This window comes from Strongylocentrotus purpuratus, unplaced genomic scaffold (assembly GCF_000002235.5).
Source record: "Strongylocentrotus purpuratus isolate Spur 01 unplaced genomic scaffold, Spur_5.0 spur5_scaffold_5, whole genome shotgun sequence".
NCBI lineage: Eukaryota > Metazoa > Echinodermata > Echinoidea > Camarodonta > Strongylocentrotidae > Strongylocentrotus > Strongylocentrotus purpuratus.
In genome coordinates this window covers 26,589,323-26,733,501 of record NW_022145611.1, presented here as the reverse complement: position 1 = coordinate 26,733,501, position 144,179 = coordinate 26,589,323, and the positions used below count along the sequence as shown (strand labels likewise).

The 144,179-nt window shown below is 36.5% G+C and overlaps 6 protein-coding genes across 17 annotated transcripts; 1 reads left to right on the top strand and 5 right to left on the bottom strand.

Annotated features, from left to right (window-relative positions):
• Window positions 1-2,241: 2,241 nt before the first annotated feature.
• On the bottom strand, window positions 2,242-3,639 carry LOC105440526 (carbohydrate sulfotransferase 3-like). The gene has a single exon (XM_011670808.2). The coding sequence runs from the start codon at window positions 3,637-3,639 to the stop codon at window positions 2,242-2,244; it is 1,398 nt and encodes a 465-aa protein (XP_011669110.2).
• A 3,736-nt stretch (window positions 3,640-7,375) lies between these two features.
• On the bottom strand, window positions 7,376-8,995 carry LOC105440528 (carbohydrate sulfotransferase 3-like). Its single transcript, XM_011670814.2, has one exon. The coding sequence runs from the start codon at window positions 8,985-8,987 to the stop codon at window positions 7,509-7,511; it is 1,479 nt and encodes a 492-aa protein (XP_011669116.2). The 5' UTR covers window positions 8,988-8,995; the 3' UTR covers window positions 7,376-7,508.
• Window positions 8,996-25,292: 16,297 nt separating this feature from the next.
• Window positions 25,293-47,258, bottom strand: LOC593365 (circularly permutated Ras protein 1). 4 transcript variants are annotated; one of them, XM_030998721.1, is made up of 19 exons: window positions 47,145-47,258; window positions 44,248-44,390; window positions 42,487-42,549; window positions 41,048-41,170; window positions 40,245-40,427; window positions 38,544-38,757; window positions 37,413-37,466; window positions 36,475-36,769; window positions 34,298-34,346; window positions 33,143-33,314; window positions 32,582-32,657; window positions 32,077-32,280; window positions 31,345-31,549; window positions 30,608-30,856; window positions 29,956-30,081; window positions 29,117-29,212; window positions 28,113-28,204; window positions 26,906-27,050; window positions 25,293-26,149 (listed from the first exon to the last, which is right to left on the bottom strand). In XM_030998721.1, the coding sequence occupies exons 2-19, from the start codon at window positions 44,383-44,385 to the stop codon at window positions 26,000-26,002; spliced, it is 2,634 nt and encodes an 877-aa protein (XP_030854581.1). In that variant the 5' UTR covers window positions 44,386-44,390; window positions 47,145-47,258; the 3' UTR covers window positions 25,293-25,999. The 4 variants fall into 4 exon arrangements, with proteins under 4 accessions (XP_030854581.1, XP_030854579.1, XP_030854583.1 ...); XM_030998719.1 differs by having other exon boundaries at window positions 47,099-47,228; XM_030998723.1 differs by lacking the exon at window positions 47,145-47,258 and adding an exon at window positions 44,720-45,703.
• Window positions 47,259-51,682: 4,424 nt separating this feature from the next.
• On the bottom strand, window positions 51,683-57,243 carry LOC100892743 (apoptosis regulatory protein Siva). Its single transcript, XM_003728357.3, has 4 exons — window positions 57,114-57,243; window positions 56,048-56,275; window positions 54,725-54,875; window positions 51,683-53,068 (listed from the first exon to the last, which is right to left on the bottom strand). Exons 1-4 carry the CDS (start codon window positions 57,232-57,234, stop codon window positions 53,020-53,022), a joined length of 549 nt encoding a protein of 182 aa, XP_003728405.1. The 5' UTR covers window positions 57,235-57,243; the 3' UTR covers window positions 51,683-53,019.
• Window positions 57,244-57,514: 271 nt separating this feature from the next.
• On the top strand, window positions 57,515-80,002 carry LOC579713 (codanin-1). 2 transcript variants are annotated; one of them, XM_011664739.2, is made up of 22 exons: window positions 57,515-57,657; window positions 58,544-59,702; window positions 60,004-60,190; window positions 60,752-60,988; window positions 61,586-61,675; window positions 62,585-62,657; window positions 63,163-63,260; window positions 66,449-66,556; window positions 66,997-67,048; window positions 68,069-68,128; window positions 68,673-68,816; window positions 69,425-69,591; window positions 70,108-70,189; window positions 70,448-70,595; window positions 71,272-71,399; window positions 71,717-71,991; window positions 72,797-72,939; window positions 74,002-74,162; window positions 75,824-75,925; window positions 76,306-76,902; window positions 77,359-77,530; window positions 78,223-80,002. In XM_011664739.2, the coding sequence occupies exons 1-22, from the start codon at window positions 57,574-57,576 to the stop codon at window positions 78,297-78,299; spliced, it is 4,344 nt and encodes a 1,447-aa protein (XP_011663041.2). In that variant the 5' UTR covers window positions 57,515-57,573; the 3' UTR covers window positions 78,300-80,002. The 2 variants fall into 2 exon arrangements, with proteins under 2 accessions (XP_011663041.2, XP_011663039.2); XM_011664737.2 differs by having other exon boundaries at window positions 57,515-57,663.
• A 2,367-nt stretch (window positions 80,003-82,369) lies between these two features.
• On the bottom strand, window positions 82,370-140,066 carry LOC579651 (centrosomal protein of 170 kDa protein B). Of its 8 annotated transcripts, none has more exons than XM_030999795.1 (20): window positions 139,950-140,066; window positions 130,507-131,467; window positions 127,021-127,110; window positions 120,831-120,909; window positions 117,472-117,551; window positions 113,958-114,020; window positions 111,849-111,966; window positions 107,565-107,699; window positions 106,815-107,200; window positions 105,643-105,754; window positions 104,698-105,248; window positions 102,599-102,785; window positions 98,071-99,896; window positions 96,638-96,655; window positions 92,548-92,668; window positions 91,869-91,939; window positions 90,825-90,854; window positions 86,533-86,618; window positions 84,349-84,488; window positions 82,370-84,049 (listed from the first exon to the last, which is right to left on the bottom strand). In XM_030999795.1, exons 2-20 carry the CDS (start codon window positions 130,600-130,602, stop codon window positions 83,775-83,777), a joined length of 4,464 nt encoding a protein of 1,487 aa, XP_030855655.1. In that variant the 5' UTR covers window positions 130,603-131,467; window positions 139,950-140,066; the 3' UTR covers window positions 82,370-83,774. The 8 variants fall into 8 exon arrangements, with proteins under 8 accessions (XP_030855655.1, XP_030855656.1, XP_030855657.1 ...); XM_030999796.1 differs by having other exon boundaries at window positions 111,849-111,963; XM_030999797.1 differs by lacking the exon at window positions 90,825-90,854 and adding an exon at window positions 90,033-90,053 and having other exon boundaries at window positions 139,950-140,065.
• Between the last annotated feature and the right edge of the window lie 4,113 nt (window positions 140,067-144,179).

Genomic DNA, 144,179 nt, shown 5'->3' with positions numbered 1-144,179 from the left:
GCTACCTTTGTTCAAAAAACCATTCAGCATAGATAAACTATGTCAACTTCACCCAAAAAAATCTTACCATGAGACAGTCAACAATACAAGCAACCTTTTTTTTAGCATTACTTCATCCCCCGAAAGTTGCAGATTTCAGAAGAATTCTTTTCAAAGTAATTGCAAAAAATAACCCAATTTTTGTGTCGTAATTCTGTAAACGACACATTTTTGGTCCTGGGGTGTTCCGAATGAAGAATTTTTTATATTTTTGATTTTGATTTGCTAGCAGGTGCATAACAAAATAATTTTCAAAGATAAATAATCAGCTAGGTCTAACCACCTATCTACAGTATATAAAAATCGAGCCAAAATTTCTCTGAAATGTAATTCCGTTACCGTGGAATTGCCCACATGTATCATTTCCCAGATATCTTGAAAAACAAATGTATATAATTAATTGGATTATTCACCCACAGTGTTGTACACATGTATATCATTGTTTCATACTAGATTTTTAACGATAATTTAATGTGTGAATTTAGTTCTATCAAATTTGAATCCTTGGGTTTTACAATAGATCGGACACAAACAAAGATGAAACTGAAAACCGTACATGTTCTGTTCATTTCATAACCCGAAGGAGATACAGGAGAGTTGATGTTCCCTTTTTTTTGTAAACTTTGGATGTGAAGTTATGAGAGTGCAGCAGATAGGCCAGTAATTCAATTTCCAGATCATTGTGTATGGATGTATTACAAAAACAAAATATGATTGATATGAAGCTTGTAAACATCAGCCTGCTTATGTGGAAAAAATGACTGATGCTAGACACTACAAAACGAGAGTGGCTTCAAGTGAACCACCACCTGCATGAAACTATTGAGGACGGGTACATATGGTTAGGTATGCTTGAAGCCACTCTCTTTTTTGTAGTGTCTAACATCAGTGTAATAATCACTTAAGTCGTTCTGACATAATACACATAATACTTAACAAATATGTTGCATTACAATGTTATTATTTACTAAACATAAAAGTGGTTCAAGTTTGGTGTGAGAGGGACAAGCAAAAAGTGCCGACTTGTTTCAGCACTCCGCCATGTTACATGTTACAGGGTAATTTCCTAACCCCTTACATTAGTGACATTACTATTTGTGCATCCTTCAAGTGAAACACAATGTTATCTACCAGTTGAACCATTCTCTTTGCACAATAAGTACATTTTCTAAAACAAAAGATATGAATATCTTGATATCAATATTTGAGTGCAAATTATGCTACTGCCAATTAAAGACCTTTCTGTCTTCACGAAATGTAATTTATGTATATGTCTTGGTATGATGTTTTCAGCAATGCAAAAGTTTAAAGTGATATTTTACTTTGTTTTTCATAGCTTCGAAGGCGTTTAGCAAATACAAATAAAAACTGATGAGGACAGTGGCGTAAACAAGAGGGAACGAGATTCACCGCCATCCCCCAAATTAGTGATGAAAAATGAAAAAAGGAAAAGCGTTAAAAGAGAGGAAGGGTATAAAGAAGGCATCTCAGGACCACATCCCACGTACGGCTCGATAGGTATTCCTCAATGATTCCAGTCCCAACCCGGGGCCCATGGGTGGAAGATCACGCGATCAAACCATTTAAAGAAATCGTTGTCGAACCAACTTTTTGCCTATAAATTTAGCGGGAAATCTTCCAACGAGCCACGGTCCATAGACACTTCAATTTGGTTACAAGGCTAAAAATGGTGGTCAGATTAAAAGAAAAAGAAACCTCTCCCCTCACCCCCAACAAATAATAAAAGCAACAAAATGAATTCCATCTACTTTTGAGGCGTACTTTATACTTTAAAAAAAAAAAAAAAATCGAATTTACCAAAAGAAAATATTGAAAGAGAGACAATTTGCTTTTCAGTACCCCCCCCCCCCCACCCCCAAATATCAATCTGGATCAATTATCAAGAAACATTTTCCATAAACCTCAAATCTCGATCACTGGCCACTCAAACACTATATAGTTCAACTCCTGTTATTTTACTCCATACTAACTCAACGACTCCATGTAGGACATTCCTTATTAAGAAGCTCCGCATATACCAAAGTAGTATCATCGTTATAATATGGACATTTTTGTGAAGATTCAATTGGCTTCAAACATGACGCCAAAACGTAACGGTGAGCATATTGTGACAAGGGTGTTATTTTAAATAAATCTAGATGAAAATATCAACAAACACAATGACCTAGATCAGTTAAATAATCATCTCGTTGATTTTTCCTGGTGAATCAGTTGGCTATATGGTTCGTAACCCATTAGTTCTAAAACGTCCTTGCATTCCTCCTCAATCTGCCCGACTTCCATTTCAGTAAGATCTTTGATCCAATGTGTAGCTGCGACTTGGGAATTCCTGTGAGTTGAAAACAAATCATTTTTTCTGACTGTCTTGCGCGTGTTCTTTATCACCCAATCCTGAACTTCCTTTTTAAAAGGAATTCCGACGAACCTGTAGAGGTCTTGAGTGACCTTCAGAGGAGTGTCTGCAAAGTCTTCATACCTGACGAGGTAGTAACGACTTTGCAACCAAGTGGGTAGAAGATCAGGTGAAACAACTGCGTTCTTTCTGATCCACTTGCACATTCCTCGAACAGTCTGTCCGGTTTCTGGAGTAACGCTGAAAAGGTTGAGAGGCTTCAGTCGTCCATGTTTAGGGACTTGAGAACGAACTGTCGGAGATATTTTCCCCGAGTAACTGAGCTTGTATTTGATCCTGGACAATGCAGAGCCCCTAGGGTCACGAACTAAATGGATGATCTTCAGATTGATGTTATCGTCCACCATCAATGGTCTTAGGAGTTCGAGATCAACTCGGATCAGCTTCGAAGCAACTCGGCCTTTGTACTTCCGGCACAAACCACTCATCCAGCCCGTTGATTTTATCCTACACCTCCTTGAAGCCTTGCATATTGCTTTGTTCTTGTTTTTCCCGCCCCAGCCACCTAATATTTTCACAAAATCCGGATCAAACTGGCACCTTGATAATTTACGCAAGATATTCCTGGACATATTTTGCCGACTCTCGGGCGTAAACAATCCAATGCCTTTCTGTTTTCTTAATTCAGTAGTTGTATACAATGGCTCAAATAAGTAAAACAGATCAGAATTCTGATTGAAAAGCTCCCCAAAGACGCTGGATCCGAACCGCCATTGGGCCATGATGATGATGACTGGAGGAGAATCGGTTGTCTTCTTAGAGACATCATTGATCGTCATATTCTTGTAAAGATCTACGTAGACTTGAGGGTCGTATCTGTAGCTGATGTTTTGATCTAATGACCTCACATCTCCGTAGAAACCATTTTTCATATCTAAAGCTGAAACATTATCGTTTTCCTCTGCAGCATTTGCATCGTCAACAGTTGGTAATAAGCTCCCACCTTTATCGAAATTGTCAAGAACCCGGCCGTCCTCTGTGAGAGATGAAAGCTCAAAATCCACATCGGCGTCACCAGATCCGTTTGATGAAGAGATATTTCTGAGTTCATCTCTTTTTGTAAAGGTCTGTCCAGAGGCACAACTCAAATTCGGAAGACATTGTTTAAGATAAAATGGTTTATGTTCGATCTTTACATACATACGATGCTTGGTAGGCAGATCCATAGAGATAGAGATAAACGAGGAGACAAATATAAATAAAACAGCCAACGAACTCAGCCAAAATACTGTCCGCGAAGTCACTTTCCACTCCATCTCTGTAGATGAAGATGTGATTGGTACCACAACATGCAAGAAATGTTTTTCTTTCTATTAGTTTCTTATTATACTGTCTAATTTCCGGTTTCTTCTGTTCATTCTTGTGGTTTAAAATTATCTGATGAGTGCAAGACGAAAAGCTTCTTTTCGATGTTTCGATGTCACAAATGGTGTTGGTTAGCTGTCAGCATACAAAGCATGTATACAAATATATATGTAAATGTTGGTCGATGTCCCTGGACGACACAAAGGCATGCAAGCACTAGCTGTTATTTGATGTTTAAGGGAAGACTCTTAAGTCACCCGGCCTAGACGCATGATCGAACCACGCACTTCTATTTACTCTCTCTCAGATAGAATATTACCATAAAAATGGGTGGCAATCGCTCCCGGCAATCGCTTTACTCACTTTCATCAAACAGTCGGTGTAGTTTGTTATTTGGCAACGCATTGTCTCTATTCGCGTAACGTGTAGACCTACTCTGACGTAACGTGATGTGTGTGGAGCTGCAACGGTGCAAAAGTCTAATTTAACTAACCGGGATAAAAAAATAAATAATGATGAGCGGCTGAAGAGACTCTATTCTTGTACACTAGACTCTATAGCGAGCGTGTTACAAGAGTTTCAGTCCTGCGTTGACAATACACAATATTTAAATTATAGGAGAACTGGGGATGGGGATTGGATGGATACAAACATCATCAAGTTGTACGTGATTGCCCAAATATTGGTAAAACACGACAGCAAAAACTTTGGAAAAATTAACCTACGTCAACTTCATTGACCTTATCCATCCCTTATGGCATTGAAGTGTTCGAACATTACTTGTTGCGTATTTGAACGTTATTTTTTTTGGGAATATACAATAGCGTTTTGAATTTACCTTTGATTTAATTTAACGATTTTCTTATTGCATCCACCGCTTACGCCCGTGCCTCCCCATAAACATCCAAACACATAATTTTTTTGTTGCTAGGGCTGAGGAGGGATGAACTTGGAAAAGGGAACAGTTGGACTCCTGCTCAACTGAGTTTTTATAGAGAATTGATTATAATTATAACTCTTGTCCTATGTTACATTCAGAATAATTGCGACAACATTCATGTATCATATTTAGGTTCTTTAATTTGCATAAACACATACATTTTCAACAAAGTGGGTTAATTTGCATAGATTTTGTTTTTATTTTCACCTAACAGTGCATTTTAGGGCAGCTATAAATACGTCTTTATTTCTCTACACTTGGGGACAAAAGCAGAATGCATTTTTGTTTTGTTCTGAAAGTAGTTCTAAAAAGTCATTTGAATTCAAAGTGACACGCAATAATCAAATAACCAAGAGTAAAGAATTCGTGAAGTATGTAGGCATTGAGTTGGCTAGCGCAATTTCATTTCCGTCTTTAGTAGAATCAGTTGTGAAAAAGCGAATTCTCGTCTGAAATTTGTGTACAGATATCAAAGTTGTATGGATTTAAAAGCAAGACGTAAACTCTGTTTTGCTCTTATTCAATGTTTATTTGACTATGCTAACCCTGCATGGTATAGTAGTAACAGAAACGAGTCAGATCAAAAGAAGTTGCAAATTATACAGAACAAAATGGTGAGATTCATCAACTGTTCTGGTCCAAGAACTCATGTTGGCTACAGCGAAATTTATAAAGCTGGTTTTCTTGAAGTCAACCAAAGATAAAAACAACTTGTATTGCATCACGTGCATAAAATATATCACACTAGGTCGAATCATTAGATTCGATCCAACTTCGATCTTGTTACTGACTTACATGATTATACAGTGCGTCCAAGAAAAAAAACGAAACCGAGAATTATCGATGTTTTATCATAACTTAATTACAATTATAATTAATAAATGACACATATTTGTAAACATTAGATCCTCCTCTTTCATTTTATGCAACTCATATGATGCATATGTTACGCATGAGGGATCAAAATTGATTTGAAGAGAGGGAACCAAATATTCATTTGGCGGACGGTATCTGAATTTCAAAAAGAAATCATATTTCTAGAAAGTTCAGTTTTTGCCCTTTCATAACTCCTAAATAAGGAAAAATAGGCAAGGAATAACAAAGTTCTGTTTGTTAAAAGTAAGGCTTGCATTTCCTTAACTTTAATAAACGAAATTGTTTTCACTGGCTGCTGCCGTACCAACAAGCAGAATTGACAAAAGACTTGACTCCGTTTCGTTGACAATCAGCTATGCACTAAGTCTTTCGTCTATGGCAGATCATCAACGAAACGAAATATTATGTTGAAGAAACTCTATATCGATGAAGAACTCAAAGACAGTAAATAGATCATATTGATTTATCCTTCATGACTAGGGAAGTGATACTTTCCTTTGATAAAAAAGAAATTTTGTATTCAAATTTCACTACAGGAGTGTAGAGGATACAAGAAGACCACATCAAAGATTTATAACATGAAATACACACAACAATGAAACCACAAAGAATGCACAGATAATAGAAAGTGTGCAATCACAATGTATGAGCTGCAAAATCGAAATTTGTTCATGAAACATCACAGTCAATAACGCTCTATAAATGCCGCGCCTGTCTTTACACAACAGCTTTTTCTATATAGTGAGCGTCATGAATTATTAATGACAACTGAAAAATTGATAGGAATACGCCTAATGAAAAATATAAGATAACCTATTATTTGTATAAATGGTTTGTTTTATTGAAAATCATCTCGCAGCCCAAAGGCTGAATCGTGTGCCCTTTTACAATTTAAAGTCAAACATTACGTGATATAAATTTAAAATTTGTTCAAATCCATAGTAAAAATATAGAATATAAAGATATATATAAATATGTACATGCAGTAATATTTCCTCTCCGATATTTATTGATTTTAACGGGTCGTGTTTGTTTGTAACCAGACCGGCTATTAAAATAGTTGCAATAGATAGTACAAGTGAATTATTGCGTGAGTTTAACAGATTAAAAAGATCAGTAAAATACAGTGATACATTGGAAATTTACTTCAATTTGACAGAAAATACGTTAAGATTTACAATAGTATACAAATATACACTGTCTTGAGAGGTTCTGGTTAAAACTATGCGCAAGAGGTGACTCCAATAGTACTATTTGCTGAGGGGCGCAGCCCCAAAGCAAATGGTACTTTTGGAGTCACCGAGGCCCATAGTTTTAACCAGTACCTCGAAAAGAAGGCATGGTATATTTGTTTTATATCCTGAATGAAAAAATAATGTTTAAAAACAGAAGAATTACAAATTATTAAAATAAGATTTTTTATTCTTTAAATTTTAATAATTTTATAAAAAATGTCAACTCCCAAATAGTACTCTCATATAGTACTTTCTAAAAATAGTTGAAATATTTCTGGTCATGTGATGAGCTGTCAACCAATTAAAAGCCAATACATTTTTGATGCAGGATATAACAAAATATAGATTATACTTTAATATTCATGGGTTTTATTCGGATCATGTGCTGATCGGTTTGTAAACAGGGCAACCTATTTCAAATCGTTACAATAGAAACAAATAGAGAGTGACGGATATAATAGGAGAGAAGGGGGAGATTGAGAAAGAAAGAAAGAAAGAGAGAGAATAGAAGAGACAAAGAGAGAGAAATAAAATATATAGAGAGAGCTAGAGGGGTGGGAGAGAGAGAGAGAGAGAGAGTGTGTGCTAGAAACAGAGGAGAGAATGGAAGCCGCGTAGAAGAAGTTATGATTGATACAGTAATGGTTTGTCAATACAATGACCTAGATCAGTTCAATAATTATCTCGTTGATTTTTCCTGGTGAATCAGTTGGCTATATGGTTCGTAACCCATTAGTTCTAAAACATCCTTGCATTCCTCCTCAATCTGCCCGACTTCCATTTCAGTAAGATCTTTGATCCAATGTGTAGCTGCGACTTGGGAATTCCTGTGAGTTGAAAACAAATCATTTTTTCTGACTGTCTCACGTGTATTCTTTATCACCCAATCCTGAACCTCCTTTTTAAAAGGAATTCCGACGAACCTGTAGAGGTCTTGGGTGACCTTCAGGGGAGTGTCTGCAAAGTCTTCATACCTGACGAGGTAGTAACGACTTTGCAACCAAGTGGGTAGAAGATCAGGCGAAACAACTGCGTTCTTTCTGATCCACTTGCACATTCCTCGAACAGTCTGTCCGGTTTCTGGAGTAACGCTGAAAAGGTTGAAAGGCTTCAATCGTCCATGTTTAGGGAATTGAGAACGAACTATCGGAGATATTTTCCCCGATAAACTGAGCTTGTATTTGATCCTGGACAATGCAGAGCCCCTAGGGTCACGAACTAAATGGATGATCTTCAGATTGATATTATCGTCCACCACCAGTGGTCTTAGAAGTTCTAGATCAACTCGGATCAGCTTCGAAGCAACTCGGCCTTTATACTTCCGGCACAAACCACTCATCCAGCTCGGTGATATTATCCTACACTTCCCCGATGCCTTGCATAATGCTTTGTTCTTGGTTTTCCCGTTCCAGCCATCTAATATTTTAACAAAATCAGGATCAAACTGGCACCTTGATAATTTACGCAAGATATTCCTGGACATTTGCTGACTCTCGGGCGTAAACAATCCAATACCTTTCTGTTTTCTTAATTTAGTAGTTGTATACAATGGCTCAAATAAGTAAAACAGATCAGAATTCTGATTGAAAAGCTCCCCAAAGACGCTGGATCCGAACCGCCATTGGGCCATGATGATGATGACTGGAGGGGAATCGGTTGTCTTCTTAGAGACATCATTGATCGTCATATTCTTGTAAAGATCAACGTAGACTTGAGGGTCGTATCCGTAGCCGATGTTTTGATCTAATGACCTCACATCTTCTGAGAAACCATTTTTCATATCTAAAGCCGAAACAGTATCGACTTCCTCTGCAGCATTTCCATCGTCAACAGTTGGTAATAATCTCTCACCTATATCGAAAGTGTCATGAGCCCGGCCGTCCTCTGTGAGAGATGAAAGCTCAAAATCCACTTCGGCGTCACCAGGTCCGTTTGATGAAGAGATATTTCTGAGTTCATCTCTTTTTGTAAAGGTCTGTCCAGAGGCACAACTCAAATTCGGAAGACATTGTTCAAGATAAAATGGTTTATGTCCGACCTTTACATACATACGATGCTTGGTAGCCAGATCCATAAATACATACGTGGAGACAATAACAACTAAAACAGCCATCGAACTCAGCCAATATAATGTCCGCGAAGTCACTTTCCACTCCATCTCTGTAGATGAAGGTACCACAAATTAAAGAAAATTATTTTTTCCTTTAGTTTCTTATCATCATGTCTGATTTCCGGTTTCTTCTGTAAATGCATGTAGCTTAATCTGATGAGTGCAGGACGAAAAGCTTGTCTTCGGTGTTTAGATGTCCCAAACGGTGTTGTTTAATTGTCAGCATACGAGGCATGTACATGTATGTGGATCGATGACCGATATGGACGACAAAGACCACGGCCATTGATTTTTTAAGGGAAATTGGGAAGACTCGTTATAGTCACCCTATACTCATCTTCGATCACCACCCCCCCCCTCTCTCTCTCTCTCTCACTCTATCTCCCTCCCCTCTCCCCCTCTCTCTCTCTCTCTCTCACACTCTCTCTCTCTCTCTCTCTCTCATAGTAAATAGCAGTGAGCATGAATGACAATGAAATGGGTGGCAATCGCTGCCTATGACTACTCATTAGTACCCATGCAACGGTAGGTGTAGTAGGTTATTTGACAATTAACGCATCGTCTCTAATTACATAATGTGTAGCTATAGGCCTACTCTGACGTAACGTGACGTGATGTATGGAGCTGCAACGCAGAAAAAGTCAATTTTAACTAACCGGGATCACTGCCTATATGTTAAAAAAAATAAAAATAATAATGAGTGGCTGAAGAGACAATTGCACACTAGACTCGATCGATCGTGTTACAAGAGTTTAGAATATTTCATGCTTTGACAATAAACAAATATTGAGATAATTATAGGAGACTGGGGTGGGGGATGGGATGGATACAAACATCGAGTTGGCGATTGTTCAAATATTGGTAAAACACGACCGCAAAAACAACCTACGGTGAATTCAAAGACCTTATCCATCACCCATGCCATGGCATTGAAATGTTCGAACATACTGTTATTTACTTGTTGCGTATTTGAAAGTGATTTATTTGGGAATATACAATAGCCAGGCGCGGATCTACGGGGGGGGGGGGGGGGTTTAGGGGGTTCAAACCCCCCCCCCCTTGGGCGGCCCAAAAAAAAAAGAAAAAAAAAAAAGAAAAAAAAGAACGCACGCTGGAGAGAAACCCTTTCAAGTGCAAATATTGTGAGAAGATATTCAACTCATCTGGTAACTTAACCAAACACATGATAAAAAGGCTGGATATAACTGTGTATTAAGCTGTTACTTGATTAAAAAAGACGTTATCATGCACTGCTTTTTATGGTCTCCATTGTGTTAATAGATGCCAGGAAAACATCACTTACGGGGTTCAAATAAACACCCAAAAAAAAATCGGCTCGCCGCTACGCGGCTCGTGGACGATGCTCTGCATCGTCATTATTTTGGTCAAACCCCCCCTTAGCAAAAAGCTAGATCCGCCCCTGATAGCGTATTGAATTTACCCTTCACTGCAAATTCGTTGTGTCAACGTTGTGTAACGACTGTACACAGGATTAGGTGGTTCGCTCCTTACACGGGGGTTGTGTTAAGTTGTGTAAAAAAAAAATCACAACTTTACACTGCAAATTTGTGTAAGGAATGAACCACCCAATGTTGTTTAAAGTCGTTACAAAACAAATTTGCAGTGTTGATTGATTTAACGAAAGTCTTTTTGCACCCTACCGCGAACGCCTGTGCCTCCCCATAAACATCAATATACATAATTATTATTTTAAATGGTCATTTATTTTTTTTTACCAGGGAATAGGGGTAACTGGGACGAGGGAAAAGACACGTAGGGCACCTGCTCAAACTAAAAAGGTAATGGACATTCAATAAGGGGGTAAATACCAAGGGCAGTGATTTCGATCTTTTCATGACCGGGGGACGAAATGTGAGGGAAAATATGTATTCCGTTGGTATAATGGTCAGCGGCGTAATGAGCGAAGGCGTTGAGGGAGGTGCAGAAAAAAAAATCCGCATCACCATCAATCTTACATGTTTCATGCAGACCCCGCGGAACACTTTTCAAAGTTGGGGGGGGGGGGGGGTAAGTAGTTACGATCAGGCAGAGCGTAGCGAGCTAAGCGAGTGGAGCGTAAATAGGCGTGGGGTCCAATGGCAAAGCCCCTATAGAAGCCCAGGGGTTTTAGGCATTAAATTACGGTCAGAATGGCAGCAAGGGGGTCGCCTTAGGGCCCTTGGTGGGGTCAAAGGCAGGCGCGGATCCAGGATTTCTTAGGGGGGGGGGGCCCAAATTTGAAATTATGCGAGCCAAATATTGGTACGTAATGGTGACCAGCAGTGACGTAATGCAGGGGGATGTAGGGAGGGGTGAGTTTCCCCCCTCCCTCCTCTGCAAAGCGCGGAAGCTATATATGACGTTTCATTAAAGTATTAGAGAAAGAAGACAAGTCGTTGTACCGTTCTCGACTCTTAATCCTTCTCTTAATTCACACCCCCCCCCCCCTCCGCGCAGCGCGGAAGCTTTGACGTTTCATTAAACTATTATTGAAAGAAGACGATTCGTTATAGCGTTCTCGAAAATTATCCTCGTTTGAATGCAATTTTCCCCTCCCGCGTGAAGGGCGGAAACTTTTACGTTTCATTAAATCATTGACGAAAGAAAACGATTCGTTGTACCGTTCTCGACTCTTAATCCTTGTCTTAATTCAGCCCCCCTTCCCCCCCCCCCCCCCGTCTCGCGCGAAGCGCGGAAGCTTTTACGTTTCATTAAATCATTGGAGAAAGAAAGCGATTCGTTGAATCGTTCTCGACTCTTAATCCTTGTCTTAATTCAACCCCCCATCCGCGAAGCGCGGAAGCTTTGACGTTTCATTAAATTATTAAAGATAGAAGACGATTCGTTGTACCGTTCTCTATACTCTTAATCCTTGTCTTAATTCAGTCCCCCCCCCCCTCCGCGAAGCGCGGACGCTTTGACGATTCATTAAATTATTAGAGATAGAAGACGAATCGTTGTACCGTTCTCTATACTCTTAATTCTTGTCTGAATTTCAAAGATGTTTTCTGTCTGCTACTTTTTCTCCCTACGTCCTCTTCCTTTCCTCTCCTCTCTATTTTTTTCTACCCCCCCCCCCCCCCCTGGCTACGCGCCTGCGGTCAGATAAACAAATTTTGATACCTTGTCCGACCCGAGAAGCTCAGGGGTTTTAGGCATTTGATTACGGTCAGATGAACATATTTTTATACCTTATTTGTGACACTGGCAGGACACTAATTGGCGTGAGGTCCAGCGGGCGAAGCCCCCAGAAAACAGGGGTTTTAGGCATTACATTTCTGTCAGATTAGCATCCAGGGGAGTCTATGGCCCTAGGCGGGGTGCAAGGGACGGAACCCCGGAAGCTCAGGGGTTTTTAGGCGTTTAATTTCGGTCAGATGAGCAGCTAGTTAACTATTCTTTCTCTCTTTATTTCTATTTCTCTTTACTATACCTTTTCAAAAAAAAGTGGAGGGGAGGGGGGGGGGGGAGCTCGAGGCTTGCGATTCCAGCCGATCCCCGGGCCCTAACTTTTCTCAAGAATCATATTTCTTGCCTGGCTGTAAATTTAGGAACTTGTCATTTTCCAACAAACGCATACAAAAGTATAATTTACTAAAAACTGAGGAAAAATCTCGGAAAGAATTCAGCATTATTTGTAAGCCACCGTTATGGAATTAGAAATTAACCAGTTTGAATTTGAATTGCCCCAAGCCCCCCCCCCCCTATCAGTACGCCAGTGCCCCCTTTTCTTCTTTCTCTTTTTTATTCTTTCCCTTTCTCTCCTCCTTAAGGTTTGCCGAGGGGGGTGGGGGGCAAGGGCCTTTCGGTCCCCACCCCGATCCACACGTTGTTGGCGGGATTAACCGGAACTGATCTCACGTTCTTTTCACCCTTTTCTTTTCTTCTTCCTCTTTTTTGTTCCCTTTTAGCTCTCCTCTTTCCCTTTTTCTTCTTTCTCTCTTTGTTATAGCGGGGGCGGGGGAGGTAAGGGCCTTTTGCCCCTCCTCGATCCACCGGGGAAAATTGCAAATGATATCCCCTTTCTTTTCTTTTCTTCTTTTTCCTTCCCTTTATCTCCTCTTACCCTTTCCCTTTCCTTCCTTTTCTCTTTTTTTTTATTAGAGGGGGGGGGGTGCAACAGCCTGGGAGGCAAGGCCCTTTCGCCCCCCCCCCCCCCCGATCTCCTTCTTCACCCGTTTCTTTTCTTCTTCCTCTTCTTTCTTCTGGCGCTACACCTCTTACAAAAACAAAATGCAAAAATATCCAAAAAGAGAGGACTGCAATGGGGAACTTTGATTTAAGCTACGCGACCATTATTCTCTCAATTCCTTTCACATTGTATCTCATAACCATGAGAATTGCCAAGCTATTGTATACGTTATTTCGTTACACGAACACACACAAACACACGCACACACACACACACACACACGCACACACACACACACACAAGATCATAACCTGCACGAGTCTACAAGGTGTGAGAAAACTCTGATTCAGGAAAGAATGCAAGGGTGAAAGTAAAAGCGAAAAAAGTGGACACTCTCACATGGCTTCCATGGATGCCGTCTTTGTTCTCTTTTTGCCTTCTTCTTACTCCTTGACCGTTCGCGCATATTTTTTTTTACAAAACTGTTTAGCCATATACATGTATAGTTCATGTGCAAGCACGTTTACCCAGGGAAGAGAAGGTAATAGAAAAGGGAAAACAAAAAAATACATAAGGGGAGTGCAGAGGATATGGAGAAAGAAAGACAAAGAAATACATAAGAAATACATAACGGAAGGGCTTTTAGGCACCAAATTACGCATCTAGGGACCCGCCTTAGGCCCCTTGGTTGGGTCCAAAGGGCAGAGCCCCCGAAAGCTCAAGGACTTTAGGCATTTAATTACGGCCAGATGAGCAAACAGGGCCCGCCTTAGGGCCCTTGGTGGGTTCCAGGGGGTAGAGCCCCCGGGAGCTCATGGAAAAATACTGCCATTTTAGCAATACTTGTAAATCACTGGTATCAAATTAAAAATAACCCATGTTTAAATTGTATTGGGGGGGGGGGGGGGTTACTGCCCCCCCCCATCAGTACGCCAGTGAAAGAGGCGGAGGTGACGGAAGGGACTACCCCCATAAAGCTGTTTGATAAGTCTTATATGTAAACCCCTCACAGGTTTTTGAAGTTTTGTTGTGTTACAAAATTACATTCTTTAGCAAAACTACAGCATAAAAACAAGCAATATACTTTTTTCGCGCTTCACTTTTACTTTGCCGATATCTAGTGTGCAGTCCGAAGGGTTGTAAATATTTACTTGGTAAATTTTAGTTTGACTGAGCAGGAAGGGACTTCTTAAAAGAGCAAGCTGAATATTCATTTTTGGAACACTGATCTATTTCTATAACTTTTAATCTTGTTAACATACAGTGTAATTTGAACATACGTGATACCAACAGAATACATATTTTCTTCAATATTTACTTGTATATTTTTAGGATATTATGCAAAGGAGCGTAGCGACCGAGCGAGAAGATTTTAGCATTTCTATTAGTCTAAACGCTGTACTCTTGGGCCCACCAGAGCCTTAAAGCGTGTTGCAGTCTTTAGTCAGTATTTGCTATACATTTTGTTGGTGTGCACTTTTTCAAATTATCCATGGGGGACGATCCCCCTCAGAAAATTGAAGAAAGACGTGTACCACGTCCTTCCACCTATTTTGTGTTTTGCTCAAAAAACTATCCACAAAAAAGGACTATGTATGCCCCTTTTGTGAAGCGACCTATCAATATTAATGTTCACATAATTATCAGTCCCTTTTTGGATTGCCCTCCTCCCGCCCCCCCCCCAGAAAAAATATTATCACATTGTTACATGTGTGCACAATATATATTGATGTGTCAACCTTACGAAAGTGGTGTTTTCGTAATGATTATTGACCTCCTTTAAATTTATATTTATATGGAAGACTTAAGAAGACAACTGTTTACAGTCCAACTAAGGGTGTAGAGCATATCGTGTAGACTAAAATGTGCAATGTTGTTCAATTTCTGAATTCTTTGTTTAAAAAACTTGCTTGCTGTCAATAGTGTATACATTTTTTATACGTTTCAAATGTCTAGTCTGGTTAAAAATAGCACGTAATGATTTCATTATTTGACACGTACTTCACATTGATTTATCTTATCGATAAGCGAAACGATTTGCTTTAGTATCATATAACAAATATAACAGTAATGACAAGTATGGTTTTCCTGAAAATTGCATCATACAATGTATATTCATCGTTATGGAAAATGTTGTATAATATACAACAATGGGCATTAACATTTTACAGACATTGATTTAATTACGTTTAATATTGAAGCTGTTGCCCTTTGTATATACATGAACTTGAAATAATAAGTAGCCTTGAAAGTGTCGCAATAAATCATGTGTGAGTGAGCTTGAAGTTTAATGGTGTAGGTTTGTTTGAAACTGTATAGCCTTTACTCTGTTTTTAATGAGATATATCTCCAATCAAATCAAATCAAACTGAGTGATGTTATCGTACAACTAAACAATATCAATCTTCTGTTCTCCTAAATAGGCCTGGGAAACTTGAAAATTGCATTACAATGTGAATTTATTGTCAGTGAAAATGTAATACAATACACAACAATGGGCAAATAATTGTTTCCAGACCAATGATTTAAGTAAGAAGAACTTACATTTTATATTAAAACTGTTGCCGCTGTATATATACATCAGGCGCGGATCCAGGATTTCTTAGGGGGGGGGGGGGGGCAAAATTTGAAATTATGCGAGCCAAATATTGGTTCGTAATGGTGACCAGCAGTGACGTAATTGGGGGTGGGTGGGTGGGTGCAGGGAGGGGCGATTTCCCCCTCCCTCCTCCGCGAAACGCGGAAGCTTTGACATTTCAATAAATTATTAGAGAAAGAAGACGATTTGCTGTACCGTTCCCAAAAAATAATCCTCGTCTGAATTGAGTTTTCTTCCTCCCGCGCTAAGCGGAAGCTTACGTTTCATTAAATCATTAGAGAAAGAAGACGATTTGTTGTGTGGTTATCCCCTTTTTTTTCTTTTCTTCTTCCTCTTTTTTCCTTTCTTGTATCTCCTCTTTTCCTTTTTTTCTTTCCCTTTCCTTGCTTCTCTTTTATTTTTTGATTGGGGGGGGGGGGGGCAACAGCCTGGGAGGCAAGTCCTTTTGCCCCCCCCCGATCTATTTCTTCCCTCTTTTCTTTTCTTCTTCCTCTTCTTTTTTCCCATTCTCTCCGCTTTCCCTTTCACTTCTTTCCTTCTCTCTCTCTCTCTTTTTTTTTTTTTTTTTTTTTTTTTGCGGGGGGGGGGGGGGGCCAAGGCCCGCTCGGCCCCCCCTGGATCCGCGCCTGCAAAGGGGCAGAGCCCCCGGAAGCACAGGGGTTTAACGCATTTGAATTACGGTCAGATGAGCATCCAGGGGCCTTTCATAGGGCCCCTGGTGGGGTCCAGGTGGCGGAGCCATCGCAAGTTCAGGGGTTTTTGGCATTCAATTACGGTCAGATGAGCATTCAGGGGTCCGCCTTAGGGCTAGCTGGTGGAGTCCGGGAGGCGGAGCCCCCGGAAGCTCAGGGGTTTGGGGCATTTAATTACGGTCTGATGAGCATCCAGGGACCCGCCTTAGGGCCCTTGGTAGGGTCCAGGGGGCAGAGCTCCCGGAAGCTCATGGGTTTAGGCATTTAAATATAGCATTATAGTTTGATACCTCATAATTTTGTAGCACTGGGCAGGTCACTATTCTTTCTTTCTTTATATTCTCTTTAACATAGTTACTTGGGAGGGGGGACTCGAGCCCCTCAAGCCCCGCCGTTCCATGGGCCCTGACATGTAGGCTTCCAAATATATATGCTTACAAACAAATGAGAAAATATCCTGGAAAATCATGTCATTTCAGCAACATTTGTAAATCACTGGTACCGAATTAGATATAAACCAAGTTTGAAACCCCCTCCCCCATCAGTACGCCAGTGGTCACGGTGATACTAACGGAATACAGATATTTCCTTGTACATTTTGAAAGATATTGTGCGAGGGAGCGTAGCGACCGAGCAAGAAGATAATTGCATTTTTATTAGTCTAAACGCTGCACTCTTGGGCTCTCCATAGTCTAAAAGTGTCAGTCTTTAGTCAGTAGGCCTATTGGCTATACATTTTTTGTGCACTTTTTTCAAATTTTCAGGGGGGGGGGGATCTCCCTAAAAAAAGTTAAGGGGGATGTGTCCCCCCATACCCCCGGGATCGCCGCTCCTGGCAAATACAACCTTGCATGTACTGCTATTTTTTGGGACCGATGTTTTAAATTCTTTTCAGCATTCATTGACAATTTTTAAACACTAATAGTGGGCTTTGGTAACACTCCGCCCCCCCCCCCCTTCACATGGTATGGTCTCACATGACCCAATACTTCGTAGTAATTCATTTGTGATTAAAAAAAGGTGTTTGTTTTGTTGTTGCTGCTGTTTGTTTTGTATTGTTTTCTTCCTGTTTTCGTTTTTTTTTTTTTCTTTTTTACTATCAGGATTCATGGAACAATATCCCAGTCTACTAGTCATGAGCTCCAGTTACATTGTGTATATAATTATAATGGGCATGGAATTTAGCTTGCGATTCCTAATTAGACAAAAATTCAAAATGAAATCGTATCGGTCGATGCTTGTTTTGAGACAACGATGTACCAGTTACTATGGTGAATTATTTACTTATTTATTTATTAAGTTTTATTTCGGTAGGGTGGTTCCATTCAAGCCCAAAAGATATATGCAATGGCCTGCTTTTCAAGGAAGCCCTACATTATACAGATACATAAAATAACATCACATTTAATATATAACAACAAAATTTAACACAAAACTACGTAATAGCTAATGAATAAACTAAATGGATAATCTAAACGAATACATTACAAAATTATTTGAAATAAAATCAACAGTAACCAGGGCCTAAAATCCATTTATTCATTATCTTTTTTTTTTAAATCTAGCACAAAAACGAATGAATACTAGATTATTATTATTATTATTATTATTTATTTATTTATTTTTATTTTATTTATTTTTTTTGTTTTGGGGGGGGGGGGGGGGGGACAACAACTAAATATTAAGAAAGAAAAAGGAAAAGAAAAACTTATATGAGATTAAACGAGCCCCGCCTTTCCAATGAACGGAAACAATAAGGCAGCTAAAAGTTACCAACATTTTACATGTTTAGACTTCTAAAGAGTGTGAGATAAAGATCGGCAACATATTTTTAATAGAGGCAATGAACTTCTTGATTGAATATTTATAGGAAGTTTGTTGAAAATTTATGGACCTTGGTTTATAAAAACTGCTTTTACGAAAGTCGGTAAATACCTGAGGAACAACTAATTTACTATTCTTTGCATACCCGGTGGTATATATTATTGGCCTTGTTAATAACAAACGATCGAGATATTCAGTTGTTTGGCTATTCAATATCTTAAAAAATGATACTTTATTCTTTCTTTAATTGTTTGACACTTTAAACTCAATAAAAATGGTCTAACCGTTGTATTAGGCAGATTAAATATCACTCTTATAAACTTGTTTTGAAATCTTTGTAATCGATCTATTACTATTTTAGAACGCAATCCCCATTACGATACAGCAATAATCAATGTGTGGCAAATGAGAGAAAAATATAATTTAATCATATTTTTACGGGAGATATACTGTTTCATTTTACGAATGGATTCTATTGCTCGAGTAATTTTATTCACAGTGTTTTTTACATGCATCGACAAATTCAGTTTTGTGTCCAAATTGAAGGTACATTCTTTAAAATTTGCACTTCACCCTTGGTAACAGTGACGTATCGTGGGCTTATTCATCGGAGGGAGGGGGGGGGGGGGGGGGGGGGGGGAGGTGGGCACCAGTTTTTAGTTTACTGGATGATCTGGATCAGCGGTTTGTTCAACCTATCTTTAGTCACGGCATCCTTTTAGGAGTTATAGGGATAGTTGAGTTCTGTTTTCAGAACGCAATTGCCTTCGAAGTGCATGGTTATTGCTCTTTTTCTTATCTATGACATTTCTAGTGCCCTTTGAGGACCTAAAATTTCTATAAGGTAATTATAGACCCCAAAATGTGTGAAATTGAGCCAAAACGATCATACCAATTCAGCTCAACTTAAAAAAAAAAATACGGTGACCGTTAAATAATTAATTAATTAATTAATAATAACAATTATGGGCCGGCTGATTGGGTTTAGTATAACCAACACGAAAAAGCCAACAAAAAAGCCATCATCGGCATTGGCTAAAAAAACAATGTAAAAGGCCACAAAAAAGAATCAACGGCTTTTTCAAATTATCGAATATTGGTACACAAGTATTAGAAATCGTTATTATTAAGGATATTTCAACCGTCTCTGAACTGATTTTGATCAAACAAAGATGATTTTGTCTTTTTAGTGCGGTATGGTATGTAATCCCGTAGGATTTTTGTGCCAAAGTTGATTTTTCTTGCTGTTTTGGCTTCAAAAGGGTCCCAATTAGCCAAAAAGGATGGGGTGCAAATTTTCAGACCCCTCCTTCATTTACTGGGGGGGGGGGGGTGGGGTCCTAGACTGGGAGCCAGTGGGGGTCAACCTAGCTGGGCAGGAAACCAATTTTAATATGCACAGATGTAAAGATAGCATAGCTCCACATAACAAATTGACCGTCTGGCATGTTCTAAGTGGTGGGTGTGGCCAGGGGGACGACCCCACCACAAAAGTGTCCCTTTTGGCGACAAATAGTATTGTGTAAATAATATTTTAGGGAAACCTTGAACCACCATGGGTTTGGTGTCATATGAAAGAAAGTTAAATTATCTACATTTCGATACCAATTTCAAAGAATTTGGGATTAATGAACATCGCAAATTTAAGTAAAAAACATGATTTTTGTGATTATTTTCGAAAAATTTAATTTTATAAAAAAAACATTATTTTCCATATATCAAAATCGGAGAATTACATTTGTTCATAACTTTCCAGGAATTTGCATATGTACAACGACAATATCGAACGTGCGAAGGAGAGGTTTATATATCGTTTCAATAAAAAGTTATAGCAATCCAAAGTTATTGATTTGATTTCCACAAAAATAACCTTTTTGCCCACATGTGTAATAACTGTATGTATATACGTGCATTAGTGTATTAAGGACCTGTTTGGTGTGTTTACATCGAGTTTTAATGATAACTTTGTGTAACTAAAACCTCTAATCACCGTGTATTTGGTATCAAAAGATATCAATTTCAATGAATGATGTAGTGTGTGAAATATAAATTTTGAGCCAAAAAGGTGCTTTATTGTAGATATTCCTCTGATTTTTGCCAGTATATCAGTATATTAACTGGACAAACGTGATTAGACATTTAGTAGTGCAGAAAGTGCAACAGTTTGGGATTGGGGGAGGGGGCAAACATTCCAGGGGCTCACCTTTCAGGGGCAGTGGCGTAATGAGCAAAAACGTTTTTTTGGGGCAGAAGAAAAATCTACACCACCATCACTCTTACACGTTACAAATAATGTTTTTTTTATAAAATTAAATTTTTCGAAAAAAATCACAAAAATCATGTTTTTACTTAAATTTGCGATGTTCATTAATCCCAAATTCTTTGAAATTGGTATCGAAATGTAGATAATTTAACTCTCTTTCATATGACACCTAACTCATTGTGGTTCAAGGTTTCCTTAAAATATGATTTACACAATACTATTTTGTCGTCAAAAGGGACACTTTTGTGGTGGGGGCGTCCCCCTGGCCACCTTCACCACTTAGAACATGCCAGACGGTCAATTTGTTATGTGGAGCTATGCGATCTTTACATCTGTGCATATTAAAATTGGTTTCCTGCCAAGCTAGGTTGACCCCCACTGGCTCCCGGTCTAGGACCCCCCAGGAAATGTGGAGGGGTCTGAAAATTTGCACCCATCATTTTTGGTCAATTGGGACCCTGTTGAAGCCAAAACAGCACAAAAATCAACTTTGGCACAAAAGTCCTACGGGAGCTGTCTCAGTGACATACCGTACCACACTTTTTAATTTGTATGTTCTTTCTAAATTGACACTCAGTTTTTCATTATCTCATAACAAATTATTTCGTGTAGAGCCCTCTGCAACAGAACTCAACTATCCCTTTAACAAGTTTTGCGTCACCAAATCCAAAATTCATCACGGAGCATTTGTTTCTCTCGTAAACATTAACATACAGGCGTATCTTAGCTTGAAGGCCGAGATGGCTTCTTGCCAGAAAATATACTATCCGGATCCCACATATTTCGAGCGAGCGAGCGAAGCGAGCAAAATACACAAAAAATTGCACTTTTATTATGGCAAAAATATTATTCAGTCATCACTGTACACTAGATGAAATGTAAAATTATATATTTTATCTTTTTGTTGCCATGCATCATCCTGATTTGTCTATTTAGCGAGAAGTAAAGCAAACAAGGGAAAAAGACCAATAGCGGTGATACAAATTTACTTTTGATGTAAAAAATACAATAAATATAGTCATATTCTGGCACCATGCTGCCAGAATCATGACGATATTCGGGCAGCGAGGTGCCCGAATATCGTCCTATCATCATAAATATGGGGATATTCATGGACCTCGCTGCCTAAAACTACCCCGTTCCTGAATTGTGCAAACGAGCGACGAAAAGTATCATTCAATATCTCTAAATGCCATCTCCTTATCAAAATACCTAAAGAGATATGTAATTGGCCATCTTGCTTTTTCTGATATTTTGTTTTGATTCAAGTTGACGTTATTTCAAAATACATTTGTTAATAAAAATAGAATTCTCTCGCGGCACCACTATAAGGTCAAAATTGAGGGGCAGATTGACCAGGCCTGAAGGGAATAATATACCACCTTGGAAAAAATTTGCATTTTTAAAGTCAAACAGACACATATACAATCATACTCTTTATGTCTCTTTTCCGAATGTCTTCTATTTGTCACTCCCATCTCCATTTTTCCTTCGCTGCTGTACAATACATCAAGGACAGAGATCGGATCACCCCAAAGCATTTTCGATAATCGTTTAACACACCTAACGAGTCATTGTTACAAAGCAAAATAAACATACTTTCGTTTGGTAACAAATAAAACAATAATGATATAGGACTAACGTGAGAAATATCCATGATCAAATCTGAGATTTCGAGCATTTTGTGCAAGATTTAATAACCGCCAAATTTGCAGAGTCTACGTTAATTCATCCAATAATATCTGATATACACATAAAAAAAGAATATACTGGCGTATCCAGGATAAATGATGGGTAGGTTTACAGCCCTACCCTGGTTGGAAGCCCCCCCCCCCAAAAAAAAAGGGGGATAAAATGAATAAATAAATATATAAATAAATTAATTAATTGAATTAACAAAAAATTAAAAAAACAACAAAAATCAATTTCATTTCATTTAATAAGCAAATTAAAATAATTAATGAGGAAAAAAAAAAATCGAAATAGGGCTCTTCATAAACATGTGTGCCGTGTGCGCCGTCCGTGCATGCACACACACACAAACGGAACGTTGCGTCTAGATGTCTTCATTATTACGCATTGTTATGTAATATCAGGAAATGATGTCCCTGGTAATATTAACAAAGCATTTTTGCAGGCATCGACCGCTAGGGATAATGCTTGGCTAAAAGGAAGCTTTCTTTACAATGGCTTCATACCACACCGTAAACCGTCCTTACACGAAAGTTACAAAAATTTTTTTTTTTTTTTAAATACCGATGTGATTATTGGACTTACTACAAGGGAAAGGAACAGGCTTGGTCAATGCATCTGAGACATTGTTTCGGAGGAAGGAGGATGATATTATAGTAGTAAAGATAATGCTCAAATGAGATGTCATAGCTTATATAGGAATACAGATATTAGATTTCTAACGAACATTCACGGAACTCCCACTGTTTCCAGAAGTAGGAATGGATAACAAAAGTCATGATAAAGTCGATTTGATCGGTGGGGGTTGGGAAGCCAAGTAAATAGAGTGAAAGAGAGCGAGATGCAGGCAATTGGCTAGGCTACATATAATTACTTAAAATGAAATGCAGTTTGAGAACAACTATAATGTAACTTATCAAATATAAAAACGGGAGAGGATTGACATAATGGTCTTGTACAGGGGATAAGAAAAAACACACATAAAATAGTTAGCAAAACAAAGATTGAATTTCTTTGGGATGAGTTGATATAATTTAATTAAACTTCTACTTGAGTTTTTAATTGATAGGTATTTCAAATTCATTTTCCACTTTCAAGGGAATAACATACAAACAGAACAATCGAATATGCCGGTATATAGATATGTACATATAGAACATTCTTTCTCTCTCTCTATATATATATATATATACATGTATATGCACATATTTTCTAAACTACATGCATTACACATGTGTTGACTTGCCTCTCAATCCTATATTTATGCAATAATGCATACTCTGGTCCCTTCATTCTTGTCTCTTCCTTTTTGTTGGCATGTTCTAACCCCCCCCCCCCCCCACCCCACTCTCTCTCTCTCTCTCTCTCTCTCTCTCTCACAGACACACCCCCTTTCTTTGACACAGACTCTCTTTATCCATCTGTCGCTGTCGCTGATATTTTAACATTAACAGCAGCTCTATGATAGCAGTCAATGGTGATGTTCTACCTGAAATTCATATACACATAATTATTTCACAAGAGACAAACAACTAATGAATAGAACATATTAATTTATATAACATGTCTGCCCATATATCATGTGTAGTTAAGCATATAGGCAGTATCATATCATATTGGCAATCCAGATATACTCCACTATGAGACTAAAATTCACTTGACAATGAAAAATGCAACAGGAATAAAACAATGGTTATAACATTTAAAAAAAATCATATTATTAAAGTGTAGTAGGAAATAAATTGGCAGTTCAGCAGGTTTATATCTTTCTGTGTAATTCACATTAATTGAACAGCTAAATCCACAAACCCAATTCTAGTGACAAAGCGTCCAATTAAGTCTTAGAATGACACAACAATGAAAGACCGAATTAAAGGTTCCCTTTTAATGAAACTGAACCACAATTGAGGGAACCAACAAATGACAGAAATATCATCATAGAGAAGTTTATCCAAAATATATATATAATCTATGTGATTAAAGTGAAAATCTCTTTAAAATGAAATTTTTCATGACAAAATATTGAAGCAACATCTACTTGAAACATCATTACAATAATTCCAATAATCAAAAAATATACTTACTATTAATAGTGAATATCTCAGTGTCATACATATACTATATGTATATATATTTATATAACTACATACATTCACATGTAATAAAATACCAACCCTCTTTATTTGTCTCTACACATCTGTATGTGGGTTTATAAATACATAAGAAATACAATTTAATTCAAATAAAATGAACAATATCATAAACTGAAAAACTGCTTGCTTTTTCATAAACCAAGCTGATCATATCTGGACAGTATACTAAAAATGAAAAATTAGTTTATATGTTTGAATATACATTGTTCATCTTATTGATTATTCTTGAAAGCTTCAAGAGATTTTCAAACTGCAAAATATTTTTTAAAAACAAAACTTTTTACAGTAATTTTGCACTATTTTGGATTAAAAAAAAAAAACTGCAGTAATCACAACTTAATTATTTGTGGAGCATCATCCATGTTGCACATCACTCACAAAATCCTGATGTGTGTTTTTAATTATATTTTTTTTTGCATGTGAGATGCAGGAAATAACATATTGATCACATCTACGACAAAACAAATAAGTGTTTGAATGTCCATACATGTACATGTACATTTGAAGGCTTTGAAAATAATTACAACAGCATACATGCTAACATTTGAAAATCAGAAATCTGTACAAATTATGCTATTTAAAAAAAAAGAGGAACAATCCTAACTCTCGTATTCAATACTACAGACAAATTTGTACAGGAAGAGGAACACCTGCATTAAAATGATAATTATCTCCTCCCAAAAAGAGGAATGTTCCTCTTTAATCTGAACAGTTGGCATGTATGCAACAGTGACATTTTAATAAGAAAATATATCAGCATATGCAAGATTTGGAAGGGACATATATCCTGTCCATGAAGGCAAATAATCACAATACATACAATATGCAGCAATGCATGGAATGAAGCACGAGGATGAAAGTAGTAGTAATGTATGTATGCGTGTGAGGGTGTGTGTGTGTGTGTGTTGTATTGTTAGGTGAAAAAAGTCATGAAGAATTATCCTCTCTCCTACCTTACAAAAATAAAATCTTGATAACCTCAACACAAAACCAGACAATTTATGACTTCAAAATCAGTTTGAGTCTATTTGGTCCATTCACGATCTCCAACAACACATATTTAACCCAAACACAGATTATTCAAATAAAAAAATGCATATTCATAACAGTATAGTTATGTAAACACTCTAATTTACATTTTAACAAAGGCAGCCTGACAAGAGATACTTTACATGTCCTGCCCTAGGTGGCAGCATTACTATTTAGTTTATTTAATGAAAAGAAGATATATATATCAATGCTCTACCGGTAATTAGTATTTAGAGTAAAGACAAAGTTTAAAAGGAGACCAAATCATATTTTTTAAAATTTCCCCTGCTGGTAACCTTTACCCAAATAACAACTGTTACTTTTTTAAAGATATATTGCAGGTTGAAACACTAAAATTGCACTATAACAAAATGTGAAAGCACCTGGAGAAAGAGTCATGACTAGTCCACTCCATAACATTCAGCAGACGTGGAGTTACTCTGAGCTCAAATCCACACAAGCTTTGATATAAAAGAATATTTCTTCTTCACAAGTTTCAACAGTGAACCCTGTGAATGGCTCACAAATTTGGGGGTAGGATGATACTCTGCTTTCTAATAGTATAACAATAATTTTGGGGATGATTGGTCAAGTTGATTTACTTGTCATGAGAGGATTCTCATACCCCCTGTAAATCTGGCTAGAGTTTTAGTTTCCTGACCCGTCTGACAAGTATCTATTTGTAGTCGTAATATTGTTTTGAAAAAGCCGATCCTTTTCCTTTCTTCCTTCTCATGTTGTCACCAGACGTTTTGGCCTCAGCAGATCGAAATTTATCTGCTTTGGCATTTCTGTACATGTTGCTTGTGGCAGCAACAGCATCGTCCTGGAGAAGAGAATGCAAAGAAGAGTTTTTAGAATATCATGATTTTAACAAAAAATATAAATTATTAGACTATATATCATCATCATGTGAGAATAAAATCAACATTTGTTCGCTTACGATCTCAATTGCTAAGAATTAAGAAATTTTACAAAGCTGACTTTAATGTAGTACCAGGTAAGATATTCTACAAGATGACTCCATGCAGTACCGGGTAAAATATTCTATAATATGACCCCTCCCCCATTTCACAACAATAAAATCTAACTCTCTGCAAATAAGTCATTACACTTCAGCACAGATATTTTTTTTTACATGTCAATATGTTTTTATTGAATACGTCTGATTTTAGGAGTTGACTGCGTCTCATACAATACTGTAAGACAAGAAACTTTTGTCAACACCTTTGCCAAGTCAAATTACCAAAGGCTTTCTAAAGGCAACAAATGCAATTGCAAAAGCTTTTCAATACTGTTTCAAGCCTCGTTCAGATAAGAAGCGATACACCAGAGCGCTTTTGTGCTGTACGTTTTATGATTTGACGTTAAGTGTATAGTGTGCTTCAAATGTCTGTATCTTCAAAAAACACAGAGCAAAGTGAAGATGCAAGGGACTTTTGTTGTGCACAGCTCACATTCGTTTACATGTCATATGGAGAAGAAAAAAAGTTTACCGCATCATATTGAAATGAGCCTTTACAAACAAAGCTCAATTCCCAGTCTTAAGTATTAAACAACGATGCAAATGTTTAATACTTACATCCGAGTCTTCATCATACACCCTATCCAGCTCTGCAGCTTGGTTGAGAAATTGGTGAGTACCCTCTGAACGAGAGCGCTGCTCTTGCAGGGAGGTACTACCAGGCGATGCATTGGAGCGTTGCATCATCTTTGCCATGGCCCACCTATTGAGAAAATTGCATGGACGTACCAACAATGATTAATCAACAAGTGATTGAAATAAACTCAAAGAAAGGCATTAATACTGAGCCTTCTGAACTACGTATCAGGATTGCTTGAAATCACTTTATATTAATTAAACCCTGGAAGAAAATATTGTAAGTAATGCCTGATGAATTTAAACTAAAAAGGTGAACAATGTCGCTGTTTTGTATGGGTTTTCTTTTCTCTGAATACTTTTATTTCTTTTTGTTTTTCATTATTGTACTCAATGCCAAATTGTAAGACATGATTGATTCATTGGCAATAAGTAAAGAACACTTTTGCAATATATTTGAAATCAGCTACTTACTTATCAATAAAAAGATACAAACATAATAAGAAAAAGATCAATAAATCATTAAGTTCACAAGATTTTACACAACCAAGATCTGATGTGGCGGGCAGGGTGAGTAAAAATTTCACAAAAGAGGGTATGACTGATACCCCTTTCGATAGTGCTTCTATTTTCCTTATGTAAACAAAGGTGAGACCGCCGCTTTAATTCCCTGCTGTCCTTTTCATACTATGTGGGTGAAATTCACTCGCTGTGGCAAGCCCCCGCCCTACCTGGCTAGCATGCAGCATGTTTAACAAAAAGTCAACAAACACAGCTGGTTACGGTAAAAGCGTGCGTACACTGCGACCTTTGACCATTTTCATCGGTCTTTTAATCAGTGATTTCTCCCAAACGCATTCCCAGTGGCTGTTTCAGTGGTGTCACACCGATAGAAAGAGAATTTCTCCTGCTCTTGAGCAGGAGAATTCAATCGCCTATTTCTCTTCTTTTCATCGGCTATTCTATCGCCTTTTTTCTCCTCTGTATCATTAATAGTGGTCGTTTCATCGGATGTGTCCGGATGCATCCGATGAAAATCAGGCCAGTTTGAAAGGGGTATTTGTCTACAAGGGGGAATACATACTTGCTTTAATACTTGACGTATACTTGCAGTACATGTCTTCACAATTACTCCCCTCTCTCTCTCTCTCACTCTCTCTAAGAAGCTCATAGATTGGACTAAACTTACATGTGACCTCTGGCCTTTGACTTGTCTCCTTTCTCTCCCATCTTTGCTGCCTCCTGCACAGTAGCCAAACCAGTCACTGTTGGGTTCATCTCCTGCATATACATACAAATACTCAAGGTTAGCCCAAACCTAGTAATAATTCTTTGCTGTTTTAAATAAAAACTACTACAACAGAAAAATAAAGATTAAAGACTCTTAATTGGCAATGTGGAATGAAATTTACGATAACATTTTCACGTACGAATTGGCAGTTTTATGTCTCATATTTTTTTTAAAAATTCACTTGGGTTAATAACATATACATTTTGATTAAAGTTTAGAAGAGTGAAAGATCATAATAATTCTTTCCAACATGAGGAAGCAAAGTTGATTAATTGAAATCCTTGGAGAAGTCTGAACTATACTATTATAGGAGAAAAATGAGAGAAACAGATCTGTGAAAACTTCATGAAAAATTCATTTAAGGGCAAGATGGTTTTAAAGTTTGAAAGTTGAGATCAAGCAAATAATTAATATAGGCTTATTACAACTTTAAAAGACATAACTTTTTTTTTAGATATCGGATTTTCCTAAAACTTTCATTGTTCAGGTGTCTCCCGTTTTCTTTTCAATACAATGCTAGATTGCGATTTCACTTCAACCTAATGTCTACTATGCTGAGAAACTTGTAACATTCTTTCATTATATACTGTATACATTATATAACTGAATGAATGTTATATCTCCTACAAATGCCAGAGAAGAAAATGTAAGTTTTGTATATCAACAGTTCATTTGTTTTAATTGCAATTCTAATAACATATGTTTACTATAGAACAAATCTTCATTGTGAATGAGGCAGACCAAAACAAGAATGTCTTCAATAATCTGCTTCATGAGTTTCACACACACAATCAGGTACCCCCTCATATTGCTTTCACAAAAATCAAAGACAAAATATTTAAAATATGTTATCAAAGTTCTGAAATTTTGATGGAAAATACATGAAGAGAGTAACTTCTTACAGTTTCCATAGTTGACCTGTCGGACGTGGTGTCACGCTCTTGAGTGATGGTCCTTAGGAAGCGGCGCCCATCGGTCTTAGTGTAACGGATTTCAACCTATAAGGGCGATAAATTAATAGGATTTTGTTAAACTAATGCATAAAAGAAGGACAACACCGATTAAAGATTTAATTGTGATTGATCCATACTGATGCAAGCTTTCCAATTAAGTGCAAAGTTATTTTTATTCATATGTTGTCTTAAAAGTGATAGTCAATAAAATTCAACTTATATACAGGGCTAAGATTCACTAATATCTAAAACATATAGTGAGGTTTAAGAAATTAAGAGTATTTCTCTACATGCTGTCAAAGTAGTCTATATCAAGTTCAAGTTCATTGATACAAAAACAAATGAGAGGAACAGATATATATATATATGTACCGTTTTATATATATATATATATATATATATATATATATATATATATATATAGCTAAGGGAAACACAGTCCTATTATGGATACCTGGCAGATTTGAATGGTACCTGCCAAGAGGCACATATGCAGTAACTTGTAGCTTAAAGTTCAAGGCTGTTTGCCAAAATGAGCATTACATGCTGAATAGCTACAATGCAAGGAAGTAATCAAAGTGAATATATACCATGTTATTGCTTATTCATTTGAGAGGTGGGGCAGCTAGAGGGGGTACATGCAGCACAGCAAAATTAGAGTACTAAGTTGCAGTATTTCCTCCCTGATACGAACAGTGGACAAGGAAAATGGCTTAATTTCCAATTAATGCACATAAACCAATGTTTTAGTATTCATTAAAAAGAAAAGTGCTTTAGTATGTATCTACCTGGAAAGGAAGCTTGTTCTGTTTTGTGGTATCCTGCCCTTGTTTGAGCTTGAAGCGGAAAGTCAGGTCTGTTGACTGATGGACATTGCCCATGTTGAGTGTCAAACGGTTTCCATCCTGGATCACCTGATAAATACCCAGAGATAAATATCACAATTAAAATGCATCTAACATTAAAGAAAAAGAAAAGTACTTACTTTTAGGTACTTAAGCTATAGATCAACTGCTATGAAAAATATACATCAGTGAATTTCTGTAAGCTACATATTAAACATCTATCAATGCCTATTCTGTATGCACATACTCTATTTTGACACTTTACCACAATTCCTAAATCCTTGAGCACAGCCTAGCTCTGTCAGCCTTTGGTTGTGTCAAATACACACATAGTCTTTCATTGCAGACACTGTAACCTACAACGACTGATAAGGGTGTCTGCCTTCAAACTAATAAATACCCAAAGTGTGTCCGCCTCCCCTCACGAGAATCAATAATAACAATAATATAGTAATAAAACATTTATAGAGCGCAGAAACTATTAAGTATATAAACTGCGCTACAAGAGCTCCTGATATGCTTAGATTTACAGTTAATTGAAAAGATGAGTTTTCAGTTTTGATTTAAAGATAATCACAGATGTTTTCAAGCTTACCCCTTCAGTCATCGACTCGTCGAACTGGAGAGTGGGATGGAGGACGAGGGTGAGCTCGACATCGTTGGCGACCACCGGATCCTGTCCTAGCTGACGGATCTGTCTGGTGAGTTCATGGGGGTCTAGGAGGTTGAGATTGCCCCCGGTGATGGAGACAGTGTTGCTGATGTGCTCCATCTGAAGACTCTGGTTGGTCTGGATCCCAATGATTGAAATGGTCGTCTGCTGCTCCTTCGCGATGTTGCCAATCTGCAGAAGGAATTTCCATAGTGATTGTAATAAATAATAAGTAATAAATAAAAAATGGGTACTTGGTAGGATTTTTAAAAAGTGAAATAATGCTTTCAACACCTTAGGGCAGTGAGGTTAAAGGTGGGGTATAAATAGCATGTGGTATGCGCCATAGTTAATTGTAGCATCCCTGGGATTGAAAGATGTAGCTGTGCAATATAAATGAAGCTGTCATTTTTATTTTAGGCCATTAAATTCACAAGAGTTCACAAAAGAGCTTTCAAGTCAATTCAATTCACTGAGCATATAACATTCTTGAAAATGTATTTCTATCTTATTAAAGCAAGTACCCTTTTCTCTCTAAATGCAATTTAAAAAGCTATTTTTCACTATATCACACTCTTTAAATGCTGAGGAAAGCAATGAATATGAACCAACTCATGAAAATTAACGAAAGCGGACAATTTGGTAATCCTGCAAATTAATCTAAGAAAGGCCTCTCTTACCTGTCTATAGAAAGATATAGCTTCTGGATTGTCTCCCCTGCTGCTGTATCCAAAGGATCCTACTCCAACATTAGGCTGACCATCGGTGCACAGGACAATCTCCGATCCAGGTTCCTTTGCCAGTAGACCTACACAGACACACAGAGCTGGACCAAGGGCTGTGGAACCAGCAGTCCTCAGATCTGATACCTGGGTCTTCAGGTCTCTGTATGAATTAGACATAGCAGCTAGGGTTCATTTCATTGAAAGCAAGCTAGCACATGGATTGGTTCTGTACAAGATGGCCAGGATAGACAGTGCTGTCATTGGGGTATATAATCAGGGAAAAGTATAGGCTTCTGCACTAAGTGATCCTGATGATTTATATCTTTTCTTCTATTGTCAAACCCAATAGGATTTAAATGTTTCAGATGCTACAAGAATGGTTATGATCAGAGCTTTGTCTTACATAGAAATGCAAATGACCCAAATAGATCATAAGTCCTCCAATCACTCCCACATTTACGATCTCCTGTCTCGCATTAACTTTCTACATGTGCCTCGCTTAAATTCATATATAATCAAGACTTCTTTTTTGCTACTGCCTCACTCTTCAAGCTGCCAGAACATAAGAAAGATAAGCGGTCATTGACTGCTCATTCTTTCTATATTTCTTGTGCGCCTTGGAATAGAATTGTCTAGATAAACGGCGCTATATAAATTGCCTATTATTATTGAGGTAGAGAGACTTACCCCACTGCCGTACTGACAGGGCGGATATTGAAATGGGATGCCAAGTCTTTTCCTTGTTGGATAAGAGCGTTCATGTCAGCCATAGGTTCAGATACACTCCTCGTGGTCTGGCTGCCATCTCCGCGGGCCACCACCTGACTCTCAAAGGTTACTAGTCCAATCCTCTTCTCTATTTCTTCATCCAGCTCATAGAAATCAAGTTGTCTGTAAGCAATGATAAACATGTTAAATAACTGATGCAATGGAAAGCTACCAAATTCTTGTGCCTCTTCTTATGCTCATTCACCAAGAATACATTATCTAACACAAGACATTGCAGGGCTCGACACTAATGTTTCTGGGAGAGGGTTGACACTGAAATTGTTTGAGTGTGTAAGTATGAGCCCTATACAATGTGGTCCGAACTGAAATTTTGGGCACCCATGTGTCCCAGGCGCATGTTGATGTTGAGCCCAGTATATTGGTTTTCTTATACCCGTATAAACTGCCTGTAATAATATCCTACCTGGTGATAGCTTGCTTCATACACTCCAGACGGGTAACAGAAGAGTTTCTTTGACCACGCTGAGCCATCCAAGCAGCTACGGAAAAAGAGAAATCAAACATAGAATCAATCATCCAAGCTGACACAATTGTTCTGTCCACTCTTTAGGACACTGATCCACAAGCTCTTGTTGTGCTGTACATGTATAGGCTATCTTTGAGTTCTGCTGACGAGGTTACATGAATTACAGCAGAATATGAAACTGACACTCTAGAAAAACTGAAACCCATTAAATATCTCAAAAGAAAATGGACTATAAAATGAGTATTTAAGCAAAGAAAGGCATGGCAATCAAATTAGTAATCCTGATCATGTATATAAGCATTACTTTATGTGCATATATGTCATCCGGTTCATATTCAGCTAGCCTTAAACACTTTATTTAATATTTTTGAAAAATTTCGAATTTCTTCCTGCCAATATCCCTCATAATATTCAAGATGAAGATAAAGAGAAGTCGAAGTGCTCAACAAACATTAAAACATATGACAAGAAGAATTTTTTTGAAGAATAATGGATTACCTTGAAGCTCAGGAAGCTGGGTTCTCTCTGCCATGGATCCACTCATGTCAACGCAGTATAGCACCAGACCTGGAGTGGATGAGGGCTTGATTGTCTCATCTTTCTTTTCTCCTTCAGCAGCTTTCTCTGGTGCGGCTGCCAACAAGTAATCAACACTGTTCTCCTTGGGGACCTACACATATAACAAACACAAAACAATGAAGCAGATTTTATTATATTAGCATATGTTAAATTCTTTACATGCCAATCATTGAGTAATGACCTTAATTCTTTCAAAATTCCAACACTAACTGATATGCACCAGTAAACAAACAGACTGTAATATGGACATCGATATGCTTATAAGATTTGGCACTGCAAATTTGATTTCAGCTTGTTGATGATTGAAGATATTATGGGGAGAAAGTAGTAGTTGACTGATTTATTGACTGAATCAACATATGGCTGAATTATGCATGAACACTAAGCAGACAGATTTATGCCTTGACCAATGTTTATTTTCAATTTTAGAGATTGGGTATGTTACTAGAGCCCTATCCAAAGGGATTTGCACATTTTTGTGAGACTGGGATCTTCCAACCTAGAGAAAAAAGTGATCTGATCACTGAAAATAAGTTGGGTACTTTAAAGTTTAATAATCGCATGTCTTGCTTTAAATTTGCTTTCGAGCTTTAAATATTACTTCTACAAGGAGATATTACAGTATTAATATACTCTCAGTAAACAGTAAAACGACTTGTTGAGTAGACTAGTTGATACACACGTTTGTTCTCACAAAGAATAGGGTGCCCATATCCCTTACTTCTTCGTATACTCCTTAACTTTTAACCTAAAGAATGCCAGAAAGACTTTTTAGAGCTTGATTTTATACATTCAAACTCATTTTTTTTTTAGGTGATTGGTACACTTTATAAAGCCTGTTATATTTATCAATCTTGTCATAAACCCATTACCTGAGCTTATTGGTATATGTGACAAGCAAGTGAATGTGTAACTGGCTAAACGAAGCACATGAAAAATTCATGATAATGTTGTGATTATGTCATTACATCCCATAAACACTTAAAAAAACAGAAATAAATATAAATTGATGGCGGAGAAAAGAGAAGTAAGGCCTGTATAACGATCATGACAAAACTTGAGTTTCTTAATTACCTCTTCATCCACCATTTCCAAGCCTTCATTCTGCTGGCCACAAAACTCACTGAGAACAGAAATATAAAACAGATGCAACAATAATTGAAAGCAAGAAGTAGATATATTTCAAAACAAACCCTTTGTACCATACAACAAAAAGTATGATGATTGTTTAACACCAAAACAAAAATTGTTGTTGAAAAGCATCATATAGAATCAACACACACATCAGTGGAATGTAAATGCATATAGAATTGTGATGATCCCATGAGATATTGCTCAGTCGCATAATAAAATTGTTATTTATTTTCATTTTGTCAATTAGTATTAGACAGTCATAGAATCAAAAACAGGTACTTAAATCCTCCTATATGATAAACAACAGAAATAGGAGGTATCATTTATGTTTAAGTATACATGTCTGCTATATGTACTGAAGATATTTTCAGAAGTAATTCAGTACAATTTTTTTCTGCAAACATTCCAATATCTTATAAGAGAATAAGATATAACCACTTTCCTACCATGTCTCCCTAACTTTTAGATTGGGTGACTGCATATAGTTAATATATATCACAAAAATTCTTTCTTTAATATCCTCTATAAAGCATACTGAAACCGTCTATGAAGGCCTGTTCAGGTATGAAGCAATAAACCGCTGAGCTTTTTTCTTCTTGAATGAACTGTAATTAAAGAATGGCAACTGCATGCAACAAAGGCCCTACGTATATTTACAGAACTCTGTGTTATAAGATACAGAAATTCAAATTCAATTCAAAATCAATTCAAATTTGTTTCCACTCAAACAGTGAAACATGAAATATAACAAAGATAAATATATTGATCAATATTTTCAAACAAAAACCTTGATAAAAAAAAGTATTGATAAAAAGAGTTGCATATACACATTAAAAAATTTGTTGACAACACACAATGAATAAACTAGATGGAACTTCGACTGCGCGCAGTCGAAAATGATGCCTCCGTCATAGAGCAATTTTACAAACCAAAACAGAAGAAATTTTTAATAATAATAATAATAATAATGAACATTTGTATAGCGCCTTTTCTACAAGTAGATACAAAGCGCTTAAATTCAAGTTTAATTGTAATCCATTAAGAGGTTCTCAGAATATCGTGATTACAAGCAATTTCTCATATACATATATGACCCTTTGATCTTTGACCTGATGACCCTAAAATCTACTCAGTTCATTGGCTCTGCAAGATGTCCTGAGTTAAATAGTAATCCATCTGTCAGTTCTAATGAGAATGCGTTCACAAGTTATTTTTGGATACATAATGAGCCCATGACCTTTGACCTCATGACCTCATGACCCATGAATCTACTCAGTTCATTGGCTCTGCAAGATACATACATGATCGAAATTTGGCAGGAATCATCAATCTGTTCTAATGAGAATGCGATCACAAGCTATTTTTGCATACATAATGAGCCCTGTGACCTTTGACCTTTGACCTCGTGACCCCAAAATCTATTCAGTTCATCGGCTCTGCAAGATACATACATGACCAAAGTTTGGCAGGAATCCATCGATCGGTTCTTGAGATAATGCGATCACGAGCTCTTTTTGCATACCTAATGAGCCCTGTGACCTGTGACCTTTGACCTTGTGACCCCAAAATCTAATCAGTTCATCGGCTCTGCAAGATACATACAAGACCAAAGTTGTGCAGGAATCCATCAATCGGTTCTTCAGATAACGCGATCACGAGCTGTTTTTGCATACATAATGAGCCATGTGACCTTTGACCTTTGACCTCGTGACCCCAAAATCTAATCAGTTCATCGTCTCTGCAAGTAACATACATGACCAAAGTTTGGCAGGAATCCATCAATCGGTTCTTCAGATAACGCGTTCACGAGAACGGGACGTACGGACGTACGGACGGACGGACGGACGGACAACCCGAAAACATAATGCCTCCGGCTACTTCGTAACGGAGGCATAAAAAATGGACATAGATCTAAGTGGAGGTTGAATTAAAGGGGGTTAACAACAACTTTGAACCCTTGTAAACAGAAAAAAATGTCAAGTGAATTACATTTTACATTATCATAAAAAGACGGTTGTAGTTTACTGCTTCATATCTGATTGAAGCTTAAAGAGCTCATAACCAAAAGGTGACACCTCACTAAAGACATTATCTCCATGAGGCTCATGCATACTCACCAGATCCAATTTCGCTTATCCTCATTCTCCACAGGATCTAGCCTGGACACGTGGGACAAGAGAATGTTGCATTTGGAGCAGCGTACCGGGTCACCTGTCATGATGACTGGGTCGTTCGCCAGGGACCCCAGAGAGAGCAGAATCACGTTTGCATCCGCTCTGCGATAGGACTTTGGTGCCGCTACCTTTGATGCTCCCTTACTTTTACTGTGTGAAGGCTTAGTCTGTAGAAAAGAAGAGTTACCCAACGGTGGGCCCATAGAGCAACAAGCGTTCATCATCGGAGCTGTGAACTCTGTGAAATATAGTTGTGAGAATATAGAGTTACTTTTAATAGTCTCTTGTCTATGTTCAAGTTGACAGGCCTCAAATTACCCATAGGACACATATTATGTTACCTACATGCCTTGATTATTGGCTCGATGCCCCTCTTTGAATTATCAGATTCAAAAACCACTTACCGGTAAACAGCAATGCTGTTTACCAATCAAATTTTAAAAATGGTTTTTTGATTTTTGGTCCCCTTAACAGGCCAAAACTAAAAACGAGGCCTGCCTTAATATTAACTGATGATACTTAATTTTAATTGCTCCTTAATTAGATCTCAAGTATGTACTGATTGGAAAGCAAACAGGTTTGAATCTTGAATCTCTATGTCTTGAATATAATTGCTGAATGACAAATACCGCCACTCCTCATATATTAGGAAACTAAAGAAACTAAAAAAAATGAAAGATAGGCAATAGAGCATTTAAATCTTATCATCAAATAAACAAAGTAAATATGAAAAATTAGTGAAAATAATGTAATAGAAAATGTAATGCATATGGAATTAAGTATACGTTGTTATCTGTGTGGAAGTACAATACTTAACATACACAAGTTTTGTTTATACAGAAATAATTTCTTTTGAAAATCTATCAAATTTCTTTCTCTACCTGATTTTTTTTGTTTTTTAGATCTTTTGAATAATCCAAAGGACTTTGATACACCTGTAGAAAAGTAGACAAAATACATACATAGATAAGTGTTGCAAAAAGCATATATCGAAATCATATTGTATATCAATCCAATTGTATATTAAAATTGAAAGAAAGAAAATCACAGGCATTGACTGTTATATCAGAACTTCCACTCTTTTGGGAGCAACACACAAGACAAAAGAAACAATGAGGGAGAATATATTCTAACTGAATGAATATACATGTACAGTTGTTGGAATCACTATTACATGTACAATGCTTTCTATCACACTGGGTAATACTACTAATAATTGGATATATATAGCGCTTTTTCCAGAGAATACAAGATCATGTCTATTAGTCAATCAACAAATTAAGTAGAATTGTAGAGGTATGTTTTCAGATGTTTTTTGACAGAGTTAAGTGAAGTACCATTTCTTAGAAATGCAGGGAGTTTTTTTGATAGGCGTTGTGCGACGGATTGAAAGGATTTGAAGCCAGCCAGGGTAATACAAATATATTGAAGAGAACACACGTTAAGATATGACATAAGGTCCATGGTCATCAAAAAGGCACAGTGCTAAATACAAGATCCAATAAATCACAATGCTAAATATTCTGGAGGAAAGTGCAAATGCAAAAGCAATGTAGATAAAATACCATGCTTAAGGACATATGTTATGATGTAGTAATTTAAGACTAGAATTAGGATGTAGTCGGATGGAACAGCATGCAGGCCAGCTAGGAGCTAGGCTTGGTTAGCAGGTGAATTCCTTGGATCGAAGCAATCACTTTGAGTGGTATTCTCGAAAGCGAAATAACTTTAGTCCATGGTTTAATCCACCAACTAAGTATGGAATGCCAAGTGTCCATATGAATATATTTCTGAATAATTTGATGTGTCCCTAAATTACCATGGTAACATAATTATATCATAGTTATATTGTTGTTTATTAATTATGTTATTACATTGTATTTTAATTTAGTGACAGATTAAATTATTCAAAAACATATTCATATGGAAACATGGCATTCCACACTTAGTCGGTGGATTAAACCATGGACTAAAGTTAGTCCGCTTGCGAGAATACCACCTTTTATACTTACGTTGAGCTTGAGGAGGGGGAGGAGGAGCATTGGGCACAGAGGAAGCCTGCGGTTTAGGAGGGGGATTCAGCTTATCTGCTGGGATGCCGCTCACAACGATCTGCTTTACGTAGGAATCCTCAATGGTTGGATCATATGTCTCCACAAAGATGTCTTGCACGAAGCGAACAGTGATGGAGGACTTTCCTACCCCACCTCCTCCAACCACAACAAACTACAGAGAGAAAAAGGAAATATATACATCAAAATATTATCAACCATATTGATTAAGGCACCATGAGCAATCACCTTTGAGAATGATACAGTCAAAAATATAATCAATCATAACTAGATGGAATTCGACTGCGCGCAGTTGAAAATGATGCCTCCGTCATAGAGCAATTTTACAAACCAAAACAGAAGAAATTTTTCGAATTCAAGTTCAATTGTAATCCATTGACAGGTTCTCAGAATATCGTGATTACAAGCAATTTCTCATATACATATATGACCCTTTGATCTTTGACCTCATGACCCTAAAATCTACTCAGTTCATTGGCTCTGCAAGATGTCCTGAGTTAAATAGTAATCCATCTGTCAGTTCTAATGAGAATGCGTTCACAAGCTATTTTTGCATACATAATGAGCCCATGACCTTTGACCTTATGAACCAAGAATCTACTCAGTTCATTGGCTCTGCAAGTAACATGACCTAATTTTGGCAGGAATCCATCAATCGGTTCTTGAGATAACGCGATCACAAGCTGTTTTTGCATACATAATGTGCGCTGTGGCCTTTTACCTTTGACCTTGTGACCCCAAAATCTAATCAGTTCATTGGCTCTGCAAGTAACAAACATGACGTAAGTTTGGCTGCAATCCATCAATCGGTTCTTGAAATAACGCGATCACGAGCTGTTTTTGCATACATAATGAGCCCTGTGACCTTTGACCTTTAACCTCGTGACCCCAAAATCTAATCAGTTCATTGGCTCTGCAAGATACATACATGACCAAAGTTTGGCAGGAATTCATCAATCAGTTCTTCAGATAACCCGATCACGAGCTGTTTTGGCATACCTAATGAGCCCTGTGACCTTTGACCTCGTGACCCCAAAATCTAATCAGTTCATCAGCTCTGCAAGATACATACATGACCAAAGTTTGGCAGGAATCGATCAATCGTTTCTTCAGATAACGCGATCACAAGAACGGGACGTACGTACGTACAGACGTACGTACGTACAGACGTACAGACGTACGTACGGACGGACGGACAACCCGAAAACATAATGCTTCCGGCTACTTCGTAACGGAGGCATAAAAAGAATGTAGAATGATAAATAATTTGAATATTTAACTATCATCATTCATCTTCAAGTAGAATTAAGTAGAAAAAAAGAAGAAAAATACATATGTCACATAAAATTCCATGCACACTCAATATGGCAACATAATCAGTGGCCATGTTCTGAAAGCTACTGCTTTTAAGTTGGTGAAAGGTATGCTCATTTGTGAAAACTGAAATATATTATGCTGTATATGAACACTTGTTTTTGCTGATTAACATACACTTCACTGAGATAAAATATATAGTTTTAATGCTACCCTTGAACTCCAACTCCTGACAGCAAAGTATATATCTGTTCACCATCATTACATGTGCCAAATATTGATATATTTAAAATTGAACATGAAGGAGAAGCATAGTTGTCTAGCTACCTTGTATCTGCTGCCATATCGGGGTGTCTCTCTGACAAGGGCCTTTAAGCTTTCCTGGACGTTATGTCCCGTTTTAGCTGAAGTCTCGTAGAACACCATGTTGTACTTTCTGGCTGCTTCTTTGCCCTTCTCAGCACTCACTTTCCTCTCGCTCTCAAGATCATTTTTATTCCCAATCAGTACCTAGGAAGAAAACCATTCTTTGTTGCTTAAAATAATGAAACGGAACATCATAATTACAATGATTTTTCCTGTGACACATGCCAGTCAGATACAGTAACATGCATTAATAAGGATAGGTCAATTTTTTTGGACATAATAGCAAACTTTGTGAAAAAAATAAATTAAGGGGGAAAAAATACGAAATAAATAGCATCATGAACAAATACGCTAAGCTCTTTGGATTACAACAAGCTTGCAAATAATTCAAAATAACTTTAAAACATTTTCTTCCACTTCTATTACTAAATATGTCATTAATAATGCAACCATAGTGATATGATAAACATTTAGAAAAGGTCCATTTTCTACTAATTCAGTTAAACCTGCCCCCTGATCTAAAATCATGCTTTACAAAGGAAAATATATACCTCAGTCTAAATTCCTTTAAACCTGATTTTGAATTCGAGCATCAGGTTTAAATTTTAGTAGAATATGGGCCATAGGGTTGCATATGGTATTAGGTTATGTTTAAAGTTAGGTTAGGGTTAGGTTTGGCTAGGGTTGAAGTTAGGAATTTGGATCAAGTCGTACACTAAAGAATGCAATCTTAGTTAAAGAAATAATCATTCCTTAGTCCTTACTGCTGGGATATGGTCTTCTCCTTTGATGCTGAGTCCAAATTGATAAATCTTGATAGCCTCCTCAAACGACGCCAAATCCGTGATGGAATACACAATAGCCAACCCCTGACAGGTCCTCATGTACTAAAACAAAAGAGTTAAAGAAAAAACACATTAACAATAGTCAGATGCTATTCAATATTTTTACATTTATGTCTAAAAAGAAGACATACATTGTATAATTCTATGAAATGCAACTCCTTACATTTTAATGAGAGAATTTACAAAGTTTTAGATAGGTTTTGTATGCTAATTGATACAATCATACATGTACACCCATGCACTACCATAGTACAGTACAAGGGGACTTTAAGTACTCTTAAAAAGATTTATCTCAACAAATTATACAAAGCATTCTGGTAAACTTCTGTCTATGTGCTAGCTATGCACTGACCAATTTCATTTTGAAGGTTTGGATATACCGGTACATTAGAAAGAGTTTTATGACAGATGCAAAAAAATTCACCTGTGTGACACCTAAGCTATAAGATTTGGATATCCTTTAACTTTTCTATCATGATATCTTGCGCAATCATTAACTGAAATTTGTTTCCTTCTTCTTGATTTCAGGCAGGATTCCCCTTTTCATGGGACGTACTTCACTAGAATCAGGACACTCTATTTGTATTTACATAGTGCCTGAAGGGGATATGCTTGTTTACATATATATAGCCAAATATATGCACAATGATTTTATCCCTGTGATTATAATCTTGTACCCACAGTGTGACGCATACAGTTCAACAGGATGTAGCTTTTAAAATCCAAGTAAAGTACATGTACTACAAATTAAAAAAATATCACTGCAAGAAATTTGCAGAAAATTTATGCATTCTTTGATACCCTTTAATTCCTGTATAGAATATCGAGATCAACAGAAAGATAGCATAATATACAGCCTACATACTGGAAGAAAGATACATCCCAAAGCAAGAAAAAGAGAAATAGTGGAACATAGCAGAGAAAAACATTTACAGAGAAAATTGTTTTTTTAAAGAAAAAGAAAAAAAGTAAGAAATTTGAATAAATAAGTAAGCGAATAAGAATAAGAATAACATGACAAAATGAACTGAATGAAAGGATTTTTTTAAAAATAAAATAAGAATACAAAAGGAAGGACAAATAACAATGAAAGAATATTACATTAGTTAAGGTAAAATTAGAAAAGGGAAACAAAATAAATTCTGACATTAGTTTTAAGGATGAAAAAAAGAAGAAAATAAAACAGAAAGAAAAAAGAGAATCTGACAGAAATTAGAGTAGAAGTAGAAAAGAAATTAGAAAGAAGAAAACAATAGATGAATCAAATAACCAAAAGAATCTGAAGAAGCAGAGTAAAAAGACAGAGATGAAGCATAACAAAAGTTTAGACAAAAAAGAGGAAGAATTTATCATCATACCTGATCCCGAAGAGCTGAGTACTCCTCCTGACCAGCAGTATCCAACAAATCAATCATGCATGGCTGTGAAGCAAAGTAATAATTACAAAATGATGTGATCTTGATACATTATACTATTATACTATGGGAAAGGTGATCTTGATTTTTTTCTTCTTCAATATTCTGTTCTTGAGTGTATTTTGGGGATTTAATAACTGTTGCAATGTAATCAAGATAAGAATAAAGATTTCCAACCCCTTAAGTTAAGGTAATACAAAGTTTTGGGAAATTTTGAAAAATGGGTGGAAAGTGATTTTGATATATCAAGATGCCCCTGTGGATGTTTTATAAGCACTTAAAAAATTTAGCCCCTAAAACACTTCTGCTTTCAAGAAAAATTGATTTAAAAAATTTACCGGTGCTCCTAGTAAAGTATTACATTCTAAATTGTACAATCCTCTTAAGCTAATACATTGTAATAATTTTTAAATACAATAAAAAGTAGCCTAGATATTGAACTGCGTGTGCTATAGTGGAAATTTAAAGGATATTATTGGTACTATGTATTAAGCAGGCAGCACTTCAAGGATAAAACGACTACTTCACCTACATGTAAGGTGTACGCTTGCAGCTTATTGCATTAAAAATGAGCTCTAGTTTATGACACATTTGAATATTATTTACCTACATGTATGTGACAGTTTAACTTGCAGCATGTAAGTCAAGAATTTTCTTCAGTCCACAGGTGTTTGGACTTAGACACCGAAAAAGTCACATATAGATACCGGTATATATATAATATGTATTTGGATGGATGGTGTCATAGAACTCATGTCGTCTTATCTAAACCATCCTGATAAAATTAACCAGTTGTGCTTATTACATGGTTCTATTATTCTACAGAACGTATATGCATATGATTATGTATGATTTGAAGCTTCAAACTTCTAGTAAAATGATCACTAGATACATTTGCACTACTCAAATACATGTATATAGAAGACCTCTATGCCTCCAATTTATTAAACAGTGGGAGTACTATACAACTATATCACATATAAGAGAACAAAAACTGACCTACATGTATATCCACCCCTATTGTTAGAGGCCTGTTTTGTCCTTGATCTATGAAAACCTCATTTATATTAATTTCTATTTTTAACAAAGCAACAACAGTCTCCTCACTGCCCATACACATTTACAATGCAATTTGACGTCACTGTATACCATACAACAATTTTGAGGAATATATTTATAAATATCATTTCACTGTAGTAACTAAAATTTATGTGAATATTACTCACTGTATTTGGATCGCTGCATTTAAAGCAAGTAAATATATTCAATACTGTGTATCAATTATTTTTGTTTCTTTTTCTCACTGAATTAATATCCAAAATTAGGTATATCATGTGTATATAATTTGACTGCATAATGACTATCAAAGCAGATTACAAAAAAAACTTTGATTTTCTTCAGTCAAAAGGAAACCAGTTATTAGATTGGTCTGAGTCAAATGCAGTCAGTCCATTCATGCAGATCACTTCGATTTAAATAAAAAATAAAATAATAATAAAATAAATTAAAAGTAGTATATCAATATTAATAATATATAGCTACAATTATGATGCCAAGGCATCCATCCCATGGGATGCTCAATTTATCTACAAACTACAAAGAACCATTATCATTACAAAGAAGAGATCAATAATGATTAAAAATCTCTAAATACCGGTAGCATTCAAACCATTTCAAAATCAAAATCCTATGCCTCAAACCCACCTCTCCATCTTCTGAGCTGTCTGCTTGGATCTCCACTTTGAGGTTGTCAAGACCGGTAGATACTTCTGCATCATCCAAGACCTCTTCCTCCTCCTCCTCTTCTCGTTTCACAAACACATACTTGCTACCAAAGTCCATGGTGACTGGATTACAAATGAAAAAGACAGTCTAAGAGATAACAGTGAATATATATATTTATATATTATTTTACAAATAGCCTCATTTCCTTTCTATAAGACACTCTATAAGTTATGGTGAGCATGAAACCATTACTACTGTTACTATATTTATGTTCAATTACTATGCATTAAATGATTTGTGCAGTTTTTTAATTTTAATTTTCTGCTTCAAACAATATGTATGTGTAAAAAAAAAAAACATTATCAACTTGTACATAAAGATGTAATCACTTCTAATCTTATTTTTCAGTATATTTGTATTATTTGCAACGGTTAAATAAACATATACATACATATTTTGCTGATGATCACTGTTTAACTTTCTGTTTTAAAGTGTATAATTCAAAGAAAATCTACCAACTGTAGCACATATATGCCAACATATTGTACCTGCTCGTTCACTGATGCAAGCATGTCAACAGTAGAATTATCATTACACACACACACACACACTCCCATTCTCATAATGCATTGCATCTAGTAGATATCGTGTGTGTGTAAAGTGTGTGTGACTCATGCTCATACTTAGCAACTGTATTGCACCACAATCCGAAATTGATGCATGGATCACAACCCTGGGATAGTGACTCTGTTACGTTTGTAGTCATGTTTGAAGAATCTAGGCAATTAAAATGGTCTACCGGTAATTAATTTTCAAATTTATGTATTGTAAGTAGTGTTTGAAACATGCAAAGATGAAGTCTCTGATTCGAGTTTTAGGATCATTTTGAAAAAACCTGGATTGCTATATACAGTCAAACCTGCTTCTTCTTCTTCAGTAGCAGTACAGGCCACTATCAGGTGTATAGTGACCACTTTTACCTATAAGGCTATTTAGCTGTCAATATATTATAAAGACCATTTTGTTTCTTTTCCTTGAGCAGAGTGAAATCTGTATTGAATTGGGAACCTGCGCCAATATTACCTAATCATAAAGATCACTTTTGTCTCCCATCTCCCTTATATGTTCTACATGAAGTGGCAAATTTAAAATGCATAATGCGCAGACATCCTCCTTTGCAGATATCCTCCTTTGCAGATATCCTCCATCTTAATTAGCACCATCACATCAGTAAACGTACAGATTCAAACAAAGGTTACCATTAAATTGAATTGAGAGGTTTATATTGTGAATAGGTCTGCATGTATATGGTAGATCCAAATAGTTCGACTCGATCATACTTAGTTCGTAGCAAGTTCATGGAACCCTCTAGATCTATATCCACTCATGCAAATTGAAGAAAAACAGAACAAGCAATAAAAATGAATAATGGAAGCATTTCCCGGCCCCCCCCCCCCCACTCAGTGTTATTTAGGGTACGCGTATGCTCCCTCTTTTTGAAAGCACCCCCTATCTGAGGACTGCCAACATTTCCAAACCCCCCTATCGCGGGCTTTTCCTGCCTTGGAGACCCCCCTAAATACGGAAAAATGCTCAATGTACCCCCCTAAATTCGAAATAATTTCTCAGGAGTCCAAAGAGATGAAAGAAAAAAGAAAAACACCCCCTTTTAAAGAAATCTCCGGGTGAAAAGTCAAATACACCCCTTTTTTTTACAATTCTCGGGCCGGACTTTGTCGCACGAAAAGTACCCCTTTACCTAGACCGAAAACTTCAGTCTCTCTAATCGTCGGTTGTTCCACTGAGACTACGTCTGGCTCCACTAGACCTCCGATTATGTCAGTTTTATTAAAGAAATGACCCAAATCAGATGGTTATTGCTGTCTACCCTTTACCGGACATTTTGGTAACACGCATGCGGTCATTCCGACCCCGGAGTGGGGGGGGGCGGGAAGCATTTGTGTACATGCATGATCAAATAAGGCATCGACAGGCCTTCACAGACATATGCAAGTCTGCATCCAACCTCCGTATCTGGCCAGCAACAACAAAAAATAAAACATGAAATCATGATAAATTATTTCTTCCAAATTAACAAATTTGGGTGAAGAAAATTCTTTCAATCAGACAGATTTATTTGTCAACTGGGACTCTACTCCTATATGACAATCAGCTAAGAAGTGTCAAGATCTATCAAAATCATTTCATATGACATATAGATCTAGTCTATGTCGGGTAGATGATCTTCTTAGTCTCAGACATTTTTACTAGGCTACTTTTTAGCCCTGCATGGTCTATAGTTATAGATCTACAAACAGTCTTATTCTCAATTAAATTGTATATAGATGTAGATACTTGATACTTGATGAGGTAATCCCTGAAGCAGCTTTTCCAAGCTATACTGGGATGGGATGTGTTGTGACAGCAGGTGAAGGTGCAGACAACAAAAGGGTGTACAATTGCTTTATACATGTACAATAAAATAGTGACGTGCAAGTAAAAATAATCATGCTGCTATATGGTTTACAGCATTCTGGAACCTACAGGAGGTTCCAACCCTCTGATGACAGGGAGGGCGGTCATCTGGAAAGCAGCAACTGTTGGGGCAGTAACTGCAGTGAATGGTAGTTGATTCCAGATGCGAATGGTGCGGGGGTAAAATGAGTACTTGTAGGAGTCGATTGTTGCCTCAGGAACAGAGAGCTTGAGTGTGTGGTCTCTTCTGCTGATGTAGATCTAGCAGTAGATCTAACGTTAGGTCTAGTCTACTTAATTGTTGATCGAGATACAATCCATGTAGACCTAAGGTAAAATATGATATATATCTTACCTATCCAACGAGCGACAATAACCCGAAAATAGTGACGCAAACTTACAGACAAGAAGATCTGATTATGACAACGGTGTTGCAAAGTCGCTTGATATATAGTGGACCCTGGCTGTACGTACACATGTACGTACATGTAAGTGAGCACACCCCCAAAATAGCTACACGTACGCGTAAACAAAATTCCCCCTTCAACGCTATAAATAGTACACTACGCAAGGACAGTCCTCTCGTATGATTGGTCTATCGTCAAAACTGATTTCATAGGATATGTCGAAATTTGATCAGTCTCTATCTTCAAACAATTGTGTATGGCACTATACGTTGAGGTCCAGGAAAAACTAGTAGATAAAAGCATTGCCATGTTTCAACTTCTGTTTTAATTAGAATTATCAACATGTCTTTATCAAGGAACTGAGTCAGTCTAACGTTACACTGACTAATGATTAAAATAAAACCAATGAAAATTGTGGGTCTTTGGAGAGTAGACTATTTTTGTTTTCAACAAACATCCCACGGACGTGGCCAGTTCTTCGTCATCAGCACAGATCACACCCAGTTGTGATTTCTATGACCATTACTGGCCAATGCCTCAAGAAAAATAATAAATGTTTAAAAAAATAGGGGTGCAAAAAAAAATCTATATGCAAATTCACATCAGACATTTCATACGCCTTCGTAAATTAGCTATGAGTTCTGGTGAAGCTACACTATGCATGCTTATAACGAGGCCCTAGCTTCTCCTATTACAAATGTATAATTATACAGAAGTATATACCACAATGTAAACATATAGAGTAGTCTAGGGAATCTAATGGAATTGTATGCCTTTGTATTCAGTTCCATATTGTTTCCTCATCAAATAAATGGATGGTTTCCTGGTACAGGGGATTCATAGTCAAAGACTTTCTTGACCTTCTCAATCCAAAGGTAATTTGAAACTGGAGATACAGAGGCCTATTCTACTAAAGCTACCAAATATTCTTAAATAAATGTATTCAATAATATAATTATACATTTGCTGACCATGTAGACAATGGGAGTAACCTAATTTGAAAGGGGGGGGGGTAGAGTAGTATGAGGAGGTGGTAGAAAAAAGGAAGATAGAGAGAGAGAAAGAGGGGGAGGGTCGCCAATAAACTGCTTTATTAATCTATGGATATTTCTTTCCAGAAGACCTATGGCTTTAGTGACAAGTTATGTCAATAACCAGTTGTTAATGTATGAACTTCAATAGTTGAAATTAAGTCTGTGTACATTATTTGTTGCTATGCTGGGAAAGCCTTGAAACATTCCAAGTAGTCAATTTACGCAACCTTTGTTTGAAAAAGCAACGATAATAATAATATATCTTGCTTACCCAGGATAGCCTCATCAGTATTAATACTCTTCTTCCCGAGGGCCCTGCAATCATGCAATTTTTTGTTATCTATTGGGCTTTCTGAAGGGCCCACAACAAGACCAACAGTGACACGTTAATCTCGCCATGCCTTTTAATGACTTTTTTGAGGGTTTATTTGACAGAAAACATAAAAACACGTACATTAAAACTTCGGAATACACATAAGAAAGCATTTGAGTACTTGATTATTTTGTGAAACTATCCTTTATTAATATCAAAAAGTAATCACAGAAAAAACTCTTTCCAATCACATCATTTCATCATACACAAATATTGACATACAGGTTTCATATAACTGGTGCAGTATAGTTGAAAATCAAAAGGGTACCGGTACTTAGTTAAAGTTTGAAAATTAAGGTAGATATAAACCTTTAATATCTCAACAGGGGCGTACGCAGGATTTTTCAAGGGGGGGGGGGTTTAAATCGGGGCCAAAAGTTTGCTCCCGAAAATTTGAAAATCGCGCCGACCGAAAAGTCGCTCAGTGGGGGGGGGGGGGGGGGGGGGTAAGCGGACACTTTTTAGTCCAAAAAAAAAAATTGTGATTCAGCCAGCTGAAAAGTCGCTCAGTGGGGGGGGGGGGGGGGGGGGGGGGGGGATAAGCGGACACTTTTTTTTTTTTTTTTTGAGTTAAAAAAAATTGCAACGATTCAGCCAGCTGAAAAGTCGCTCAGTTGGGGGGTGGGGGGAAGAGTAAGCGGATATCTTTTTTTTTCTTTTCAGAGTCCAAAAAAAAAATCGTAACGACTAAGCCACCTGCTAAATAAGCGGGGGGGGGGGGGGGGGGGGGGGGGGTAAGAGGGTACTTTTTGGGGGGGGGGGGGGGGGGGGTAAGAGAGTACTTTTTTTTTTTGGGGGGGGGGGTCTCGAAATTTGAAAATTTGTCATTTATCTTCACTGGGGGGGGGGGGGGGGTAGGGTCACCTTTTTTAGGTCAGCCATATGCATAATTTTTTTAATTTTTTTTTTTATAATTAAAAACTAAAAAACAAAAAAACAAAAAACCTAAAGGGAGGGGGTTTTAGGTTTTTTTATAGGGGGGTTTACACACACAAATATACCAAAGGGGGGGTTCAACCCCCCCAAACCCCCCCCCCCCCCCCCCTGCGTATGCGCCTGTATCTCAATATTTTTGGTTTTTCAACCAATATGGATGCTATTATTTCATACAAAAGAAAAATACATTCAAATGGCATAGTTTTATACATTACACCGCTACAACTGCTATATTAGAGAAATACATAGTTAATCAACTTCTTGTTTGCTGACAGCCAGAAGGGCTTCTCTACTGTGTAGAAGGCAAGACATGACTTTACATCCTTCTGGCTCTAATCACATTTCTATGGAGAAAAAAAAAAAATCAGAAATGTAATATATACATGTAGTTCTACCTTGCCATAAGAGACTCTGTTATGTGGGATGAATAATTATTCAAAGAAATTTGATATCAATGCAAATATTGAATTTAAAGCAATTATTGAATTGAAAGCATTACTTCAATTGTAAAACAAAAATTTAACTTTGGTCTCCTCCGCCATCCCCTAGTTAGGCCACAAACCTTTAATTTGTTTATATAGACAAAGAGCTTAAAGTTACACATTAACTAGTACATATTTCCAGTATATTTTATGCACTCATAACTTTCACAAATTTCAGTTCTGAACTGAAATCTTCACATTTTTAATTATCAGCACTTGGAGGGGAAAAAAAAAGTTCATTCATATACACTAGAGTCTATACAGAATTACAAAAGCAAATACAGTCAACATACAAAATATAATACATGTAATTCAATAATATAAAGCAGATGATCTCTTTCCATTAGGTATAAATAACCCCATTCCTTCATCTCCTCATTCATCTTATATTTTAATTGAGAAGGATGGGAAAAAGCCGTCTTTCTTTATAGCAAATACCAGATATATTGTGAAGAGAAGGCCATTAGTGAGAAGAATCCCTTTGTTTGCAAGTCAAATCATTTATGAAGAAATTGAAAATGTTATAGGTTTTCCCGGCCAATTTCGTCAAAGCAGCGATCAATTTCACTAACGTGCATTCATGTTCGAGCAAATTTTCTCCACTCGTTGCTTCCCTGTTTCATTTTTAAACTTTTTGCATTCAATTTCGTTTCGAGTCACCGAATTTTCGAAACAAGCACATTCAAATTAACGTTTGGTTCAGTCAATTTGGAAATGCGTTAGCGTCATTCGATTTCGCCAAAGTTGAGTGGGAGGACGATTCTTTGTCGAATTGCGGTTTCATTTTCGTCTATGGGCAACCTCTTTCGCAATCGGGTCATCCAAATTAAAACTAGACCTCATAATTATTGTATGAGGCTCGATGTTTATTCGGATATTCACTTTTTCATGTTCATTTGTTTATTATTTTACTCTATGATCTTTTCTGACATGATTTCACATTATACAATCTTCTTATTTGTCTGATATATTTATATTGCATTCAATATTTTCTCTTTCTGTCGATCTTTATTTTTGATGAAACATCTCTTTATACAGTCATGTCTTCATATATTTCATTATAAATGAAGTTATTTTTTAAATGTTTTTTTTTGGTATCAATCTGGATTGAGTGGGTAATCTTTCTTTCTTTTCATTTCACATATTTTTCTTTATTCATCATTGTATTATGTTTCCATCATGGCCATGTCTAAAGCTCAACTCTACCGCTGTCCAGGATCTGTGTATAATTATATAGCTTGTTCTTACAAGAAGAAGAGAAGTCACAAATTGTGCGCCTTCTCTGGGACAGTTACCTGTGTCATGACAGATATCTGCTAACGAATACGCATAATCATTCCTACAAGTAAACTTAGCATTAAATTATTCAAACAGAAGTATATTAAGTGACAAATTAACATCAAATGAAAAGCAATGCACAAATGTCACATATGGATGCCTAATCACGAAATTGAATGCTCGAATACATACCACCGTCTGTCCGGCGTGAATTTGAATGCTCTTTGCACGCTTTTCTAAATTGAATGCTCGTTTTGCACTTCTCCGTGACAAGAGTATGAAATCGCATGCTACTAAATCAAATTGAACGACGCAATTAGCTTTTTGAATGTTGAACTACATAGTCATTCAATTTCGCACGAACTTGAATGAACGTAACGTTAATTCGGATGCTAAGTTTACGAAGTTGGGCGGGAAAACCTATATTACTTTGCTGTAAATTAAAATTCTATACATTCTACATGATGTGGATATTAGAGAGAGAGAGAGTAAGAGAGAGAGAGAGAGAGAGAGAGAGAATGTGTGTGTGACAGGGACAGAGACAGAGAGAGAAAGAGTGAGTGAAAGAGAAAAAATATCCATACAGTCAGGTCGTAACATATTTCTTTAAAGTTTCACATCTCTGTTGAAGGGAAAATTTAAAAAGTAAGACTACAACAAAGTTGAGTGATTTGATACAAGTCTGCACTAAGTTAGTCATTTGCCTCCATTGTACCATTCACATTGCATACACACTAGCATCAGTTGAAAATTCCTACCAAGTTCACTTCAGGATTCTTTCCTGTGAGTTACGGACTTAGAAACACAGTTGATTTTAAAATAAGCACACGAGTCCGGGCATCATCAGGTTTCCAAGAACACACTTCTTTGGGTAGGGGTGGGGCCATGGTATATTTACATCGTGCAGATACAAGAATATTATATATTTTCTTAATGTACGTGATTTGTATAGAAAACAATTGTAATCAATCAACAAATACAACAATTAATAGTGGCTTCATGTCAAGTGGTAACATCAGACGTAACACTCACAATTCACATGGCACTTCACAATTATTACCACAGATTTAGCATGGTTGTCAGTATGAGGCTCTAGCATGTGAAGGAATCAATTTCTAACAGGTACCCATTTACCTCACCTGGGTACAGCGTGGCAAAAGTACATTAATGTCTTGCCTTAGAATATTAGAGCTGTAACAGGGATTCAACCCCTTTACCCTGTTCAGTGACTTAGCTACTAGACCACAATGCATCTACAGTATACAATCATTGCATTTAGACTTTATTCTTACTTCTTGTCAACATACACAGTACTGGCACTTAAAATGAAAAAAATGCATTATTCCTTTTCTTTGCCAAATAATACCCTGCTTTTCAAATAAGAGGAAATGCTTGCTATCAAATGAAGAACAAAAAATGCATAAAGATACACCCGAAGGGTATTTCACAATAATTTAAAACACACTGAGACAAGAGCAAGTCACACAAAACCCAGACACCCACTTGGAATATATATGCATGCAGCTCAAACTCTGGCTCTTTAAAAGTTAGCACGAGAATCTCTTTGGCACAAAAAAAATGTTGAGACACACAAACATGCAACTAATTTGATTGTTTATAGAGCAAATAGCAAAGGGCTCCTGTTATTCAGTCATTAAACAGGGGTGTTGTTGCGGCAGCACTTCCTCTTTTGTGACATGCTCAGTTCCTGGTAGAAACCGGAGTCGATCTGATTTCACAGCATCGAGGTTTATATACCCACATCCTCAGGATGAGCAATTCATGCAGAACACCCTGTCACATCTCTCATCATAACTGCAATAAGAATGAGATAGAGAGATTTAAAGTCAACCAAGAGTAAATATCTAAAGGTACGATCTACCTCATATTTGTTGAATGACAACACATCAATATAAATTGTAAGAGGAAGTATGAGATCCATGAAATAAAGAAGAGAATACATGTATGCATTTCTAAGCATTTCTAAAACTAGAAATTTGGTTATGTTCATAAAAAGGCAGAGTTTTATCTCTTCACATACAATGTTTAAAAAAAAGCAATGATCACTTTAAAGCAGATTTGGGTATTTAACCACTTTTATTTTCACTTTGAAAGATCATGAAAAAGTACTTTTATGGTTTTACCTGGATTTTGTCATTTTATACAACACAATTGATCAATCATTTACACACTAAAAAATATACCTATATAGATTTATTAAAACTCTAATTTCCTATATCAGCTGTAACTACATTCATAAGAAATTTTCGTATTTCAATTTATTATCAATCCAATTAAAATATTATTATTTTATGATGTTACACAGGTGCAGTATGTGCATAGTGCTCCTTTTAGTTTTATAAGTAGTTACAACCTTGGACTTTGAATTTAATAGCTGTAAGGTCCTGGACAACAGGAAAATGAAGCTCAATGCAAATAGTGATTCACTACATTACCGGTAATGTCATTAAAGTATGTCATGTTAGTCAAAACAGGAAGAATTATGCACCCATAAAAAGACATGACAAACTTGTCTTTATTCAATATTATTTTATTTATTTTCTTTTATTCACTTATCTTATCTTATCTTTATTACATTTCCGAGTTCAGACTGTAGTGATACTACCGTGGGGTTGGGGGCGGCTTTTAACAATGATGTTAAACATATACATATTTCATCAATGCATTTGCTTAAAGAAAAAACAATGACTATTAAAAGTCTTTTAAAGACCACATAATTTCTAAAAAAAAATCTTTTACATGTATATGGGCTAAGCAATAAGAAAGGTTACCAGTTATCATAAATCCAATATATTTAAAGCTATGAACAAAGACTAAAGCTGCTGGAAATCTTGAATCTGGTAGAAGCAAAGAAGTATCGTTTCAGAAGAAACTGGTTATACAGTTTATCATGTAGTTATTGGGTCTCTTTAACTAGAAGATATAAAGGAAATAAACATTTATAATAACAATTTCAAAAAATCACCCAACCCCACCCCACCACTATAAAAAAGAATTGTAGTGAATTTGCACAAATAATGCAATATGTTGTTCATGTGGTCAGGACTACTAGCTTAATTTGCTCATATTTCTCTCCTTATTATTCAGCAATACAACGTCTTCTAAACTTCTATCCAAACTAGACAAACCTTTTGATATAGTATATTGCATAGTATATATATATATATATATATATATTATATAGTCTGTAATATTCATGATAAGATTCTGTTTTCTGTCATTACTAGAACTTAAAGACAACCTGTAATGATTCCAATAATTTTCATGGCTAGAACTCAAATTGGTCTTTAGAATGGTTCCAATCATTCAAATATTAATTGAAAACTAGTGATGAACCCAAAAAATTTCTGACACCCAAGAGACAGAGACAGAGAGAGAGAGAGAGAGAGGGGGGGGGGGAGGGTAGAGGGGGTGGATGAAGTGATAACGCACAGGCATGATGTGACTTACTTGATTGTTGAGCAACTTGTGCAGAACCCACTCTCACAGTTGACACATATTTGTCTGCATCCATAGCATAGATTCTTCTCACAGTAGGCACAAACATAGTGGACCGGCATGCCAGGATTCCGACAAACTGCACACATCACCTTTGAACAATCTAGAAGAAAATTCAAAAGTCGACAAGTTGCAAAACAGATGTAAGAATAATTTTGAAATGTTCATGTTAATGAGACTTAAAAGATTTTAAGACAAATATTCCCAGGACCTCTTATAAATTCCCTTCAGAAAACTACAAATTTGATAATTCCCCCCCAAGACATCTATCTGGTGACACCTTAGTGACCCTATGACTAGCTACCCCTCTCCTAACTACATGCATGTATCCCAGCACAAGACTCAGGATTACTACCCCTATGGCAATTTCCACCCAAGCAACAAATACAAGGATAACAAGCTCAAGATCTTCCCATCAAGAACAATAGCACCACTAGAAAAATTACCCAAGAAAAGGAAATGAATAGATATCCTGATAACAACCCCGTGACCTCCTTTACAGAATAGTTCTTGGGGTTGGTAGGTATCCAAGGGTTGACAGTTTCAGACACAGATTTAAAAAGTACTAGGAGCTACAAATCAACTGCCTGCAATAATGCATTTTACAAGGGGGATGAGGATTGGAAAATTGCATTTTTCTTTTGGCATGCCTCTGTAATATTTATGTAGACCTATTATTTTTCAACGTTTTGGTTAGTATTGAAAACTTCTAGCAGCTCTGTTAATTAAAAGTGTTAATATAAATTCATAAATAGCCAGTAACAAGCCTTTCAAGAAGCATCATTTAAAGCTTCATATACATTACACTAATATTTTTTTAGGGTTAAAAGTGAATTCTATTCAGGAATGTTGGCTTCAAAGGTTTAAATAGCTTGAAAATCCAAGTTTAGCAAATTATTTCCCACCTCTGAAACTGCTCTGAAATACTTAAAAGGTATATGAATAGTGTACATGTATTTGCATTCTGAAGTTTTTAAGCTTTCATTTTACATTTTGTCATTTATATTCTTTTTGTTTTCTGTATGGGACACTGCAGGAGCCTTCCTGATCTGAAATATGATTCAATGAAAATGTGAACAATAGGGCATTTTACCATTCATTTGCCTTGTTTTTTGATACATGTATATTGGAGTTTAATGGCATAAAAATCTCCCTGATTTTCACTTATATAAATGGGGATTATTTATCCCATATCTTTCATCTCATCCTGGAAACATGAAAGAACTCTAAAGCTAATGCTGTGAATACAGGCCTGATCATCTATGAAACACACACCTTGCTGGTTTGCTTTCTTGAGGGGAGAATTACTGTAAACTAGCTGTCCAGATGAGCTAAATCTAAACTGATCGTTGTGGCAAGATGGAGGGCTTGGACTAGCTGTATCAGTCTTCAACTCGTTATTATTCTGCACCAGGAAGTCCTCGGCCATCTGCACCTCCTGACCTTGATGATCTTGGGCAGCCATGGTTTTCTGGCCATCTCTCAGAAGCTGTAATGTACGATCTGTTGGAAGTTGAAAGAAAGAATAAGGCCTCAATTCGATCCACAGAGCAGAGTTATAAAAACAAAACACAAAAGTCATTCTCTGAAAAATGTCTCAGAATACATCTGACATAGGGTATGTAACCATTTACTTTATTGAATTACAAACAGTAAGATTTTCTTTAATTTGCAGAAAGAGAAACAGAAAGAAAGAGTGAGCTGGAACGGGAACTGGAAGCCAGGGGCCGTTTCTCAAAACCGTCATAAGTCTAATTTCTTGGACATAATTGAAACAAGTGTTATAGAAATTAGAATTAATAAGCGTTTCTATGGGATGTCCACAAACTTAGACTTATGAAAGTTTCAAGAAATGGCCCCCAAACTGCCGAGACCACAGCGTTCCTCTAGAATCTTGGATAAAGGTAATTAAATACACGTTTTCTACATCACGATCAGTTTCTTACAAACATGACATACAAGTTACAACTGCACAAAAGATGTTCTCTGTGCTGACAGTAGACAAGTACATCATGTACATGTACTACTACTACTACTAGGCCTAGACTTTTTTTTATTTTTATAGGGCAAAATTTACTGAGAAAAGAAGTCAAAAGAAGTCAAAATTGAAGTGAGAGAAAATAAATGTGAACAAAAACTTTAAAATAAATTAGAGTCTAGGCTAGATGCCTAGGCCTAGTCTAGATCTATATAGATAGCTTTAAAATTATGCTGATCATTATCACGGACAGAATCAGGACAAAGGTAAGTGGTGTAAACTGTAAAGTAGACAAAAGTATATACAGTGTATCCATTTTATCACTTGTCATTAATCATGAAATATGTTGACCCTCATACTCACCATAAACCACTTTCATATTGGCTTCCTTGTTGACTCCCATATTCACTACTCGTTGAGTCACAAATGTTTTCAGTTGAAAGGGACAAAATTCACCAGAGAAAGGATTCGGTCGTTTCGGCATGTTGACAGTGACTAAATTATGATTTATATTGAAGTAATTAAACCAATGCTGTATCGATATGAAAATAAAAGCTAATAATGCCAGATTCGAAGTCTCGAAGATAAAAAATACGAATACGATCTTAAAACTGACAAAGTGTTGATCATCACACGTTTCTCTATTGTTTACCTCCAGACGGCGCGAAAATACCAAAGACTGTTCTCCTTTATTAGTACTTCCGCACTTTTGGTCAGAAAAGCCGTGCAAGGTTTATGAGATTATGCATTCGCGCGATCGCTGGTATGGCGTTTGTTGGGTAGATAAAAACTGTTACCAGTCTAAAACAGCTGTGCTTTAAAAATGGCGGTGATATTGGAACACATTTTGTCAACAAAATTGTCAATACAAGAAGTGTTGGAGTGGTCAGTCGAAGGGAAGGTTGAAGTGAGTGTACGCGAATTGTGTGAATTATTTTTTTGTATTTCAGAATTATAAATTTGCCAAAACGGTGTAGATTAAAATGCATTTCAAAACTGATGTAGTCCCATTAGTCTACATTTGTGTACTGTATAGTTTAATGGTATTTTGTAGGGAGTTAATGCACAACAAGATATGAATATGATTCATTATTGTTTGTAGATTTCTTGTATTTTGTTATTTGTTATTTTTTGCACACATATAGTATAAGTATAGTAATGCTGATAATATATGTAGTATATAAACTATCAAAAGTATGATTAGAGTGATAAATAGTGAAGTGGTAAAACTTTAGTTTTTTTTTGTATCTAAAAAAAGTAAATGATCTAGAAATCTACTTCTTTTTCCTCTTCGCTAGTCGCTATCCTTCTACCCAACCAGTGTATTAAAATACCACAGAAATTATAACTATTATAATTATCAACTTTAAAACTATATTCGTTCATGTAGGATTAAGATCGAACATGCAGAACTCAGAGACGCCAAGTTCAAAGATCGGCAATGCGTGACATTTTCATGATTCGGCACGCGAGCATGCGTGCGAGGGTATAACACACGTATAAGGTATAGCATTTTTCAAAAGCTAGCGCGCGCGTCGAGCGTAAGAGCATTTTTCAGACCCACTCGAAATGCGTGATGTCACGCCTAATGCGTGATACTTGGTAGCTCTGAGAACTTATGTAATGTTTAAACTCTGCATGTTGTTATTGGTGAACAAAATCTATCAACATTGAAGTTTCAAAGTTACAGTTAGGTTTACCAAATACTCTGCATAGTAGAGCTACTGTACAAATGCTTTTACTTTTTTTACATTTTTTGAATTAATGTTCTTCCTTGTCTTTACATAATTTAGAACTCTGGATTTGCAGACTTGTTGAGGGATACCAAACTGCAAACAGAATTTCTACCATTCTTCATCAATAGCTTGCGGGATCAGACAGCCCACTTAGTATGCAGGGGATCATCTGCTGTGTCTTCCCCAGCGAGGACGCCAAGCAGCTTACAAAAACTAAAAAGAGCCAATCAGACACGCCCTCAGCGCAGTGGAGGTTCAAAGGTCAATCGTACACAGCTGTTTGCTGCTGATAACAGCAAGTCCAGCTGGTCAGACAAAGACTTTACACCCGTTTCAAGACTAACAGCAGTAGAGCAGTCGCCGCACACTCCATCGTCATCTAAGACAAATGGAAGACACGGAAGAAATGTGTCTTGGAGTGGTGGTGGCGGTGATGCTGGCTCCAGCTCCAGGAGGAAGACTCCCGGATCAGGATCTAGGAAGGATGAATCCATAACGCTGGCTCAGTTCTTGGTGACTCCCGAAAGCCAGTCAAGAGGAAAGGGCAGAAAGAGTCCTTTTGAAGACTCTAACTGTGATAGCTCATCGTCACATAAAAGCTCATCCAGTAGACGTCGCTCAGGAGGTAAAGGAAAGCAAACGGGACAGAATGAGAGCGGTGGCTCGAAAGGACAGCATAAATTGAAATACATTGACAAACCTGTGTTTGACTTGGAAAATGCCCAAGAATTCCCTCCAATGGGTGTACCAAGAACTATTACCCCAAGGAGGATAACTCCAACTGCAGTATCTTCCAGTAGTGGAGGCAGCCGGAGAGTCACCACACTGCTGTCCCCAGCCCCTTCTTGCCAGGGTCAAAATCAGGAAACCAATGCCTTCAATCCCCCTGTAAACCAGACTGCAGCAACCAAGAGAGACACTCATGAGTTGAAAAAATCTTTGGAAAACGAGAGGGAGTTGCTTAAGCAAGAAAAAATGAAACAGAAAAATCAGCCAGAATGTAGTCCATTCTCTCAAAATGCATTAGGACAGTCACCAAGAGGAATGTCTGTATTGCAATCTCCAAAGGGTATGACTCTAGCTCATACCCCGACTAAGCTTCTGCGCAGTAATTCAGTTTCAAGCATAACTGAGGCAATACTACCTGATGTGGAAAAAGTAACAGGGCATGACAAACTGGATCTCATAGCAGAGCTCTATGCATCATTTCTACAAGGTATGGAAGTAGAATTCATAAAGGTTGCAATAAGGAATATACAACTTTAGAGAAGGAATACAGTTGAATGATAAACTCATTCTGCTTCATAACACAAGAGATGTAGAACACAATGTACTTTTACCTAGTAGACATTTTTTAATTTTCATTGTCACCATAAAGTTTGTCTGAACTATTGCTCCTGAAAACAAAGCCTGGTTTTAGGTTTATGGGTGAAAATCAAAATTTTAAAGAAAACTATTCAGAAGAATGATTATTCAGCCACCATGTGCAATATCTGTGTCTTTTCCCTTTCATACAGAGAGCCTTGTTCCCAATTTGTCTGTGGAGTTGTACTTCCTGATTCAGCTGTTGACTGCTAAAGGTAGCAAGCTTGATGAGGATGAGGGAATACATTCACTGGAAGAGGACATTGAAGACATCAATTATCTCTCAACAATCCACAACTGTGTTTACTTTGCTGCATCAGTGCTCAGCAGGCTGGTTGTGTAAGTAACATTCTGCTTCCAGATTTTACGATTCTGTGCAATGTCTTTCTAAAGATTAGTGATTGATCTGAATCTATCGCAAGTTGTCCAAGTGCACAGTTGCACTTGATATCAAGTTGCAATTGATTTGATTCAATCAACTGTATATGAGACAGGGTTCTGTACAGTTATATAAAATGGCTAATTGCTAAATTTTGTTCCCTTTAATAAGAAAATCTAATTGTGAAGAGTTGGAAAAGTGATTATGATGAATTTGGACAAGAACCAGTAAATTTAGCATGCTATGGTCATATGTGATTTCCTTATAGATTTGTTTCTAAAATCAGTGCCACAAGAGAGATTTAAAGACATTTTAGTTGTACATTCTTGATGAAATTTGAAATTTGAAATACATGAGAGGAAGGAGGGCCAACATTGGGAATTTGATACTATTTTAAGGTGTTTACTACTTTACTTTCAACTGTAAGTCTTTGACACTAAGGTTATTAGATGTTTATAAGAGTTCTCACATAGCTTTGATTTATAAAGGTTATAACAATTGACTCGTTTATCTTTTTGTAGAGTGTTATCTCTGCTGGATAAGAGCACCTTACGCCTCCTGGCGGACAACCAAGTGGTCTCTCAGTTCAATCCCGAGCTGAAGACCAGGCTTGAACAGGTCACCAATCATTGCCCAACGGAGTCTGGTCTTCAGGCTGCCATTACATCTCCCATGCAGGTTGTCCCGTTCTTGGCAGATACCGACAACAGGCAGAACTTTCCAAGTGACACTTCATTCCACAGTTTCAAGAAACAGAGGTACACTGTAGAACTATGTTTTTCACTCTTTCAATTCACTTAATTTAAAATAGTATCCATCTAGTAAAAGTGACTTCTTTAAAACCAAGTAACAAGTTTATTGATGGTTTATTATCGTTAATCATTTCGTCCCTATTTTCACGAAGTGATGGTAGTGAGGAAAATCGTAACGCAAAGTGTAAGCAATTTTCATTCACTACTGTCACTTCGTAAAAATAGGGACGATTTGTTTAAATCATACGGTAAGAAGCAGCCGTTTTTGCTCTCAAATGGGAGTATTTATTTACTTGAAGCCTAGAAAGGTTTCATTTAAATCATAAATCCATTACTTCAACTTTCGATCATTGTTATTGTGGGTTTTCTTTTTCTTTTACTAAATATGTATTTTATTGATATGGCATAGAAAATATAAATGAGATACCAAAATAATATAATATATCAATAATGATAATCTGTCTGCCTGTGTGGTTGTTTGTCTGTCTCTCTGTCTCTGTCTCTTTCTCTCTCATAACTGCCTGTTTTTCTTATAATCTTCCTGTTTGTGTGTGTCTGACTACGTCACCCGCCCTGTCTCTATCTCTCTCTCTCCCTACACAGAGATGGTTTCTATAGTCTGATACGAGACTGGGAAGATAATCGCAGTAAACCTGGCTGGAAGATGCAGGAGAAACTAACCCACAGGATCAGGTAAACTACAACCAAGTCTTTCTGTGTGACTAGTACACTTCTCTACAAAATTTAAAGAATTAAACAAAATAAGACATTTTCCAGCTAACCAAATATTTCTTTATTTTCTGTATTGTTCATCACTTTTCATAGTGTTATCAAGAGGAGAATAATGAAATTATAGCGGATAGGGGTAGACGTAAAAGGCAATTGCATTGAAAATATATTAACAGTGTTACTGGAGAAACACAGATGTATGGCAATATGCAAATTATAGATCAGACATTGTTTTTGGTCATTCCAAATGAAGAATCACTTCAAGTGACTATTTTTTAATGTCGCATTTGGATAGTGATAACAGATAGCAGTTTTAGTTGTGGGTTTTATTGAGTGATTTTGATACATTGTGGGGTTAGAAGAATTGATGGAAATCAGACATTTGTCGACACGTCCCATTATGTTCATTTATTTCAACCCCAAAATGGAGGACTACTTCCAGTGACTGTTTCTTACTGTGGCTTTGAAAAACTGGCAGTGAATAAAAACATACTAAAGCTTTTCATCTTGTACTCATCAGAGTCAATTGCAAGAATGAACAGAAAACTGAAATCGGACAATATAAACGTAAATTAAATGATAAGGCATGTGAAAAATGATTGGCTGCCTGAACAATCAGGAAAGTAGGCGTATTAATAATAATAATAATAATAATAAATTATATTTCTATAGCGCATTATTACCATTGGTCTGTAGCACGGCTAGTTAGAATAATATGTGAATATATCACCAACAAATTCTGTCAGCACAGAATAGGGTCAGTAAGCTATTTATACGTTACCGGGCTTCCAGCATGCATAGATGAGCCAAGTCTCTTGCTCTTTCAAGATGAACAGTATAGTTCAATGCATTCTTTATTCTTTTGTTTTATAGGGATTTAATGAAGCACATGGATGTGACAAACTACACCCACTTCTCAAGACTGTTCCAGTCACAACTGATCAAGGTAAGTAATCCCTAAAGAGAGTGTAAAGTGAACTGGACAAAAAGTTGTAGGATGATCCTTCACACTAGGGTCTTAATCTATTATAGTCAAAATGTTTCTATTTGTGACCCTGTAATATAGAAATTTAGATATTTGTATTATTTTACTTTATCAAATTTTGTCACATCTGTATTTGTGTAAAAGTATGTCTTGGCATCTGAGTCGGTGGGGATATAAAGTTTCATTCAGGTTTTTTAGAGCATATATTCTAAACATATGTTTTGTTCTTTCCCTTATGCTACATTCACTGTTTTGCAATTAAACATGTTGATTGTCCATCCATAGGTTATTGTAAACAATTCTGGTGTTTGACTGATTCATTATTGGACAGGAATGGAAGAAAAGCCTCTCGCTGTAAGAAGGTATCCAAACAATGTCCTTCACATTCATGTAGAGGCAGATCCTTGGTCACATAGACAGATAGTTTGAATAATACTTTTGATAAATGAATGAATTACTTTGTTAGATGTGCCAAGGTGATAGCTCAGTGGTTGATAGTGGAGATTCTCAGGAATTTAGCTTCATCCAGCAGCTGAGACGGACGAATCCAGGAAAGTTTAAAAGGTGAGTTACTGTAAAACTAGATACTTTTACATACTGGTACATGAAATGGGGTTCAGATGACAATAATTAAATGCTTTAAAATACTTGAATCATAAGAGAAACCAACAATTTATCTGGTTTTACATCACCCTAGCCTATAATCTAGGCGGAGTGCCAAGCTTTTTTCTTTGCTGCTAGACTAACCCTAAGCAGAACGTCTGATACGGCGAGACTACGAACCGTGAGTCGCGAAGCGGCTCACCGCCTATAATCACTGGTCTAGCTAATCAATATTCATATATATTCAAAATGGCGGATCTATGAATCATTCAACAGCCCTACCAAATAAGGTACACCTATGTTACGTTCGACCAATCAGATATAAGAAACCGCAACGAAAAAAGATTGCGCTCGTCCATTACTAAATAGGGGTAATAAAAAGGAAGAAGGGGAGTTGAAACCAAAAAAATCTTTAAAATGATCATTTTACTACTGTGAAATATCAAAAAATTAAAAAATTGTAGTTTTATGTGAACAATAAAACATATATCTTTGTATGGTAAAACTAGATGGAATTTTGACTGCGCGCAGTCGAAAATGATGCCTCCGCCATAGAGCAATTTAAACAAGTTTGGAGTTTAAATCTCCAGTGGTTCTTGAGATATCATGATAACAATCTCAATGTATGGAATTTCATAAGTTGACCTCTGTGACCCTTGACCTTTGACCTACGTGCTCCAAAATCTAATCAGATTGTCTTCCTATGGTGATACACACTATCATTAAGTTTGAAGTTTAAATCTCCAGTGGTTCTTGAGATATTATGATATGGTGATACATACTATCATTAAGTTTGAAGTGAAAATTCTCCAGTGGTTCTTGAGATATCGCGATAACGATTCTAATGTATGGAATTTCATAAGTTGACCTCTGTGACCCTTGACCTTTGACCTACGTGCTCCAAAATCTAATCAGATTGTCTTCCTATGGTGATACACAATATCATTAAGTTTGAAGTTTAAATCTCCAGTGGTTCTTGAGATATTATGATAACAATCTCAATGTATGGAATTTCATAAGTTGACCTCTGTGACCCTTGACCTTTGACCTACGTGCTCCAAAATCTAATCAGATCGTCTTCCTATGGTGATACATACTATCCTTAAGTTTGAAGTTTTTACATCTCCAGTGGTTCTTGAGATATCATGATAACAATCTCAATGTATGGAATTTCATAAGTTGACCTCTATGACCCTTGACCTTTGACCTACGTGCTCCAAAATGTAATCAGATTGTTTTCCTATACACCGATTCGGTTTGGGGGGTTTATGTACCTGCCCGCCGGTGGCGGCGCTATAACTGTGGGGCTTCTCCGATCCAGCTGACAGTACAGAGAGCTCGAGAGCGGTTACTAGCTAGCAGAGCAGCGACCCTGGCCGGCCTGGGCGAGGTTCGGTATAGGTATAGCATACCCGTTGCAATGTAAGCTAGCTAGCTGCAGTCAGACGCCCCCCAGTTATGGCGTCACCTTATGAGGGCGCACTTCCACCAGAAGTCGCCCGAATCGGTGTATAGTGATACACACTATCACTAAATTTGAAGTTTAAATCTCCAGTGGTTCTTGAGATATCATGATAACAATCTCAATGTATGGAATTTCATAAGTTGACCTCTGTGACCCTTGACCTTTGACATACGTGCTCCAAAATCTAATCAGATCGTCTTCCTATGGTGATACATACTATCCTTAAGTTTGAAGTTTAAATCTCAAATGGTTCTTGAGATATCGCGCTAACAAACTCAATACAAGGAATTTCATAAGTTGACCTCTGTGACCTGTGACCTTTGACCTACGTACTCCAAAATCTAATCAGATCGTCTTCCTATGGTGATAAATACTATTCCCGAGTCTTAAGTTTAAATCTTAAATGGTTCTTGAGATATTGTGATAACGGTCAAACGGGACGGACGTACGGACGTACGGACGGACAACCCGAAAACATGATGCCTCCGGCACCACCTTCGGTGGCGGAGGCATAACAATTATCGTATCAAATTTACAATGACAAATTAGTGGTTCCCCCTTGCTTTGAATGGACCGCTATGTTCTGCCAACGGCAACGACTCGAGTCATCATGATCATAGAATCCGTGGTCGCGTAGAAAATCACAGCACAAGGGGATTGCTTGGTATATTGCACTCTTTCCAAAACCAGTAGGTAATGCAACAAAAATATCCCTGCCGGCTTCAATAACGCTACGAATAGCGGATTCCTGCAGTTCTCTGAATTTTCCATTAGGAATGCCTAGTTTGTTGGCCGCATATGATAAACTTTCTCGCAGAAGATTGTCGTCGCATGAACTACCCGCCATCTTGGATGAAGAAAATGACGTAATGTCACGTGATTTATAATATGCATATGCATAGACTCTTCTCCATACGTGTTTCTGATTGGTTGAGTTCATTTCGTATTCATGAGGTTTTTTCGTACGAAAAACTGCCACGGATTCATGGTCGATAATAAAAAAACAACGACTAAAGCTAGACCAGTGATTATAGGCGGTGAGCCGCTTCGCGGCTCACGGTTCGTAGTCTCGCCGTATCAGACGTTCTGCTTAAGGTTAGTCTAGCAGCAAAGATAAAAGCTCGGCACTCCGCCTAGATTATAGGCTAACATCACCCTACTGTGAAGCATCAGAGTGGAGCTTCAATGTATATTTACCAATCAAACCTCATTGTAATATTGAAGAGAAGAAAACTTATTTGATTTACAGTTAAGGTATTTTAAGTTGATTAGAATTCCCTCATGCCTACTAACATGTAAGAGTGAAGCAGTATGGTAATGCCTGTAAACTTTTTGAGAATGGAATTAACAATACTAATTTGTGTCTGACACAGCTTTCTTTCAAATCTGATGGAAACTGACTTGTCTTTGCTGTCTTGTACTATACATGTCTACCTTTCCTCTTGTTTGTTCTCTCTCTCTCTCTCTCTCTCTCTCTCTCTCTTGTCATTTTTTGGTCTCTCTATTTCTTTGTAACTAATGTGTATTCCTCCCTCTAGTTCTTCATCTCTGTGTTTCATCTTGTATTTTTCTGTCACTTAATCCTTTTTTTTAATTCTCCCACTTAACTCTTTGCCTCAGTTTATACCACATTCATTCTATATGTCTCAGTACTCATTTCAATAATTTGACTTGTTTATATCAGATTGGAGGAGCGTTTTTCAACTCCAGCTTCATCCGGTGGTCCATGCCCTCCTCCTTCGTTCCATGGATGTCAGGAATTCTTTAGAGATTTCATCCTAGCTACAAACAGGTATGCACAGTCTCCATATTTTTTTTAATGATTTTTAATGCAATCATATACAGGAGAAGACAAAGCACCATTACAGCCACAAACAAAATAATCAGCAATTTAACATTTGGGAATAACTTGCCATTGGAAATAAGGAAATCACCATTGTCAACTACTTTTGAATTAATACTAAAAGCTAATGTTTTCATTTAACTCTATATTGTAGATTTTGAGCAATAGAAGCTCTTGCAGCACGACACGGCCATTATTACAAGCTTAGCAAACTGTAAATACATTAGTACAGTAGTATTGTTAAAGAAAAGTACCATGGTTTTGTTGTGTTTCTTTCTTAAATTGCTTTACATAAAATATTGAACAGGCTTAACTGTGCTATTGATTCTGATTTCATTGAATGTTGATGAAAGCAAACTAAATTTTGGATCTTCCTTTTCTTCATCAAGTTACATATTCAACCAGCATTTGACGGACAGCTTTGCTACCAAGCTCATTGAGGTATGTGCATTCTGTCAACTTTAATGATAATAATAATAATAATAGCCTAATTTTCCACTCCAAATTTTATTAAACCGAAACGGAAATTCTTGTTGCCCAATTGATCGTGAGCCCGGCAGCCACTGAGCAGCGCCAGATCAACGTTGCTCTATCCCTTATTGTTGAATGCCAAACAAGGTAGCAACAACTCCCATCTTTTATGTGATGATTTATACAATGAGCATTACAATTATCACCCATCTTTGAAAAATTATTATAAAAAAACAAACCCCCCCCCCAAAAAAAAAAAACCCCCAAAAAACAGGAAAACAAAACCGTCCAATTGAAAAGCGGATAGTGCCATGGACGGTCGTATACCAGTCGGATACCGGACGGTTAAACGTTTGACTACAGCACTAGTTTATATATATATATATATATATATATGTAATATCTACATTGTAGTTATTCTCACATTTTCCTTATTTAGGCTAAGCTTTATACAGGAATAAATGTTTCAATTTTTTTTCTTCTTCATATACTAACTATATTATTTTGATGAAGCATAAGCATCATAATGTAACATTTGCTATAGATACAGATATTGCATTTTTCTCTTTCTTACAATTTCATTTTAGTATGCTATTTGTTTACAGTGTTTTATATTATATACTGAACAGCACAACCTTAGATTTGAGTGACGATAAGAATATTGATAAGATCATGTAAATGCAATAATAATACAATACATGAATTTATAACATATGCATGTCAGAAGATTCTCTATCAAGGTGCAACAACAAAGATTATGCACATTTTATTTTTCAAAGTTCAACAGATTAATTAATTAGAATCAAATATTATATAAAGAAATACAAGGACATTTTCAATTGTGTTTTTATCTGTTCTATGGATTCTAACTGTCTAAGATGAGAAGGAAACAAGCTCCAACTGGCTGCAGCTTTGGCAGATGTTGAGATACTGAACTGAATATGTTCAGATTTGATTATGTAATATGTGATCTTTTTTTCTCCCAAATAGCTTAACGATTTACAGTTGCCAATCACTGATCAGGTTGATATGACTTCTGTTGTTGATGCGGTAAGTGATATAGTTCTTCCTGATCTTTAAACTGATATTAATGTGATGTTTAGAGATGTTGTGGTCTAGGGCATAAGCTACCAGACTGTAGATCACAAGTACATGGGCTGGCACTAATGTCCTTTCGCAAGACATTAGTCTATGTGTACATGTATGTACATGTACGAGTTACTTCAAAACAATGTAGTAGTTTAATATTCAAATCCATGGCAGATTAAGACAAAAATACAGAGCTTACTTTTTACAATAAAAATATGAGACTTTGAAGTCAGTATTCTGTCATATGTTACCTATCTGTTTTGTATGATCTGTTTGTCTTTTTGTTTGTTATGTATGTATATTTCGTTTTGCAATGCATGTAAACAAGACAAACCTCCATATATTGACAATAAAAAATTAAATTGAATTGAATAGAATGGAGTTGAACTGAATTTGATTTAATTCAATTGATCTAAATTGAATTGAAGTAAACTGAACTGAACTAAACTGAATTGAAATGAGTTGAACTGAACTGAAATGAATTGATGTGATTTGTTTTCCGTAGGAGGTAAGGGAAAGCTTCAGTTCATGTCTCCTAGCCCTGAGGGTCTTGTCCAAGTTCCTGGGATTTCTAGTCTTTCTACCTTACCAGGGTGACAATAATCTTCCTGATATCATGAAGGATAATGTTATCATGATGAGGAGTAGGGTAAGTTAAAACATGTTTTATGCTCCTTATGATTTCAAGTATTTTTATTTTTATTTAGTTGCCTTTTAGATTGAATAAGTATGCATTGTTTACCTTCTCATTATCTTAAAGTTTATTTATAATAATAATAATATTCTGCTTTTATATAGCTCTTAATACATCGAGATGTCTCTAATAAAGTGCTTTACAGATATATTTTCAAATATATATACAGATATTCATACAGAAATATTTACAGATATTTATTATCAAATCTCTTTCCTTCCCCTCCCTTTTCACAAACATACACACGCTTTCTCTCTCTCTCTCTCTATTACTTTCTTTCTATCTCTCTCCAGCCTCCGCTCCCTGATTTATGTTGTATTTTTGTTTAGTGCACCATCGTGTAACTAAAGTTGTGATGGGGCAGACAAATTGTGTGCATTTTTGTTTTTTCTTCTTCTTCTTTATTGATACCACTAAGATAATCATTCTTCACAAATGCTTTTGGCCAAAATATTATATTTCACACGTTTTCTATTTTGTAAACTCATTTTGTAATGTTTGGGAATGGAGCTGAACCGAGGGCAATTTAAAGTCTTATAACTTTTGATTGTCACTTTGAACAGGCATCTCTTCCCGTGGACATTCTTGGATGTTTGTCTGCATCAGAAACCAACCAGCGTCTGATCCTGACCTTGCCCTGGGTTGTAGAGTATCTTAGTATGATAGATGGGCTGGCCTCTCAAATACCAGTTTATTATCAAACACTCAGTTTATTGGGGGATATTCACAGGTAAGTCTCTATATTCTGCTCCATAAATTTACATCTTTTGTGAACTCTTGTTCTTTGTATCTTGAGTTCTCTTTGTTGTAGCAGGGGAAATCTGTAAGATGTTTTCCTGGAATGTTCTGATTATTCTTAAAGACACTATTATGGGTTCTCATGCGGAAATTGACCCTATTTTACCTGATAACAGGTGTCATCAATCACAAATAGCAGACTTCGCCATTATGACCGAGAGGTCTTTTATAACATCCAATTCCTCCACCATCTTCAAGAGAATTCCCCTAAGAAAACAATCTTTGCTGCATGGGACATTTAAACACATTCATTGGTAATGCCACCAAGTCTAGTGTACCAGTATTATGATGCGGTGTACCTAGAAACTGCTGAGAGTACATTTTTGTATTCATTTTCTAAGTGAAGTAAAGTACTAGTTTAAAACTTCAGATGTTTGGTGCCTTGTGAGTGACGTTATGAGCCAACACCATGTATTCTTTAAAGAAACATTTTCATGTGATTTTCCAGGAGGGTGTCTGTGCAATGGTCTGAGACTCCTAGCAACCATAATTCACTTCTTATCTTGCTTCTCTTGGGATGGCTGTTCGAGGTAGGTCTAATCTCTGGTTGATCATATTTTAAGATGAAAAAAAAAGAAGACTTTGATGAATAGTGCTTCTCTCATGTTATTTTAATTTTATTTATGTAAGAGTAAAATGATGTGTAATATAATCCAGACTATGTAAAGTGAAATTTGTGTACAGGTTTATGATATGAAATTTGTGTACTGCAGTCATTTTCTGTCTGCTCAGACAGTTTTACTGATTCCTCACATTGAGAGTCCTCTCTATTTTCGACCCATTTATAGAACCCAGCTCTACCAAGCAATCTACATCTGACGAGTGGTGTGAGCGTTGAGAGGGGTAGCCATAATAATAAACCAGGATCTGACCAATCTTTAGACCCCCTTCCTCTGGTGGATAGGCTGGTTCTCTATACATGCTGCCCTTTCCTAGGTGAGAAACTCTAATTGACAGGTTGTATGTTACACAGGAAATACGTTGATGAAATCGACACACACAGGTGTGTACGATACAAGCTTGGTGACATGTATATTACTGCAATGAAGGAGTAGTAATCTACAAAGTAATTTTTTGGTCAAAATACCTAAACAAGGATGAACATGTAATTTACAATAAGTATAAGTGAGATTGTAGAAACAAACTTGTGGGAGATCTTGATAAGCAAAATAATATTGAAGCTTATAGCAGGTGATTTTGTTTTTAATGTCTCAGCCATTAAATATGTTACTTTAGGAATTTCAAGGAAGTTCATGATTTCCTGCATGTATAGATCAATCTTGCACATTTATGGCATACATGTACCTGTTAACAAGTGATTATAGCAGCGTCTAATTATTGGGTCTAAACCCATTAAAAACTAAGAGGTGATTGACAATATGCCTGTCAGATATATGTATATTTGGTGTGCGCATTTGGACTTCTTTCAAAGATTGTTAATGTCTACCAAAAAAAGTGAAAGGGTGTTGTCTGAAATAGCGACTACTGTATGTATTAAACCCCTAGAGATGCTATCGTCCCATGTACAAAGGAAATTAAATGATTTGTCACTAGTAGTTCTGCAAGGAAACATCTGCGAATTAGTACACCAATCTTTTACCCATACTTGCAGGTGATTTAAGAGGACTGTTATCCGAGGCTAGTATGGGGGTGAACAACAGGAATGCTCCGGTCAAGAAGATTACTCCTGTAGCAGTGGATGCACCTCAGACTGCCATTATCACTCAGCACCAAATACAGGTATCAGAACACGGTTTTTTGGTGTTAGGGTTTTTTTTGGGGGGGGGGGGGGGATGTTGTATTGTTTGTTTTGTTGTTGTTGTTTTGGGAAGGTAAAGTTGTGATATAATGGTTATTTGTAGAAAATAGATATAAATGGACAAGGGGTGACAAATTTCCTTCTGTATTTAATCACAAGAATTTGAATTAGCATGTTAATGCTTATTACTTGAAAGCATTGATCCGTTTTAATAAGAATTTTCCCCTATGACTGCTTTGCAATAAATATCCTTGAGACTGATGGTGGACAGATCTCTTCTCAAATTTTTGTTGCCTAGGTGGAACTTGAGAAGAACTTCTTCCACATCCACTCCGCTTCCCTCAAGAAGAGCGTGGAGTTTGTGAGCGGCAGGGTCGCCTCCAACTGCATCAAGTCCATCGATGGCTCACTAGTCTCTGCAGCCAGGCTCCAGATTCCAAAGCTACTCACTGAAGTGCTGGTCTCGTCCAGCAGCAGCAAGAAAGAGGCTGGGGCTCTCACAGCCAAGGCTAAGGGAGTTGGAGAGAAGCTGAGCCTGGAGACGGCAGAGCTTGCCAGGAAAGAAGCCAAGGAGTAAGTGCCTTCACCTTCATAGTCATCACTGAGAAGAAAAAACAAATTATTAAGAAAAAGAAAATTATTAAGAAAAAGAAATCAGAGTAAAATCGTCTTCCAAGGCTTGAGCTTTCGAATGCTCACTCAAAGTCAACATCCTGCAGGTTTTTACCCAAACTGGATTAAGTATTATTGATGATTTTGGATGGTGAACTATTAATAGTATAATATAATAGAGTGGGGAAAGTTTGAAATAAATCAGATCAATATTAAGTTTTCAGCGTTTGAAATAGGAAATCACTACATCAATGTGAATCACAAATTGGCAATTTTTTTGTGTGGATTGTGACGTAGTTACAGATATTTCCTGTTTGTCATGTACAAAAAAATTATTGACATTTATTTTTCTCATATGTGCCTTCTCCTATTGGGTACAACTCAAAATATATTATTATAGGTCCTCAAAAAAGAAAAGACTCTACGGAGTCATGCATTTTAAATAATTGACATTTTAATCGTTTGTTTGTTGGAACGAATGAGAGAGTTGTCTGCCACTACACCTACTTGCCAGTTGGCTAATTTGAAATTCCCTTAGGTATAGGGATTACAACTTTTAGAAATTCATAACTTTCTTATTGGTTGTCCGATTTTGTTCAAAAGATGACCAATCTGCTTCTCTAGTTTTTCTGCTTTCTGTCAGAGCAAATTGAATTAAGGTTGGAATTTTCTTTAAATTAATAAATGAAGAGATATATTAAAGCAGCATGGAACCCCTAACATACACAGGAGAATATATCTTTTATTAATCTACTATTTCTACTAGGTTTATCAAGAAGAAGTGTAGGTCAGCTCTTGATGTGTTATTACCGTGTGAGACATCTGAGACAGTCCTGGACACTGCTTGTGCTATCACCACTAGACTTGCCTTAGAACGAACAGAGAAATGGATCACAACACAAATACCTAGTAAGCATTGAGTATACATGCATTTCAGCTGTTGTTTATCAATGTTTATACATCTATCCATATAATGATGAATATTTTAAAGAAATGACAATGCTTTTGATCTACATATTTTTGCACCAATTTGGTTTAGATGTAAAAATTGTAAATCTTGGTATTCATATTTAGCAAGCAATCTGAGGAAATTTGGTGCTAGTTATTTTATCTGTTTTCAGTTATTTTATGATGTTTTATATGAATTTTTCTTGGGATTTAAAAAAAAAAAAAACCTCAATGGACCTTGTAATGTATCAGTCACTTAATCAGATTTTATGATGGTGTTAAAAAAAAAACACAACCATTCTTCTGATCATTGTCTGACTGAATGAATGTAAAGTTTAAAGGGATCCAGTAACTTTGTCTCAGATTCTGAAACAAAATTTTGGATTTAGCTCATGCTGCAATGATAATTATAAACCTTTAGGTCAGTCAGGAACCCCATGACTTTTACAGGCCGATCGCCTGTCTGATTATCAAGATATTTATGATTAAAATTACAAATTTTGAAAACCCTTTGCCAAACGGTTTTCATAACACTACAGTCTATTGGGGAAAATGAGTATGGTAAAACCGGTCACTCAAAGATTTGTACTTTTTTGAGGCACTTCTTGATCATTTTGAAGCGCAATTTTTTTAGGGCTTCATTATTACACCATATCACATACACTGATAATACGTAGGGCTGTGTATCTCAGATTTAACATTGTTAAACGATCCCTTTAAGCATCATCATGAATGACAACTACCAGGCACAATATATCTTAAAGCCAAATTTCTTAGGAGCCTCTCTAATGAATATATCATTGCCCTGTCTGTGATTGATTCAAATTGATTGCAACTTGATATCAATCCCAAATCTGTACCAAAGAGATAGGAGTTTGTAAGTTTGCATTTGATTGAAGGACTTGTGATCAATCCAGATCAATCGTAACTAGGTATGAGGCAGGGCCCGGTACTTCTAAAGAATCTCACCCAGCAGACTCGACTATCTGTAACTAGTATTTCCATTTTAATCATATCTTCCAGGTGCATTACAACAGGAGGTGACATTGCAGCTACCCAAGTGCCTGAGAGCTCAGAGCACTCAACAGATGAAGAAAGAATCAACCAGTAGGAAAATACCAGACAAGCCAGCCATGCACGACAGACAGGGGGCTTGTCCTTCAACCGTCATTCAAGAACTCAAGGTAGGGAATGAGGAATGGATGAAGATATGTGCATCACAGGAAAGATGAGAATAATAATAATAATAATGATAATAATCATCATCATTGTCATCATAATTGGGTCTTATTTATCCAGCGTAGGCACATCAGCATCAATACTGCCCTTCCCGTGGGCCCCGCAATTCTAATGAGTCCAGCAATTTCGAGGTGCCATTTACACCTGGGTGGAAAGTGGCAAATGCCTTACCAAAGGACATCAGCATTTACACCTGGGTGAAGAGTGGCAAATGCCTTACCAAAGGACATCAGCATTTACTCCTGGGTGGAGAGTGGCAAATGCCTTACCAAAGGACATCAGCATTTACTCCTGGGTGAAGAGTGGCAAATGCCTTACCAAAGGACATCAGCATTTACTCCTGGGTGAAGAGTGGCAAATGCCTTACCAAAGGACATCAGCATTTACTCCTGGGTGAAGAGTGGCAAATGCCTTACCAAAGGACATCAGCATTTACTCCTGGGTGAAGAGTGGCAAATGCCTTACCAAAGGACATCAGCATTTACACCTGGGTGAAGAGTGGCAAATGCCTTACCAAAGGACATCAGCATTTACTCCTGGGTGAAGAGTGGCAAATGCCTTACCAAAGGACATCAGCATTTACTCCTGGGTGAAGAGTGGCAAATGCCTTACCAAAGGACATCAGCATTTACTCCTGGGTGAAGAGTGGCAAATGCCTTACCAAAGGACATCAGCATTTACACCTGGGTGAAGAGTGGCAAATGCCTTACCAAAGGACATCAGCATTTACACCTGGGTGAAGAGTGGCAAATGCCTTACCAAAGGACATCAGCATTTACTCCTGGGTGAAGAGTGGCAAATGCCTTACCAAAGGACATCAGCATTTACACCTGGGTGAAGAGTGGCAAATGCCTTACCAAAGGACATCAGCATTTACACCTGGGTGAAGAGTGGCAAATGCCTTACCAAAGGACATCAGCATTTACACCTGGGTGAAGAGTGGCAAATGCCTTACCAAAGGACATCAGCATTTACACCTGGGTGAAGAGTGGCAAATGCCTTACCAAAGGACATCAGCATTTACACCTGGGTGAAGAGTGGCAAATGCCTTACCAAAGGACATCAGCATTTACACCTGGGTGAAGAGTGGCAAATGCCTTACCAAAGGACATCAGCATTTACACCTGGGTGAAGAGTGGCAAATGCCTTACCAAAAATAAAACTCACAACCATTGTATTGAGAGTCAAGTGAATGAACCATTATACCATAACACCTCCACTGCTACATGAGTAGGGAGATTTACACATATTCGAGAAGTTTATAGAAAATTAAGGGGATGAAATTGTCATTCTTCAGATGCTAAATAATTGTTTATGGAAAGAAAGATCACTGGAATCTTCACATGGTTAACATTGAAATGTAATGTAAACTTTTCAGGGCAATGGCACATGGACTATTATGTGCAATGAGTCGCAATATTTTTCTTGCATGTGACTAAATTTTATCTGATTTTGGCTTCAAAAACTTGAATACATTTAATGTGTTTGGATTTGGTTTTGGTTTGACAAGTGGCCTGCAGGAAAGACAATACATTCCTGGCAGTGCTTCTTGTTTGGATCAAGGAATGACCTTTGACCTTTGTCCTAATTGCTCTCTTCAATACAGGACGGTCTTCATAGAATTTTAATTGGAGACACCGATGGAAACACAGCAGAGGGCATCTGTTCATCCATCAATAACGTTCATATGATGATCAACAACAGACAGGTAATAAAATAATTATCTTTAATAACAGGATATCTTAATTATATTTGCTCAAGAAAGTGTGTATTGTGTAAAAGTGAAAATGTGTATTATATGTGTGTGTAGGCACCCTGAAATAGAAATCATGAGGCATATTCTTTCACCGTGAGGTTAAACCATATTTATCTTTATAAGAGCTGAAGGCAGCTGGATTCTCAACTGAGGACCACATTTAATTTACATGAATTTACCTAACAAAACTGTGTGGTTGTCTTAAATCTTTGTATGGAGATAAACATTGTGTAGATTTATACCATATCTTGCACCATGGTCTTGTGCATTTCATTTATGATACCTTGCTTGATGACTACCTTATGTATCTGTTGTTGACCATCCTTGTACAGGACCTAACACCATTGGCTTACCAGTCCATCCACCAACTCACCATAGAGCTGTGTGTAAGCCTGGCTATGAGACAACCAACTCTGCTTCAGACCTCTGTCTGTACCTCACCTACAATCTCCAAAGGGCAAAGGTCCATCGTTCTACCACAGGACAGTAATACACACGGCAAGAACTGTAGCAGCAGCTTACACAATACAGAGAATGGCAAACACCAAGACAAGAACTTGATATGTTCAACACAGGGAGTAGTTGAAGATGGAGAGGAGCAGTGCAATAACCAAGAGAGTGGTTTACACTCACATCTTGGGAGATATGGACAAGAACTTCAGTGCAATACAAAGGGAGGACAGGGTACAGAGGAAGGAGCATTCACCACTCCTGTTCATAAACATGCATGGAATGGTGACCAAGGTGAAAGAGATGTAACTAATGCAGAACAGACAGAAGGAGATGTGACTTTACACCGGTCTAATACGGATACACTCTTAGAGAGACTGATGGGTTTGTGGAGGAATGTTTTTTCTTTGAGTATTCCACCTGGAGCTCTGTTGAGTGCAAGGACAGCATGGATGATATCACACAGTCATAACCCACAGGTAGGCTTTGGTAATAATTTAATTGTAAAAATTTGATACATTGTTTGTTTGTTTGTTTGAATTTTGTAGAATTGGGAGGGGGAGGGGATAATTGGCCAAAGGGTTATCTGTCTGTGGATAGTAGTCAACGTTGGTGGTCCAGGAATTACTTTTAACTTATTTTGTAAAACCTTTTTTTGGTGTGTGTGTGTGTGTGGGGGGGGGGGGGGGCAGGGTGACTTTTCTTTTCACGTCTATAATCAAGAATCTAATAACATTTGTACAAAGCTATTAAATGTGAAATCATGTGATGCTTTTGAAGTGGTTTTTTTTACAGCAGATTGATTTTTTAAATTATATTGATTTCCATTTTTAAAATATTAAAAAGTGTCTTCAATAAAAAATGAGGATAAATGCCTGATTTTTAGTCTGATAAGTTGATATACCTTGATATATTCCTTGTTTTGATTTCTTTAGGTTTCTTGGCAGTGTCTCATCCATATAGTGAAGTCCCTTCTCGCATGCAATCTGGTCAGCATTGGGGCTGTCCAATCAGCTTTGAGCAAGATGATGATGTCATCATACATTCCACCAATTACAGAGGATGTAGCAAGAAGCCTATTACCTCTGGTCACAGATAATGAAATAGGTGAGATAAGGAGAACATGATTTGGTTTGAGAAGATTCTTTTAAACAAGTACATTGCAATGTCACTACACCAAAATTTCAATTTGTTTTGAAATGTTTTAGAAAATTGGTATGATTTGAATTGAATTAATTTAATCACAGTAAAACTCACATCAGCCTAAAAAGACTGCTTTTTAGCAAGTCCATGTTAAAAACTTAAAGCAGATGATATAGGCACCAAATTGAATATAAATACATAGGAAAACTAATTAAAGATGACATAAATAGAGAAAAGTGAAGAGAGAAAGCTAATACACAAAAAGGAATTACATGAACAAACATAGACATATTGATATAAGAAGTGTCATATGAATGAAAAAGGAACAACAAAATTAAATAGCTAACGTATTGACAAAAGGTCATGAAGACAAAAAAGAATGCTAAGAAAACTGAGGAAGAATATTAAATCAAATTATCTCCAAACGTTGTTGTTTTTTAGCACCGAAGTTATTATATTTGATTATCCTAACTACTTATTAGTGCCTTTTTTGTGGAAAAGAATTGCACCTGGCAGTTACGTGAATTGAAAAAGTGATGTTTCATTTGTATTTTATTTTCTGGTTATGATGTTGGACTGATTTTTTGTGATAACTTTTGGCATATACTTGGAATTACATGTAAATATGTCTGTATGTGTTTTGTCAATATCAATAGGTGCAGATCAGAATGCATTGGACTTGCTGCATGCAGTTTGCTCTGAAGCAAGGGAGAACGAAGATGCCTATAGCTGATGAATGTCAGAAACTGTATGCTCCATGTGCTAAATCCTGTCTTGGGATTACATTCGGTTCTCTTCATTCATGGATTGGTATTTTTTTACAGACTTATCACTTCTGGTTTCAGACAATCTATCTTCATCATTAACCAGGGATAGTATATGACTTATATCTCTGTCACAGCATTCAGTATACTTTCATTCAATCATTTTCTTGGTATTCACTTTTCCATTAATTTATGTAGTTGTACGACACATGCTCTACCAAAAATTGCCCTATTGTCAATTTCCTTAACTAACATCAAATTAAACAAACTAAAGTAAACTAAACTTTAACCCAATCGCATGTTCGACTGTAACTCCAAACCAATATCTTTGGAAAAATATTGCACAGAAAAAATGGCGGATCACTATTAGTGATCTGATCTGGCTACGATTTTAGAAGTAAATAATATTCATTTCGTCCTTATATAAGAGAATAATACTGGAACACGCTTCATTTTTCATGCTGGGAAGATTTAAAATAATATATTATTTCAAGTGTCTCATCTCCAAACTTAAGAACAGTCTGTAAATGTTAAAGTAATAGTCTGTTGGTGCACATGTAGCCAAGCCTTTATACAATTGTATATCTTTCCCAAACTATGTACATTCCAGCTTTAATTATCAATGGAACAATTTCGTTTATTTTTCTTCTTTTTCAAGAGTTATAATTAATACTTACAGATTGTCTACTATTGGTATTAAGTGCCAATGACGTTCTGCACTATTATATGTATAGAATTTTTTATTTGGGTACAATTTTCATAGATGACCAATATCAATGTAGATTGAATTTCACTGTGCCATGTTTTGCTATTTATATTCAAGGTATTGTGATGATGATAATATAATGAATAAATAAGTATTAAATTTCCCATCTTATGTTAAATTTATTCTCAAGTTATTAAAGACATTTATTTATATGTGCCTCCAAAATTAAGTTACTTGGATTACATTAAAGTTAGATGCTGCAAATAAGTATCGGCTTGTATGGTGATGTAGATATACAGTAGGCTTACAGTTGCAATATAGGCCTAGGTCTTCAATTATCAACAAAACAGACATCATCACCCCTGCTAGATTATACCAACTTGGAAGAACATATTAATTGTCCTTTAAACAAGTATTCTCCACTGAAGTCACAATTATTATATACCGTATTTTGATATTTAGACATTTGAAATGTTTTTAATGTGAATTACATGTACATAAATATTATCACTTAATGTGTGCTAACTCAAGAAATGGAAGGGGGCATTACTTATGCAAAAGTAAGAAAAGTGGGAGAAGTGCCCATTGAATAAAATAAAAGTATATTGTAGTAATATGAAATAGAGATATTTAGCATATTATATACCATAATATTGTTATGCTTGGTAAACATAAGAATGACTTTGGGTTAAAGTTCATGTCGCCCAGTTACCACATATTCTTTACAAATATGAATGCATGTATGTTTACTGTATTATTGTATCTGCTTCTTTATGAGAGGATAGAAGCATTAAAGGCCTTTTTCATCATTATGTACTACTAAATAGAGAGAGAGAAAATGAGTGAATTTTATAGTTTCAATTTAAGATCATAAAGTATATGTACGAATGCATTGTATTTTTCATTGATAAATAAATAACAGTACTCGAGCAATAGAAAATAAAAACTTCCATGAAGACATTAAAATCAGTTTGCATGTAATTTATTCGCATTTATGCAATTGAAGGAGTTGTCAAATGAGATCTAAAATATAACTTTAAATAATACTTCCAAGAAAAGGAAAAGGAAGGTCATGTTAGGGAACAATGCTTACCGGTATTATATTTGGTAGCTGATTTACACATATATATTGACTGCTTTGATGTACACATGCACATGGTATGAGTGACACCCAGGAATAAGCACGAGCCTCTTCGCTGTTATAAGGCAAATGAAATGTCATTGCAGGTAAGAAGAAACAGAACAGTAACCTCTACTCACAATTGAAATCTATCAAATGCAACCAGTCTACGTTTATTGAAGACGGCAGTGCTGTATTCAAAGAGATCTATCTCATGTAATTTTTTTCTTCTTCCGGAAAGCACACAAATCTAGCTATTACCCATTGAAATATAATAGCACATTACAGTCCTGAGGACATTGCTGCTCTTCAGAATGCTTCATTAGATTTTCTTTGATGAAAGCTTAGGAAATGTCTGAAACTTTGATTTATATGAACAGGTCGATATCTTACAAATGTTTTACGAAGCACAATGCACATATATAAAGGCACTGGGTACATATGTATGGCAGCCTGGAAAGTTATTTAAAAAAAGGTAAATTGCGTAAATGTAATTTATATCACAAATAATATATGTACTGCTAACTCTGCTGGTATAAAAAGAAATGCCTAAATTAAAGAATAGAAAATACATATGGCTTGCAAAAATATGTGAAAACTAAATACCAGTAGATGGTACGGTAATACTTTAATATGTCTTCTTTTTTTCAGGGGGGGGGGGGCTATCGAAGTGCAACACATGGTAGATTATTTCTTCTCACTCCTAAAAAATCAAAAATGACAATCTATATCAACTTCATTTTTCAGCTGTTATCAAGATGGGGCACTACATTTATGTAGATTTAAGGCAGTTCATCATGTCAAAACCAATTGATAAAAGAAAGAAAAAAACAGCTCAAAGATATACATAAACTCTCATAAAATATACATGATAAATAAAAATTTAGAATGATACATATTAACAAATAATAAACATTGCAGCTTAATCTGAAAGTAGACAAGAGGAAAGTAACACAAAAGGGTGAAATCCTATACAGTTTGATACTCATTCAGCACACGCTCTATCATGGCTACAGTGCTATGTCTGGAAGATACGAGGTATTGTCACTTCTATTCAAAACTATAATAGTTTGATTGTCTCTTTATCAGGTGAGATGTATTGTGGTGCATATTTATCTCATTCTAATTAAAAATGCGAAGTGACGGCATGAGATCGCTGGTCAACGCCAGCAGACTTTCAACTCCCGAGGAATTTCACAGAAATCTTTACTAAATATCAGTGCATCAAATTGGCAATCCCTGGTAAAATGGTCAGATACATGCAACAAAATACAAATATATCATGCAAATTATTAAAGAGAAAAGGATAACATGCACAAAATATGTCGACTAACTCTCTGCTTCTCTATTTTCTCTTGGCATGCATGTTATCATATCTTACAATTATACTGTTAGCATATATCTAGGAAATATCTCCTCCCCAAAATGGCAATCGCTAAGAAATATATACAAGACCCATTTTTTCTTCAAATTTCAATAAACGTTTAATTTATATGAGGAATTCATTTCTCCTTTTCTTTATTGCAATTGTTATTTACAAACTAAATCAAAGCTAGCACCTGAAAATAATTCACATTTCACACTAGGTCTATGCCTTGTATGAGACAAGCATATTGTAAAGTCATTTCAAAATGATTTCCTTTTTTTAATAATATAAGTTCAAGACAAGCAAAGGTAGGGAGGCCAACATCCAACTCAACTTTATGAATTGATTCACATTTGTTATCAAATTTGTAGAAAACACATAATGGAATCATACAAATTAATATTTAACAACTTGATAATTTGCTAGGGCCAGGGTTCTCTACAAATTGTGCCTAAAGTTGGATAATTCAGACAGTTTGACATATAACGTAGCTCTTAAATTGTTACCTAGTTCTTATATTGTTACCTTACCTTGTTATCTTATGTTTCATAATTTCACTTTATATTTGTTTTCTTGTCATTACTCTGTTTTATAGTTTTAATTGTATCAATATTGTAAAGCGCTTTGATATAAATGTTTTATGAAAAGCGCTATATAAGTAAAAGTTATTATTATTATTATATACATGTAGGCCTTTTACTTGCACAATAATTTTGGAGCATTTTATTCAACAATGATGAAAACTGAAGATTAAAGCATGTTGAATTCTGTTTTATCTTTTATCTTTAATCATGCATATCTAGGCAGGTTCCAAGCAATTACAACATGTTTCAAAATAGTCCAAATATTACTGCCTCTAAACAAGAAAGGAAATCTCGACCATGTGGATGTGAATCGGATAACATGACCCGTGAGATAAATGGCAATAGATAAGAGTTTAAACTTGAGTAACATCTGGCAAGAACAGCTATCATAATCATGTTGCATATTCCTCATTAATCACAGAGCATGAGGATGACTGCTAACTTCTTGATCCAACTTTGGTATGTATATATGGAGAACAATACATTTTGTGTCACTTCACACAAAAGAGTTTACGCCTCTAAAGCTTGCAGATCGCCATACTGGTAGAGCGTCGCATGTTCAATCACTATCATATTCACTGCTGCCATTATTCTATCTCAACAATGCAAACTGTTTCGCATATCGCATCACTTTCATCACCTTCAGTAAGGGATTTCTACACAGTGCCTTGATATCTGGAAAGTTGGAATAGCTCTTGGATCATTCTTTAGTGTGCAGACTCTATTTTCTCTTCTCTCCTACGCTTTCCTTCTTTTTCATGACAGCAAGTTTTGACAATCTGAGCTACTTTGTACATTTAGTCAAGTAGCTCGGCTCAAACAACTCTGGCTCACATATGTATGGTTTAGAATCCACGGTTTCTGTATTTGTTCTCTTGCTTTCTGTCTCTGTTTTCCAGTCAATCCTGGCAATCACAACAAACTATATAAACTTATTCCAAATTGTTCAGCATTGTGGCTTTGAACAAGAATTGAACTTCAAAGCTCGTACTACACTTTTCACTCCTGGAACTTTCCTGCACTGAAATACAGAAGTGTATCACATCCCCTTGTGAGGAAAGTGTTCCATCACAGGTTTAATACTTGGATGAGGATATTATGAGTTATGGTACTCCATGAACTGGTTCAAATGAATGTCACAGGTCCTATCCATCATGTTCTTGATACTGTTTATACTACTGATGCTGGATGTCAATCAAATGCAACACCATCTTTGAAGATTGGGGTTGACTGGGGCCCAGGTGACATGTCTCTTCCTCAAAGCGAAAGAAGTCTCTTGAAGACTTCAGGTGAATCTCTCCTCATCATGTTTTCCTGACTCAGGAGTTTCTAGGTTGACTGAGGCATGACCACATTGTTTTGTCTTCATGGTCCGTATAGTTTCAGAGACAAATCTTTCTCGTAATAATACACATCTTAATCAAGCTGTAGATGGTGGTGCTGCTGGTTGTGTCTATAGTTGACCGGGCACAGCAGACACGTCACTTAGTCATGACAAAGAAGCCTCGGCATCTTTAGATTTATCTCAAAGATAGCGCTCTTCCTCGTCATGTTATTGATACTGCTGTTGCTGCTGCTAACTCCATTTCTGAAGGTTAGGGTTGACTGGAGCCCAGCAGACATGTCTCATTGTCATGGTCATGAAGTCTCTTGGGTTTCAGATAAATCTCATAGATAATACTCCTCCTCCTCGTCATGTTCCTGATACTGCTGTTGCTGCTGTTGCTGCTGCTGCTGCTGCTGCTGTGCATGCCTTTGTCTCTGAAGATTAGCGTTGACTGGAGCACGACCAACGTGTCTTGTTGACATAGCTAGGGGAGTCTCAGAGTCAGAGGCAGTAGCGAAGTTAAACTCTGTGGCATACTGCCGTCTCATCTGATTCACCGGTGAGAGCTGCTCAGGAAGCTTGATCTCATTACGAGGGTCCACCATGCCATGGATTTCTGTCAAACCAATGGTAAAAAGGCATTTCTTTAAGACAAGAATGATACAAGTATTTCATGTGCAATATCAGACGTAAACATCGAGAAGGGCTACGCTTATTATCGTTTGATTTTAAAATACATTGTCAAAAACTGTTTTTTCAGAGCTTTTACACAGACCTTCCTTTTTGAAAATTAAAATTTATAAAAACAAATCTGATGACCAGGGTAATGATATTATGCAAGGCTCCCAGACAACAGGCACTGTATAAATCCAGTAAAAAAAAATCATTAAACAGCAAACATTACATCCATCTCACCTTCCAGTCTCTTCTCCATCTTGCGTAGATTCTGGAGGATGCCAGCAATCTCCTTGTTGTTTGTCTTGAGGAGAGGAAACTCACTGTCTCTCAAAACCTTTGACAACTCATCCTCACTGGCTCCAGGCTGCTGCAGTTTCCTGAAGGAAAAAAAAAAAAAACAACATAGAACATCATTATGATGTCATCTTAAAGTTGATGCAAAGACGAAGTCTCAAAAGAAATCTTAGTATGATTTCAGAAGGTCGTAAAAACACATGGTCTGATGACAATTGCTCATCTGTATAATTTGTACTGTAACCAAATTGGTAAATTCAATCCTGGACCATGTATTATACCTAATCCTCAACCTACCCTTAAACCCAATTAGAATACTTACTCCAACCCTATTTGTCTGAAAAAATAAAGCCTGGAGCAATTGTTGTTGGTGCAAATGTCTGTTCACCTTACGGGTATCCAATGGGCAGGTTAGACCTACATATTAGCACTGCTTAGATTTGCACATAAAACTTGTATAGGAGATGCCCTTAATTTCTAAAGCATATTAAATTTATCCTCTAATTAATACATAAATAGAACAATTGTATCTTCTTATTATTGAATAAATAGGAAAAACATCACATGATAAGCATTAAAATAATAAGCAATATAATCACATCGTCTTTCAGAATTATCATATAAATTTTGTTTCACTATTTGTAATTCATTATAGTGATGTTGATCAAAGCACCCAAATCCAAGTACTCATATTTGATAAGTTTAATAGAAAAAAAATTCAATTCAATGTCGCTAACATTCACTACAAAACATGACTTGCTAATGAAAAGCACATTCAATCATGACTGATGTCTAACAGGCAAAGCCTCAAAGTTTTGGAGGAAGAAGTATAATCTTAAACAACCTTGGTTATGAGGTCATAGTCCTGAATATTAAACCACTGGATGTCTGTTAAAACTCTAAATCTATGATGGTTAACATTAAGCTCAGCTTCTGTATATCTTCATGACTTAGCCATTTTTATTCAGCTGACACGGCTGCCAAGCAAGGATGCTTTTTCTCAAAGCTGTTCAGAAAATGGGTCAGGATATCCTCTCAAGTTTGGCTCGGCCCCCCCCCCCTCCCCCACCCCCTCAATCCCATGAAATCTCAATATTTGATTCTAGTGTTTTGAAGATGAGATCCTGGGAATCTACCCTGATATTTTCATCTTGATAACAGCAGATGCATGCAAAACTGAGAATATTAGAAAACGGATGGCTCATTCACATATGTCACTGTAAAACCTAACATTTTTAAATTTTTTAAAAATTATGACATGAGGTTAATATAGTTTACGTTTCTATATCTCATAACTAACATTTAGTGAGTTCATGAATACATACATGTAGGACCTCTTTTACATGCATATAATTTTTTCTTCCCCACTTTACATTCATTTACATTTACACATTAAAAAAAAATGCCTTGATTCCTGTGTCATATGTCAATGAGCCATCATTTGGATATTTTGTCATGACAGGATTAAAACACAAATCATCAGCCGCCTATCACAGATTTTTTTCAATAAATAAAAAACCCTGTTGCCTGTTATCATTTAAGTGAAAGATCATCATCATCATTCTAGCATCCGTTTTTTCCCCATGCTGTGTGGTTGGATGTTTCATTTCCCTTATGGCCCTACTCCAAGCCTTCAATAGGCCTGTATTCATCAGCTCGAGATTGCCAAATATCCCGATGTTTCAACTATCCCGATCGCAAATTATCCAGTTAATTTGTGGCTTCATCGGCCTGAAGTTGCAATTAATGGGATATTTGGTCGAGATAATCATCCCAAGATATCTTGGGCTAGTTTGCAAACTATCCCGCTAATTGTCCGGTGTGTCTTTACCAGCCCAAAGACTTGCACTATGCGCGAACGCTGAGCAAATATCTCAAGCTAATTTCTCAAGGTTGAGTTTCAAGTTTCATGGTCGAATCTCGTGCTGATGAAAACTTTGGGGTTATTTCCCAAATCAGAAATAGCGGGCTATTTGACAATCTCGAGCTGATGAGGACAGGCCTTATGCTGCTCTTCAGCATATATGCCTCAGGGTGAAGCCAGATGTTCTCAATCTCATATCTCTTTCTAGTGTCTCCTTCCAGGTTTTGCAAGGTCAAAGTAAAAGAACTGAAACGAACGCTTACTTGAGCTTGTAGGCAATCTTGTCACCGGAATCCTTCATCTTGATGGACAAGTGGTGGATGGAAGACAGGACAAGGCTATCAAAGGACTGCAAGATTCAAAGAGAGACACACCAACGTCATTTAGTATTCCAACCACTGGCAGTGCAAAGAATTAGCAACAGACAGCAATGTAACGAAAGCAGTTACACATAGTCACAATGCATGCACAGGTATTTCAAATGGAAATGTGAAGACTATTTAAGGGTTGAAGAACATGATTACAAATGCTTGGATAGAACTTAAAACTTGAAAGCATCATCTAGAATCCAGATGACAATTTTACAGAAGAGTACATTTATCTCCTTAAAGTCTAACTGTGTTTCATCTGGTCTCATATATTGAAGTTCATTGACATTTGGAATACTCCCTTCTAAATCTACTGAAGATTACAAATGGAACATACATGTTTTTCTTTATAATCAGTTCATATAAAATTCATATTTAACCCACATTTACTTTTCAAAAATTAGATGCATTCTCTTTGGTGTTAAATAGTTTTAATACATGAAACAGGAGATAAGGATTAGTTTTATTAAACTTGCCAGAAATCCACATGACAGATTTTAATCAATGACAAATGCCCAACAGCTTTACATACATGAAACATGCAACAAAAGCACCAACATTCTCAACCATTGAACCTTCATTGTACATGAACACAAAAACTGATTCCATAAATTTATGTGTAAGAACTTGATTTGGTTCTATACTTTGTTCTTCTTCAATCTGCATGCACTGTTTGATAAAAAATGACATCATCAATCATCATCATTGCTGTTGTCATTACCATCAGCATTCAACAACTCAGCCATGATACAGTCATATAACCTGTAGGTAGGATTTTGTTAAAAATCCATACACTACAATAGTTTACACATTTGCAAAGGATTTACATTACCGGTACGTTTCTGATCATTCAAATGACAAACTTACGCAATAAGTAGGTTTTTAGAAGAAAGAAATCAATACACTGGATAATACAACACTTTAGTTACAATAAAATATGAATATTACAAAAATATTCTCTTTTTTTTTATCAAGCTGTAGTTGAAATCCAAATTCTCACTACCGTAGCTGCAAAGAAATTTGTGTATGATTGTAACTCTTTCCTACAGAAAAACATAAAAACTAAACATGTACACAAACACGGTACACAAACTGCTTAGCACATGAAAATGCACAAATGTGAAAAGGAAATACAATGTATGAAACAAAAACAACTTAATCGAAACGACATGCACTACGGTACTCGATATGGAATTAACAGATCACAGAAAACTTTTTAAAGTCTAAACTATTTAAAACATTCCATCATTTCCATGTTTATGATAAATATGCAAAGATCCACAAAGTGAAAGATTCACTTGTGATGATCAAACAATGTTACCTAACAAATCTTGCTTTTCAAGCTTAAAATGAAAATGAAAATCAGATTGCTTTAGAAAAGCATATCTCAAAGAACCACGTGTATATTATGAACACTTTAAGCGCCTCCAATTTTAAATGAAATGTACACATACCTTTACTTCCTAAAATGTAAAATGCTACACAAAATGACTGATACATTGGCATGCACAAATAATCATAAATTTGTTCACGATAGAACTAGACAAGATTTACATGTAGACATGTATTTCTCTGTTCATCATAACACTGGGAAGTTCCCTTCTAATGGTCACTATTCAAACTTTCCCTAGCTAAATCTCTAACATATCTTTTTTCTATACAACTCAATAAACATACACTTTACTTTCTGCTCTCTTTTATTTGTAAAACATTTGATTTTTATTCCAATGATACAATCGCTGATAATGTGAGACAAGGAGAAATGTATACTGTAGTTCTACAAGGAATGGAAAAAATATGTAAGATTACTGGTTTAAGCTTTATGAGAAAATTATGATGATGATGATGATGATGACTAGATATGCTTTAAATGTTTTGGAGGAGTAAGAAAGATTGCAGTTTCTTATCGTGTCTACATCTACTTTAGTTTAATGCAAAGAGTGAGTTTTATTTGGTGGAAGATCTATGAATCTTTGTCTATACAGGTTGCACTTATTTAGCAACATGTTCAAAGATAATGAATGGATTCATTTGAAGAAAAAAACTGTCACATAGCTATGAATGAAACAAGAATCTACAGCCCAAATGTGATGATTTAAAGAAAATAAGCAACATGGTCTGTTTTTTAAAGCAAGTTTAATAATGTGTTGTGTTTCAGCTATTTGTAAAAGCATTAAATAAAACCTTGCATCTCCCCTTTCAAATTCAAGCATTAAATTTGAAGGAAATATGAATCCAGCATTGATGTGATAAATCAAATTTTGAACTTGTACAATTCTTGTCATATAGAAATCGAATCAACATGTATACTACCCCTCCCTTAAATGAAATGCCTTCATAACACCCTATGTGGTTTCTTTCTTCAAATGTTCATTTTAATAACATAAAATTTAGAAACACATCAAAGTGTTACAGACGAAAGAGTTAAACCTGCTGGCCGATTTCAATATTCTGACTTGTTTTTGGTCTACTGACCACCGCAAAAGACTAAACTTTAGAAGTGAAACAAAAATTGACAACTTTTCTGGGCAAGCTTCCAGGTCCTATAAAGAGGGAGAAGAATTATCTCAGATGAAAATCTGACCTCTGATTAAGATCATAATTTATAGGAATCCACTCTTAATTTGATTTGAAAGTAGCTTGCCAGACCTACAGATGCACACTGAGCTCAAAAGAACCACCCTGCTCCCCCTCACCCCCCCCCCCCAATTCGAGATACAAGTATCATCACATGATCATTACAAGACAAACATCTGTTACATTGAAAGAAGATGGATATTGATTCAATCCATAACCCTTACTATTTATAAGTTCTAGGGAGCCTTGAAGTTTAAGTTTGCACTTCCTTCAAATAAACAATGCTCCAACCTTAATATGAGGCATATTCACATGGTATAATTACATAATTTGATGCACATGTACATCAGTTGCTGGCACTACTAAATCTACAGATTCATTTTTGGTTGAAAGAATAAGAAGGTTGCATATATATCAAATTAAGTTTTGTTTTCTCTGTTCTTAAGGTCACCAAGGTCACAAGTCACAAGGTGACATTGATATTTTCTGATTTCAGGATGACTTTCCAAAAAAAAATTAAAATTAATTGTATTTATCCTAAGCTTTTATGAATATATTAAAACTATTTCTCTTTGTACAATTTAATCATGAAACTTATGATACATGTAGCTTTGAATAAACTTGACTTTTTATCGCTTTAATGATCCCCTTTTTGTCTATAATGTTGTCATGATGGAAAGACAAAGTTCTACCTTTCTAATGTATGATCTAATAGTGAACAATGAGAAGAGTAAGTCAGAGCTAGCAATTGATGAGGCCATGCGAATGATGCGCATGCATGAAACATAGAATGGGTTATCATCATGCTGGGTACTCACTACAAAGTCCTGATCCTGACTCTACAATCATCCAAATATATCAATGTGGGTGGGATGGAGAAATAAACGGTGGATAAAACAAGGGAAAATTCAATCAGTATAAGTCCCACTGCATTCATTTTCATGTGGGTAAATTGAAGAGATATGAATTACTTTGCAATACCGGTAGTCGTTTTATTTTCCTAAATATACAAGCTACCACAAACTTGGGTCGCCTTAATTTTCTGAAATATACAATAAAAGTGAAAGTCATATCTGCTATAGTAACAGAGAAATTTATGAATGGAGAATGATTAATTCTTAGAAATAATTTGAAATTATTTCACTTTACTGGTATTACAATACAAGTTGTTATTTCATCGATGGTGAAACAATTATAACTGTTTTCTTTATAATCATTTTGTTTTCTATTGAGTTTGTATTTATTCAATTGCATCCCATAATTATTTGTACATGTATGACTACCACAATATATCATTTGTAATATGTACAGAAGAGATTTCAGAAGACATTGGGTAAAAATCAGAATAAAATTTGTCATACACCAATACTATACAGATATATAAACATGGATTTGAAATATATATTTAAAAATATTAGTTAAATTTGGGAATTGAAAAGGTATTTTGATATCAATAAGATCTGATAGATATACTATGTATTTCACTGATAAAGAGTCCAGATGAATTAGTAATATGAGAAAAGAATTCACACTGTTCTATTCTACCATGTTCCATGCAGAACAACATAAATGAATAATGTGGAACAAACGCAGACAAAACATGAAATAACCTTGGTCATAACGATCAAGTCACTTGCAGACTGAATGCATGAATGTAAAAGGAGTAAATAAAAACAAATCATCTATTATTATACGGGATCAGCTCCATTGTGCATCAAGTTGCAATCCACAATGCACAAAGAAAGAAATATCAGTCCTAGGCATTACAAATCCTGGCACCATTTACTTTCGATTGTAGATTATACTCTGTCACCATCCCCATTATATTTGCTATGCCTCTTTCTTCAAACAACCCACACTTTTCGCCAATTTGCTCTGACTGTACACACAGTTTTTTGTAAATTTATACCCTATATAACTATATATTTCTTTAAATATGTTTTATATATCTTTTTAACAAGTATCAATATACATGTAACATTTTCCAATCTTGTGCAGGACTATATGGAAGCAAATTGTTTTGGGAGATCAATTTTGAAAGGGATGGATGGGAACATTTGTGTGTGTGTGGGGGGAGGGGGGTGCCAAAAGCAATGGACTTATGATATAATAAGCCATAATTTCATTATAATCCAATGAATTTGCAGCTACATGTAAAACTTGGCAAAAAAGCTTCAAAAGTTGGATTCATGACAAGTCAGAGGTACTATCAATCCATTTAATGAAATATTACAGAATTGAAAAACAGGTGGGCTTCTGCTAGCCTGAATTTTTTTCTCCTCTCCTACGTATAATTATACGTATCCAATGAGAAATAATAGGTCTCCCTCTCTTATACATAAACCTTAATTACATCAAACATCTCCCTTACAGGTCCTCTGCCTCTGACCATGAGAAAACAGTTGTTGAGTCATGTACATGAAAAACTCTATTAAATATTTTCATGACCCTCTCTCCCCTCCCCCCCCCCTTCCAATCATTACCACAATTATATTAAAGCTCAACATTTTTAACTACATTCCTTAGGCTTACTCCAAATGAGAATTCACCTTAGAATTTCCTATACTACTAGTCTGCTAATAAAATCACACCTGCCGGACAAAATAAGCGTTTATTAGTAAACTAATAAAATAACAAATAAAGAAGATACTAACCTCAGATTTATTGAACTGTTTCTTCTTGACGTGAACAGGTGGACTCCCCGCTAGGCCTTGAGAGGTTTGATCTAAAGTGAAGGAGGATAACAAAGAAAAAAGATTTAGATTTAGTAATTAAATCATTCATTCAATTTACGTTCATTAACTAAAAGTGTACTATGGAAACAGAGGAAAGAAACCAAACTATATTGTGTAAAGGAAACCTAAAATGAATTACTTGTATGTTTACCATACAACACCAATTGTTAAAACACCAAACATTAAAAAATGTCTAGGTTATTGCACTTTACAATATAAACAAGAAGAAAGCACTATTCACATTAAATCTATTGTACCTTGTTTAATACATGTATAACATTGAATAAATAAATATGTATAACGATTCAGTGTGAACAAGAACATTACACTGTTCACACCAACTCAATATCTGGTTAAATAGTACAATAACTAAACTTGTGCAACTTTCCAGTGTGAACAAGAACATGGCACTGTTCACACCAACTCAATATCTGGTTAAATAGTACAATAACTAAACTTGTGCAACTTTCCAGTGTGAACAAGAACATGGCACTGTTCACACCAACTCAATATCTGGTTAAATAGTACAATAACTAAACTTGTGCAACTTTCCAGTGTGAACAAGAACATAGCACTGTTCATACCAACTCCCTTTTACCTGGTTGAAAGCTGAGTGAAGAGGACCTCTGGAGGGGTACCTGGGGATGACGTTCACCTTGCCATATATCCTGTCTGCTGAGATGAATCGAGTCCTCGACCAGTAACTCGTCCATCATTTGCTGAAGACATAAACGGAAACAAAGCCATGAGGGTATAAAGGTTCACTTCAAGGGGAATGGATCCACACAGATTTTTATAACCTGACTCTATCACATTTTGCTGTCCATATTAAACTGTGTGAGGTGTAACATTACATTAACACTCCAGGGGGACTTTACAATTATGGAAAGCCGTTGGCATCTTAGAAAATGTTTTTGTAAAATTTATTTTAAGGCATAAAATGTTGATTCAAACACTCATATTTTCTATTATCAAGGAGATTTAATGTTCTTGATGTGGGATTTATAAAAAGTCTAAAATTCTTGAATTTGTGCTTTTGAATATATTTTATTTTAAGGCTACAAATGGCTCTTCATAATTGTTAAGACCAACTTATAGTTAAGTTTGACTAAGGATCTTTGTGAAGAGACACATCAAAAGTGCAAGAAGTTTTTAAAAGTAAAACAAGACATTAGCAACCAGGCTACTACAACAGAGAAAACATAACAATTATATTCCATTTATAAAATTAAATCCAGAACAAGTTTTGATTTTTACGTACTTGCCTATAAATTCCCATTAGGCCCATCTCTAATTACTTATCTTTTTTCCCCTTCAAATCAGGAACTGAAAAAGGTGCCCACTGATTCATACATGACATTTGAAATACATGTAAGTACAGCATAATCATTCTGTTTCTATCTGGGTACATAGCTCTGTCATATTGTGTCAAATAACAAATGCAAAGTTATGGTGAATGACAATGTACAAGTAACACAGGGTTATCTACCAAGCAATTCAAATGACCACTAGTTTCACTACTTATAACATAATGCTGGATTTAATTCATTCCACTTATATCTGCTACAGGGTTTTCCTAAATGACCAAGCATCACTGACACAAGTCTACAACGTCAATGGTCCATGTACATGACCGAATTTCACAAACTGACAAATCTGATCCATCTTGTGAAGTGGCTCCTGCAATAATTTCTACGCTGTAATTTTATACACCAGACCAAATTTCTAACTTCAACCCGGGACCCAACCGTACCTGAACTACGAACCTAACCTGAAACCCAATTGTAATCCTAACCCTTACCCTATAATTTTATTAAAATAAAACCTGAAGCAATTTTTGCCAGAGCAAATGTCTGATCATCTGTGAAGCATCTGGCAGCCAGTCACAATGTTCACAACATCAAACTTTTGTTTCTCGAGAACATGCACTCTCTCAAAAGCTTATCTGCATATTCAGACAGAAGTTTGCCACTGGGATACCTTCTTATAACTTGTCTATTTTAATAACCACTAGGTGGCAAAAAGCTCATTAGCAATTTCCTCTATACATCCCTGAATAAAATAGTATTGAGGCAATGTATATAAGTATGACTTGCAATGACTTTAATAGTAAGTACTATTATGGGAAAATGAAATGCATACATGTGTATTAGTTTGATACCTATAGTGGTTGGACTGCATGTACAAAGGAAAATTTAAGCGCAATGCAAGATATTAATCCCTCTTGTCCCACAACTACTGTGGATCAGCTAATCCAAATACCTTTGCAAAGGATGTTCTCTTGAACGATTATAAAATAGTACATTTCTTTGATGGATTAGGCAAGATGTAATGTCAGATTAAGTCCCAAAGTTTTAACCTTGAGCCATCAAACAGTACATGAATATAGCTTGATGAGCAATAATGTTCAACGAAAACTTAACAATTAAAATATATTAATTTAAATCTACATGTATATGGTCCTTTTGTATAGACATATACTTTCTTACATCAAAGGGGTACAAATCATTTGCATGAAAGGGTTTACAAATACACAAATTTTCATACACAAAATATATCCATTTCTGCTCTTAAGTCACAATCAAACTTGAAAGAAATAAAAGTCAAACAGTTTCAAAATAAAACTTTCATGAACAGAAAAGGTAAATAGGAAATAGTGAGAGAAACATTCACTCAATGATAAAGAGATGAATTGAAAACAGAAAAACAAGATGTGAAAAGCTAAATGTATGGTAATAAAGAGGGAGAGGGGAAAAACAACAGAAGAAAGGGTATTAATGAGAGAAAAGAGAGATAGGTCTCATAATTTACAAACAGTTTGGAAAAATACTGACAAAGACTATGATATTTTATGTATCATGTAGGCGTTATGTTCCAAAGCTATGTATTTTTGTTTGCTCAATCAGACACCGGAGTGAAGAATTTTCAGGATTTTCAATTATATGGACTACTAAAAAAAAAACTAAGGAAATTGGAAAAAGTACATTTCTATTCACAGAAAACACGCAAATAACACACAAAGAACAACAACAAAAACCCCAAAACAAAAAACTGTCCACATCTGAAATGTTCCTCAGTCAAATACTGATGTGAAAATATCAATCCTAATCCCATGTATGGACATCAATCACAAAAAGTCATTTGGATGGGTTCATTAAGCTCAGAAATATGCATTGTAAAGGTTTTGAGACATGTACAGTAGATTCATTATCACTTGTAGCTTAGTGGACTGGTCCATCGTTGATCAATTACTGGTCATTATGACAGGCATGAATATGCATGGTGAATATTTATAATGAATGTGGTTTAATAATCATGTGTAGCTCTGAATAAACTGTTTAATCATTGGTCAATGGTCATTAGAACATGCATATTACATGTATTTGAGAGGGGAACTGGAGTTTGATCACTATCATGCCAAAAACACCATCAAGGCTCGTTCATATATGACGCTGCAAGAACCACAGCTGTTTTTTGTGATGACGTAAAATGTTATACAATTCACATTTCTGTATCTAATAACACAGAGCTCAGTGAATACACAAAAGTTCTTTGTTGCGTTCAATTGCCATTCATTAAACATGTTTTAAAAAGAATACGTAGTTTAGCGCACCATATCTGAATAAGCCTTTTACTGAACAAACATATTGTTAATCGGTATACAAAATTATACTTTGCTAGATATAAAGATAAGGATTTAACTTTTACAAAATAATATTCCATGTCTCATCCATGGCTATCACATTGAACATTCTATTACTGACCAATACTTAGGTGGTCTAACTATCCAACACTGAGTATTTTTTTTTAAAAACTTGTTGCTCTGTTATTTCAATCAGGGGCATTCTGGTACATTGTATGATCATTATTAAGGGGAAGCATGAACCACCGTAAATGAGGGTATACAAGATAGTTTTTATGAAATTCAAGACATCGATGTCAATCTTGCTATACATTCCTGGGTTGTTAATTAAATGCAACTGTGAAGATAATAAAGAAAAACTTCCACTGCACAACAACAAAATTTAAATTATCTTACATCTGCCAGAATGAGTGTTTTTCAAAGTAAAGTCAGTGACGAAATGGAAACTTAAAGGGAACAATCACCCATAGAAAAACACCCAGATATTCAACAACAGAGGAACTAAATCTTTTTGCATTATCCACACTGCAAAAATCATGTCAAATAAAATAAAATCTTATCATATACAGCAAAATCAAATCAAAGTAACTTTTAGATAATGAATAAAATTTGAGGATATATTGCTTAAAATATACATCCCATAAAATTGTGACATTTTAGAGGCACTAAACACAAATCATAACCATGAAGTATATTCTTATTTATTTCAGGATTAACAACAAATTTGGACACATTCCTGGATCCTATCAAAGCATGATATTCTTTCAGCCACAGATGACACGCTCTACCCGTGATATAATTTGACTTGTTGATTTATCAAGGTATAATTTATTTCCTGGGTGTGGGTTCGTTTTAAGGGGAAGGACTACATTAGCTAGCTCTCTACACATCCACCGCTACCGACTACTACAGGTTCAACTAACGACGAATGGAGCAGACTCTAGCATGCATGCACAGAGGAGGAGGAGGTACCATGATACCAATGAACACCAAGCACGAAGCAGTGAGGTGAGTGTGAGAGATAGAGAGTGAAAGAGAGACTTACCACAAAATGAAATATGAGCTGGATTCAATGGAATGGATGTATGAATGAAGAGGGTGTAAAAGAGGCACAAAAAGGCTTAGTACGGTAAAGTATAACATCACAGATGAAACAAAATGAGCCGTGGTTCCATTTTGATATTGTAAACAAAATTTTCAGGAAAAAATTGTGTAAAACATAAACTGCGTAAAGCTCCAATTAAAAAAATTGTCCAACTGGTTTCCCCCCCCCCCCCTGATTGTTATCCTGGACCTCATTGCATAAATCTTACCATTTGTGGTCACATTGCCATCAATGTTGACTACCATGGGAACTACCAAGCCAATCAAATCAAGGTTTCCATGGAAGTTACCATTAATGGCATAGTTAACATCAATTGTAGGGTTTATGCAATGGGGCCCCAAGATCTAGTTTAGTAATTTAGTAATTTTGTAATCATTAAAGGAGGCATTGACATGTACATATTAAAGATTAAAGCCACCATAGCAAATCTTGCAGTGAATTAACTGTTTGGACAAAAGATAAAAGGTAGGAGACTGACTACTTTCTTTTGGGGCTGCTGGAATTTCCTGATTTTTTTCTTCCTGATTTGAGTCACTTTCTTTCAACTTACCTGTCTTTTCCAAGATTGATATAAGTGAACTATCTTCCATGTTTTTCCCCAATTTCCAGGATAGCTGGAAACCCTGGCAAACCATACATGTGGGTCTGAACCCCACCATTCTAGTGCTCAGGGGTTAAAAAACCAACCAAGCTCCCATCATCATCATCGTAAACACATTACCTTATGTGAAACATGTGACCGTAGAACTGAAGTCCACACTGCAGCATGACTCAAAACCACATGGCTTTCAGGTTGAATTTAGAAAATTGAATTGTCATATAGCTACAAGATTTCCTTTTTTCTAATCGATTCCATCAAGACCGAATCTGTCATCACATTGGAAATTGTAAACTTCCGTCATTATCCTGCGAATCATCAGTCAAATATGAACATAGGTACATGGAAGGACAGCAATAGGACATTCATCCAGTGACAGGAATTCAAAAGACATTACCTACAGCTTAGCTACAGTGTTTAGTGAATTAGATTGAATTTGCATTCTCAGAAGTGATTGTTGTTTATAAAGGTGATATGTATGGCTCGTTTTGCAGCTACACAAATATTTGGATATCTGAGAACTGTGCTCCAAAATAAGGTGTGTGCATGAAGGCAAGGACTAAAGATAGCATTGGGGACATCTATATCCACCATTTTCATTTAAGATCATCTACTTAACACATATGTACCTAAAGAGCAATGATCTATTCTTTAAAAATCCGAAATGAATTTGTTCAAAATATCAAATAAAACAATGTTATGTTAGAAGCAAAGAACGCATTGCTTGGATGTAGAACAGTGTGATGTCTTAAATAATATTCTCTAGATGTCTTACCTGTTCTTTTGGAATCCTGTCAATTTTAATCTCATCAATGGATTCTCCCTGAGCCAACCTCTGAAGGTTCTGCGCTAAGGTGTTACTGGCCTGAGCAATCTCTACTCGCAGGTTGGGTGGTTTCCTCGTTGGTGATGTCCTAGGAGCAGAGGTCTGGAGGTTCTGCAAGGAGCTTGACTTCTGCCTCTGGATGACGGGTGCCTGCCTCTCCTCACTCTGGTGGTTCTGTGTTATTGTGCGGCGAGTATTGACATTCTTGATGTAACTGTCCACATCATGGTCCGAGTCGTCCGCTGTATCGTACCTTCTCCAGGCTCCTGTTGAGGTCTTTCTTACGCCACTGACATTACTGTCTGTTGACCCAATGGAACTTTTGCGAGATAAGTTCCCAGATGGAGTGCGATTGTGAGAGGCAGAAGTAGGAAGACGTGACCTTGGCTCGGCTGTCTTCATTTTCTGATCCTGCATGGACTGAGTGCGGGCATGTCTAGCGATTTGGGATCCAAGACTGTGGTCCGTCCTTGCACTGGAGTCCCCATTCCTGGCATTTGATGCAGAAGTTCGCCCCCTGCCTCTCTCTCCTGGTGTGCGCCGGCCTGAATCAGAGACAGCCCCACTACGTGTCTCACGCATTGATCCACCACGGCGGAAGTTCTTGGAAGAGCTCAGATCTGACATGCTAGAACTGGGACTAATGTCACTATAGTCTGCACCAGAGTCTTCACTAAACCTACTCTTGCGTAACATGGTGCTACGGGTTTGGCGTGGCTGTGACAAGTTGGGTGGTTTTAGGCTTTTAGGCTTTTTGACAGCTTTGGTGTTTTCTGATGTTCCCTTTGATACTGATCGGTTTGATATCCTTCCTGTTGGTAAAGAACCTGTGAGATGAGTATTTCTTCTGAAGGAGTGTTCAGAGTCACTCACAGAGTCAGCTTCTTTCTCTGCAGCCGACATCTTGTGTTTGTTAGGTGTTGATAGCCTACTCCATATACCACCACCTTTAGCTGGTGCAGGAGTGGTTTTATCACTACTTGTTCTACTATGTGCATCTGCTTGAGTTGGTCTTGGCTTTTCAGTGCTTCTGACAGCCTTCTGTCTTCCATTAGTGTAGTGCGGTTGTTCTGGCGTACTATTATCCTCGGGACAGGAGTAGTGCCTGCTCTTACTTCCTGCCCATGTGTTATTACCTCCAACTAAACTTACATTGCTCACAGTATCTACATCAGTATCTACATCTGCTTCAAATGACACCACAGAGATATCTTGGGAAATGTCATGTGGCATTTCATGAGAGTCTGACATCTCTGGAGAAGGTGTATCCTGACGCTTTGTTCGCATTCTCTCTTCTAGATTGCGCATCAAGGTCTCAGTGTCTTTCAAAAGCACATCGGTATCCATGCTTCCCTCTGGACCCCAGGAGTCTCTCCGTGCCTCCTCTTGCTGGTAACCCATAGGAGCAATGGGGTCAGAGCTACCATGGAGCTGCCTCCTTTTTCCAAAAGCCTTTTCCTCCATGGTTCTTTCTTGAGGATAGCGTTGCTGTTCCTGCTGCTGCTGCTGCTGTTCTATGGCATGGTTCCTGGGGCTGCGGAAGGCACTGGTGTTGGAGGCCTGGAAGCCATTTTGTCTCATGGTCTGCTCCGAGCTGCTGGACGTGGAGGACTGCCGAGCTGTCTGAAGATTTTCAGCAGGCGTGTTTGGCAATATGCGTTTCCCTCGAGATCCTCTGGGACCAGCTGAATCTGGTGATTGGGGAGGTGCTGTCCTGGGAGTAGTGGATGTTTGCACTCTGGTACCTGATGGTGGCTTCTTGCTCAAATGATCATCTGAAATAAAAAATGAATACAAACAAAAATATATTTATTTGCACTACCATAATACTCAGTTTTATATTATCTCCATGTAATATCAAACACTTTCTACAGGTATAAAACTTTTACTGGAATTTCAAAAAGTTATTAACCTAATCAACACACACAGTTATTTGCAACCCTTCACACTTATTGCACAATCCCAATCAAAATAAAACAAATTAACAGAACACTAAAGGTCACAGGTGGATGTGAGTGATATTTATCCAGGAAGTCATCAATTAAACCTGCAACTGAACATTTCTGTACATTTTACACAAGTTTCACTTTTCAGCGTTTGTGTTGTTGAAAAGCATTTAATAACATTTGAAATACAATGCAGGTAAAAGAAATGAATCACAGAAACTTACTGGTGATATATATTCAACAATTGTAACGACTTGATATCCACATATAAATCCAATATTCAGCACTTATTCTTTGTTCACAAGCATAATCGCAAGAACGTTCCGAAATGGCTATCAGGCATATACATGTGTCACCAATGCAGCTCTACTACTAGATAACTGTACTTGGAACAAAGTGTCACATGATCTCATGATGCCTAAAAGCTGTTATTTCTCCTGTCTTCCAATAACATGTACGGTTTGCTTTCAAGAACAACACAGATTCATTGCACATATCAACGATGAGTAACTTGACTAGAGTGCCAGGTACCTGCGTCAAAGCATCAATCCTTAAAACAGACTCTCAAGAGGAAATCTCTCACATCCTCTCCTCTTCCCCCTAAACGTCTCTACATCTCTTCTCTGTTCTCTTTCACGAACCTTCACGTATGATATCACCTAGAGGGGGGTTCTATTAACACACGAGCAAATGGCATGCTGTGCTCGAATCAGTCAGAGTCCCAAGCTATTGTCGCAGGAAATCATGCACCCCCGCTACGGTCAGGGCACCTCCCTCTCCCTGGCTTTATCCATTTCCTCCGCTTCACATCTCACTTCAAAGGGTCATTCTCACAACCAAAGATCATGTCCATAGCACCATTCAATGCAACACATATATACCCTCAACTCAGGTGCCTTCACCATGTGAATGTTCACACACAAAGCTCTTTAAAGTTCTCCTGCAGAATCACAGGGGTTGTACACACTTCAACATGACCCTCTTGTGATGAAAGGCCACTGCCGTGTGAACAGACCTTTGATACCTGAAGGCAAACTGTGCGCATGTGAAGTGACAGCACTACACACCTACCGCCTGTACATTGCTGAATGACTGCCTGTATCCAACAGCAGACAAATCTAGAGCTTCCTTTTATCTATTTATATCTAATATACTTTGAGTTGATTTTGGATTAGTGCAAATTAGTTGGGCCAGCCTCACCATTTTTCCACGGAGGAAGCTTTCAAATTGAATCATTTGAAGCATGACGCGATTGCTGAATTACAGCTTAACAATTGTAATGTATTAAATGTATTTGTTAAATACATTTCTAGGTAAAATGCAGCTTTTATGACATTTCCCTTCACTTACAGGAAATTCCTGATAAAAATGATAATATTCAAGTTTTATATTCTCTCTTCACATGCCACAAATACATCAATCATACTAGGTTTATGGGATGAGAAACTGCTTCAAAGTAATTTGTACATAATTTTCCTTATATTTGTTGTTGGTTGCATCATGTGAGATATTCCTAAAGGAGATCCTAATCTAAATTTCATTATATTATTCCATGGGCAACATATCTATAAAGATAATAAATTATCTCTACATGTATATGATACACTAGTTAAATTTTGATTACCATTTTAATTCTGAAATTTATTTTAATGTTCAAAACCTGAATTTCAGCATATACTTATTGTTAAAAATAGTTCAAATTAATAGTTTTTGGCGGTTTTCACATTGTGCATAGCAAATTCCTCTACATTTTGTTGCAGTTTCTGTATGATCTTACCACTGTGATGATCTGATAAGAACGATGAGTAATAGTCAAAAGGGAACCGACCCCGATGCATGCACCATGTTCACATGCCAGGCGCACAGCAGGAAAGAATGAGTAAACCTAACATTACGCTGACATTGAATTTCCATGACAACAAGACAGACTATATGGTATGGGCAATCCCCACATTTTTTCCCCTCTTATTACAATAGGCCATGCATATAGCATGCATAAGAGACAGAGAGAGAGAGAGACAGAGAGACCAACTGACTCACAGGGAGAGCGAAAGAAAAGACAGAAAGAAAGAGAGAGAAGAAGAAGATACACATAAAGACACTCAAATAACATGCAGACAGAGGGCCAGTTTAATAAATCAAATCAAGAAGCAGAGATAAAGGGTGAAGGCTGGTTCTTTTATACTTATACTGTCCCCTCTTTGAAAAGTATTAACACTTTCTTTCATGAATACAAAAGTCATTATAAAGAGAAGAACACCAAGTAATTAATACAAAAATTCTCAATCTTCTATTCTTACAAATTGAGCGGTAATAACACTTTTTTTCGATGACTGTCCTACTGTGAAATTCAACAACACTTTCCTAAAGGCTGAAATTAAACTAAAAATACTAAAGTCAGTACAGAAAGACACAATTTGTTCAAACTCTACGCTCTAGAACTTGAAATATGTCCCCCCCCCCCACCTCCCTTCCTGTGAGGGGGGGGGGGGGAGAAGAGGAAACTTGAATCATATATGAGACTTCCTTACCTCTGTCACTGATCCTGGAAGAGTGCTCAGCCTCATAGCCCTCTATGATGTGGTCAGGTGACACATCATGTCTGTCAGGTGACAGGTGCTGCTGTGTTCTCTCTGGACCGGAGTGTGGAAGGGCAGAGTTGGTGGTCATTGTGGCCCATTGCTGAACCCACTGTGGGGTCCCCGGCCCTCCTTTAAGCTGAAAGAAAAGAAATTGACAAAGAGAGTGGAGCCAAGGTTCAGGAAGATATTGTGCATCAGACCACAATTCTCATGTGAATGCTTGTACCTATAATAAGCAAACGTTTAGGTTTCTATTAGGAAAACAAAGTCATAACTGAAGGTAGCAAATTTAGGTTTACTTTCTTCATTTCAGTCATAATATATTTTTGTTAATCTCGCAGGATGTTCATTACAAATATCCATGCCCCAAGATTGATCTGCCTTCTCAAAAGCATGCTCCCAGCTGAAATGTTTTTTCTTCCCATAATATAGCAATAGGTATATGTTCCATCAGAAAAAAAGAAATATGCTCATTCAAAAAGGACCTCTTTGTAACCCTTATCCGCTCACATTCAAATAGTTTTCATATTTCATCCTCCTTCAAGTTACTCAATAATATGAACAAGATTTTCTACACACTGCATTCAACAAAAATCTAATCAACTTTGGCATCCTACTGGGTCCAAATCCCTTTGAAAAGCAGTAGCACATATAAGTGAAACCCCTTAATCACTAGTTCACACTTAAAAACTTTTTGTGGTTGCATTTTATATTATTTTACATCCTTCACATATATTATCTATTACATTGCAGGTGCTTAAAAAGTGAACACATACACGATACCAATTGTTCTCAAACAAATTGGAAATGTTCCAATATCTAACGCACTTCATATGTTACAGTATTGCACAATGTCCACTTGTTTCTATTTCATAAGAACAGAGATTTCTATTTGCATCACATTTCAATTTGAAGAAGTACTTGATATTTCTTAAAGGTCAATTGATCAATCTGACACATCTGACACACACGCACACACAAGAATGGTTGAGTACACCATCTACATTGTAACAATGTTTCCTCATTTAGGTATTTAAATAGTTCTGCCGAGTCTCAACAAATATTAAAAGAAGGGAGCAAAGATACATGGCAGGTAGTTACATGTACATAGGGTTGGTAGCAAGATCAAACCTTGCTAAAATAACACTGGATGAGAGATTCAATATTCATGACACAATTTAATGAACACATTTTATGAATATATAATTGATTATTTCAGGGCTAAACACTATCACACTCAATCCTCCATGCTTTACTCATGCTCGTATTAGGCAATTCATATCTTGCATACTGCATAGTCACAAAACAACTGAAATTATTAATAAATGGTCCAAAGAAGACTTTCTACTGCAGTTCAAAATTGTGTACATGTGTGCATAATTTAAAAAATCCATGATACATTGATTATCTCTAATCTCACTGACGTTTTCTAACAGACAATAGTTTTGTCAACAAATTAGTGAAGCTTGACATCTGGTCTCCCACTTGTTTCCCTTTTTCTTGCTAATAATTCATAGATTTCCTAAGGACATGTAGGGCTTGCCAAGGTTCTGATTGGGTGCTGAAGTTTTACTGACAAATGGTGGAATATCCTGGCCCTTTCTTTGATCATGGAATTCACATGCAATACTTGAATTTGTTATACTTCAGCTTGGTGAAAATTAAGAAAAAACAATAAGTAGATGTTAGCCCCTGCATAATTCTTCAAAAGAATCAATAATAATAATAATAATACACAATATTTATTAGGCACTTAATACTTAATAGTCTGACTAAAAAATTATTTACCAAAACTTATAATAAACACACAACTTATACAATGCAATGGTATGTGTAATGTTAATGATCAACTTTGAAGGGTAGCCACAAATGTCTACAGGTATGTCCAGGTAATGATATCTCCCCACATGTACACTTTAATTTACAAAAACAAAACATCAAGATAGACCTTTGAACATACAAAATGTTATTGATGCCAGTTACAAGTTCAAATCAGTGGTAATCATTTTGCTATTTCTCTGTGAAAGCTATTAAAGAGATTCTCTTACCTTTCCTTCAATATCTTCAATTTTATCCACCGCTGTCCTGCTACTTCCATCCCCTCTAACTCTCAAACCGGGTCCACTTTTATCCAGTCTGCTTCTCCCGTTCTGTTTACCAGCAAACACCGCCTCCTCCTCCTCCTCCTCCTCCATCTCTTCATCCCCAACATCCTTGTCCGTATCATCATCACTGGGCACTTTCTCTTCCTCTCCGACTCCAAACTCCTCATCGATTCCCTCCTTGGCCTCCTGCCCCTCCACCTCCTGCGAGTCGCTCTCGATGGTGTAGGTTCCAGCCTCGCTCACGTCATCTCCTCCACCCCCCTCTACCTCTACATCGATATCATCCTGGTATTGAGAGTCCTCCCCCTCCGTGTCCACCACGCCAGGGCTGACTGGTGTGGCGGGGGTGGTGGGGCTGGGGGAGCCCCGGTTTGGCTTTGTCTTCTGACTGGACTTGACAAAAGTTCTTTGGCGTATGTGGGCTGGAGGGAGGGGTTCTGAAAGACAGTTGGAGCTCTTGTTCTTGCGCTGCATTTGCTGGAAGTTGACATCGCCTTTACAAAAGAAAATGAGAAATTGGGTTGAGGAGCTTCTCTTATGCAAGCGAGTACGTAGATACCCAAATTCAAGGACATTTTCACAAATGCAGATAGCATCAAGTACACACCATTCGTGGATTTACATGCAAATTAGGCAACAAGAAGATCAAGACTGAAAACTGCACTACATGTAATATGAAAGCTTATGCTAAAACTGCTCTTCAAAAGAAAGCAATGGGGCATAAATGACATCCTTTTAGTGGCACTTACAGATTTAAGCTAATTCCAACACCAATACTTGGAAGCAAAAGGTACGAGCAAAATTGGCTACATGTAGGAGCTAGCAGGTTAATTAGTCATCCAAACATATTGCTAAATACAAGATACGTGGTGAAAACATAGGACCTACCTTGGTAGCCTGGTGATGGAGTATCAGGTGTACCTTTGGGAGTCCTACGTCCCCCTGGTCCTGCCCCAGACCATCCATCTGTTCTGGAAGACAGTGGGGAAGCCCTGGGGCTCTGTTACGATTGGAAAGAAAGGAGTAAGGGAAAAAAGGAGAAAATTAATCACTCAGTACCAAATAAGTCATATCAGTGAGATACAATTTAGTTTAAGAATCAAGTTTACAGCAATTATACTCCATATTTTCTTTTGACATACATTTTCAGTACATGAACTGATAAGTGCACTGTAATAATAACATGCATCCAGTAGAAAATATGTATCAATTTTACTTCTTAAAAAGTATCACATTATTCTGGCAATGTCTCGGATCATTTTACTCTGGCAAGCAAGAAAATTCAAGCATATAACACATAACACCTAAACCTAAAAGAATTTTCTGAAAAAAATAACAATATGACTTAATATCGCAGATACTGTAAACAACACTTGTGACAAAAAATAAATACTTACTTTCTTCATGAATAACATGCTAAACATACTCATTTTTCAAAGTCAGATCCATACACCGATTGCAAACAATGACATCTAACACTGCCCCAAAATGAATGTGCTATGTTGTAAGGTCTACCATTAGAGTGACTCTATCAGACTAGGATGATCTCTATCCCCTATCTGATCTCCATATGAAACTCTTCACACCCTAACCTAGATATTACGAGGCCCCTACAAGACTTCAATCCATTAACCCTTTGCCTGCTAACTTCTCTCGACCCCTGTAGTGCTTCACAATAGAAGCTGTACTACAGGGGGCCTAATGATCAAGTCGGGAGGGAGGGGGAGGGGGAGGGGGTTTGTATCAGGGGATAATGTATAGATCCTGCCCAGAAGATCATTCTCATACATCCATCATCATCTTCAGTGGAGCCGATGAGGTCGGGTCGAGTTTCATCCCATAAACACTTGAAGTCTCATTTGAGATAAGTCTCTAAACAGGAACTCTTCAACAGGTGTGTCTTAAGCTATGGAAGTCAAATTTAGATCTATTACTCCTCATCTTTAGGCAAATACAGGTTCAGATTATAGTTTAAAGTAACCAATTAGTCATTGATTACATGCTGAATAATCCTATTGCTTGAACTTTAATGTAAGAAGGAAGGAAGAGCTTTGACTGACTTGCATGACTGCTTCCTCTTCCTGACTCTTCTTCATCAGCCGCTCAGCCTTGAGCTCTTCCATCATGCGGGAGCTCTTCTCAATCTTCTGCCTCATGTTCTTAGGGATGCAGTTCTGGAGGCTGTCGGGCCTTGCAATCTTGGAAGCGCCATTATCGCTGCTCCCAAAGTCGATGGTGAAGCCGATGGCCTTCTCACTGGACGCCATGAGGGTGATCTCTGCCTGAGCCTGGGGGCGGGGCGGCGGAGTCTCCTGCTGGGTTGGACGGCGGTCCGAGCGGTTGTAGATGACGACGGGGATGTCCCGTTCAGGCTCGTTGGAAGGAAGCCTAGAAGGCCGCTCGTGAGGGGACGGAGATTCGAGAGGGCGGTTGTCGTCTGATGAACCTATAAGATAGAGAATGTTTGATATTTGATAGTCTTTAGAATTCCTAGTTTCCAAACTATAGGCTTTTTTCTGTGGAAAATATAATGCCTGCATGTTGGTCTCTCTTGACACGTTAAACCATGTGCACTAAGGCACTTTGAGAAAGATCCACGTTCAATTAAACCATGCCAAAAATTTGAAGGAATCTCATTTTTTCCTCTCTCTCTCTCTCTCTCTCTCTCTCCCTCTCTCTCTATCTCTCTGTCCCTTCTATTAATCCATATAAGTAATACCCAATTTTATGTGACATGAGAATAAATATCAAAATGTCATTGTTGTCATCATTGTCATTGCCAATGTCATATAGCATTATCTTTTACATACCTTGAGTTGAAAAAGTATTAGCTCTTGGTCTCAGGTCGTCTGGTGAAGTACTACCATCAGGGGAAGGATCTTCACTCTCACCCCACCATGCTGGTTGACCATACAAGGGAGAACCGTGGGCTGCCGGTCGATGATCTAAACAAACAAAGAGATACCAACAAACAAAATCAAAGTTCTAGTAGCAAAATACTTTATATTTACAGAGGTAAAGCCCCTATCAGGGATTTGCAAGCCCTCAAAAACTTATCTCAGAATGTATATGTAGCAGCAAGATGAGTTTATGAAAGTATGTGTACAATTTAGATCAAAAATTGAAGCCCTCATTTAGTACACAACAAATGGGGTGAACAAAACACTGCCAGTTGTTAATAATGAATATGTTGCCACTATACTTTTAGGAAAGATTTCAATTATGATTTTACAACATTTTGGCCCTTTTAACAACTTTGAAATTTTCACTGTGCAAATCTCTGCAATGCCGTTTTAATAAGGATGACTGCAAACCTCTCAATACAAAATGTTCAATTTTTTCACTTATAATGATCTAAATGAAGTGTATTGAAAAGTTATTCAACTAACTTATTCCTTTTCTTAAAGATAAGGTTGAGTTCCGGTCATGGAATTGCATTGTGAAAGAAACGTTGTAGAATTGATAAGAAAAGGTTGATCATCTAGCATATACATTGATGAATTTGGTATCAGTTTGTAGAAAGAAAAAAAAGAGTTCTACGAGAAAATTATGATTATTTTGTTAAGCCCGTTTTTTTTTTTTTCCTCTTTGAAATGTCAAAGTTGGGGGTGCGGCCTATGCGGCGCTGTGGCCTTATCGCCGGCAAATACGGTAAGTAAGACGTATAAGGGACTACACGAACATGTGACATAAAAATCTGTCCCGATTTTTATGATGCTAAATGCCATATTTAAAATATTAAGGCATTTGAAGAGCCATGCTTCTCATGGAACAATTTGTATCTGATATTCTTCCACACTTGCATAATAACAATGATAACGCTCATAAAATATTTTTCACCTCTTCCCAGAACTCAACCTTCTCTTCAAACTACAAAAATTATATGGACAGGCAAAGATTGTCAATCAAATTAATTTCACTCACAAACACAATAGATAAATTTTACTGACAGCCTCCTCCATAACTCCCTCCCTCCCGCTCCCTCAACAAACACAAAAAGTATATGAAATAATAATAAATGGTATGATAAAGGCAAGAGAGAAAATTATAATTTGCACTTTCTAGTGTACAATATGTTTATATCAGTTAAACTTTTTCTGCCCCTAAAAACATGCCTGTTATACCATTTGAATAAGTGTGCAAGTTACCGATGGCAATGAGTTTATTTACAAGTATTTTAAAAGTCCTTGTTTTGTCTTATAAACTAAAATGTATATATATTACACAAACGTGTTTTTTTCTTCATACCAAGGACATAATGTTAATCTAAATTTGCCACACTCCACCCAGGTGAGGCAAATGGGAAAATGGTAAATGGTAGGATGATTCCTTGAAATGCACTGTGCGCTGATAACGGTTGCCAGAGCTAAAGCTATGGTAATAATTTCCAAAGCTCTTTGGAAACGGGTATGGATGTTATATCATAATGTGTTATGCACTATACACGAACAGATTATCATTATTATTATGAGAGTACACAATTGTTCCGGCATACATCATGTGTAAGAAACAACCATAATGCCCTTATGTACAGTTGACAAATCCCGATTCCAAGTTGAGTTAGATCTTGGTGTAGCACTTGCAAATTGCCATGTAAACACAATTGCATGCATACAGTATGAACATGGTACACTTCATGATATAACACCTTGCTTTCAAACAAAGGCTTAATCATCATGAGAGAAACAGGAGTCTCAATAGAGCCTTCCCAATAAGATTCATTTCCTAAGCCATTAGCATGCGTGAATCATGAGTCTTCCATTCTCTTTCACACCTCCTAGTGTTTCAATTATCTATTTACAAGCTATTATACCCAAGCACCGGTAATATACTTCTTTGAAAAGTTCTTTGTGAAGATACGCCCATAGTTTGATGATGATTTGTATAATACCTTTGTTTTGTCAGTGACATTATTTGAACACTATGATCTTCAAGAGTTTATCCTCCTTTTTTCATTACCACAGCAATGCACATAGTTTCTTAAATGAATTAAATCCACTTGCGATGTATCTTTCCATTTCTTTTTATTATTCGCTGTTTTTCTCTATCCATCTTTGCTAGTTTGCATGACTTATACACATCATCAGTTTCCCGTCCACCTTTTCATGTATCTGTCTCATTTACATACATGTAGAAATCATGTGTAGAATATAAATCAACATCAATATATATTTTGTTAATAAAATTTAAAACAAATACAAACCTATGTTTCTCTTACAGCCACCCCTCCTGCTACCCTTATCCCTCTCCTGCTACCCCACCCCAACAAAATCACTCACAAAACTTCCCTGCTCTCAATGTCTAAATCAGATTACAGCCGATAGATTTTTAATTGACAATTTTGAGGAACTATGCTAATACATTCATCAGCTAAGGTTTCTATTACAAAGTTTGTTGGTGCAAATAAATCACAAATCATTGAAACAATCACACAAGCTCTTCTCACATCCTGATTCATACACCCTTTAACAGTCCTGAAAATACAAGCACATGTTAAGAATAGAAAGTACCCCAATCTTACCCTAGCTCTCCCGTGTCTCTACAATGTCCTGTTCTTAAACCCACCACACTACACTATCCTTGGACTAAAGTGACGAGACACAATATTTCAACTAACGAGCAGAGATGACTAACTGACAGCAGTGAAGAAGAAGAAGAAATAAGCCACGAATGCCGCATTCTGAGACACAAACTCATTTGCTGGCTTGAAAAAGCAGGAAGTTATTTATGCACATGGTTTAAATTTTGGAGAGTGGGGTCTTTTGTTGCATGTGTTTCCTGCTGGCATTTGTCTTGAAAGCCTGAAAGCTTGCAGTTTGAAATCCATTGAAATCCAGGGGTACCCAAAAGATCAGTGCCTATACATGTATTGGGTATCAGAGTCGTCTCAATCAATTAACAAAGTTTCCTGATCAGTTTAAGTGAGGCACAGCTACCATGCCCGATCAGATTCCATCCATTTCATGAATTTAGAATGTTATCGCAGAATATTCATTTATCAGTACACATAGATTTTGTACATGTTTGTACGTCTAGAATGCATATACTGAAGCCAATAGTTCCTCTTCACACCAAATCCCCCAATACAAAACCACAACAAATACAGATGTTTCGGTTGTGAATATGCCAGCTCTACCCTCTATTTAAACAGACCTCTGCCTTTATGACACTGAGTTGACTTTTCTATTTCTGTTTTTCCTAATAATTTTTCTCTTTCAACACATATTGTAACTTTGTGTATTATATATTTACGTAGGTGTAGGGAATAAAAACATTCCGACAGATGGTTTTGAATATCATCTCACTGAAAAATACAGATTGCTTGATATATTTGATGCTTTTTTTCACAAAATAAATCTCTACATTCATTGATCTTACAGAGCAACAGAGATCTCCTGTGCTTTGCAAATAATGGCATGGGATCCTGTTAATCGGTAATTGAGTGAATTCATATTTGAACATTAACCTATTATCTTTTGATGGAAATAAAAGTAAATTCTCAAAATGTCTCATTACACCTGTTCCAGTTGACTACTCAATGAATTCAAATTTGATTAACCTAAATAATGGATGCCAGGACATGTCACACAAAGTGCTCTATTCAACGCAGTGACTGCTGATCTTTCTACTTCCCATAGGCTGCATACCGGGACCCTCCAATATCCATCTAGGCAATGATAACATTCATCATATACATGCAATGACCAAAACCAACCAATCAATCAGAGCAAACAACAATGAGTCCATCTCTCAAACTATCAATCAATCCATGTATTTCTCTCTTAATCACATTTTTCAAAACTTTCATTCTTCTATATACCTTCAATATACCTTCTCATTTACAAGTCATGAAGTATTGAGCAATCGATAAACCCTTGCATTTCGATGACAGTACCCTTCAGAGAACCCATTAATTCTCAATCTGATATGGGTTGAAATCTTACGACTGCCACATTGTTTTAAAGTACTTTGTACGGTACATACACATATCTGTACACGTGACAAAAGCTGACCGTGACAGTCCATTGCTTGTTCCATTAGTCAATCAAAGATTTAAATGCTGTCCTAGTAGTTGTGTGGGGCATAGGACTCACCTTGTAAGCTAGCTTGCTTGCCGTAAGTATTTCTGCTTTCCTTGGCATTTCTCTTCTGCATTGCCCTGCGAAGGGACTGGTTGTAATCGGGTGGGCTCTGCCTCGTCAAGAAAGCCTGCTAACAAACATTTTGCAAACCAAAATTAAAAAATTAAAAAAAATGATACAGGATAAACAATTCCACAAATACAATACACACATGCACTGAACAAGCGTACTGAAATATAAGACACAAATGGTCAACACCACTGTTCAGTTTGAAGTATTAATAGGGATATTAAAAGTATCAGATCTTTTGACTGGGGTACAAATTGCTATAAACTATCTAAGGTCAAGCTCTGGCATGCAGGAAAATCTCCAAGCAAGTTCCATCCTGAAGTGTAATATGATTAACCAAATCATAAACTCCTGGGGCCTTGCATGAATCAGAGTAGTACAATACATGTATGTCAACCTGTGTAGGTTCAGTAAAAAAATTAATCCAAATTCAGGACCCTCTTTCATAAAACTTATCAATAACAACAACTGTCACATTTTGAGAACAAACAAGCTCACGCTCACAGCCAACCAAATGCAACCGTTTTTATAGCCTGCAAAATTATTGTAATGTGTTGGTGTTACTGATAATAAGTTTCATGTAACAGGGTCCAGGTTTAAAAGATGAAAAGATGATTGTATGATTGAAAACTGCTATCATAAAAGTAACAACTGCTCTTGCACTGTAACTAAACTACTATATTTTAGCTGAAAAGGTATTAATACAGGGGTACAGACAGATGATGAAAAAATACTTTTGGAAATAAAATGGCATTACCATTATCATTAAAAGGGCATCATCATTATCTCATTTGCTTTACTCTAATACAAGCATACAACTTTCTTAAACACCAACAATATATTTAGATTGATCTTCATTGCCAGGCAAGAAACACCTACATAAAAGAACTTACCAAGATCCATTTAAGAAAAGCAACTTGAAGAGAGAGTGAGAACAAGTTCTGGATACTGACATACATTCCAAACATGGCTACAACCCAGCATGGTCTTCATTTCAAATAAAATGTTCCGCAAGCACTTAAACCCCAATGAGAACTCAATAAACCTATATCGATATTTTTGTTTTGGTTATATAGTTATGTCTTCTAATGTATCGTATCATTTCAAATTAGTTTTTTGCTGCCATATAAATGTATAAATATAACTTTCATAACATTAAAGGTATATAATAGTTTTATGGGTGTCTCTTTTACAGTTAACTCTGCTTAAATTGTCTTCCTTTTTTCTTTCTTAGTTAAATAATGTTTTCAATTTCAAGACTGTAAAATTGGATGAAACTTGACAAGCTGTATTCCCCAATGTGTGTTGTAAATGATAGGTAAATGCTCTCTAGGGTGGGGGCCTGGGGGTAAATATGGTTGCCAGGGGTCTAGAATAACACATTGCGGATTTGATAGGATTACAGGCATATAACTTACATGCATAGCATTGGATCATGTTTCCATGTTTTCAAGACTATATGATTATCCATGAGTAACATATTGTAAGGGTTTAATCTACAATTCTCAATATCTAATTCAGTCCTTTCCTTGTTCTCACTTTCTCTTTTCAGTACAAATTAAGCTCATTGCTATCAATATAAGATTACTTGCATCCAAACAAGACAATTACAGCATGCTTCATACAATGAGTAAACTGACCAATCTTTACCAATCCACATCATTCATGTATTGCAAATCATAAACTAGTGCAACCTCCAGAGTTCATAACACACAAAGATATTGATATGCACTGACAAATGTGGTCATTTCACCAATCCAAACCAGAAGCCCAAGGCCAAAATTGTATTACTTTACACAGAAAGATATGCAGCTACGGAGGGACAGTACATGCACTATTACATCATTGAACAGCTGCCATGAATACCCTTTTTAAACTAATCTAGGCATCTTTAGGTTTAACAATAAGAGTTTTAAAAATAAAAATGAAACATTTTCATATGGCTAAGGTCAAACAAGTTATTGTTCTTCATTCTATTTCAAATGCTTCATTTCATGCAGGGGGCATGCTGCGATGCTTGGGACGTGCTGCAATGCTTGGCTATAGACTCACATCCTCATCCTCATACTCCTCCTCTTCCACTTCGTAATAAAAGTCCCTCAAATCATTCATTTCCTGTTGCGGGAAGGGGGATGGTTAAGGGGATAGAACAGCACACGCAGTCAGATATAAAATTCACTGACAAAAGTTTTTTTGGTTTTACAGGAAAAAGGTGTATCATACTAACATATGAACCAGCCACAAAAATGTAAGTGCTATTATAATGCATGATTATAGCCTTTGCAAATTACTACAGAAGATATCCTGATCGAAGTATATGTTATGCGATGTTGTCAAAGTATACCATACACAAAGCTGATCCCTACATGTATATGATGAACAAGCATTTGAAACATTATTTTTTTAAGTTGTACATGTAAAAAATTAACGATTTATGAAATAGTGGAACTACAGAAATAAAATGGCTCAGGGCAAATTTTCCTTCTACAGTGCACTCTACAGTAAATGCATGTGCACCCCAAAAGAAAACAAAAGAGAGATTAAAAAAAAACAACGTAAAATCACTCGAGAGTGATGGCAAAATCCATTTTATAAGACGTAACTTAAAAGGAAGGGAAAAAAGAATTCCAAAATATATTCCATAATCCTTTAAAGGGATCGTTTAACAATGTTAAATCTGAGATACACGGCCCTACGTGTTATCAGTGTCTGTGATATGGTGTAATATTGAAGCCCTAAAAAAATTGCGCTTCAAAATGATCAAGAAGTGCCTCAAAAAAGTAAATATCTTTGAGTGACCGGTTTTACCATACTCGTTTTCCCCAATAGACTGTAGTGTTATGAAAACCGTCAGGCGAACGGTTTTCAAAATTTGTAATTCCAATCATAAATATCTTGATAATCAGACAGACGATCGGCTTGTAAAAGTCATGGGGTTCCTGAGTGACCTAAAGGTTTATAATTATCATTGCATCATGAGCTAAATCCTGAATTTTATTTCAAAATCTGAGACAAAGTTACCGGATCCCTTTAAGCTGACGGTGGCCTATCCACAATTTTTGCAAATGAATGAATAAATAAATGTGCACCTTAATTGGTTCAATCCTAAATATGGCCATCATAGAGAAATATAATATGAAAGGAATCTAAAGAGATAATGACAAGGCAGGGACGTGGGGAGGGGGGGGGGGGGGGGGGGAGTAGATCGAGTAGGTAAACCCCCTGCTGTGACTGATCTCTGTGGGATTTTGCACTATCTCTGAAATCTGATGCTTGTTTTGAAATATCACACTGCCTGATCTGTTGCAGGCATCAATTTTCATCAAAAGATAAAAGTGATAAGATTTGACAAATAAATCAGCCATTCATATCGCATTTACAAAGTGCCATATCCATGTAGATATAAACATCTACCCTGGGAATTAGGACGCATCATTCAATATTCAATAAAAGTCTATTTTTACACATTTTCAGTGATACAGCGCTTTAATAATAGTCATGGCTATAATATCAGTATGCCCTATTAGATTATAGATTTATCCATTTGAATCACTGAACATGCTATACATGTAGTATAGGCCGAATCATAACGTAGCATAATCATTGGAGAAAAATGTAATCCAGGGAAATGATGTTTTAGTCTGTAGTTTTAATATTGTTTTGTTGATATAATCTTGGAACAGAAACAATATCAAATTAAAAAACAAAAGACCTCTCAATTAATGTCTATTTTTTAAAAGAAAAGTATCAATTTTGTTTGGTTAAAATGTACCGTAATGAAAGGTACCAGAATTAGGTGCAACAGCCACTGGAATTTCCCATTGTTTTTCATAACTTTTTACTAATTCAATTGATTACAGAACTCTTACAAATATACTGGAATGAAATTCTGAGCTACAGTCATTGCCATAAAAATTAGGCCTAGTATATTTCTATTGAAACAAACTTCAATAACATGATACTGCAAAATGAAGCACATAAATTAGGAATTCTAGTAGCATTCAAACAAACATTTCATACATGTAAATCAATATCTGTTTCCTTTTCCCCTTTTTTCTGACCTATAGCACAGAAAGGGTCTAACAGCAACATGCATCACCAGCAAAAGAGAGGCACAAATCACGGCATATATACAGTAAACATGTACTACAAAGAACAGTTTCACCAAAAGAGGGAGCTATGTCATTACATTGTCAAGATATAATTGAATAATTTGGGGCAGGGGAGGGGAAAACAAGCCTTCTAAAATCGCAAGAGCCAAAAAATACTACAAAGTTGCATTTTTATGTTACTTGTAAAATATTCATAAACTGCATAGCACGTCTCCACCAAATACCAATGGTGTATATTTACAAATGTGTTACTAATTGCAAGACACACCTCTTCATTATTATCATATCCAATCCATAATAATTCTGTAGGGTGAATCTCTTCAGGAGGTTCCTTTTATTTATTGGAAGGCATGAAATAAAATCAATATAAAATATGATAAAGCTATTACAAACCATCAACATTATAGCGAGTGTAAAAGAAATATTTTTTAATTAGAACACATAGCTTAAACTTCATGATCAGTGTTATTTGGCATGAGCAATAAGTTGTACTATTATTTGAAACAATGGTATCATGCCAGTATGGGGGAAGGGGGGACTCTAATATTCATGTAAAAAGCTCTCCTTCCTTCGTAAGTAAAATGTGATTTAAAAAGCATTGCCAATTTGGCATGCCTACCCAACATACGTTGAATACATGTGATTTAACTAAAGCACCATCCTGGCACTCGTTCGGCGGATCACTTCTGCATCATAATAAGTCTGTTTGATTAATCAGTAATTGTGATTTGGGACAATCCCATGAGACATGATGAATGTTTTAACATCTGGTTGAATTACAGCTTCACACTTAGTTTACAGTTTGCATTTGAAAAAACATCTTTTTTTGTGCTTAGAACCCATCTATTTGCACACATTACCCATACATGTAAAGAATGAAGGATTAAACAAAGCCCAAGGATCAATTGCATTACATCTGCAATAATCATTACAAGTGTAATAACCATACTTTTGGGGGTTGTTTCTCTTTTGCCTATTTCCTTTTATTTGTTGTGTTATATTGCATGCCAAATATCAAAGGGTCAATAGTTCAATGCAACTTGATGATATTTTAATCTCCCTGATCCTCCTACTCTTAACATGATTGCAAAAACATACAAATAAAACAAAATAAGGCAATTTCAATTACATGTACATTGTGCATCACTCATTGAAATGTGCTTTTATTACAATAATATTACAGGATTCAAGTATAATTTGTATAGTTAATACAATAGAGTACTGAAATTGCCTTTAAATAGATTGTCTTGTTTTTGTATTTTTGCACTAGTGTTTCTAAAAAGTTAGTATTTAATGTTTGCTAGTTACTGTTCTTAATAAATTGTAGAGGGAAATCTCTGATCATTCTTTGACTTCTATATTCTTGAATAGAAGTTTTATGATTGAATTTAATGAATTCTAGATATTATATGGCCTTTGTTTGGAGGGTAATACATGGAGGAAGTTTAACGTACCTGCTTGATGAAGCCTTCCTGGTCCTTAACCACTGAAATGTTGTCTAGCTGTAGGCTGTCAAACCGATAGGTTATAGGATGTGAGATACAATGAGTTAAGGAAAAATCACAATCACAATAATGGTATTAATCAAATAAACACCACAATAAATCAAGTCAGCGGTGGTTAAAAGTATAAACTGCAATATTGGCAAACATAAGAAACATTATTCAATGAGTCAATCCAACGGACACTAATACATACTCTGAACAAGTCCAGCAAAGCATAAATCTACTTATTTGTATATCATCTTTAAGTGCAGATATGTTTTACCTGCATACCTACATGGACATGTATATGTATATGTTGAAATATCCCAAGTTTCACAACCTACACCCCTGTACATGTACCAACCTTTGACACTGCTTATTAGTTATGTTGTTAAAATGAAATCATTTAAAAAAAACAGATACCGGGTAAATATGATGTAAAAAACAATACAGTTCATTGTAATTATGAAATAGAATAATGAAAGAGCACACACTGTGCAATTACTATATACATCTGTGACAATATAATGTGACCTTTTCAAGATGTGCTGTTATTATTCACTTGTCATAAATGTTCAGCCATTCTTGTCAACATTTATTGGCTTTAACTTTGATCTCTCCCCCTCCCTCTTCCTCTTCTCTGCCCTTTCCATCCCTCCTTGCAATTCCTTTCTGCTGCTCCCGTCTCCTTCTCCTGCTTCACCATTTATTGTTCCTTCCTCCGAGTCTTTCCTTTTCCATCCTTATTTCTTCCCCCTTGCCTCCCCTTTCCCTTGACCATTTGATACATAACAGAATACATTACCCCAGAGCTCAGAAAATCTAATCTGGAGAGTCGGAGGCTGTTTCTTCATCCCTCCTCTTGCATACTTAAGGTCATCTTTCTTTGTGAATCCCTTCCTTCATCTCCCCTTCCTCCTGCTTCCTCTACCCCTCCTTCTCCCCTCCTTGTACAGAGGGATACACTCCCTCAAAGTTTCTATTTCACCTGTGAGAGTCTGACTATTCACTCATCCCCACCCCTTCCTCCTCCTCCTCCTCCTCCTCTTACTTTCCTCCATCTTCTTTCTTTTACCCCTCATCTTCCCCTTCCCTTCCCCTTCCCTTCCCATCCTGACAGATACCAGTATTCTTCCCAAGAGCCCCCATAAAACTAACATAGTCTGGATCTACATCCACCCCCTCCCTGTTACCTTCAACCTCCTCTTTCACTGCCACTCCTCTCTCATTTCCTCCCTCACCTTTGAATTTCCCCTCCCTGAACCTTCAATCACAAGAGTCAAACTCCTGGCTTATCCACCTTCCCCCTCCATCTCTTCCCTCATCCAATCTCCCTTCTGATTCCCACCCCCCCCCCCCTACATTGAGAACAGAATTCCCTCCTCAAGAGCTGCCAAACTCGATTAGGAGAATCCATCTCTTCATTCAACCCATCCTCTTCCTACCCCTTTGCTACTGCATAAAACCTTCCCTTACACCTGTACAGCTCCAAATTTCAATCAGATGAGTCTGTCTCCTTACTCATCCCCTCTCCCATTCTACCCACCATCTCCTCCTCCCCCTATCCACTTTCCCATCTCCCTCTCCCTTCCAAACACCCCCCCCCAACCCTCCCATCTCTCCCTTCCAGTCCCCCTCCCCATCAGAATGCAGAATGCCCCCCCCCCTACAGCTCCCCAATTCAATCGGGAGAGCCTGTCTCCTCACTGATCTGTACCGTGACAATGGGGAAGCCCATCTCTCAGTCGCCAGTCAACAAGATGATGAGAGAATTAAAAACCCTCAGACATCCCGCTAGGCCGGTGGTCGCTGGGATATTGGGTGAGTGCCGAAGAAAGGCCAATAAGAAAAGAAATCAAGTGATCTCTATTGGCTAGCTAGCAGTTCATTAAAATGACCACAGGGGATTTTTCACAGCCCTTATTGCAGTCGCTCATAGCAGCGACATGAATATAGATATGTCAATCTAGAACATGCAATGCAACACATTAGATTTCCAGTGGAGTTTCCAGTGGAGTATAGTGTATCCAAGAGATTTGCAATGCACATGCCAAACTTATGAAAAATTAGGAAATGATAGATTTCCTGGTGATCAAATGTATCTCTTCCTCTCCATGGTAACATTATAGATGCCTATTATATTTCTGTAGATGACATATGGATTAAAGTGTCATTACACTTCTCTGTAATTGTGAACCTAATCTTTTTCATGTCCATATACAATGACGTACATGAATATTTAGGATATGCTTCATAATATTTGTGTGTTTATTGCAAAAATGGATATCAAGAAACATACATGTATTTTAAAACTTCCAACATCACTGAGAATACATTTAACTGGATCATACAATTTGTTAACCATAATAAAAGGAAGATAGTAAATGGATTAATATAAAGTGGATTTCCATTTCCAGGATGTGGTTTGGAATGACTACATCCTGATCCAAATATTTGGATTTGCTCAGTTAATCTGATTGAGGGAGCAACTTTATGATCCATATCAGTTCTACATAATTATGTCTTCCTCTCATCATCTCATACACATGTAGATTCGGATCTGCAAACTTGTACAAGTAAACTACACTATGGGCACATGTACGTAAGTGTTTGATTTGGAAAGGACTTTCGAAGAAGTTTACTGTTTGAGTGTTGGACCTATTGTGTATGTTGATGTAAGTCCACTGTTATAAGAACTAAAAGATATCAGACTCAGACTGAGTTGACTGTGGTAATCAAGTTCAGAGTATTATTCAGCATTTGAATACAAAATATATACCTGTATGTTTGCATTGTTCAAAATCTATCCAACAGTTCTTGATTAAAAAAACTGAATTCTCTATGCAAAAATGTATCAATTCTTTTTCTTACAAAACATATGAAGACAAATTGCCCTAAAACTATCAATATTAATTTTTACTGAATCACTCTTGTACTTCTTTCACATCTGCATGTAGCTATTCTAAAACAACTGGATCAATTGATTTCACATATGAGTCAAAACTAAGTTGACCAGTACCTTATATTATCTTTCATGAATACAAATATTTTTCTGACTTGATGAAAGGCAGGTACTATTTATAGGCCTATATTGTCAGATAAATGTGTTATCCTTCTATAAACTTAAAAGCCATTGTTAATGCAAAGGCGATCAATACCCCATTTGGCAAATAAAGATACATTGTCCATTTCAATGGAACAATAAGTTTGTTTCATTTTGCATTGAGAATAAGATGGCAGCGATGTCTAAAAGGGCCACCTTGGCTTGGCACAGGTTTATCTTCACTCAACAGGATAATGAATGTGATTAATCTAAACAAAAAGGATATCATATCCAAACCGGATGGAGTCTCCTTTCTTCAACTGGATGTAGGTCTCCTCTGGAATCCTCGAATCATTCACGAACGTCTGCAGCAAAGAGAAAGAGCGAGAGAAATAATATATTTAATATGCAAAGTTGAACGAGACTGAGAGATGTTATTGTGTTGATAGATATGAACAAAAAGTATCACAGGACGAGAGAGAGGGAGAGAGAGAGAGAGAGGGGGGGTGGGAAGGAAATTGAGGAGGGAGGGAGGGTGAGGGGGGAAGGAGAGGCAGAAAGAGAGATAGAGGGCAAGAGAGGGGGGGGGGGGGGGGGGGGGGAGAGGGGGAGCAGAAGAAAGCTGCTTACCGGTACAGTAACAAAACATGTATTGTAGGAATTAAGGAAGAGAGGGAATGGAGAGAACAGAAAGAGGGCAAGATGGGGTCTGAAAAGAAGGCTCTAGAAAGGTAGATAAACGGGGTATCACAAGGACAGAAAGAGAGAACTGAACAGAAGAAAACCTCCCTTTTACCTGAACTAAAACATACTTATTAGAATTGTGGGCACATTTCCAAGTGACCTTCTCTATCAAAGGATTTTGCTATCTATTTATCAACAGATAAAGGATGATGAATATAAATGAGTCTGCATGTCATTGCAACCCAGTAGACAGTAACCTGCAGTAGTAGACAGTCCTAAACCACTGTGTAAAACGAAGTGAAGGTAATATAAGCCTATTACATAAATATTTGTTGCTGAATCTTGTTTATCAGTTTTTCTGAGATTGTTGATAGAATTAAATTTGATATCCCACATTGTTATGCAATGACTCATAATACATTTGGTAATATTATATCATGCATGTACATGAATTTATAATATTATGTGAGTCATTTTGACCTCTTCCCAGTGCATGTCCATGTATTACGCATGAAGGTGTGGTACAGGCAATTTTCGAGCAGCAGACAAACGGAAGCAAGGTCACTTCGGGTCACAGATGACTGGGCTACCTGTTGTTCATGGCTTTGACACAAACTTTACAGTTATGGTATTCAAAATATTTAGATTTCAAAGTGTATGTACATGAACATGTAGTAGTAGCTTAAGTCACGTGGTAGAAAAATTTGTAGTTTCATCAATAGTGTTGGTAGTAGTGGTAGCAGTGAAAGTTTTCGCGTAAGGCCAAATAAAAATAGGAGGCGGCCCCCAAAAAGGAAGCAGGCGGGGACGCTAAACATGTATATTTTTTTTAATGGCCTAAAGTAGGGAGAATCGGAAAACAAAAATTGGAAGAAATTGTTTTTAAGTACTAGACAGGCACTCTTTTCATCTTTTTCACATTCATGATTAGTAAGAAAAAATGGAAAGGGTTTGTCGTTGTAGCATTCCAGAGAAAGGAAAAAAATGGGATACCGTATATAATAGTTACACCATACATGTTCCTGTATATTTGCAGTATACCGGTACTTTTGATTCCCTCTTTCATACAATCACACATAAATTATATAATTTCACATTTTCTCAAATGCTGCAAGCATTTGAAACACAAACAAAACCAAAAGCAATGGATATTTATTATCCATGTTAAACACAATCATTGTACATACCTGATGGCTCCAACACCACTGCCATCTTCCCAACTAAACATTCCAGTATCACAAGTTTGTTCAATTCAGATAATGGAGTTAGATTTAAAATGAAACTCAGCTATACAAATACATCCTAGCTAGATAAAGTTAGCCTGCTATGCATGGGAGCACCTCAACCGTATCTCCCTATTTGTAACACTATGATACATAAATATGAAACACTTAGCACTATAAACCTTATTGTTGACTGGATCATTTTCTAGTCATGCGTGAGAGCATCATCGGGAGAAGGAATGTCATTGAATTGTATTCCGCCAGCCAGGCACAATATCGTCACATTTGCCATGCACGTTTTGAAAGAAGTGATAAATTGGATTTGATGTTTCATCCAGCTTTTTCAGATGGGGCGGTATTGCGGGGAAGGGAGGTGTGTCTAGCAAACAGAACTTGGTCACAGTTCCTTGACTCTCTCTCTCATTATCATAAATAATAATGAAATCATCAAAATCAACACTTTTTTCATTCAAGTTCAAAGGTTGCAATTCCTAGAAAAGTTATTGTTGTTGTTGCTGCCGCTGCTTTTGTTGTTATTATCATAATTATAATCATCATCATCATCATCATCATCAGTGTGTTCTCGTCTATTCATTCCTTATCATCAATTTATTTCTTGGGAAAGGAGTCATACTCTCCATTACTTCTTCACCATTGCATAAAATGCATAGTCATGTGACACAGGATACATTTTTTCCTCCAAATACGATTCAGGCAAGAAAACGTTAGGAAATTCATTCCTATGAACAAATGTAAACATTAAATTACTGATAGCAGAGGAAAGTCCATATGCACACTGGAAGTGAAAGTAAAATTCAAGATTCATGCTCAATCTCATTCTAAATGTTACAATAACTACATTTTTCTAGTGCATCCTGACAAAATTCCATATTCATTCTTTCCTTCTGTCATGATTGATGTGCATTAACCAGTCTTCCTGTTCCGCTGGTTGACAAGGGGAATCACCTACTGATAACTGGGATTTCCTCCAAGTATTGAATGAAATGCTGTTGTGTGTGTGTGGTCCACATAATTACTTTCATATTTTCTTATCCTTTTTTTGCATTTCTGGCTCTGAATAGCTATAAAACAATATTTTGCTAGGAGATGGCCCTGAAACTAGTTTGTGGGTGTTTTGTGTGCAACTACTGTAAGTGCTTGTAGTACTGAATATATCAAAATTTCTAAAAACAGTAGTTGAAATATTGAGAATATTTACCAATTCTCTTTTAAATCCATGCAATACAAGTTGTAGAAAAAACTTTCACAAAAACCATTCAGTTGACAATTTTGCAGGACTGTAGCAATATGAGTTTATAAAAGTTCTGTAGCATACACATGAGCACAATATACTGTTCAGACATGCATACACCTTTCAAAATCTTGAACTCCTTGTAGACCTCTATGCTTAAATCTTGGCAGGCTACATGTATGATCGAGGCAGGAGTTTTGAGAGCGCATGGGTTTGGTTCCGTAAGGGAAGCACATGCTGCTACTGGAGATTTCCTGAATACTGCTTGCAGGAACTCAGGGGGAAGACCTCAAACAATCTTACATGTGTATTTATCCCTTGTGCCAACACATATCGTCATTTGAACATGAAATGTAATCCTTATGAGCAGTTTTACAATGTACCCGTTTCAGATGGTGTCACCTGTAATGTGTACAAGGGATGATCCCTACATATACCTGTAGATATCTCATGCTTAAAATGAAAATGTCTTGATATCATACAATCATATAATAAACCAAGGTAAACTAATCCCTAGGAATCAATCTAATAAAACACTAGCATTTACTTGAGATACCTGTACCTAAGAATGATAGGAACCAATTATCAAGAAAATCAGAACATATTTTCATTCACTATTGCACAACAAACATTCCTCAATTATCCAATGAAGGCCAGTAGCATAAACACTTATACAATTCACAACTACCACCTTTACTAATGCAAAATACAGTTCAAACTGATTTTCTCATATGATTCTTATGTTTAACTGGATAGTGGCCAATCAAATACAAGAAATATTCCCTTCATGTAAGAGATATCAAGTGCACTCGAGTGAATAAACGTCTTACAATCAATAATCTTTTAATTGGCTCATTACAGTTTCCAGACATCAAGGCTTGTATCCTGCTGATGTTGGCTATCTCTTGCATGGCATACAGTCACTTATTTGCCAAGCATACGGCCAAGGTCAACTTCTCGTTAATAATCCAATATTAATTAGCATCATCCTTCTGGCCATTAGTTAGTGCTAATAGGTCACTGCTAATAGTACATTCTTTACCATGATGTTCTTGCTTGTGTAATGTCTAGACAGGCAACACCTTTCCATAAGTAGGAAGTGCCTTCTGGTACATGTATCTCCTTTAAGACCAAGAACAACTTCAATGCAAGTCCTAATCACTCTGTGCCTTTTACACTGAGGTATGTAGATAAAATGTAAACCTGTTTGAGTCTGATGGACTATAGTTGCTTTATAGAAATGCTTGGAACTTAAGAATACTCTCTTCTTTTTTTTTCTTTCATTTTTATCATCAACTCTCTGCAATCTCATTCAAATCTTGGAGTGTGAGCAAACCTTAAAGGGGAACTCGGACATTCACATTACGCAAATTCTATATCACCAGACTAAGATTGAGACTTCATTACAAACGGTATATGAAGTCATGAAGAAAGTGAAATCAGGAGAAGTCACATTTTGACCAAAATAAATTTATAAACTCTCAGCTGAATTCACTTTACCATGACACTGTCAGATTATCATTTGAATGATGTCTCCACTGAATCCATTCATTACCAGATTCCAAGAGTGACCAGAGTACTGTGTTCAAATAGTTCCGGCCCAAAATTAGAGAATGTGCATTTCACTGTCCACTACATGTAAATGTGATGTCATTACCATTTTAGCAAGATCCTTCATTACAAGAAAGTGTCCTGTCCAGTCAGCTCTTGTTAGTCATGGACAATAATTAAAGGAAATTACTCTTTGTGCGAAACAATTTGTGTTATGATTAAGGCCTACGCCCAATGACCAAACTGAACAGGCAGGCCACTTAATGCTAAACCCCTATAACCCCAGAAGTAGAGTTAAAATATTGTACATATTTAGAAATTGTTTGATCTAATTAATACTGTTAATAGCGAATTCACGGAACACTGACTTCATGATAAACTGTCCACATATTTGTTAACTTAATGTGGTCATGTGGGTCAGAATTCAAATTCAGAGAAATAATCAGAAATGGTGGCATTAGAGACCTGAATCCTTTGCTCTGGCTCATGTATACAATTTGCAAACATAAACAAGCTGGATCTTTTGAAGACAGAATAGTATCCTCTTTTGAAAAACTCTTTAGCAGTATTACCACTGTGTCGTCTGTGTCATATTTCCAGTAATGCTGATATTGATTAATGAATAACTATATACCCACAATAGTATAGTATTAATGACTGCTTTGAGAGAAATAGTTGTTTTATTACGCTCAAGGGAAGGTTAGAATTGTGCTATTCCCCGGCTTGCCGAGGGGAATAGCCCAATTGTAACCTTCCCGAGAGCGTATGAAAACAACTATTTCTCGAATATTAAAGCAGTCATTAATACTTTTATATGCCGAAAAAAAATAGACTAAAAAATAAAAAATAAAAAATACTTTTTTTTTCTGTCGAAGGTGAGAGTCGAACTCTTGCGTACAATGAGTGATGAATCTTACACCAACGCCTTACACCACTCGGCCATCGCGCGCTGTTCACATGCTTGGCAGTTTTGTACAATATATACATTAAAATGGATTGAAACCGGCTTCGGCGTGATGAATGCTTCGCAAAAGCACCCTTCTTTTACTTTTGCAATGCATATTGGCACGAACTTAGATCAAGATCTATCGGCAGATGTTGTTTTTTTGTTTTTGGAAGTTTATTTTCGTCTTCATGTCAACAATGCAAGATAAAATTGTCGGTAAGATCGATCGAGATTCAATTGTATTGAAATTACCGACCAATCCTTCGCACACATACGGTATCCTCGATCGCTCAAACCATTTTTTAACATGTAAACCTATGGGGTAACCATGGAGGCTGACCTATTTTTTTAATAACCATGGTTATTAAAAATATTAAATGTTTTATGCATGGTTACCGGGAATTTTACAGGAACAGTTGAAGTTTATGAATGCAATTCGACCAATCAGATGGCTGGATTTCTTAAGTGAGGTATATAATGAAAGTTAATTACCATTATCAAACAGAATGACTACGACTGGGCACTGAAGTGGACTGATTTCTAAATGATGTAGTTCATGGTTTTCTTTATCCGAAGGATTAGACCGTGTCTTGTGCCATACCCTTTTATATAAGTTATCTTTCATAACGTTTAGCTACAGTAAAATATGGCATCCAGTCTATGTGCAGTGTTTTCACAAATTTATGCTAGAATTTCTTCTTGATCAACATATTATGAGGTCGATATTGATCAACAACACTGAGCTTGAAATCAAGCTATTGATGAGGTCAAAGGTCATGTATTTGACTCCATTTTTAACGATGAAACAAGATCAACTCACCCCGTTGAGACTACCAACGTCCTTTATGGAATGCGACCCATCAATCTGATCATAGGCGATCACTGAATGCTGTTTGTCTACACTGCGAGACTGGAATGAGAGAAAAACAAAACACAATGGAAGAGAGGGTGAGATGAACATAATTAGATTGAATGAGGTCAAGTGAATTCCAATATGTCGAACAAGTTTTAAAAAGTTCTTGTACCTGTTAAAAAGATAACAAATTTAAGCAAAAACAAAAATAACCCCCAAATCATAATTTTAGTTCTTGATTTTGTAAAAATACTTTAATAGCGGTGATTGTATTGATCAGATTCAGAACATTACAGTGTACAAGTAAACAGATAATACCAGAGTTTATAGAACTATTCTTGACATTGTAGAATTCTAGCCCAACATTGATATAGCAAGTACATGTACCTACCTTTAGAATATTAACAAAACATATACAAATATTAGTTCAATTATAGTATGCCCATAAAAATATCCATGTTTAAGGAAGCCCAGTTCTAGACTACTGCATCCACCACAAAATAACAATATTGTGTATGTATGAGTGTACATTTTAAAGCTAAGGTGTAACTGGAATGCCTGTGTAATAGGGCTATTAAAGATAAAAGAGCATTTGTCAGGCCAAACCTCATTTAAAAGTCTACACGTACCCTGGTATGCAGATCTGCATGATCAACAGTGAGGTGGACAATATTTGCACTGCAGCTCACTTTGTACACATATCTGACATTCTGACAAATAAAGACCAATCACTCAATTGCCGGGCAAACACTTTGAAGAAGAAAAAAGGCCGACCCAAATTGTTTCCTCTCTACCAAATTATGAATTAATTGAGCTAATCATGAATTGAGGAAATATATCATTTTGTGGTTCTGGTCTAGTGCATATACTGTACGTACATGTATACAAATAATTTTAAATCAACAACAAAAGGAAATATAGCAGATTAGCAGGTCTACATTATAACATAGCCTACATGTACGTGTAACGTGTACCTCTGAAATATGTGCAATTTTAAAGCTTTCTAGTTTATGTTAATCCTGTTTTCATATCTGTTGGTTTCTTATAAACAAATGTGTCTGCCTATTATTCCTCCCTCTTTTTGTACCATGGGTAAGGAAGATATTAGACTTGCAACTATGTACATGTACAAGATAAATTAACAAACAGAAGACATTCACAATGAACATATACATACTGAACATATGAACGTATTGATGGTATCATAGATCACACATCAAAACCTGTGTTAAAAATGGATCACTTATCATCTATTGACATGTGACCGACACAGATGATTGTAATATTATTGTATTGGCTGGCTCTTACTTCAAGAATACATAAAATTCAATATCCGATCTGGCACTGATACAAAATTGACTGACACTGAAATACAATTCTACATGTATCCCAAGGCCAGTGGTAGCCAATATATTGTCTACTGCCATACAACAATATCACAGAAATATACTGTACTTGTATGTGTTGATTGTGTCTTCATGTCCATGAGAACTGAACAGTAATAAATATTTGGCAAAAAGCCTAAAATGTACCGGTATATCAAAAGTACAAGTCATATTTTCAAAACGTGCATTAAGAATTATATATCATAAACAGTGTACATTATTTTGCATTATTTACATCATTACCCCAATCATCACCATTACCAATAATCACCACTTTCATCTCACTTTACTATGTAAAATCATAAATTTGATGTGAAAATAACCCTAACACATATCAAATGGGAATGTATACTGTACATGTACTTGTAGTACATGTATAAGTATAGATGTTGAATTCCATTTAAAAGTGATTCATCTTAAAACTAAAATTGTATCCATTGTTATTCAAACACACAATGTCATTAAAACTAACTCAGGTTTGTTTGTAACGACCACGGACGTACAGTGCACTATACACTGTATGACTGTGTGTTGCATGCATGTCTGTATGAGACCAACAGCTGTGGGAGATTCAATATCCTGACAAAAGTTCAGTGTCAATTAACAACGCAATGATCGAGAGAACCGTAGCCGTGTATAACATCAATCGTCCTAATCAATGTTTATTGGTAATATTATTGCGCACATCCAGATACCGTAAACAACACATATTAACGCACTACAAATCCCCACTTCGGCAAGAACTGCTACAATTTTCAGTTTTTAAAGGGATAATATAACTTGAAATATGAGACCAATGAATCTGGATACCTATATTTAATTGAATTCATATATGGAAAACTCTAAAATCAATTAAGAATAATTATCACAAGAGAGTTCACTCATACAGTACAAGCTGGCAATGCTGTCAAATCACATGTTTTATACTCGAGTACATTATACCTGTAATTGCTTTTTCATAGATTGCAAGAAGTTTTGTCATACATTTATACAGTAGATTCTGGTACACACATATTCCTTTAATACAAGCAACTGACAAATCCTTGAGTAGTACATACATGTATTTATCATCTCTAGCAAAATACAAATAAGCGTGTGTGTAATTTGTATGGAAAGTACTACATGCATTGAACCTGTACATTTTAAAACTCAAGTTCACACATTCACTTCAAGTGGGGATCAATCTTATTTGACAGTACTTGAAGAAGTACATATTGAATGATTACTACATGCATATCAATACTAAATCAATGAAACAAACAAGACTTTGTCTGCTGAGAGCCAGGTATAGTTGTACATGTACAATGTAGGTGCAAGTATGTGAAGTGACTACACCCTCTATACAGAGGATACTGTTTAAAGCAATAAACGATGCAACATTCATGCAAATTTATACATAATATATTCATAATAAGTCATATCATGCATTCTGACATACTGTACATTACCCCTTTATACTTACGTGTGTATAGCAGTGGATTCAATTCTGTGGTGTAGGTGTACTTATGTTAGCAACATTGAAGGAAATCTATATGCCTAGATTAATACAGTACAATACGTGCCTGGAGAGAATGATTTCTTGGAGCTAGTGTACATGTACATTGATTCCATGGTCCATTTCTAGGCATGTACCCCAAATAATAAAGACAAGTGGATTGTCTTATCTTTCAAATTCAAAAGGATTTCCATATACCGGTACCTGGTAAATGAATGGCATAAATCGATTTTCAAACATTTTGATCCTTAGGAGAGAGACTGCCAATGACACAGTTGAAACTTTTGTTTGAAAGTTGACTTAACCATGAAAAGGGCTGATTTTTCTAAAAGACCTACAGGTACTAAATGCCCCCTATTCTCGTCCTCCTTATCCCAACCCCATCTAGACCTCTGGCAAAACTTGTTGACCAGATACATGTATTGTAAGGAATTCTTTAGAGGGAAAAAGTAGTTGAGGGTTGTAATACCTCCAAGTAGGCCTTATATAGTTTGTTTTTTTAGTCGTTCCTTAGCCTGGTTTAACAAAAAAATATGGGGGTGTGGCAATCAAGGTCACCAGTCAAGTACTCACCTGGATGGAGATGTCACACTGATCTCGACCAATCAACATCAAGTCCTGCTGTAGGATGTGCAGCATTCCCGTGTTGGCAACCAAACACCACGCCATAGCAACCACATGCCACTATGGGTCAACAGGGCAGAGGTAATGGGGAGGGATCCCTTAGCTTACAAAATTGATCCTAAAATCTCTAAAGTCCCAGGTCAGGCTACTAGAGCTATACTTTGCAACACGTATTTCAAGTGCAAGTACGTGTGAGTGTCCGAAACATCAGTGTTCATGGGTGTGTGCTTTTAAAATAAAAATCTACTAGCATAGCAGCTGAAGTCATCAAGGGACTTCAAATTGTGACGAGAGGTTTAGATGCAATCAAATGTTTCTCTCAGAAAAATAACTGAAAAGTAGCAACAACAAGCTCATCAGACCTTGCTGGTTGTATCAGTAATAAATACTATGGTTTTTAGATAACATCTCCAGTTCCAGGGTAATCAAACTCGACTTGAACTTCAGCATGTGTTGTGCTCAGCTGAAAACAGTGTAGCGACAAATAAACATGTGTTCATAGAACATGGGCATGCAAGCAGCAGCAGCAGCCTCTAGCTACACTCTCATATTCCGCCTGTGCATGTTTGTAGCATTACCGGAAAGCACACAAAGCATGAGCTGTTTGCAGAGAATGTGGGGGTAATTTCCAGTGATTGCGATCTTCCCCAGTACTGTATAGCAGCCAAACACAGAGATCTGAACTTCCTCTACCCTGCTATGGAATCTGACCTCCCCCCATTAAATCCAGAATTAATCCACATATCCAGGGATATAGACTGGGAGACAGTAGGATTTGACAAACATTTTACTATCAGGTTTGGGTATGTCAGGATATGGGTCAATGAACTATTGAAAGGTCATCTGAGGTCATGCTGATGCTGATGTGGTAATAAACTCAATCAAAATCAAGCACATACATGTAGGCTGGCTGTACAGGAAAATGAAAAAGGGAGATACAAAAGCAAAAGAAAAAAATAAACAATAAGCATGCAACAGAAACAGTTTAAACAAAATAAGATCAAATCAAGCCACAGCAATACATGGTACAAAACATGACATTACTTTCTTTTTGTTCTTTAAATAGGTACATGTACATGTATCATGCAAAGTCAAATGAATTCTGTCTGGAGTCAAGATACAAGATGCTTGAAAACAAACGTAAACAAATAATAAAACAAAACAAAAATTGCTAGAAAAGCTTTAAAAGAATAACATACATGTACATGTATAGATCTGAATGTACATTGTAAACAGGTATTGAGAGGAGAAATCATGCAAATGGCATATTGGGTTCCTCTTCCTGGTAATATTGTTCAAACTTTAATAACACTTACACTGTCCAATGAAGCTAATAAAACTCTCCACACTATAAATGATACACATTGTGTAGATCTACGTGTAACCTACATTGCACGAGGCAACAGTACATTGCGCTGCATATAGTGACTGTACACAATTGCAAATGGCAAATGTCAATTCCAATTGTTGCAGTGCGCATATGTTATGTACATGTAGAGTCACATACAAATTGGCTGAAACAAATGTACCGTGACTCATAACTGTACCATCCTGTCTCACAACAAACACATCTGTCATATTACTGTCATCAATACAATAAAATACAATTCACAAAACCACAATTGAGGTAAAATCTTCATTACAGGCAGCTGAAATTTGTTTTAATGGTAATCTAATGAATTTAATAACTGTTCACAAAAGTTTGCAGTAGGGATGTCATTCATGAAACAAGTATAACTTTGGGGGAAAATTCTTACCAACTTTACATGAAATATCTTTATTGTTGGATGATGAAAATTAGTAAGATATATATCCTATCTTCATCAAATTGATATACTGTACTGTACACGTACATATACAGTCATTACAGTGTATACAATATCTTGATATTTACAAAACTTCAAATGCTTTATTGAAAGAAGATGAAAGTTACTATTTAAGAGTTTGTGCAGCATATCTGTACCATCATCTATATAAAACATAATAGTCTAGCTACTAGTACTACAAGTACCAGTATGTATACTTGAACACAATTGTTTCAGGTCAGCAAATGAGAACTGTCTATACTACATGCAGGTCAACTGCATCCTCAATCACTCTCACTGTAACACGGTTAACACATTTTCTATAATTGAATTTGAGATTAGATATTCATGAGACAAGCAGAGGGTAATTTAGTATGCTGAATAATATAATCAAATTCCATTTAGGAATTCTACAGATGGCAAAAATTATACTTTTAATTTAATGTAGTCCAGTATGCAAACTGTTTTCCAGATGTTGACTACCAGTATTTCTATTGGCACCAAACAGAATATTGGACTTATACATCTAGTAAACATATTAGAGAACTCATCTACAAATATGTAATGTAATTTCATACCAAAATACTTAAAATCCCTAGGAAAAATGATTTTTGGAGAATGAAATGTTGAAAAATTGCAACAAAATACATGACAACATACATGTATTTCATTTGTGCATGTAAATGTACAAAGTACAATGTGCAAATTATTATTTTCAATGGCAACAAGATCCTTACTGGCAGATTGTTTGTACAACTTACCATGATACTCAAGATACTCAAGATACTAGAGAATGAAGTCAAGGACCAAATATACACCAGCCAGAGGCAACCCCAGACTTGCTACACACCAATGACTGCCAAGCTGCTACAATGACAAGAATACCCCCCTACAGCAGTATCATATCCAAACTCCAATCCTCTCTTCCATATCGTCCCTAAATGAGCTACATTAATGCCACTCTATTTCCTACAATATCACCATCATCCCAATCCCCTGAGGCACATTTCAATATATAATTGGATGCTTTATTATTTTTCATCATCAACTCGGCACCAGAACCAGTCTCTGCCCTCAGTATGAATGCATGATTCATCGGTGAGTCATAGAGCTCGGGAACACACACCTGAACGACCGACCAGCCAACGTGGAAGGCATCAACGCTCTGTATTATTTACTATCCCTGGTCACATGTCAGTGAAGACAAATTTCTCCTTCTTTTTTACTGGGGTCACCATCTGGACTTTGATCAATATGACGTGAAGAAGAAAGCCTCTTGAGAATTGAGAATTAAATTGCATGCTCCTCTTACTTCCATTGTGTTTCTAAATGTTTAAATTTGCCATGTATGCTTTTCTAAACTGCATGGCAAAGAATTACCTTAGATTTTGAATTACACAGCATAATTGGGCATGATACTGAAGTACAGTAAGAAACAGAAATATGAATGGGTAAAATCCGTTTTGTAGCCAATGAAATTCAGAAATTATCATTATTCACAGATCTACTTCTTATAAACACCAATGTATCCACTATAACCAATGATATAAAGAATTCCTGAAACTGAAAGTATGGTATTGATTTACCATTTCATTGTAAACTATAATTTAATTACTATGTACAAAATTGTAAATTATATCTTCAGTATAGTGCGTGTCACTTTCTTTGTATTGTCACAAGTCCATGTAGGCCTGTATGTCAAGTAGTATCAATCAATGCTGGGTCTACTGACATGCTGTGAGAATTTTTTGCTATGCATTTATCAGGATCATCATATATTTTAAGTCATGTTTATTATCTCACATAATGTATATAAGATCAAAAGTGACCTGTGACAAACCCTTTCAATTTACACTTTGAGAGTGATGTCACATGATGATTCAAGGGCAGTGGACCTTCATAGATGAAGACTCATTTCTAATAATTTACTATAAAGCAAACTGAATGAACTCTAGAGGTAATTAAGATGATTCTATTAATTGATTCAAAATAGACTATGCACTATAAATAAACATACATTTGATCAATAAACACTATGTAGAGAAATGAACAGCATTTGTATTTTGGAGAACACATGTATGTACATGTACACATAGAAGTACATGTTCCTGCTATAACATTTCTAGGCATCTGAATCATATAACTACAATGTACAAAGTACATCTACAATCTACACAAACTAGATAGCCCTACAGTTTGACGTCACACTTATTTATCCAGGCAGTAGTCTAGACACCCTACTACTAAAAATTCTGCCCCCAAGATCATTACAGTGGCCCCTTGGAAATGCAGAGAAAGCTACATGCATTCGTACATGTAGATCATGCGAGAGATGTGTGTGCGACATTATCCCTAGATGAAGCTAAGCTTCGATATTGAACTTCCACGTGGAGGTAGTGACATGTACATGTAAGTCTACAGTACAATCAGTCCCTAAACAAATGTATTAATTAGCCAAACTGGCCAATGTTTGACTTGTATGTACACTAAACTATGTGTAACATAACTTAGAGCCATATCATGTTCAGATTTATTTCTGATCTTATGTACCTGTATAAATATGTATGAATAAATAAATTAATAAATGTTCATCTGTGATTGACGCACATTAAAGCAATTTATTTGATTTGCACTGGTTTTAATCTTTTCACATTTATTTGAATCATTAAAGCACTTTATTTGATTTGCACTGGTTTAAATCTTTTCACATTTATTTGAATCAATTCATTGTACATGTATGTAGATCCACAATACAGATCATTCAATATGGAACAAATGGAATTTTCATATATACACTGTACTGTCTGCAGTGATGCATTCCACTTTCTTGAATGTTTAAACCATTCTACTTTATAGTGCAAAATCGAAAAAACAGAGAAACATCAAGACTTATTGAGTATTGAGTTCTGACTTCTGAGGAATTACAGATGGGAACATCTAACCCTCACTTTAGGACCATTGACATCAATATTTTGCAATTTGTTTAAAATAATGCTTTTACATGTACATATTGTATGTTGTCCTGTCATCCATGATATCCTCCTATTTGTTGCGTCATTTGCTAAATTTTATGTAACCAATTTTGTAACAGATTATTGTTAATACATGCAGGGACTTGGGATACAAGTCCCTGATACATGTATCTGTTTTTTTTAATGCAGTGCACAACTATAAAAAACATCCATGCACTATGTCATCTTCTTCATATCTTACATTAATCATAATAATAATATTAATAATAATTAAAATAATATTGTTCAAAAAATTAAATAATAATTATAATGATAGTGGGTTCTTGTGTATTGCTCAAGTCTGTCAGCCTTGACATTCATGGCGCTCGTTTGTACTTTCATACACTATCTACCTATTATTGTTTGTATCTTTGTGTCATAATCTATGTATAATGTATAAGAATTGTATATCATATCACAAGTCATGCATTGCTATTTATACTTTTGTTTGACTGTCCCCTCATACCCGAGAGAGGGGGTCAAAGAGTTAATCATTCCTGTCCGGTACCCATTTACTAACCCTGTAAGTTGGGGCTTTGACCGGATCGACACCCTAGCACCTTTGATCGGTACCGGCAAAAATAATCAGCAAAACAAATCGGCAGAAAAATGTTCAAGTTTTGGGCTATCGAATGCGAAGAAAACATTCATAGCTGGGATTATTTTGTCATTTAGAGTTCTTGTAGACCATGTTTGTTGATATTAAGTGCCTTTTCATGACTTTGAAATTGATAATGTAATTAGCATTAATTAGCATTTGATAGCCCCAAAACTTGAAAATTTTCAGAATTTAAAAAAAAAAAAAAAAAAAAAATTCTGCCTATTTTTCTAGATCATTTTTATTGATCGGCGATCAGAATTTATTATCCGATTTCACCTGATCGGCTCAAGTTTGGCTCAAGACCGGCCCCTGATCCGATGATCGTTTACAGGGTTATCATTTACATCACCTGGGTTGAGTGAGGCAAATGTAGATTAATGTTATGCCAAAGGGGATTAGTACCGCCGTAGGATTAATTTATAAATTATGTGATCCATAGTCTGGTGACATAGAGTGAACACTAGACAACAACACCTCCATATTGGGAAGGGGTGTCCCCCCCCCCCTTAAAGTGAGTGCTTTTTTGCATTTTTATATTTATAATAGTGCAATTTGGTGCATGTTTATACAGCAGAGTATCTATACATGTACATGTAGGTGTCTCTCCGTGCCCTCATCAAGCAAGGAAATTGCACCCATCCCCCTCCCAACCCCCCAACCCCTCCACTACCAAAAGTTATCTACATAAATTAAGAAAAGCAAACAAGATAAAAAGGACACTTTCATTATATTACTTTGTCATCAAAATACACGCTGGCCAGATTTTCAGGAATCCCATTGTCATCCTGTTTTTGTTTTCTTTTTGTTTTCTTTTTGCTACAAAATGGGCATTATCATTTATTGAAAATGTATTTCATCATCAAAATTCACTAGCTTATATATATATAATATATAAATCAAGCACCTTGCTGCCCAAATACAATTACATTCAGGCACTCAAATGTATTAGAGGTTTGGGCATCCTGTTGACTGAATATGAGATGATGAGATGATGGTTGTTAGAAAATAGGAACTCTAAAAATCTTCCCAAATGTCATTTCCTTTTAACAATGCACAGTATACAGTGTGAGTCAAACAAAAGTATACACCTAGAAAATTGCTAATTATTTTATAAATCATCTATGAACAGTAAATTATATACATCCTATGAAAGAGTGTTTTATCCCAATTTCCCAAATCATTTAGTATCATTTTTGTGTGGTATGTGTTCACACTTGGATGAACAGGAGGCATTGTTTGCGAGAGTGCAAAAATTGACTTGCGCCAAAGTTGCTTACAGTGTACACTGTATGTGATGTTTGAATAAAACAATTGGCTTTGGGTATTAATTTGATCATTGCAGATCCAAATAACATCCCTTACAAAATTAATCATGCCACACATATCAAATATTGAATATCAATGAACATTTGTGCACGAGCGCGTTTGTGTGAGACTTTGCTTCTGCTGCAATGCATCTCATTTGGTACATTCAATTCATTCTTTCACTTTAATCCCAACATATTACATACTGTACATTACTTTGGCGTAAGTCGATTTTTGCACTCTCGCAAACAATGCCTCCTTTTAATCCAAGCATGAACACATACCACACAAAAAGGATACCAAATGATTTGGGATAAAACGCTCTTTCATAAGATGTATCATAATTTACTGTTCATAGATGATTTTTGAAATAATTAGCAATTTTCTAGGTGTAAACTTTTTTTTGACTCGCACGGTATTTACATGTAAGCGCAATACGAAGCAAAGTAACAAGAACTACACATCATCATGTTCTATCTCTTTAAATTGCTATTTGTAACTTTTTTCATATTGGGGCATGAAATTACGAAATCCTGAAGAAACACATGTGAAGGAGCAAAGCGACAAAATGTTGGCATCTTAATTTCCTTAAACCCTCAAAAACTCTAGTTCTAATACAATTCACAGTTCGTATTGGGGCCACACAATCCTTGAGGATTATGATTTTTCTTCCTTTTCTTCCCTTTCTCTCTCTTTTTTTTTCTTTTTTATTTGCGCCCCCTTCAAGAGCCAAGGCAGGCATGTGGTTCCCTCTACCACCCCTATATTTATGGTACATGTATGTTTTATCAACTTGAAAAGGTCTTCACGATGTAGAAAAGATAGGAGTTTTGCTTTATCAAATATAAGATGTAGATATTTCAACTTAAAAATATCATTAAATAATGATTTACTAATCTCTTCTTTTTAAGGAACCACTTATTTGGGGGAAAATCTGCAAATTTGTGAGAAATTAAGCTAATGTTGAATAACGTGTTATTACTTAGGATTAAAAACATGTTATAAACATGAAACAAAGGTTAAATATATGTATGTAAATGATAATCAATGTTATCTAACATATAATGTGTAAAGTTAGAGCATTTATTATTGGATTTTGAATACTGAAGTTACAAATTCATTGTCATTTCTAATAAGGCCAAATAACAAAAATAATGTGTTTCTCGTCCAGATTAAAAAGAAAAAAAGGAGGCGACACGATTTATTTCCAAGATGGCTGCAATACTAATTATAGCTGGCCAAGCCTATTTATTCACAAATATTGGGCTATGTGAGTATACTGATGCAATGTATAACAAAACAAATGATTTATATCATTTTAGAAGTTATTTAAACACAGGTTTTTTTTTGTTGCCTTTTTTCTTTTGAATAGTAAGTACCTCTGGTTGTACAAAAAAAGGAGGCGGCGGCCAAAAAGTAGGCAGACGGGGACGAGAAACACTTCAATTTTGTTATTTGGCCTAAAACAATTTTAATTATGGCCAAGGGATAGTGGCTGCCAAGCAGTCAAATAGAAACAGACTCGCCATCAAGTATGACAACCACAAACACCAGTAGGGGCACTTGTCCGAGAATGAGGATTTTCCGCATAAACAAGGATATCCTCGTAAACGCAGACAAAATGTGTCCTAAAAAATGAGAATCGTCCGCATTGTTCGTTTTTTTTCCTTCAGTGCCCTGCAGGCTTCCGATCCGCGCGCTGGGTCGCTGGCAATGCAAAAAATCGGATCCGCTTAATAAAATGGGTTGTCCGTCTTCCCGAAGATCAATCGCTCATAACGTGAAAGTGTCTGTACAAAGTCAACGTGAAATGCATCAAGAACATCATCGAGCGGATCGGAAATCAGAATCGTCAGCAAAAATGCGGCTGATACTTATTTTAGCGGAGGCATCCGTCTGCATTTATGAAGACGATCCTTGTTCTCGGACCAGCGCCCCTACTGACCACGACTGTCTACAACAAAAACAACAAACACGACCACAACTGTCAACCGTGGATATTTCCATGTTTGTAACTTCCCTGTAAAAAGTTTGTGTTGTTTTTTGTTTGTTTAGTTTTTAGATTTCTGTCGCCCTTCATCATTGTATGTTAGTAGTTTAGGACCTTTCCCCAAGTATAGGCCAGAGAACATCCAACCAGACTTATTAATTGTCGATGATTGGCCATGTAACTAAAATCTAAACCAACATTTTATTCATTCATTCATTCATTCATTCATTTATGCATTGGCCATTGTCTGAGCATCAACAGATCAAAGTAAATCTAAAGACAAGTTACACATAAAATCTAACATTTCACTGTTAATTGTGTTAAATGCTTAAATATTGGTATTGTAGTGTACCTTATAACCACCTAAGAAAGTCTAACACACTAACAAAAGCCTTCTTAGACTAATAAATTATTAGCCTTCAAATTCTGCCACGGGAAAACAGGAGAGTATGCCACCGGAGCGTCGTACGTACGCTGCGCTGCCGCACGAGCGGGTCAGGGGCCCCCAAGAAGGGATCCTCCACGGCCGAGAAAGGCCAAGGGCGGCGCGGCGGCAGGATCGGGAGCGCAAGCGAAGATCTACCTCGCTTCTAAGTTTCAGGGTTCTAGTATTGAGTTAATCTTTAAAATGAGGCTAGATTACCACACACGTAACATTATACACACAAACTTTCACTCACCGACTTCTTGAAAGTAAATCTAGGTAAGATAGGAATTCAGAAAGGCCGAAAATTATTTCACAAGATGACGGAGCTGAGCTGAACTGAGCCGAGTAAATTGAATCAACATGATATCTTCGTGGCCAATTTGAAGATTGTGAAGGACCTTAATGATTTACCCATTTTCACCAAATATGAATGATGTATTTTTATTGATTTGAAATCATTTTTATGATTAGTCAGATGTTACTATCATCTATGATCACTTTATCTCAATAAAAACAATGTAAATGTTTCCTCCTCATTCTACTATAGGGTTGTGTTTGTGGTGATAATTCTTACAACCTCCCTCCCACCCACCCCCCCCCCCCCCCCAAAAAAAAAAAACCCATTGTACTAACATAAGATGTGTTTTTGTTTAAATAAATTTAATAAAGGTCACCTGTCCTGTATCAAGCCCGGGTCAACATCCTGTCCAAGCTGCCCGGTTTTACCTGTACCCTAACAGGCCCTCCCGGGGGGGGGGGGATGTGGGATGTGAGCAATATATATATATTTTTTTTTACTAACACCCCAACCCCCCGCCCACCTCCCTCCTCCTTGTGCAATTATCTCTGGATTCGGGTTTGCCCGAACTGTGGGTTGAGATTCCTTCTCTACCCCTGTCTCGATCCTTCTCTTCTACCTCTATCTCCCTCTTTCTTTTCTCTTTCTTTCTCTCTCTATCTCTCTTTATTTCTTTCTCATATCTTCCTCTACCTCTCTCTCTATCTTTGTCTCCCCTTATTTCTCACTGTCTCTGTCTCTCTCTGTGTTCCTCTCTCTCTCTCTCTCTCTCTCTCCGGCCTGGAATGAGTTTCTTGGGTGGGGGGGGGGCGGGAGGGTGCAGGGATTAGGGTACTATTTACTAAAGTTATGTTGAAAATCTTGTGGTCTTTTTACTAAGTATATTTGTGCATTGTGTCGATGTCATTTCATGTTTTTTCCAATTTCTCACAATGTCATGCTTTTGAAGTCTTTTTATACATGATTTTAATGTAAACGCAATATGTAAAATCCCACAATGAATTCCCACGTCATTATTGATGGAAATAAAATTGAATTAAATTGAATCAAGCAAAAAACAAATAAGTAAAATTGTTGTTAACATCTTTTTGTTTACCCTTTATTTGGACAGGGGAAGGCCCAGGCCCCCGTGCCCCCACCCTGGATCCACCACTGACTCCACCCCACTTTTTTCGGGGTTTACCCGAAAATGTCTATTATTTGATCATCGTAATGACAATTTAATTAGCCTATGTTTGTTTTTTTGGAGTATGATTATGAGAACACAGCCGCAGGACTTACTGTTTAAACAAATTGACAAACAAATAAACAATTAAACAAACAAACAGTGATCTTTATTTGAATCCATTCAACATAAAGTTTATTCCACTAGAGTAAGTTATGTGATTGATACAAAATGATGAAAAAGTAACATAAATAAGTAACTGAATTTCAAGCACTGGTGCTTTTGTCAATTGATAAATTAATAAAATTCGATAATGACAGAGGTTATATTTATCATTAAAGATTATTGGATTATTTTTCCCTTCTTGAAAATTTCTACAGCCCCCCCCCCCCCCATATCTTGCTATGAAGCATTTCTTCACAGGTGAATTATTTTATTTTATATTTTACATCATAGCTGCCAACGGAAATAAATGTTTTTACCCCTACAGCCTACTGTTTAAAAGCTATAGTAAAAAATATAGCTTCTATCCCAAATTTCTTTCTCCACAAAGAAGTCTCTTTAACCACATAAGCATTATAACGTTTACAAATGATTTAAAGTCTATATCACAACCATAGTTTTGGTGATGGCGCACACAACCACACACACACACACACACACCCACACACACACAAACACAAACTAAAAAAATGCCGTTAGCATGGCCCAGATAAAATGAACTGTGGCTCTACATAGCCCCTGTCTCCTTTGAAGAAAATTAAATAATAAACATTTTTTTGTAAAGAGTAAAAGAGCATGCGAGCAGTTCTCGTAACCCCATACATTGAGAATAAGTCCCCTCGACCCCTCCCCCCCCCCCGTTTTCAATTTTTGGATACGCCATCAAAATGGGTACGCCGCAATGGACACTAAAAAAAATGGTATGCCTTTCATTTACTGCTATGAATTGTCTCTCGCTTTCTTTTTCAGATGAAAAATTGCATCTTGCTGTCAGATGTTTTTTACGAAAGTGGGCGTGGCGGAAAAGATGCGCTATTACAATGCCGCCAGAAATGCCACACCCATTTATAAAGCACTTCATGTTTTAAGAACTGAGTGATGAATAATAACATAATTGATGATACACAAGTAAATACATGTAATATATACAAAATTACATCCTCGTCTACTTTCTTTGTGGTTAGTCTATTTACACGAAAGAGAGGCGAACACTTAATACATTCGTCCACCGATTCTACACGTTTGTTCTTTTCTTTATTTTAGAAGTAAGCTACCCAATCAGTACTGCACTTGCACTTGTCAAATTGGCCAAATAATTATCATCAGGTATCTAGCGGCTACATTTCTCTTCAAGCATTTTATAGGTCCATTTTATACCGAGTTAACACAAGCGTATCACCACAGTGGTGCAGCCAGGGTTTTGCTCGTAAATATTGTAATTACAGACAATATTGGTATTGAAAATTCCATCAGTCGGAATCAGATGTTTTTTGGTTTAATTGTTTTATTTATTTCGTATGCAAGAGAAGAAAGTTCTACCAAAATAGAACACCTTAATGTGAGGTCTATTCTAAACAAGATATCGGAACTTAGAATTCTTTTTAAAAGAAAAAGGCTGTCTATTATTGCTTTCACTGAAACATGGTTAAACAATTCCATAAATGATGAAGAAATTGAAATAGACGGATATAAAATCATACGCCATGATCGATCCTCTGGCTCTGGAGGTGGTGTATGTTTCTATATCAGAAATGATATTGCATTTAATATTATGGATGCTATAAGTACTGGAGATACGGAATCCCTGTGGATAAATTTGCTTATACCAAGATCAAAACCAATTGTTGTTGGTGTTCTGTATCGACCTCCGAAAAACAATTTGTTTATCGAGAAATTGTCCAATATTCTTGATACATTAAAGAAGGATGACGAAATAATTCTTTTAGGAGACATGAATATTTGTCTTCTTCGCAAATCGCCACTGGCTAAAAAATATATTGACTTGTTGAGTCTTCATGGGTTTAGTCAACTCATTAAAGAGGCAACACGCGTTACACCTACATGTTCTTCTCTATTGGATCATGTTGGTTGTACCAAAGAAAATAAATAAGTCAAAGTGGTGTCATTGATCTAGGTATTAGCGACCATTATTTTACTTTCTGTACACGGAAAAATGTTAGACTGGCTATAGGTCATCACAGGACTAATGATATCAGATCCATGAAAAAATATACAGAAGAGTCTTTCAATCTTCAACTATCTGTTGTTGATTGGTCACGAATAACTGACTGTACAGATGTAAATGAGGCATGGTCAATATTTCAACATGTTTTTATCTCAAATTTGAATATGATAGCGCCACTGAAACGGATAAGAATAAAACAAAGATCAGAAACTTGGGTGACTAAAGATATTCTTTCCCTAATTCAAGAGAGAAATATAGTATACAAAAATGGAGGAAAAGAGCAAAAGATGAGAAGCTCTATAAAGATACAGAGTATTAAGAAATATGGTCCAAAGAGAGGTGAAAAAGGCTAAACTCGATTACTTACAAAACAAGATAGAAGAAAATAAACAAGATTCGAAAAAACTTTGGCAGAATCTAAAAAGCTTAGGATTGAAAAATAAGAAGCGAAAAGAACAAGAATCTGTCATTAAAATTGATGGGGAATTATGTCATGATAAGATGGCCATCGCTGATGAATTCAATTCTCATTTCACAAATGTGGCTGCCAAATTAGTAGACAAACTCCCCCCTTCCAAAGACTTTTTCAGCGCAGACAATGATTGTATTCGTGACTTTTACGAAAGAAAAGGTGTACGTGAAAACAGCTTCGAGTTATTACCAATCAGTGAACAATTTGTTTTCAAAGAGTTACGTAAGTTGAATGTATCAAAAAGTACTGGGTTAGACTTGATTCCAGCTAAATTTCTAAAAGATGGTGCGAAGGTTTTATTTAAGCCTCTAAGTTACTTAATGAACCTATCTATCTTGACGAGTACTTTTCCAGAAGATA

Coding starts and splice junctions, on each gene's coding strand:
- LOC105440526 (XM_011670808.2), bottom strand. CDS start 3,639: ATGGATCTGCCTACCAAGCATCGTATGTATGTAAAGATCGAACATAAA.
- LOC105440528 (XM_011670814.2), bottom strand. CDS start 8,987: ATGGAGTGGAAAGTGACTTCGCGGACATTATATTGGCTGAGTTCGATG.
- LOC593365 (XM_030998721.1), bottom strand. CDS start 44,385: ATGGACTTTGGTAGCAAGTATGTGTTTGTGAAACGAGAAGAGGAGGAG. Junction 40,428..41,047: donor GAGAAGACCATATCCCAGCA/GTAAGGACTAAG, acceptor TTTTCTTCCTAG/GTACTGATTGGGAATAAAAA. Junction 32,658..33,142: donor CCAGCTTCCTGAGCTTCAAG/GTAATCCATTAT, acceptor CTTTTTCCGTAG/CTGCTTGGATGGCTCAGCGT.
- LOC100892743 (XM_003728357.3), bottom strand. CDS start 57,234: ATGCCGAAACGACCGAATCCTTTCTCTGGTGAATTTTGTCCCTTTCAA. Junction 56,276..57,113: donor CAATATGAAAGTGGTTTATG/GTGAGTATGAGG, acceptor AACTTCCAACAG/ATCGTACATTACAGCTTCTG. Junction 54,876..56,047: donor CAAGAAAGCAAACCAGCAAG/GTGTGTGTTTCA, acceptor ATTTTCTTCTAG/ATTGTTCAAAGGTGATGTGT.
- LOC579713 (XM_011664737.2), top strand. CDS start 57,574: ATGGCGGTGATATTGGAACACATTTTGTCAACAAAATTGTCAATACAA. Junction 68,817..69,424: donor TTATCATGATGAGGAGTAGG/GTAAGTTAAAAC, acceptor CACTTTGAACAG/GCATCTCTTCCCGTGGACAT. Junction 77,531..78,222: donor GGTCACAGATAATGAAATAG/GTGAGATAAGGA, acceptor CAATATCAATAG/GTGCAGATCAGAATGCATTG.
- LOC579651 (XM_030999795.1), bottom strand. CDS start 130,602: ATGGCGTGGTGTTTGGTTGCCAACACGGGAATGCTGCACATCCTACAG. Junction 120,910..127,020: donor ACGTTGGTAGTCTCAACGGG/GTGAGTTGATCT, acceptor TCTTTGCTGCAG/ACGTTCGTGAATGATTCGAG. Junction 84,050..84,348: donor GATGGAGAAGAGACTGGAAG/GTGAGATGGATG, acceptor TTGGTTTGACAG/AAATCCATGGCATGGTGGAC.